The sequence below is a fragment of the Lolium perenne genome, chromosome 4 (genome assembly GCF_019359855.2).
Source record: "Lolium perenne isolate Kyuss_39 chromosome 4, Kyuss_2.0, whole genome shotgun sequence".
Taxonomy (NCBI): Eukaryota; Viridiplantae; Streptophyta; class Magnoliopsida; order Poales; family Poaceae; genus Lolium; species Lolium perenne.
In genome coordinates, this window is record NC_067247.2 from 314,748,739 (window position 1) to 314,892,917 (window position 144,179).

The 144,179-nt window shown below is 44.9% G+C and overlaps 6 protein-coding genes across 8 annotated transcripts; 5 read left to right on the forward strand and 1 right to left on the reverse strand.

Annotated features, from left to right (window-relative positions):
• The first annotated feature begins 57,710 nt into the window (after positions 1–57,710).
• On the forward strand, positions 57,711–60,441 carry LOC127296178 (uncharacterized). The gene is made up of 5 exons (XM_051326210.2): positions 57,711–58,291; positions 58,393–58,561; positions 58,703–58,831; positions 58,938–59,021; positions 59,103–60,441. Exons 1-5 carry the CDS (start codon positions 58,011–58,013, stop codon positions 60,126–60,128), a joined length of 1,689 nt encoding a protein of 562 aa, XP_051182170.1. The 5' UTR covers positions 57,711–58,010; the 3' UTR covers positions 60,129–60,441.
• Positions 60,442–82,387: 21,946 nt separating this feature from the next.
• LOC127296179 (uncharacterized) lies at positions 82,388–83,538 on the forward strand. Its single transcript, XM_051326211.2, has 4 exons — positions 82,388–82,718; positions 82,794–82,897; positions 83,028–83,193; positions 83,302–83,538. The coding sequence occupies exons 1-4, from the start codon at positions 82,542–82,544 to the stop codon at positions 83,401–83,403; spliced, it is 549 nt and encodes a 182-aa protein (XP_051182171.1). The 5' UTR covers positions 82,388–82,541; the 3' UTR covers positions 83,404–83,538.
• Positions 83,539–88,432: 4,894 nt separating this feature from the next.
• Positions 88,433–89,717, forward strand: LOC127296180 (uncharacterized). The gene is made up of 4 exons (XM_051326212.2): positions 88,433–88,606; positions 88,708–88,811; positions 88,916–89,081; positions 89,178–89,717. Exons 1-4 carry the CDS (start codon positions 88,433–88,435, stop codon positions 89,559–89,561), a joined length of 828 nt encoding a protein of 275 aa, XP_051182172.1. The 3' UTR covers positions 89,562–89,717.
• Positions 89,718–90,989: 1,272 nt separating this feature from the next.
• On the reverse strand, positions 90,990–91,577 carry LOC127296182 (uncharacterized). Its single transcript, XM_051326214.2, has one exon. The coding sequence runs from the start codon at positions 91,517–91,519 to the stop codon at positions 91,238–91,240; it is 282 nt and encodes a 93-aa protein (XP_051182174.1). The 5' UTR covers positions 91,520–91,577; the 3' UTR covers positions 90,990–91,237.
• Positions 91,578–91,645: 68 nt separating this feature from the next.
• On the forward strand, positions 91,646–95,381 carry LOC127296181 (uncharacterized). Its single transcript, XM_051326213.2, has 5 exons — positions 91,646–91,916; positions 92,384–92,457; positions 92,604–92,683; positions 94,588–94,739; positions 95,012–95,381. Exons 1-5 carry the CDS (start codon positions 91,700–91,702, stop codon positions 95,080–95,082), a joined length of 594 nt encoding a protein of 197 aa, XP_051182173.1. The 5' UTR covers positions 91,646–91,699; the 3' UTR covers positions 95,083–95,381.
• Positions 95,382–98,136: 2,755 nt separating this feature from the next.
• On the forward strand, positions 98,137–112,516 carry LOC127296183 (rho GTPase-activating protein REN1). Of its 3 annotated transcripts, none has more exons than XM_051326215.1 (26): positions 98,137–98,286; positions 98,905–99,018; positions 99,307–99,417; positions 100,548–100,673; positions 101,005–101,041; positions 101,963–102,042; positions 103,140–103,207; positions 103,290–103,368; positions 103,634–103,778; positions 104,795–104,902; positions 105,072–105,149; positions 105,285–105,340; positions 105,434–105,503; positions 105,700–105,784; positions 105,977–106,220; positions 106,313–106,531; positions 107,305–107,451; positions 107,537–107,586; positions 108,580–108,640; positions 108,721–108,804; positions 110,592–110,708; positions 110,792–110,958; positions 111,076–111,166; positions 111,561–111,615; positions 111,791–111,879; positions 111,970–112,516. In XM_051326215.1, exons 3-26 carry the CDS (start codon positions 99,382–99,384, stop codon positions 112,132–112,134), a joined length of 2,457 nt encoding a protein of 818 aa, XP_051182175.1. In that variant the 5' UTR covers positions 98,137–98,286; positions 98,905–99,018; positions 99,307–99,381; the 3' UTR covers positions 112,135–112,516. The 3 variants fall into 3 exon arrangements, with proteins under 3 accessions (XP_051182175.1, XP_051182177.1, XP_051182176.1); XM_051326217.1 differs by having other exon boundaries at positions 110,849–110,958; XM_051326216.1 differs by having other exon boundaries at positions 101,966–102,042.
• Positions 112,517–144,179: the final 31,663 nt, after the last annotated feature.

The window sequence follows — 144,179 nt, forward strand, 5'->3', positions numbered from 1 at the left end:
ATACCATGAAGGAGTGCCTTTTTATTTTATTTTTATTATGATGATGACACTCCCCCCAACCTTTGCTAACACAAGCCATGGCTAACCGAATCCTTCGGGTGCCGTCCAACAATCACAAACCATGGAGGAGTGTCTATTTAAGTTAATTAATTCGGGACTGGGAATCCCATTGCCAGCTCTTTTTGCAAAATTATTGGATAAGCGGATGTGCCACTAGTCCATATGAGAGTCCGTCAAAAGTAAATGACAAGGTTGAAAGCTAAACACCACATACTTCCTCATGAGCTATGAAACATAAACACAAATTGAGAAGCATTTTGAAGGTTTTAAAGGTAGCGCATGAGAATTTACTTGGAATGGTTTGAAATGCCATGCATAGGTATTTATGGTGGACACTCTGGAATAACTTGGTTTTCATGTGTTTGGAAGCACGAGCAGCGTTCCCGCTCAGTACAAGTGAAGGCTAGCAATAGACTAGGGAGTGACAAATCAAGAGAGCAGTAACTGTCATAATCATGCTTGCGGCAAAATAAATTAACGGAGGCATAAAAGTGATACAAGAACTCTGAAGCAATATAGATCATCGAGGCTTAATTGACTTTTTGTTCAGTCATATGCATGCGTGAGCATGTGCCAAGTCGATATAAATGAATTATTCAGAGGAGGATACCACAATGCCATACTTACTTATGAATAAAACAATGCAAGCAAACATCCATGACATGCTACTCATATTAATAGATTGGAGCTAAACATGAGAGATCATAAACTACTAGACTTTCTCAAATAACATATACCTCACATGAACCAACTAAGCATGCTCACATGGATGAGTATATGTACAAAAATGAAAACAAATAGAGTTCATACCAGCCTCTCACCACAATCAGATTGTCGTAGATCGTCATTATTGCCTTTTCACTTGTGTAGCTTGGATAATATGAAATGAAAACCACGCTCCAGCCACCGAAGACCATTGAACTCAAGATGAACTTTACAAAACCAAAGAAGAACAGCAAATATTTTTGGTGTTTTCGAATTTGAGAACAAGAACAAGAGGAAACAAACAAACAAAGCAAAATCTTTTTGGGTTTTCTTATAACAAACTAGCAACAGCAAATAAAGCGAAACAAATGCAAGAAACCAAAGCAAACAAATGGTGAAGAGAAACAACAGAAATATTTTTGGTCTTTTTGTGTTTTGGAAAAGAAACAAAGCAAAAACAAGAAATAGCAAACTAAAAGAAACACAGAAAAGCGAGATGGCAGAAATCTGCCAAAACCTGACAGCAGTACAGAAATCGATTTTTACAAAAATCTTACGTTGCTCAGCTCGAAAAGTGTTCAACTAATGAAAGTTAGATAACAACCTGGGGAACCTGCACAAAAATTGGCAGCTCAAAATAACGTTCTGGCTGTGCGCACGAATTTTTCTAGTAACAGTCCAGAATCTGTTTTCAGGCAGCACTTCCCCAAATATCATCTTCCTCTCATTAGAAAACCACTCAAACGAACAAAACAAATATGTACAAGTATCCAGCAACCATAATATGCAAAGAATGAGTGATGCCGGTATACCTCCCCCCAAGCTTAGGCTTTTGGCCTAAGTGGAGTTCAACCCCAACGAGGGTCGCTGTTTCTCGCCGGTGGATAATTCATGGAGTAGTCATAGTAAAGTTCCTGTGCAGAAGAAAAGCGTGGAGGCTCCACATGTCCAACATGTTGATGCGAGGAACTTGCTGCATCGGATGATGAGTCGAGGTGCTCCTCGACCTCCGTGTCGTCTCTTGCATGTTGGCCTCCTCCCTCTATGTGTGCATCCAGTGCACCTTCTGTGACCGACCAATCTCCCCTGGAATCAAGGTTAGACAAAACAGGCGCAGGCAATTTTACTAGTTTCTCAGTTTTCTTAGTTATTCTCCAGACTTTCTTATAAAATGTCATCTTGTAAAACAGGTTACCCAAGTTGGAGGAATCAGAAACAAATTCATGTTTAATCATAGAGGCTATGTCAAGTTTTTCTATGGAGAATGGAATATCAAGATGATGAGGTTCCACATTATGAAAAGCTAGTAAACGAGAGGCGATGAGACCTCCACAAATTCCACCTTTCTCACGGTTAGTAGCGAGTCTATAAGCTATCAATGCCCCCAAATTATAAGTCCTACTACCTTGAAGTGCCGCAGCTAGAAAAGCTAAATCCGGGATAGAAAGTTTACCACCGATCTTTCTAGCAAGAACGCATTTAGTAATGAAATAGGCAAAGTAGCGGATAGCCGGGAGCTGAATGCTAGTGATTTTACCACTATCCTCTGAGAAACTCCTTCCATAGCAAATCATCTTGAAGAGGCTTAAGAGTTCTTGCGGCGATCCCCTTATCTTCTCGCATGATCCCCATTGCGGTACTCTAATTGCTGCACAAAAATCACTGAATGGCAAGTTGACAGCTTTATTGTAAATTTTATACTGAACCATGGGGTTAGATCACGACCAATTGAACTTAAAGTCCTGCACAAAAGACATAGTTAATTTTGCATATTGTCTTGGCTCTCCTTCAACAAAGTCACTCAGCCCTGCACGAGAAATTAGACTTTGAACATCTTCAACTATTCCCGCGCTTCTCATGAAATCCGCGCACGGGTAGTAAGAGGGGTATACTCCCTCTTCACGATTGACTCTCATAACTTGTTGGACTTCCAATTCTTGTTGGTTCAATTGATATCTATTCCACTCCATTTTCTGAAATTTTCAACAAACAATATAAAAATTTGATTTGGTGACATATAATTGAGGGAAACTACCATAGGAACTTGCTAGAGTACTAATCATGCATCAAAACTAGTTTCTACCACTTAGAACAAGCATGCAAGCTCACTAAACATGTTACCTACAGCAGCAAAATATTCAAGATATACTCAACCAAACAAAATTCTACTTGGATGGGTGGAGGAGTCACATACCAAGGAGCAAATGTGCCAAATTTCAGCAAGAAATCTGGGCTGAACAAAGAGATCGAGAAATCTGGAGCTCTTGAGCAAAAACGCGAGTGAGAGGAACCTGGTACGAGTTTTTTCGGGAGAGAGAAGGTGCTGGGAGAAAGAGATGAGATAGTGGGGCAAGGAGGGGCCCACCACGTGGTGGCGCGCCCCTCCTTGGCCGCGCCGGCCTGTGGTGTGGCACCCTCTGGTGCCCCACAGGTCATCCTCTGGTGCTCCCAGGTGCCTCGTCGAAAAATAGGACCAACGGTATAATTTTTGTGAATTTTTGAAAACTTTGAAAAATGCACATTTCTGGGTATTTAATTTATTATTACTGGCCAGGAAAATTTTTGAAATCTCCAATTAACTAAGGAACTTTGCAAATTAAAAATGCTACAGCAACTAGAGCAAGTGGAGGAAGAAAGAGATGTTGTTTACCTCCTCTATGCATATAAAAAGTATTCGTTAACAAGGTTGATCAAGTCTTGCCACCAAATAAATTTTACATAGCATAAGAAGAAATAAACCTCAAATCAATCATGTTACCTTGAATTGTATTGATATGGATCCAATCACGAGAGTTTGATATTCTTCTTTAGGCTCATATATAGGACAATCAATAGTTCCCACTTTGATAGTTCTCACATTAAAAATAGTATTGACTCCACATACTTTATCAATCTTCTTGGGGAAATAGACGGTATGCTCTTTATCATCAACATTGAAAGTAACCTTTCCTTTATTGCAATCAATAACAGCCCCTGCGGTGTTAAGAAAAGGTCTCCCAAGAATAATAGACATATTATCATCTTCAGGCATTTCCAACACAACAAAATCAGTTAATATCAAGCAGTTAGTAGTAACTTGAACAGGAACATCCTCACATATACCAACAGGAATAGCAGTAGATTTATCAGCCATTTGCAAAGATATATCAGTAGGTATCAACTTATCTAAGTAAAGTCTCTTATAAAGAGAAAAAGGCATAACACTAACACCGGCTCCCAAGTCACATAGAGCAGTCTTAACATAATTATTCTTAATAGAACAAGGAATAGTAGGTATACCTGGGTCGCCCAACTTCTTTGGAACTTTGCCATTGAAAGAGTAATTAGCAAGCATAGTGGAAATTTCCTCATTGGGGATTTTCCTTTTGTTAGTAACAATATCTTTCATATACTTCAAATAAGGTGGCAATTTAATAGCATCAGTCAAAGGGATTTGCAAGAATAAAGGTTTCATCCAATCACAAAATTTATTATAGTGTTCTTCTTCCTTTGATTTTAGTTTCTTAGCAGGAAAAGGCATTTGCTTTTGCACCCAAGGTTCTCTTTCATTACCATGTTTCTCAGCAATAAAATCTTCTTTAGTGTACTTTTTATTTTTAGCATGCTTTTCAGGTTCTTCTTCAACCTCTTCTTTATCAGGAGTATCATTCTTATCATTATCTTTATCATGTTCATTACCACTTTCGGTTTAAAGCATCGAGAAATAGAAATACTATTAGGATCATTAGCAGGTTCAGAGGATTCTACAACATTTTTATGTTTCTTCTTCTTTTTCTTCTTAGAAGGAGCACTAGGTTCAATTCGTTGAGAATCTCGTTCAATTCTTTTGGGATGCCCTTCAGGATATAGAGGATCCTGGGTAGAAACACCACCTCTAGTCGTTACTTTATAAGCATGTTTTTCTTTAGAATTATTTCCTAACAAGTCATTTTGCACTTTAGTGAGTTGATCAATTTGAGTTTGGACCATATGAAAATGTTTAACAAGCATCTTAACATCATTGGAGGTTCTCTCTACAATATCATGCAATTCACTAATAGCTCGAGAATTTTCCATTAAATGATTCTCTACTCTCATATTAAAATTTTCTTTCTTAACAATATAATTATCAAACTCATCTAAGCATTGTGCAGGAGGCTTCGAATACGGAATATCCTCCCTAGTAAAGCGTTGAAGGGAGTTTACCTCAATCATGGATGAAGGGGGAATTATCTCACATATATCTTCTATGGGAGGAAGATTCTTCACATCTTCAGATTTAATACCTTTCTCCTTGAGAGACTTCTTGGCTTCCCTCATATCTTCATCATTTAATTTAATCAAACCCCTCTTCTTCAATATTGGCGTTGGCGTTGGTTCAGGCGTAGTCCAATCATCATGATTCCGTCCTATTTTAGCCAATAATTCTTCAAATGCTGCCCTGGAGTTCTTTTCCTGAAAACACAACCAGCACAACTATCCAGGTATGCCCTAGACTCAATGGTTAGTCCACTATAAAATATATCAAGTAAATCATGCTTTTCCAAATCATGGTCAGGCCGAGCTCTAATAAGAGAGCAAAATCTCGCCCAAGCCTCAGGCAATTTCTCTCCATCTTCCTGGTCAAAATTATAAATTCTCTGCAAAGCAATATGTTGAGCACTAGCAGGAAAGTATTTACGGAAGAAAACATCAAGCAATTCTTTTGGACTTTTAATAGAATTAGGTGGCAAACTATTATACCAAGTTTTAGCATCATCCTTTAATGAGAATGGAAAGATTTTAGCAACAAAGTAAGTACGCATCTTGACATCATCAGAAAACAAGCTACTTAGAGTAGATAACTCAGTCATGTGTTCAACAGCACTTTCTTTTTCAGTACCACAAAAGGGTGTTTTCTCAACAATAGCTACATGAGATAGATCAAGAGAAAAATCATAATCTTTATCCTTAATGTTTATGGGAGATGTGGCAAACTTAGGATCAGGAGACAGTTTATATCTAATAAAGATGTTCTCGTAAGCAACTTTTTAATTTTTCTTGCATCAGTAGTAGCATTGCATTTTTCAATAAAATCATCATTAAGCTCCACATAATCTTCATCAGGATCATCACTAAAATAATCAAGTTTAGGTGAATTAATAGGTGTAGTAGCATTAGGAGTTTCAGTATTTTCAATTTGTCTAGACCTAGCAATTGTAGCATCTAGAAAGGATCCCAAAGAACCACTATCATCAAACACAGCAGAAATATTATCAATATTATGAGAGTTTTCAGATTCAGCAGAAGTACCCGCATGTGAAGCATGTGGCGGTGAAACAAGTTTATCAATCACAGATGGTGAATCAAGTGTAGCGGAGGTATTCAGAATTGTACCTTTTCTTGTAGTGGATGGTAATATGGCGATCTTAGTATCGCGAGGTTTACCCATGATGGAGAATTTGCAGCGAACAATATTAATCCAAGTGAACTTCCAAATAAAGCTATGCTCCCCCGCAACGGCGCCAGAAAATAGTCTTGATGACCCACAAGTATAGGGGATCGCAACAGTCTTCGAGGGAAGTAAAACCCAATTTATTGATTCGACACAAGGGGAGACAAAGAACACTTGGAAGCCTTAACAGCGAAGTTGTCAATTCAGCTGCACCTGGAAACAGACTTGCTCGCAAGAGTTTATCAGTAGTAACAGCTTTATAGCGATGTAGTAGTGAAATAACAAGCAGAGTAACAGAGAGACAGCAGTAGTGATTTTAGTAAACAGCAGGATTAAAATACTGTAGGCACGGGGACGGATGACGAGCGTTGCATGGATGAGAGAAACTCATGTAACAATCATAGCAGGGCATTTGCAGATAATAATAAAACGGTGTCCAAGTACAAAGCAATCAATAGGCATGTGTTCCATATATAGTCGTGCGTGCTCGCAATGAGAAACTTGCACAACATCTTTTGTCCTACCAGCCGGTGGCAGCCGGGCCTCAAGGGAAACTACTGGATATTAAGGTACTCCTTTTAATAGAGTACCGGAGCAAAGCATTAACACTCCGTGAACACATGTGATCCTCACATCGCTACCATTCCCTCCGGTTGTCCCAATTCTTGTCACTTCGGGGCCATTGGTGCCGGACAGCGACATGTGTATACAACTTATAGGTAAGACCATAAACAATGATTATCTTGATGAAACAATAACATGTTCAGATCTGAGATCATGGCACTCGGGCCCTAGTGACAAGCATTAAGCATAACAAGTTGCAACAATATCATCAAAGTACCAATTACGGACACTAGGCACTATGCCCTAACAATCTTATGCTATTACATGACCAATCTCATCCAATCCCTACCATCCCCTTCGGCCTACAGCGGGGGAATTACTCACACATGGATGGGGGAAACATGGCTGGTTGATGTAGAGGCGTTGGCGGTGATGATGGCGATGATCTCCTCCAATTCCCCGTCCCGGCGGAGTGCCAGAACGGAGACTTCTGGCTCCCGCGACGGAGTTTCACGATGTGGCGGCGTTCTGGAGGGTTTCTGGCGACTTCGACTTCTCTCCGTGCGTTTTTAGGTCGAGGCCGATAAATAGTCCGAAGGAGGGCGTCGGAGGCCGGCCGAGGGGGCCACACCACATGGCCGCGCGGGCCCCCCCTGGGCCGCGCCGCCCTATGGTGTGGGGCCCTCGGGCCTCCACCTGGTTTGTCCTTCTGGCTCCGTTAGTTCTCTGGGAAAATAGGGCCTTCTGCATAAATTCTGAGGATTTTCCCGAAAGTTGGATTTCTGCACAAAAACGAGACACCAGAGCAGTTCTGCTGAAAACAGCGTTAGTCCGTGTTAGTTGCATCCAAAATACACAAATTAGAGGCAAAACAATAGCAAAAGTGTTCGGGATAGTAGATACGTTTTGGACGTATCAGCCGACTCATTTGGAAATGAGTGATGCGTTGAGACGCAAATGAATTACAAAATACATACGTTTCTGACCGTGTCAGATCCGTTGACTAAAACCTCTCCCGTGAGCAATACATGATAAAGCACCAGAAGGCCAAGGTGTTATATCTTCACAAATGTAAACTAGATTATTGACTCTAGTGCAAGTGGGAGACTGAAAGAGATATGCCCTAGAGGCAATAATAAAGTGGTTATTATTTATATCTTTATGATAAATGTTTATATATCATGCTATAATTGTATTAACCGAAACATTAGTACATGTGTGATATGTAGACAACAAAGAAGTCCCTAGTATGCCTCTTAAACTAGCTTGTTGATTAATGGATGATTAGTTTCATAATCATGAACATTGGATGTTATTAATAACAAGGTTATATCATTATATGAATGATGTAATGGACACACCCAATTAAGCGTAGCATAAGATCTCGTCATTAAGTTATTTGCTATAAGCTTTCGATACATAGTTACCTAGTCCTTATGACCATGAGATCATGTAAATCACTTATACCGGAAAGGTACTTTGATTACACCAAACGCCACTGCGTAAATGGGTGGTTATAAAGGTGGGATTAAGTATCCGGAAAGTATGAGTTGAAGCATATGGATCAACAATGGGATTTGTCCATCCCGATGACGGATAGATATACTCTGGGCCCTCTCGGTGGAATGTCGTCTAATGTCTTGCAAGCATATGAATAAGTTCATAAGAGACCACATACCACGGTAAGAGTAAAGAGTACTTGTCAGGAGACGAGGTTGAACAAGGTATAGAGTGATACCGAAGATCAAACCTCGGACAAGTAAAATATCGTGTGACAAAGGGAATTGGTATCGTATGTGAATGGTTCATTCGATCACTAAAGTCATCGTTGAATATGTGGGAGCCATTATGGATCTCCAGATCCCGCTGTTGGTTATTGGTCGGAGTGAGTACTCAACCATGTCCGCATAGTTCACGAACCGTAGGGTGACACACTTAAAGTTGGATGTTGAAATGGTAGAACTTGAATATGGAATGGAGTTCGAATATTTGTTCGGAGTCCCGGATGAGATCCCGGACATCACGAGGAGTTCCGGAATGGTCTGGAGAATAAGATTCATATATAGGAAGTCATATTCCAAGTTTGGAAATGATCCGGTGCATTTATGGCAGGTTCTAGAAGGTTCTAGAAAAGTCCGGAAGAATGGCACTTTGGAAAGTAGAGTCCCGAAGAGACTCCACTAGCATGGCTGGCCAGCCCTAAAGGGAAGAGTCCTAGGTGGACTCCACCTAAAGGTGGCCGGCCACCCCACCTCAAGGAAAGGTGGGAGTCCCACCTTGGGTAGGACTCCCTCCTTGAGTAGGTTTCCCACATATGGGAGGTTTTAGTGTTGGGGTCTTATTCGAAGACTTGGACTAGAACTCTTGGGGCTTCCACCTATATAATGAGGAGGAGAGGGAGGGGGGCAGCCACTCTTTGGCTCAGCCTTGGCCGCACCCCTTAGAGGGCCGGCGCCCAACCCCCCTCTCTCCCCAAACCCTAGCTTCTTCTCCTCCTCCACTTCTCCCGCATATGCTTAGCGAAGCTCCGCCGGAGATCTCCACCGCCACTGCCACCACGCCGTCGTGCTGCCGGATTCAAGGAGGAGCTACTACTTCCGCTGCCCGCTGGAACGGGGAGAAGGACGTCGTCTTCATCAACAACCGAACGTGTGACCGAGTACGGAGGTGCTGCCCGTTCGTGGCACCGGAACCGATCGTGATCAAGATCTTCTACGCGCTTTTGCAAGCGGCAAGTGAACGTCTACCGCAGCAACAAGAGCCTCCTCTTGTAGGCTTTGGAATCTCTTCAAGGGTGAGACTCGATATACCCCTCGTTGCTACCGTCTTCTAGATTGCATCTTGGCTTGGATTGCGTGTTCGCGGTAGGAAAATTTTTGTTTTCTATGCAACGTTATCCTACAGTATGAAAGTTGTGATTTTCAAAAAATCATCCTTTAGGACGTAAGCTTAAGTTTTCTGATTAAGTTGTTATCTGTTGCGAACTCGTGGATTCCTAGTAGCGATTTCCGGCACCTATGCCTGGGGGCTTGTTTCCGCGGTTATGGACGGATTGCCATTGGGCTTCGTCGCCGCTGGCGAGTGTTTCCGGCTAAGGTCCTCCGGCTCGCGGAAGGTCAAGCGGGCAAGCCGGAAAAACAATAAAATCAGCACTTGCTTTCCAACATAAAACGAAACATGCGCATAATATTAACGGATAGCAGGATAAGTGTTTCCGCCCCATGCATAGTCGTTTCGTTTCCTAGCTACTTAAGAATTTAAAGTCTTATTACAAACCCACTCTGGGGCCAAAATGATGCAACTTGTTTCATTGTCTAAACAGGAACTCTACTCGGAGTCCTCTTCTTCAGATTCCTGGTAGGCGGAGTCACCGCCGTCGCTGTCACCGGATCCGGCTTCGGAGTCTTCACCAGAGCCTTCTCCGGAATGCTCGACGCTTGACCCGGAGCCTTCGCCATAATACTCTGGCTCACCCTCCTCCTCCTCCTATGCATCGGAAAATCCCTTGGGCAGATCGTATTTGTTATACCAGAACGAGTGATTCACTCGCCTGACAAACAACTGCTCATAGCCCTGGGTTTCCGCAAGGATGGCACCCATGTCGGAACCCTTGGGGGCTCCGCGTGCAACATTCGCAAAGTTGAGCGGGGGGATGTGAGCCTTGCAGGTGGCTAAGACCAGAGAGGCGACTCCGCGTGCGGAAGATTTTTGCCAGTCCTTGATGAAGTCTGGCACTTGTTCCATAAGATTGGTCATCGTATCGATGATTGTAGTTTTGGTCTTCTTCAGAGACAGAGTCTTGGCGATTCCGCGACAGGCTTCAAATAACGCGTCAATGGAAATCCGCGCTTCATCGTATGCCTCCGTCCTCTTCAGGTTCGACTCTTTTGACCACTCGAAGCCAAGGCTCGCTGTGGAAGAAGGTCCAGTTTCGTTAGAGAGAGAGCATATGAGGTAGTCGGAGCAATGACATGGAGAAACGCTTACGGAAGATAAGTTTGTCGATTGCCTCCGCCTCCGCTTCTAGAACTCTGTTCTTGGCTATCACGGAAAGCACGCGGCCCTGGCTCTTCTCCAGTTTTTCGTTCAGCTCCGCCAGGTCGCGGGCATGCTTCTCGGAGAGCTCCTTCCTCGCCTCAGTCTCCTTATTAGAGGATTCTTGGATGAAGGTTTTGAGGGACTCGTTCTCCGCCTCAAGCACCTTGACCTTGGCGGAAAGCTCATCAAACGAGGAGTGCTTGGCAGTTTCTTCTGAAGGCGGAAAGTTGCACATATCAAACATCATGAACAGATATCAATATACGAACGCAAAGCTTGGAAGACGTACCACGGAGGTGGGTCTCAAGAAGCTGGATAGCATTCTTGCTGTTCTCCGCGCTCTGACGCGGCCCTTCGACCTCCGTGATCTGCTCCAGCACATGAACGCGGAGATCCTCGTGCAATTTCCGCGTCGTCTGAGAAGCAGACAGGAGTTAGCCGGATATTTAAAATCTGGGGGGCTGGCGAGGAATTCAAATTCTTGAAGGAATAAAAAATTTCAATCTCCGCCTAAGGTACATTTTTGAGAAAGCATCGGCTAACACATGTTACTCGGAAATGTCTGACCCAATGCTTGGGGGCTAGTATTACCTGCCGCACTTCTTTGTGCTTGGCGAAAAACTCTTTCAGATCGTTTTCCAGGACGGTGAGCTCTTGCATCTCCTCATCCGATTTCCCCCAGACCTTGTTCAGCATGGCGGAAACTTCCGTATGGCGCTCGGCGAGGGAAAGCTTTTGAAGAGACTGGGTCGGTCGAGGATCCACCCGGATCGCGTTGGAGGCTTGAACGAGCTTTACCTTCTCCTCATATTCTTCCTCGGTGGGCTCCGCGAAAGTGGCGCTTGGTTGATCTTGAGGAGGGGCAGACGAGGAGGCACCCTTGGCGGAATCGCCATGGTCTGTGGGATCTTCCGGAAGATCTTCAAGGTCGATGATGTCCTTGGGATCCGGCTTCGAAGCAGATGAAGCTTTGGGTGGGATCTCCACCTCTGGAGTAACAGGAACTGAAGCCGGAGACGGCTTGACCTTCTTCTTCAAGACCTTTGGAGCCTTGGGGGGCTGGCTTCCGGAGCTTCGGTAAAAAGAAAAAAGCATAAACAACTAAGGAATTGCTCGTGAAATTACAATTTGGATCTCGGAAACAGACACTTACCCGGAAGGCTTGAAGAAGTTCTGGATGGCGGGCTGCCCCTTGTTGCTGGTGTTAATCAGCTTGAGGCATTTCTTTTCCGCCTCCGCTTTCCGAGTTGCCGCAGTGCTAGGCACTTCGCGGGCGCGTTTAGCGGCGGGGCTGGACGGAGCAGGCCTCTTCCTCTTAGGAGGGCGTGGGGCCTCGTGGACTTCCGCCTCCGAAGCCGCCTCCGGATCCGTGTTGCCAGTGGAAGGAACCCGGAGAAGAGTTCCGAGTTCACTTTCTTCGAGCGCCTCAAGCTAATGCATATGTTAAACACTTAGACAAAAAAGTTCGAATACGAAGAAAAGCAATGGACTAAAAAGTCGAGACGGCGTACCGCGGTTTCGGAACCCTTCGTGTGGATGTCTTTGTTACACACGTGAACGTGAAGTTCACGCGGAACCTTGATGAGGAGCCGGATCCTCTTGTCGATGGCGTCGGCGGATAAGTTGTCTTTCGTGGCGCGCATTGGGTCGTCGCGCCCTGAGTACTGGAACATCAGCCGGTCCCTGTGCTGGAGCGGCTGGATCCGCTTGGTGAACCAGGAAAGGGTCAAGTCCTTCCCTGACAGCCCCTCCTCCGTGAGCTTGCAGATCCGCCTGACGGCGCGAGTGAGCTGGGGCGACTCGGAGAGGTGGGGGCAGTGCGTCCATGTCGGAAGCTCGGTGGCGGGGCAGTTCTTGAACGGTGGCAGCCTCCTTGTGCTCGCCGGGTCGGAAACGTCCTTCAGATAGAAGAAGCCTCCGGACCAGTACCGCGCGGATTCGTGGCGGTCGGTGTGGGGGTAGACGCGGCCCGGGCGAATCATGAAGGTGATGGATCCGCATGTTGCGAGCTCGGCGGAGTTCCGGATTCTCTCCTTCTTGACGGTGAAGTAGTATTGAAACAGAGGAAGCTCGGGAGTTACCCGAAGATGGCCCTCGCACAGGGTGACGTGATTGCTGATCGCAAGCACGCTGTTTGGAGAGATGTTGTGGGGTTGGAGCCCGTAGACCTTCAGGATCTCCAGGAAGAAGTCCGAAGGCGGAAACGAAAAACCCCGCTCCACCAGTGCCTTCGTCAGCACCATCTCATTGTCCTCCGGAGCTGGGGCTAGTTCATTAGGAACCGACCTCCAGCTTCCGGGTTGCAGGAAGCCCTCCGTCTCGAGGTTCGTCAGCTCCGTCTTGGTGGTGGTGCAAGGCCACCATTTTCCCTTGGCTTCAGCATCCCGTTGGCGAGCCTTTGATTTTTTGGCGGCGGCCTCTTCCGCCTTGTGCTCCGCCTGATCCTCCCCGGAGGCCTTCTCCGGGTTAGCGGAAGTCCCTTCAGTTTCCTTGCCGGAATCCTTCGAAGGACCCAGCTTAACTGGAACAAAAGGTGGAGGGGCGGAGGAGATTGGAGTGGCCATGATTGGTTCAGAGGCCGGAGGCGGAGTCGTTGAAGACATCTGAAGGAAATACCGATGGCGGAAATGTTCTTTAGTCGGATCCAACGTCATCTTCCCCAAATTCATCCCTACCAACTACGGCGTGAGAGCAAAGTTCGAGAACTAACCGTAATGGCGTTTACGGCGGTCGGAGTCGCCGGCGACGAGGTTTCCGCGCGGTGGCTCGCTGAAGTTAAGAACAGGATGAACACGACGCGGCGGCGAAGTAACTCCGGCGATGTTCCGGTGAGATTCCGGCACGGCGGAGAGGGAGCTCGCGGCGGCGCTTGGCAGAGAGGTGAGAAGGGGGGTGAATGGGGGTTAAGGCGTCGACGACGGATATTTATAGGCCGGCGGGACGAGATTCGTGCTCCGCATCCTGTGGTCGGAACGCAAGCGTCGCGCCGTTGGATGTGTGACACGTGTCCTAAACCCTAAGCGGTAAAAATGGCTAGAGATAAGTTACCGCACAAATCGCGCGAAAATGGCGCCAGAATTGGCGGAACCGTTTGAGTCTTTTAAGATTCCAGGTAATTGCGTGAGGATAAGATGGCTCTCATTCGCGAGCAGGGAGTAACCCGGAAATGTTCTTTGGAACGTCGATGGATGAAGTCCCGCAGGATGGGAGCATTTTCCGGCTATAAGTTGGAAAAAGAAGAAAATGTGAAGTTGGAGTTCTTCAAGTTCCTCCGCGTTACCAACATTTGCCGGAGATCATGATGGACCAGCAAGGCGGAAACAGCAGGTGAAACTCGGAGAACTCTGGGGGCTACTGTTGTGGGTATACTTCATGGGTGTACCATCGACAGTGCCTAGATCCGGCAAGCCCGGGTGGCCCACAGATGGTGGTGAGGCATGTGGCCCATCGGGCGGCCCAGTTGCTGTTGATCCTGGCGGAAGATGTCCAGCCCAGGAGCAGGGAGCCGGATCCAACCGACATTGAGGAGGAACCCGGATCCACGGAGGCCCATTAAGGGACCCGGATCCGGTACGACATAGATGGAAGGGCGGATCCTTGGTGTACACGGCAAGACATTGTACCGTAGTTAGGTAACCTGTATCCGGGTGGGACTCTCCATGTAAACCCTAGATCCGTGCGCCTTTATAAGCCGGATCCCGGGAGCCCTAGAGGCAAGACCTCAACTCATTCTAACATCGCGAAAGCGCCCAGATAATTCCAGACAAGCAGCAGTAGGCCCTGTCATCGTGCAGGTGTTCCGAAGCTGGGTAAATCGCGTACCACCGTCCCGTGTGCACTCCGCCCTATGGCCCCTACTTCTTCTCCCCCTCGTGAGGATCCCTCCTCCGGGGTACCGTCGATTAGGCAACAACAGTTGGCGCCCACCATGGGGCCTGCGGCGTCTGGAGGCCGGAACCGGGAGGGTTCCGCCATGGGAAGCTACGACGACACCATCGCTGTGGGGCGCGTCCTCTACGCCGGAAATCTGCCGATCGTCCCTCCGGACGAGTGTTGGATTCCGGCTAGGACAAACCCTGTCAAGCTCTCCATCGTCCCAGTTGGCGGCATACACATCTTCATCGGGGAAACCGTCGATTCCGACGGAAACCCACTGGTAAGTAACGCAGACGCGACCGCCGCAGAGCTGGACGTGTTTCGAAGCTGGGTAAATCGCGTACCACCGTCCCGTGTGCACTCCGCCCTATGGCCCCTACTTCTTCTCCCCCTCGTGAGGATCCCTCCTCCGGGGTACCGTCGATTAGGCAACAACAGTATCTATGGTTGCAGTTATGCCGAAGACTTATGAGGATTAATTTATCGGATGAGAAGGATCAGTTTGTTTGGAAATTGACAACAAATGGCGTATTTACAGTAAAATCTATGTATGAGGATCTTATGAATGACCATACCCCTTTTCTGCGAAAGTATCTTTGGAAAGTTAAAGTTCCCCTAAAGATAAAAATATTTATGTGGTTCTTATGCAATAAAGTTTTACTTACTAAAGACAACTTAGCCAAAAGAAGGTGGAATGTGTGTACAAAATGTGTTTTTTGTGGTGAGCAGGAAACTATTGAGCACTTGTTCATCACTTGTCCTTTAGCTAAAATTCTTTGGCGTACGATTAATTTTACTTTTGCTCTCCCACCTCCAACCAATATTACCAATATGTTTGGTAATTGGTTAAAAGGAGTTGATAGACAATCTAAGGCCTTCATCCGTATTGGGGTTTCTACCTTATGTTGGTCTATCTGGAAGACAAGAAATGATATTATTTTTAACAAAAAGCCTTCTTTTCACTTTTTGCAGGTTACCCTTATGGTGTCACATTGGATCCAGTTGTGGGCTCTCCTGTCACCGGAGGGACAGCGGGATGCTATGGTTACTGGATGCACTCGGCTCCAGATGGTCACTCAGGATATCTTGTGCCAGGCTGGCTGGTGGCACAATAGACGGATACAATGATGTGTACTCCCTCTGTTTTAGTTTTCTTTCGCTGGTTGATTCTTGTATCAATTCTCGGCGATGCCTGAGATGTTTTAACTATGTACTCTTATACTTTTAATAAAAGGCCATGTGCATCATCATGATGCAGAAGCCGGGGTTTCATTCCCCATTTCGAAAAAAAAAAATTGGTGAAACATTTTTGTGGCATGGTGACTCAGTGTGCATATATTCATGCAATTAAAATTGTTGGTTGGTTTCTCTCTCCATCCTTGAGATCCGTAGAAATCCCTCATATGTAATAGATTTACCAAGTCTCAAGAGATAAGTTCCCGTTTATTCCTATAATCTTTTATCACACTGCAGATTAAAATGAAGGAAAATTCAAGTAAGCACATATTACTAAGCTACAAAGATCAGAGAGGGTTTGTGGCCTTAATGGGTTAGATAAATGCATTATTGTATATTTGTATAGTTTTTAGGGCTGCTTGGATACAAAACTTATGTGCCAAGACATATGAAGTAAGATATTCCATCATAAATAATGTTCAAGTTCACTTATTCAATCTCTTACGAGTTACGATCAAGTGATCAACGAGGTGGTTAGCCCTTAGTTCAATTTCTTTCATCCAATCTCATTTCCGGAAGTAGTGCAAAAAATTGAACTAGCTTAAACCGGTCAATCCATAAGCGGGACATGTGGACCGCGATCATCCTAGTGTTCTGGTGTATTTGGAGGCACCGCAACGATGTGGTCTTCAACGGCATGGCGGCTTCGCACCTCACCATTAGAGACAGGATTAGTGTGGAGTTTGATAGGTGACGGCTTGCCAAACTCTTCTGTGGCTCCCTTTTTGTTTTTCTTGATCCTAACCTTCTCCCGTAGCAGCTAGGAGAGTAGGCGTGTGTGGGGAGCTCCCCCCCCCCCCCCCCCTTGTGGGCAGCATCGACTTTGCCTGCTTTGGCTTTCTTCTATGCGGTTGATATACCTTTTTATGGTGTATCCTCGAAAATAAACCGGTCAATCCAGCCAAACCGTGGTTGCAGAGGCTTAAAAGTCGTTGTGGTGACTTTCCCTGAAAAAAAAAGAAATAAGTGAGAGAAGCCAAATAGTCCTCTCGAAGCATAGAAAACCTTTGCGAGAAGCCGAAAATATCAATTTAGTAGCTGAGGATGAACCGTGAACCCGTCTGTCTTGCTCCCTGTCGAGGTTGATCAGGTTCTTCCAGAGCGCGAAATCCCTTGCACAAAGGTAAAGGAGAAAAAAGGGAAAAAGTTGTTGCTCCATGACCATAATATGATCGGGGACACGCTTACTCCGAATGACTGCTCTGATACTCCGATGAGGCAAACAGGATCGATGCCAATCTAGTGTACTATCGCTAAACAAACTAGGATTAATAAATTAATTAATCAAGGTGTAATGTTTTCACGGTGGCGTTCTACGGGAACAAGTCAAGTATACTAGACTACTAGTAGCTGGTCGCACCTGGAAATTACGGCAGCAAGATTAGTCCGTTCTACACAGTCAAGTCATTCTTTTTTTTTCGATAAAGGGAATATATTAATATCAAAAGATACCAATTACATCCAGCCTCTGCAACAACGCACCACCCTAATGGCACTACGGATGCACACAGCCAAAAAAAGAAAAGAAAACTAAGAAACAAAAGTCCCGCTACAGTATCTCGGGCGTAACAACAGCAATACATCCACCGCCAAGACAACACCTGAAATACAGACTCTCCAAAAACGACGCCTTCAAGAAGGGAACAGTACTCTAACACCGTTGTCGCCCGATCAAAGATCTTAGGTTTTCACCCTGAAGATAGTCCCCGCTCTCAAAACAATGCCTCCAACAAGGTCATTGCCAGGCACAACCAGTTAAGGCCAGACCTTGGGTTTTCACCCTGAAAGGGAGGACTCTGAACTTCACCTGTGTTGTCGCCCCCACTTTCATACCGCTGCTGTGAAGCCCGGAACATCAAGCCAGTTCCATCTCACCACCAAGATCCGACCACATTGCTCTTCCACCAATCTTGACTTTCATGACCTTCTCCGCCAGCACCATGGAAATAAAACAAGCTCCATGATATTAACAGCCAGCAGAGCTTCGAAACGCTCCCTCTGAAACCAAACGGTCAGATAAAAAACATGGGTGCGCTCGACCGAAAACACCAAATCCAGCAATCTTCAGGCATTGATCGCACAATGAATTTCGCCGGCAGGACCTTCCGGAACACGACAATCCAGCAAGCTCGGTGGGAAGAAGCTTCCAAACGATCTTCCCTTGGCGCGAGAGAAACCCTAGGACTGCCACCTTTATTAGGCAGAACGGCAGGCCCCCTCGCCGCCGCCCGCCGGCAACCTGCTCCGCCGCGGACGCCGCACTCTACCAGCGCCATGAGGCAGCCAAGAGAACGGCGACGACCAAGCAGGGTCGACCCCGACCAGACCGGCCCAACCATACAGCGAAGAAGACCGGATAGGCAGCACGGGAATCACCCAGATCAAGATCTGGAGTTTTCCCCAACGCCACCCAATCTGGCCCAGATCTTCACCGCCGGTCAAGGCGCCGTCCGAGGAGAGTCTCCGCCACCACCCCGACCAGGGGCGCCGCCCTGGTCGCTGCACGCAGATGAGCCACCACCACCGCCCTAGCAGCCATGGCGCAGATCTCCGGCGTCCACCACCCCAGTCCACCTTCGGGGGCTGGGCCCGCCGCCACCGCGGCAAGGGCCGGCGGCAGCGGCGGCTAGCGGAGCAGGCGGAGGGGGCTGTAGGCGGCGGCGGCGCGGTATCGCCCCGGTGTCGCCCTAGGGAGCGACACCGGAGCGTACCCGTACGTGGATCAGAACTCCGACCTTCATACAATTGCAAAAGTAAACTCTGAAGAAACACAGCACGAAAGATGCTGTCAGGACATATGTACAGGAATGGTGCCATGGTGGCCAACAGTTAGGTGTGTGTGTGTGGATTGACACGAATAATCGGTTGCAGTAACTTGTGACCACGATATTGATCGAATTTTTGGTTCCCGGTAACTCTTTTCTTGTTTCCCGCCGTGCTTTTTTGCCTCGCACATTTTCAGTTTTCGTTTGACCGGGCACGTTCACGGAGAGGAGGTGCAGTTATTCCGAGCTCGTGCTGTGCCCGCATGGAACTTGCAGTCTTGGAGACTACCAATTCCCAAAATAGAAGCATTGGCTACAGAGCAGAGCATCACAATGCTTTTCTGTTGCAGTCTTTCCACCGTACAGGTACTTCCTTTGTTCACAAATGTTAGATGTTTTAATATTTTAAATCAATTTAGTTACACACTATAAAAAGTGAATCTACATATTAAAAATAGGTAGATATATGAAATAGATGAACCTATAAAAAGCTAAAACATCTTATGTTAGTGAACGGAGGAGTAGTTGCCAATGCGGCAAGTAAGCTCATATATATGTGCAGTTTTTTTGGGGAGTTGGAGATCTTTCATGATTATGCGCCTATTTTTTGGTTTGATAATATCGGTGCTACATATCTCTCTTGTCTATTCCGGTATTTCATATTCGAGCAAAACACAACGAAATTACATCTTTTTGTTATAAATCATGTTGCACGGAAGCTAGTTCAAATCAAGTTTATCATGTTGCCTAGTCTTTACCACTTCCTTAGTTTGACAGCTGTCTGCACAATCTTAACCTGCTTAGTACTTAAGGGCATATGTATAGTTGCTCCTACACATGCTTCTACTGTTCTACATGTATTTGTGTTTGTATTTAACAGCCGCACCACGTTTGGTAGCGAGGTAGTTCCCAAAACCCTAACGTTCTAATAGCCTGCACGCCGTATTCCAGAACGTATACGTACTGTATTCTTTTCCTGTGTGATTGATCGGCTCAGCAACAGGTAGCTGGAGCGAGTGCGACCTCGTCGATTAAAAAAGGAGACCCCATGTAGAGCCGCGTAGAGTCGTGCATCGCCCAAAATCCATCGGCGACGGCATCCTTGACGATTCCTGCCTGCACCAAGGGCGCGGATAAGGAAAAAAGGATTCACACTTATCCGATCATCAGCACCCGCCGTTTCAGCCGGCTCGGATGGAGGCAGGGTCGTCGACAAGGGTCAGCTTCAGAGCAGAGCAGTGGAGGAGAGCGTTCATGGGCAGCTAGCACGCTCGGCGATCGAATTGTTTCTCGGCGCAGCAGAACAGTTTTTGAAGAATCGCAGGAGTCCCTACGGCTCAGGCCACTGTCACTACTTCGGAGAACACCACTACTGGCCCTCCCTGGCACCTGTTTTGCATTCGAGAAGACCACTCCCATAGCTTTTTATCTCGCCATCAAAAGCGACCCCGACACGGCTACACCACACCGTGCATGAATGATAGCGTGCAGGGTTTCATGTGTGGCTATGGCTATGTGTATGTTTCTTGCAAGACTTAGGTGGCTGCCCAGGCCCCACCTACAGGGTCGCTACGTGTGGAGTGGGCTGGCCCACAGCCGGCTTATTTGACGTTTCTGTGTTTTCCTGTCTTTTTTTTTTTTTGAACATAATGTGTTTTCTTGTCTGCATGCGTTAAGCTGCTACTGTAATTGCTAGCTAGCGATAGAGATCGAGAAGATCACTGACTCACTGGTACTGACTAGTGTAGTGTTTTCTACTATACGCTAGTTGTACACTTGCGACTTGTACGTATTTATAGCTAGTTTTCGTTTTCTCTCCCTGTCGGTCATGGATTTGATGTGACCTGATTAAGACAAGTTTCCATTGGCTAGGTGTAGGCATCCAACGAACCTACACACGTTTTCGTTACGAACGTCTCTGTCTGTGTTAACCGCCACCCTTACACTACTACAGGAAAGTTGTGCCACTTTCACTTCACGCACCGTGAGTCGCCTGCATCTGCAAGAAAGATCACACAGCACTCCACGACCTCAGCGCAACGTGTCAATAACAGACTAATCGTACACCTCATCGTACAAGATCGAGCTAAGAGCAATTCCAATAGTGTAGCCAGCTTGCTGGCTATAAGTTAACTGACATGTCATCTATAGCCAATTTAGAGCTAACATATACAATAGTGAGCTATAAAAATATAATACTTTATCAATGTATGATCCACCTTTCAATCTCACAAAGTGCCTAGGAGCACGTGCTAGAGTTGGCTCTTGCATAAGAGCTCACTCTCCTTCTCTCTCCTCATCTCTCTCCTCCAACTAAGCAATAATATACTATTTTAATCCTTATAGCTAGCTGACTAGGATTTATTGTACTTGCTCTAATTATGTGTTGTGTTGCTAATTAATAAGGTGGACTATATATAGCGAGAGAAGTTAATCTGCCACCCGGCCGTCGAACATTTCTTAATTAAACAACCTTCGCTACTTAATACCGGGCCGCCTCGTCAGTGATCATATATGTTCCTAGGAAGGTTCGAGCTGTAAAGGTGAGCCAACCAAGCGATAGTGCAGTACTCCAGAGGTCAAGTGTCGTGCTGGATATCTCAAACTTCAGGGTTAAGCTAGCTAGTTAAACAGAGAGAGCATCGGAGCTGCGTGGGATGAACGCCAGCTTGGAACAAGTGAGAGCATACAAAACCTTTGCAGGCTTTTTTTTTGGGTAGCTGAAGATGAATCGCGAAGGGCAAAAGGACCTTCATGCCATAAGCAGGGAGTAGCTTTTGGTTTTTGATCTCGCAGACAGCGACGTTAGCGGCGTGGGTAAACAATTGCTCGAGCAACCAGTCTTACTCCACGTGAACACCATTTTTTTAGCTAAATTTACCAAATGATGTCCTATATCTTATTATCTTTAGCTTTTCGAGACAGAAAATACAATATTTCCTGAAGTTTTCGAAAAATATACTAATCGTATATTGATCTTACAATAACATGAAAACTAACAGGTAAGATACATTTGTGAGAGCCAATTTGCTGATGTGGACTCGATCTCACTTATCAGGCAAATTAAGAAAATCATAATATTTGAAGGAAAAAAAAGTAAAATTTTTAAAATAGAAACTGAGAGGTTTGTACCCCCCCCCCCGCGCCAAACTCACTCTCGCCTGATAAGGGGTGACCCGATCTTCTCAGTAAGTAACGGTGGTGATGATGATCACGGGTTGAACACAGCGGAGGAACACGGATGGTGAAGTGGATGATAATTTGCATGACGCAACGAGATCTCTCGATTGGTCCCTGTCGCCAATGCAACAACTCTCAACCCTGCAAGATATTCGCAACTCCACACACTTGTGCACGTAGCCGCCGACCACGAAGCGGTAAGTTGCAACCTTCTAATTTCCAATGGAACGGCAGATTACACAAGACTTTCAGATCTACACCAATATCAAGCAAATATGATGTAGGTGATTCAATAGTTTTGCAGAGCAAACAACTAAGAACTAGGGTTTATCTTAAACGTGGTATCAAACAACTTTGGGGACGTCCTGGGCACTTATATAGGCGCCTGGAACGACCTCAGGTCCAAAAAGTACAAAAATAACCGATCCATAATAGATCTAGTCGAGACAGACTCGGCCTCGGCCGGTCTGGGGGCCGGTCAACCGGGCTTGGGACCGGCCGGTCCGATTTGGACCGGGCCAGGGACCGGGTGGTGACCGGGTGCAGGGACTTCGGCTCAGTACCCCGTCCGGTTGGCGTCAGCGGGCCACCCGGTTGGCGCCGGGGTGCGTCCGGCGTGCCGCCCGGTCGGACCTGGCGCGCCGGTGTGGCGGCCGGTCTGACCGGGTGCTGGACCGGCCTGGACTTTGTCTTCCCTTCTCGCGCATGCCTCCCGCTCCTCCCTCACGCGTCCATGGGGTATCTTCATGTCCAGCTCCATGTCCAGCTTCACGTCCTTCTTCAGGTCCAGCTGCTCCTCTCCTCCTCGTGCGATGCTCGTCTCCTCTTCATACCTGATGATACACAAGTAACAGGACTTGGGCAGTATAAAGTTCTAAACAATCAAAGTATCGTTTAGGAACAAGTTCACCTGTTGTTTAAGTAGCTTCACACGAGCCCCTGTAATAGGTTCAATCCAAACTTCATTGGACTTGAGCTTCACAACAGTTTCATCTTTATTTGGTAATGACGGAGGTAGTAGTGTGGTAGGGATGTCCTTATCACCGTCGTACTCCAGCGAGGAAGGCCACAACCGCCATCCCTCCAATGCACGCCTTCGCGCAGCCGATCAACCTCAACCCCACCCTTCGGCGCAAGCCACCACCATGGTGTGGCGCGCGGCGCCCAACGTCTCCATATTTGCCGCAACACCCTGCTTGCAGGCGGGCAGAAACTCAAGCCCGACCATCAAAGTACCTGTGAACCTCGCTAGCACAACGACTACCTTGAGCGGTTATGTCACGCCAGGGACATAGGCGTGTGTGTGTATGTGTGCGGTTAAAGTGTGTCATGTGTAGCACGGCCAAGCGCCAGATCCAGCCCCGATGCAGTCGCCGCGTGGGGTAGGGATTCACGACGATAGGTGTGGATGCGAGTGAGTGGCCGTGAGCGACACATGAAGAAGCATCAACTCCAGCATGCTCGGCTGAGAGTTGTGCCGGCAGGAACCCGCTCCGTCGACACCCGCTTTCATGGTTGCTTCCCTCTAAGACCAAACACTCCTCATAGTTGTCATGAACCGACTCTAAAATTAGGCATGGAAAACCCCATCTCTCAATCTAAATGAAAAAAAACGGAGCTTCAGGCCCTCGACTTTTTCGCCCCCCCCCCCACTCACCCAATTAAGAGATTCTTATTAGAGAAATCGCTTTACATGCTATAGTGAAAAAACGTTGCTTTTTTAATTCTCTCTTTGAAATAACCATTTTTTGCTCCCTTTTCTAAAATATTATGCCGGCTTGTTTAGATCCTATTTCAATCGAAACATTCCATGTTGATCCCCTTTTCATTACGTCTTGTTTTTAGTCATATGTTGAGAACTGTTTTACATATTATTTGACATAAACCACTAGTGAATGTTTCTGACTTTTGTTGATCTCAATTTTTTTATCCTTTTGGAGAATTTGAATTATTAAATAGGGGCTTACAACTTGGACCCTGAATAAGAACACATTGGCCGTGGCAAGTGGGTCCCTGGACATAATCGCTGGCAAATCATGTTCAATTCGAGCGTCTTTAGCTAAAAACTTTAGAAAAATATGATAATTTTCTGTCCCAAAAAGCTAAATTGATATCATTCGATGAATTAGTTAGAAAAGTGCTAGTTTTATGCTAACAGGTAACGGGTGGGTTCCAGAACTTATTGAGGAGCTCATTGTTGAGAAAGTGGACCAACAAATGAACAACAAGTTGACTGAAAATTTCAGTGATGAGGAAATCGGAAACGCCCTTTTCCAGATTGGACCTTTAAAAGCTCCTGGAGCTGATGGGTTCCCTGCGAGGTTTTTTCAAAGGAATTGGGGAATCCTCAAAGATGAAATTTTGGCTGCTGTCAGGAATTTTTTCAAAGATGGCACTATGCCAGAAGGCATCAATGAAACAATCATTGTTTTAGTTCCTAAACACAATGACCCAAAAACTTTGAAGGACTACAGACCCATTGCACTCTGTAATGTCATATATAAGATCATCGCAAAATGCATAGCAAACAGATTGAGACCTTTGTTGGATGGCCTGATTAGTGAAAATCAAAGTGCTTTCATACCGGGAAGGCTCATCACAGATAATGCTTTGATAGCATTTGAATGTTTCCACCACATACAAAGGAATCAAAAAACTGAAGGGGCTTTCTGTGCTTATAAACTTGATCTTACAAAGGCCTATGAAAGAGTTGACTGGCGTTACCTGCAAATGGTGCTAACAAAATTTTGTTTCCACCCTATGTTTGTTGGCTGGATCATGAAATGTGTTACCTCTGTCCAATACAAAATTAGGGTCAATGGAAACTTAACCTCTGGTTTCAAGCCAACTAGAGGAATTCGACAAGGAGATCCCCTCTCACCTTATTTATTTTTATTTGTTGGTGAAGGGCTGACCAAGGTGCTGCAGAGAGCCGTATTCCTCGAGGAACTGAGGGACCTCAAAATCTGTAGAAGGGCCCCTGGTATTTCCCATCTTTTGTTCGCTGATGACAACCTCTTATTTTTTGAAGCAAATGCAACACAAGCAAGTGTCATTAAAGCGGCGACTGCAATCTTTGAAGTTGGAACCGGACAATTAATCAATCCAAGCAAATGCTCAGTTTTATTTAATGTGAGCTGCCCAACGGAGACTCAAGAAAACATCAAAGACATTCTTGAGGTGGATCATAGCTCCTTTGAAGAGAAGTATCTTGGTCTTCCAACTCCTGAGGGAAGAATGAAAGCTGCTAGGTTCCAACCCATAAAACAAAGATTCAGAAAGAGACTATGTGATTGGTCGGAAAAGTATGCATCTATGGCTGCTAAAGAAGTGTTGATTAAATCGGTAGCTCAAGCCTTATCAGTTTTTGTAATGGGAGTTTTTAAACTCTCAGATGGCTTCCATGATGATTACTCTAAGATGATAAGAAGGTTCTGGTGGGGAGAAGAAGAAAACAAGAAAAAAGTTCATTGGGCTGCCTGGGAGGCTCTAACTGATCCAAAATGTATGGGAGGTATGGGTTTCAGGGATCCAAAATGTTTCAACCAAGCTCTCTTAGCTCGCCAAGCCTGGAGACTGCTGAAAAAGCCGGATTCCCTGTGTGCCAGACTGATGAAAGCCAGGTACTACCCAAATGGCAACCTCACCGACACTGTTTTCCATAGTAATAGCTCTTCTAGTTGGAATGGTGTTAAGCATGGTATTGAACTACTCAAAAAAGGGATCATTTGGCGTGTGGGAAATGGCAAAACTATTAGAATCTGGAGAGACAATTGGATTAACAGAATGGGTAATCTGAAAATTACAGGAAAAAAGAAAAAATCCAGAATCAGAAGAGTCAACTCCCTATTTGGAAATGGTTCAAATGGCTGGAATGAGGAACTCGTTAAAGAAACATTCTGGCCACACGACGCGGAGGAAGTACTAAAGATCAGAGTCCCCTCGGAGGATTTTGAAGATACCCCTGCTTGGAAATATGAAAATAGTGGCTGTTTTACAGTAAAGAGTGCTTACAAACTTGCCCTATCTATCAAGAAAGAAACACCTACCTCATCTAGTGCCTACCCAGATGGAAAACGCTTGTTATGGAGAAACATCTGGAAAGCGGCAGTGCCCAACAAAGTTCGTATTTTTGCTTGGCGCCTGGCTGTTGATAATCTCCCTACTCAGAGAAACAAATGGCGCAGGACTCTTGAGGTGCATAACATATGTAAAATTTGCGGTGCTCAAACGGAGGACAGCTACCATGCAGCGGTTGAATGCACAAAGGCCAAAGCTTTAAGACATAAGATAAGAGAATACTGGGACCTCCCAAATGAAGAATACTTTAGAAGAACTGGGAAGGATTGGCTTATTATTCTGCTGAGTAATACAAACAGGACGATGCACCAAGCCACTCTTCTTGTCCTGTGGAGAGCTTGGCATCTAAGGGATGATATCATACATGCAAAAGGCGAAGCTACTATTGAGCAATCTGCCAGGTTCCTCCTTTCTTATGCTAATAGTTTTAATTCTAACCACCCTTCTTGTGATCACCCTCAGGATATAGACACAAAAGGGAAGAAAACTGTGGTTACTAGCAGCATCCCTGAACCGCAGAAGATAAATTCCACTTTCGATGGAAAAAAGTCATGGGAACCTCCTCCCGTGGGATGGTTAAAGGCCAATTCTGATGGCTCTTTTATCACTGAAACTCAGTCTGCTTCTACTGGAGTTGTTATCCGAGACCACAATGGTAAAGTGATTATTGCTGCAGGCAAAATCCTTCCCCTGTGCGGAAGTGCGGTTGAAGCTGAAGCTATGGGCTTACTTCATGCTGCCCATTTGGCAAATTCTAAGACTAGCGACAAGATCATCTTTGAATTGGATTGTGCAACAGTCGTCAAAGACATGCCTTTGGGAAATGACTCACTGTCCCAGTTAAGAAGCATCTACGGTGACGTTTCCTCCATGCTAAAGAACTTTTCAGTTTGGAATTGTGTTTATGCTAATAGAGCTCAAAACATCGTTGCACATGAATGTGCAAGCTCGGTGCGAAAAATAGGTGTCGACTGTGTCTGGATTAGCTCTTTCCCAGACAATGTAACTAAAGCCATGGCTTTAGATTGTAATCGAACATCTGTTATATGATATAAAGCTCTTTTAGCCCTCAAAAAAAAAGGTAACGGGTGGGTTCACAGGTTCAGATTCTTCCTGAACGCAGAAAGCCCTGAACATAAAAGTTGCCCCGGCCATGATATGATCGGGGTCGGGCCGTCGGGGACACGTAACCCCGGAAACACCGGTTGATTGAATTGCGCCGCTTGCTGCGGCCATGTCTTGCTTACGGCGCGGATGGGTCCCACGGGATCGATGCCAATCTACTACGCTAAATAAATACTACTAATCTGAGGTTAAATTAATCAGAAGTGTAATCAATGGTAAGGAAATCGGTAATCGTTAACTGCTCGGTTGGCTTGGGAGTAGCGATTAATCAGAATTCGGATGATTAACTGATTTAATCGGTCGGCTATTAATCGGTGTAATCTACACAAATTAGCACGTAAAAACATTTTATATACGAAAAATAATAGTATATGAGCCTCTATATGTATGGCCCTACTTCTCTAGAGCCTAAAATCCTAGAAAAACATGTATGCTTCTCCTCCGTGACCTAATCTTCAAGGTCACGAGCGAATCAGGATCCACTAGTCGAAGCCGTGTTTCTTCCTTCCACTTCTTATCCTCTCACCTCTGAAGTTTATCTTCTCCCACCACCTACCTAGGGTACGACCCCTCTTACACCTCAACGACCTAACCTATCGAAGGCGCCCTTGAGATCCTCCACGAGCTACTCAAGGTGGTCGAGCTCCTGTATCTAGGCAACTGAGAAAGCGTGAGCTTTGCAAAACCTACTTTATTGGGAGGAGTACCGCCTAAACTAGCTATATGCATTAAAAAGTTTATAACTTTTTTTACCAAGTGCAGTAGTTAATCGGGAATATACCTAGTAATCGGACCTTCGGTACGATTAATCGGGCTAAAGGATTAACACAAGAGATTAATGGTAATCGACACGGTCAGGCCCCTAGTAGTGATTAATCGGCCTAGTAATCGCTGAATCGGCCTAGTTTTTGAACAGTGAGTGTAATCATGGAAGGCGTCACCACTCCCGTCTCTAGACGATGTCACGGTAGCGTTCTACGGGAACAAGTCAAGAACTACTGGTAGCTGGTTGGACCTTTATCGCGCGCACCTGAAAATTACACCACGCGGATTAATCTGTTTTCCACGGTCAAGTCCTCAAAAGACTTGCAAAAGTTACTCTCAATCGCAAGACGAAAGATGGTGATAGGACAGACATTTGCACAGATTTACCGGCCAAGTTTAGGGTACGTGCAATGGTTGATGTTGATAAGATCATCTTATCTTATCTTAACCCTGCCACATAATTTAGATAGAATAATAAAATACAATGTATAATAGGTTATTTTGTAGTCTTATCTTTAGTAATCTTTAGTAATGAGATATCCTAAATATGTGTGGTGAGAGAGATTGTGCTAAGAGATCATTGTAGGGATTCGTTGCATAGAAAACAAAAAATTTCCTACCGCGAGAACGCAATCCAAGCCAAGATGCAATCTAGAAGACGGGAGCAACGAGGGGATGATCAAAACTAACCCTTGAAGATTTCCAAAGCCTATAAGAGTAGGCTCTTATTGCTGCGGTAGACGATCACTTGCCGCTTGCAAAAGCGCGTAGAAGATCTTGACCACGGTGCCACAATCGGGCAGCACCTCCGTACTCGGTCACAACTTCGGTGTTGATGAAGACGACGTCCTTCTCCCCGTTCCAGCGGGCAGCGGAAGTAGTAGCTCCTCCTTGAATCCGGCAGCACGACGGCGTGGTGGCGGTGGCGGTGGAGATCTCCGGCGGAGCTTCGCTAAGCGTGCGGGAGAAGAGGAGGAGAGAGGGGCGGCTAGGGTTTGGGAGAGGGGGTGGCCGGACACCTATGGGTGCGGCCAAGCTATGGGCTTGTGGTGGTCAGCCCCCTCTCCTATGCCCCTCATTATATAGGTGGAAGCCCCAAGTGTTGGACTACAAGTCTTCGAATAAGACCCGAACCAAAAACCTTCCATGTGTAGGGAAACCTACCCAAGGTGGGAATCCCACTTGGGGTGGGATTCCCCCCTTCCATGAGGGGGGTTGGCCGGCCACCCTTGGGGAGTCCACCTTGGACTCCTCCCATTTAGGGTTGGCTGGCCATGCAAGGTGGAGTCCCTCCGGGACTCTACTTTCCATGGTGATTTCTTCCGGACTTTTCTAGAACCTTCTAGAACCTGCCATAAATGCACCGGATCATTTCCAAACTTGGAATATGACTTCCTATATATGAATCTTATTCTCCGGACCATTCCGGAACTCCTCGTGATGTCCGGGATCTCATCCGGGACTCCGAACAAATATTCGAACTCCATTCCATATTCAAGTTCTACCATTTCAACATCAAACCTTAAGTGTGTCACCCTACGGTTCGCGAACTATGCGGACATGGTTGAGTACTCACTCCGACCAATAACCAATAGCGGGATCTGGAGATCCATAATGGCTCCCACATATTCAACGATGACTTCAGTGATCGAATGAACCATTCACATATGATACCAATTCCCTTTGTCACGCGATATTTTACTTGTCCGAGGTTTGATCATCGGTATCACTCTATACCTTGTTCAACCTCGTCTCCTGACAAGTACTCTTTACTCGTACCGTGGTATGTGGTCTCTTATGAACTTATTCATATGCTTGCAAGACATTAGACGACATTCCACCGAGAGGGCCCAGAGTATATCTATCCGTCATCGGGATGGACAAATCCCACTGTTGATCCATATGCCTCAACTCATACTTTCCGGATACTTAATCCCACCTTTATAACCACCCATTTACGCAGTGGCGTTTGGTGTAATCAAAGTACCTTTCGGTATAAGTGATTTACATGATCTCATGGTCATAAGGACTAGGTAACTATGTATCGAAAGCTTATAGCAAATAACTCAATGACGTGATCTTATGCTATGCTTAATTGGGTGTGTCCATTACATCATTCATATAATGATATAACCTTGTTATTAATAACATCCAATGTTCATGATTATGAAACTAATCATCCATTAATCAACAAGCTAGTTAAGAGGCATACTAGGGACTCTTTGTTGTCTACATATCACACATGTACTAATGTTTCGGTTAATACAATTATAGCATGATATATAAACATGTATCATAAACATAAAGATATATAATAACCACTTTTATTATTGCCTCTTGGGCATATCTCCTTCAGTCTCCCACTTGCACTAGAGTCAATAATCTAGTTTACATTTGTAAAGATATAACACCTTGGCCTTCTGGTGTTTTATCATGTTTTGCTCACGGGAGAGGTTTTAGTCAACGGATCTGACATGCTCAGAAACATATGTATTTTGTAATTCATTTGCGTATGAACGCATCACTCATTTCCAAATGAGTCGGCATTAAATATGTTTGGTCTTCTGGTGGAACCTTAATTCCGCGGTCTGAAATATGTTACTAATATTGTCACACACAATATAGCTTCAAAGTTCTGACTCTGTCGGAACTACACCAAGTTCTCAAAAAACCTCTTGACTTTAACATCCTATGTCATTGTCAAAACAATGACATATTCTGCCTTCTTTTGTAGAATCCGTCATAATATTTAGAACTCTTCTAAATCTAGCATAGACAACTTCTAGCTCATCGTGCTACCTTTTAAACAACACTTAGTCTAATTTGAGATTGAAATTTTATTTTCATATGTGACAAAACAAATATCGGTGCAACATCTTACAGCGATTTGTTTGTCATTTCCCATACAAAACTATATATATATATATATATCCTTAGTTCTTCTAAAGTACTCAAGAATATTCTTACTGTCGTCCAATGATCATCATATGAATCATTCTAGTATATGTTCATAACACTTTATAGCACATGACATCTGATTGTGTACATATTATTCGTGATCTATAATCACTCATGTGTTTTTACTCATTGAGTGTCAGATACACTCAAGTCTTGTTAAAACTTAACATGACAAGAATATTTTCTTAATATTTTTATATTGAACTATTTCAATATCCATTCTATGTACTTTGACTTGAACATATTATGTGTTTCAATCTATCTTCATAGATCTTGACACAAAATTTGTTTCAGTCCATATCACTTTCATTGAAGTTAATTTTTCAATGAAACCTTTTAATCAAGTATGTAATTACATTATTTATAACCAACTATATGTCTTCTACATAAGTATTATAAATATGTCTCAGCGCTCCCACTTAATTTCTTGCAAATGCAAGCCTCTTCATTGTCTCTGATGAAATCAAAAACTCTTTGACTATTTCATCCAGTGAAGATTCAAACTCCGCTATACTTACTTCATCAAATTGAAGTTTGTATACCTATCTAGTATTCCACGGACCAGCAAAACTCTTGGTTGTATCTTGTATACATCTTTTAATACATACTTCTGATAAGTAATGTATTTTGCCATCCTATGATACGTCTCCGACGTATCGATAATTTCTTGTGTTCCATGCAACATTATTGATGATATCTACATGTTATATGCACACTTTATGTCATATTCGTGCATTTTCTGGAACTAACCTATTAACAAGATGCCGAAGTGCCAGTTGTTGTTTTCTGCTGTTTTTGGTTTCAGAAATCCTAGTAAAGAAATATTCTCGGAATCGGACGAAATCAACGCCCAGGTTCCTATTTTGCCCGGAAGCATCCAGAACACACGAGAACCGCCAGAGAGGGGGCACAGGGCCACCAAACAGGTCCACCGACCTTGCCCTTCCGCCTATTTAAAGCCTCCGTCGCGAAAACCCTGATATGTTCGACGAAACCAGAGAAAGCCTTCCAGAGCCGCCGCCATCGCGAAGCCAAGATTTGGGGGACAGGAGTCTCTGTTCCGGCACGCCGCCGGGACGGGGAAGTGCCCCCGGAAGGCTCCTCCATCGACACCACCGCCATCTCCATCAACGCTGCTGTCTCCCATGAGGAGGGAGTAGTTCTCCATCGAGGCTCGGGGCTGTACCGGTAGCTATGTGGTTCATCTCTCTCCTATGTACTTCAATACAATAATCTCATGAGCTGCCTTACATGATTGAGATTCATATGATGATGCTTGTAATCTAGATGTCGTTATGCTAGTCAAGTGAATTTTACTTATGTGATCTCCGGAGACTCCTTGTCCCACGTGTGTAAAGGTGACAGTGTGTGCACCGTGTGGGTCTCTTAGGCTATATTTCACAGAATACTTATTCACTGTTATGAATGGCATAGTGAAGTGCTTATTTATATCTCTTTATGATTGCAATGTGTTTTGTATCACAATTCATCTATGTGCTACTCTAGTGATGTTATTAAAGTAGTTTTATTCCTCCTGCACGGTGTAATGGTGATAGTGTGTGCATCCGTGTTAGTACTTGGCGTAGGCTATGATTATGATCTCTTGTAGATTATGAAGTTAACTATTGCTATGATGGTATTGATGTGATCTATTCCTCCTACATAGTGTGAAGGTGACAGTGTGCATACTATGTTAGTACTTGGTTTAGTCTTATTGATCTTTCATGCACTCTAAGGTTATTTAAATATGAACATTGAATTGTGGAGCTTGTTAACTCCGGCATTGAGGATTCGTGTAATCCTATGCAATGTGTTCATCATCCAACAAGAGTGTAGAGTATGCATTTATCTATTCTGTTATGTGATCAATGTTGAGAGTGTCCACTAGTGAAAGTCTGATCCCTAGGCCTTGTTCCTAAATACTGCTATCGCTGCTTGTTTATCGTTTCTTTGCGTTACTACTGCTGCGTTACTACTGCTTGTTTACTGTCCTGGGCAAAGCACTTTTCTGGTGCCGTTGCCACTGCTCATATATATTTATACCACCTGTATTTCACTATCTCTTCGCCGAACTAGTGCACCTACTAGGTGTGTTGGGGACACAAGAGACTTCTTGCTTTGTGGTTGCAGGGTTGCATGAGAGGGATATCTTTGACCTCTTCCTCCCTGAGTTCGATAAACCTTGGGTGATCCACTTAAGGGAAAACTTGCTGCTGTCCTACAAACCTCTGCTCTTGGAGGCCCAACACTGTCTACAGGAAAAGGAGGGGGGCGTAGACATCAAGCTATTTTCTGGCGCCGTTGCCGGGGAGGAAAGGTAAAAGGTACTCACACTCCGGATCTCGGCTACTAAGCTATTTTCCGGCGCCGTTGTAAGTACTCGAAGCTATTTCCTTTAGATCCTGCAATTGCATCTTTTTGTTTCTTGTTTACACTAGTTAGGCATAATGGAAAACAACAAAAATATGAGAGATCTTTATGAACTTTATCTTGAATTAGGACATGATGTGTTTGAAGAGAGAATTAAAAAACCCATGGAACTTTATATGCATGCTAATGGGAATGTTATTAATATGAATGCTTTGAACACTATTGTTGCTAATGCTATGGAAAATTCTAAGCTTGGGGAAGCTGGCTTTGATGAGTATGATATTTTTAGTCCCCCAAGAATTGAGGAGGTAATTTACTTTGATGATTCTTTACCTCCTATTTATGATGATTATAATGATAGTAGTCTTTTGTTACCACCTGTTATGGAGGATGAATTTGAATATGAATACAATATGCCTCCTATATTTGATGATGAGAATAATAATGATAGCTACTTTGTTGAATTTGCACCCACTACAACTAATAAAATTGATTATGCTTATGTGGAGAGTAATAATTTTATGCATGAGACTCATGATAAGAATGTTTCATTTGATAGTTATATTGTTGAGTTTGCTCATGATGCTACTGGACATTATTATGAGAGAGGAAAATATGTTTGTAGAAATTTTCATGTTACTAAAACACCTCTCTATGTGCTGAAATTTTTGAAGCTATACTTGTTTTATCTTTCTATGCTTGTTGCATTATGCTTCTTGAACTTGTTTATTTACAAGATTCCTATGCATAGGAAGCATATTAGACTTAAATGTGTTTTGAATTTGCCTTTTGATGCTCTCTTTTGCTTCAAATATTATTTCTTGCGAGTGCATCATTAAAACTGCTGAGCCCATCTTAATGGCTATAAAGAAAGAACTTCTTGGGAGATAACCCATGTGTTATTTTGCTACAGTACTTTCTTTTTATTTTGTGTCTTGGAAGTTGTTTACTACTGTAGCAACCTCTCCTTATCTTAGTTTTGTGTTTGGTTGTGCCAAGTGAAGCCTCTAATCGAAGGTTGATACTAGATTTGGATTTCTGCGCAGAAACAGATTTCTATCTGTCACGAATCTGGGCTGTTTTCTCTGTAGGTAACTCAGAAAAATATGCCAATTTACGTGCGTGTTCCTCAGATATGTACGCAACTTTCATTAGTTTTGAGTTTTCTGATCTGAGCAACGGAATTATTTATTAAAAATTCGTTTTTACGAACTGTTCTGTTTTGACAGATTCTGCCTTTTATTTCGCATTGCTTCTTTCGCTGTGTTGGGTGGATTTCTTTGTTCCATTACCTTCCAGTAGCTTTGAGCAACGTCCAGAAGTGTTAAGAATGATTGTGTCACTTCTGAACATGTGAGTTTTTGATTATGTACTAACCCCTCTAATGAAGTTTATGAGAAGTTTGGTGTGAAGGAAGTTTTCAAGGGTCAAGAGAGGAGGATGATATACTATGATCAAGAAGAGTGAAAGCTCTAAGCTTGGGGATGCCCCGGTGGTTCACCCCTGCATATATCAAGAAGACTCAAGCGTCTAAGCTTGGGGATGCCCAAGGCATCCCCTTCTTCATCGACAACATTATCAGGTTCCTCCCCTGAAACTATATTTTTATTCCATCACATCTTATGTGCTTTGCTTGGAGCGTCGGTTTGTTTTTATTTTTTGTTTTGTTTGAATAAAATGGATCCTAGCATTCACTTTGTGGGAGAGAGACACGCTCCACTGTAGCATATGGACAAGTATGTCCTTAGGCTCTACTCATAGTATTCATGGCGAAGTTTCTTCTTCGTTAAATTGTTATATGGTTGGAATTGGAAAATGATACATGTAGTAATTGCTAAAATGTCTTGGATAATGTGATACTTGGCAATTGTTGTGCTCATGTTTAAGCTCTTGCATCATATACTTTGCACCCATTAATGAAGAAATACATAGAGCATGCTAAAATTTGGTTTGCATATTTGGTCTCTCTAAAGTCTAGATAATTTCTAGTATTGAGTTTGAACAACGAGGAAGACGGTGTAGAGTCTTATAATGTTTACAATATGTCTTTTATGTGAGTTTTGCTACACCGTTCATCCTTGTGTTTGTTTCAAATAAGCCTTGCTAGCCTAAGCCTTGTATCGAGAGGGAATACCTCTCATGCATCCAAAATACTTGAGCCAACCACTATGCCATTTGTGTCCACCATACCTACCTACTACATGGTATTTCTCCGCCATTCCAAAGTAAATTGCTTGAGTGCTACCTTTAAATTTCCATTCTTCACCTTTACAATATATAGCTCATGGGACAAATAGCTTAAAAACTATTGTGGTATTGAATATGTACTTATGCACTTTATCTCTTATTAAGTTGCTTGTTGTGCGATAACCATGTTTCTGGGGACGCCATCAACTATTCTTTGTTGAATATCATGTGAGTTGCTATGCATGTTCGTCTTGTCTGAAGTAAGGGAGATCTACCACCTTATGGTTAAGCATGCATATTGTTAGAGAAGAACATTGGGCCGCTAACTAAAGCCATGATCCATGGTGGAAGTTTCAGTTTTGGACAAATATCCTCAATCTCATATGAGAATAATAATTGTTGTTACATGCTTATGCATAAAAGAGGAGTCCATTATCTATTGTCTATGTTGTCCCGGTATGGATGTCTAAGTTGAGAATAATCAATAGCGAGAAATCCGATGCGAGCTTTCTCCTTAGACCTTTGTACAGGCGGCATAGAGGTACCCCATTGTGACACTTGGTTAAAACATGTGTATTGCGATGATCCGGTAGTCCAAGCTAATTAGGACAAGGTGCGGGCACTATTAGTATACTATGCATGAGGCTTGCAACTTGTAAGATATAATTTACATGATACATATGCTTTATTACTACCGTTGACAAAATTGTTTCATGTTTTCAAAATAAAAGCTCTAGCACAAATATAGCAACCGATGCTTTTCCTCTATGGAGGACCATTCTTTTACTTTCATTGTTGAGTCAGTTCACCTATTTCTCTCCACCTCAAGAAGCAAACACTTGTGTGAACTGTGCATTGATTCCTACATATTTGCATATTGCACTTGTTATATTACTCTATGTTGACAATATCCATGAGATATACATGTTATGAGTTGAAAGCAACCGCTGAAACTTAATCTTCCTTTGTGTTGTTTCAACACCTTTACTTTGAATTATTGCTTTATGAGTTAACTCTTATGCAAGACTTATTGATGCTTGTCTTGAAAGTACTATTCATGAAAAGTCTTTGCTTTATGATTCAGTTGTTTACTCATGTCATTACCATTGTCTTGGATTGCTGCATTCATTACATATGTTTACAATATGATCAAGTTTATGATGGCATATCACTCCAGAAATTATGGAGGTGTTTCGTTTAACTGATCGGGACGAGCAGAAACTAAGCTTGGGGATGCTGATACGTCTCCGACGTATCGATAATTTCTTGTGTTCCATGCCACATTATTGATGATATCTACATGTTATATGCACACTTTATGTCATATTCGTGCATTTTCTGGAACTAACCTATTAACAAGATGCCGAAGTGCCAGTTGTTGTTTTCTGCTGTTTTTGGTTTCAGAAATCCTAGTAAAGAAATATTCTCGGAATCGGACGAAATCAACGCCCAGGTTCCTATTTTGCCCGGAAGCATCCAGAACACACGAGAACCGCCAGAGAGGGGGCACAGGGCCACCAAACCCTAGGCCGGCGCGGCCAAGGGGGGGGGGCGTGCCCCCCTATAGTGTGGGCCCCCCAGAAGTCCACCGACCTTGCCCTTCCGCCTATTTAAAGCCTCCGTCGCGAAAACCCTGATATGTTCGACGAAACCAGAGAAAGCCTTCCAGAGCCGCCGCCATCGCGAAGCCAAGATTTGGGGGACAGGAGTCTCTGTTCCGGCACGCCGCCGGGACGGGGAAGTGCCCCCGGAAGGCTCCTCCATCGACACCACCGCCATCTCCATCAACGCTGCTGTCTCCCATGAGGAGGGAGTAGTTCTCCATCGAGGCTCGGGGCTGTACCGGTAGCTGTGTGGTTCATCTCTCTCCTATGTACTTCAATACAATAATCTCATGAGCTGCCTTACATGATTGAGATTCATATGATGATGCTTGTAATCTAGATGTCGTTATGCTAGTCAAGTGAATTTTACTTATGTGATCTCCGGAGACTCCTTGTCCCACGTGTGTAAAGGTGACAGTGTGTGCACCGTGTGGGTCTCTTAGGCTATATTTCACAGAATACTTATTCACTGTTATGAATGGCATAGTGAAGTGCTTATTTATATCTCTTTATGATTGCAATGTGTTTTGTATCACAATTCATCTATGTGCTACTCTAGTGATGTTATTAAAGTAGTTTTATTCCTCCTGCACGGTGTAATGGTGACAGTGTGTGCATCCGTGTTAGTACTTGGCGTAGGCTATGATTATGATCTCTTGTAGATTATGAAGTTAACTATTGCTATGATGGTATTGATGTGATCTATTCCTCCTACATAGTGTGGAGGTGACAGTGTGCATACTATGTTAGTACTTGGTTTAGTCTTATTGATCTTTCATGCACTCTAAGGTTATTTAAATATGATCATTGAATTGTGGAGCTTGTTAACTCCGGCATTGAGGATTCGTGTAATCCTACGCAATGTGTTCATCATCCAACAAGAGTGTAGAGTATGCATTTATCTATTCTGTTATGTGATCAATGTTGAGAGTGTCCACTAGTGAAAGTCTGATCCCTAGGCCTTGTTCCTAAATACTGCTATCGCTGCTTGTTTACTGTTTTACTGCGTTACTACTGCTGCGTTACTACTGCTTGTTTACTGTCCTGGGCAAAGCACTTTTCTGGTGCCGTTGCCACTGCTCATATATATTTATACCACCTGTATTTCACTATCTCTTCGCCGAACTAGTGCACCTACTAGGTGTGTTGGGGACACAAGAGACTTCTTGCTTTGTGGTTGCAGGGTTGCATGAGAGGGATATCTTTGACCTCTTCCTCCCTGAGTTCGATAAACCTTGGGTGATCCACTTAAGGGAAAACTTGCTGCTGTCCTACAAACCTCTGCTCTTGGAGGCCCAACACTGTCTACAGGAAAAGGAGGGGGGCGTAGACATCATCCTACTAGCATATTTCATAAAAGAAATATGTAGTGATTACTAGAATAATCCACATAGACTATAAGCATTGCTACGGAAGATCTAATCTTATCGTAGTCAACTCTTTGAACTTTGTCGTAAACAATTTTTCGATAAGTCGAGCTTCTTTAAGGATATTCCATCCAAGTCCATCAATTTTATAGATCCATTTACTTTCAAAAAGTATTTATATATCTTGGATTTCATGGCATATAGCCATTTTAATGGAGTCAGGGCCCATCATAACTTCTTTGTTTGTAGTTGGTTTATCATTGTTCAAAATCAATCCTTTGTTCACAAATCATTTATTTGATCACAAAGTAAACCATACCTACAAGGTTCAATATGTACTTCGATCTCCATGGCTAAAACACTTTGTAGTCATGGGAGCCATGTTCGTCATGGTCGCTTCCGGAACCAATTTCCGATGTTGCGCTACTCTGATCATTATGCTCAGGTTCATAAACCTTATCAAGTTCTATTGTCCTCCCACTCAAATAATTCGCTAGAAAACAATTTCTTGGAAATAAGCAAGTAACATTAACAAACACTTTTGTCGTTTACTTCATAGTGGAAAGAATTCCCAATCGATTCTTTGGGATAACCAACAAAGACATTCATCCGATTTTGGTTGTTAACTTTTAGACCAAAATTTAAAGAAAGGACTATTAGGGTTTATACCCATGCCATAACTCGTATGGTGTCATTTCTACGGATCATGATGATGTTCTATTCAGTGTAAAAGCGGTAGTCACTAAAGCATAATCCACAAAAATATAATGGCGTCATAATATTTTATCTCATCATTAATCCAACAAGGCTTGGATACATCTCTCGGATACTATATCATCATTTTGATGCTCCAAGAAATGTGAGTTGTAGAACAATTTCATGACTCTCTTAGATGTTCGCTAAAACTCGTAATTCAAATATTTTCACCATGATCCAATCATAGATATTTGACTTTTCTATTACGATGATTTCCACTTCATGCTGAAATTTATTTGAATCCATTCAAATGTTTCAAACTTCTTCCTTATTGAATATATCCACATATATATACGCAATTCATTGTTGACAGTTTTCATGAAGTAGAAGAATCTCCCGCACACAACTATGCCCAATGAACCACATACATCATCATGTATTTTTCACTAAGTTAGTTGCCCGTTAACCTCTTGGCCTATTAACGGTATTTTAATCATTCTCTTTAGAAAAGATTTGCAAGCGCCAAATGATTCAAAAATCAAATGACTCCAAAATCCATTTGCATGGAGTTCCTTCATGCGTTCCTTTCTAACATGACCTAAATGGCGGTTCCACAAATACGTGGAATTCAAATTATTTGCCTTATGGCATTTTAGCGTCAGTGTTATGTATGTGAGTTTCACCATTAAGATTTATAGTAACTTATCCATCGTACATGGAGTAATGTCAAAATTTGAACAACTCATTGTTTTCATTTGACCAGAGCAAAATAACAATTATTAAGTTCTTTATTATAAATTCTAAGGGCTAGATAGAATGCCAACGACGAACATAATAACACTTTATTTTGTTCCAGACGTGTATTCCTATCATATTCCTTGTCAGTCACTTAGGCCATTGTATTCTTGTATTGTGTTGTTTTGTATGACACTTCATACCAACCAATATAGTACTAATACCCAAGAATTTCATAGTGTGACCTTGATACGCGTACAGCATGCGTCCGTTGGGAACCCCAAGAGGTAGGTGTGATGCGTACAGCGGCAAGTTTTCCCTCAGTATGAAACCAAGGTTTATCGAACCAGTAGGAGCCAAGAAGCACGTTGAAGGTTGATGGCGGCGAGATGTAGTGCGGCGCAACACCAGGGATTCCGGCGCCAACGTGGAACCTGCACAACACAAACCAAGTACTTTGCCCCAACGAAACAGCGAGATTGTCAATCTCACCGGCTTGCTGTAACAAAGGATTAGATGTATAGTGTGGATGATGATTGTTTGCAGAAAACAGTAGAACAGTATTGCAGTAGATTGTATTTCAGTATAGAGAATTGGACCGGGGTCCACAGTTCACTAGAGGTGTCTCTCCCATAAGATAAACAGCATGTTGGGTGAACAAATTACAGTTGGGCAATTGACAAATAAAGAGGGCATGACCATGCACATACATATTATGATGAGTATAGTGAGATTTAATTAGGCATTACGACAAAGTACATAGACCGCTATCCAGCATGCATCTATGCCTAAAAAGTCCACCTTCAGTTTATCATCCGAACCCCCTCCAGTATTAAGTTGCTAACAACAGACAATTGCATTAAGTATTGCGTGTAATGTAATCAGTAACTACATCCTCGAACATAGCACCAATGTTTTATCCCTAGTGGCAACAACACATCCATAGTCTTAGAGATTTCTGTCACTTCCCCAGATTCACGGAGACATGAACCCACTATCGAGCATAAATACTCCCTCTTGGAGTTACAAGCATCTACTTGGCCAGAGCATCTACTAGTAACGGAGAGCATGCAAGATCATAAACAACACATAGACATAAATTGATAATCAACATAACAAGTATTCTCTATTCATCGGATCCCAACAAACGCAACATATAGAATTACAGATAGATGATCTTGATCATGTTCGGCAGCTCACAAGACCCGACAATTAAGCACAATGGGGAGAAGACAACCATCTAGCTAATGCTATGGACCCATAGTCCAGGGGTAGACTACTCACTCATCACTCTGGAGGCGACCATGGCGGCGTAGAGTCCTCCGGGAGATGATTCCCCTCTCCGTCAGGGTGCCGGAGGCGATCTCCTGAATCCCCCGAGATGGGATTGACGGCGGCGGCGTCTCTGGAAGGTTTTCCGTATCGTGGCTCTCGGTACTGGGGGTTTCGCGACGAAGGCTATTTATAGGCGGAAGGGCAGGTCAGGGGGCCACACGAGGGGCCCACACTACAGGTCGGCGCGGCCAGGGCTTGGGCCACGCCGCCCTAGGGTGTGGCCACCTCGTGGCCCCACTTCGTCTCCTCTTCGGTCTTCTGGAAGCTTCGTGGTAAAATAGGACCCTGGGCGTTGATTTCGTCCAATTCCGAGAATATTTCTTTACTAGGATTTCTGAAACAAAAAACAGCAGAAAACAGCAACTGGCACTTCGGCATCTTGTTAATAGGTTAGTTCCGGAAAATGCACGAATATGACATAAAGTGTGCATAAAACATGTAGATATCATCAATAATGCGGCATGGAACATAAGAAATTATCGATACGTCGGAGACGTATCAGCATCCCCAAGCTTAGTTCCTGCTCGTCCCGAGCAGGTAAACGATAAACAAAGATAATTTCTGGAGTGACATGTCATCATAACCTTGATCATACTATTTGTAAAGCATATGTAGTGAATGCAGCGATCAAAACAATGTATATGACATGAGTAAACAAGTGAATCATATAGCAAAGACTTTTCATGAATAGTACTTCAAGACAAGCATCAATAAGTCTTGCATAAGAGTTAACTCATAAAGCAATAATTCATAGTAAAGGCATTGAAGCAACACAAAGGAAGATTAAGTTTCAGCGGTTGCTTTCAACTTGTAACATGTATATCTCATGGATATTGTCAACATAGAGTAATATAATAAGTGCAATATGCAAATATGTAGGAATCAATGCACAGTTCACACAAGTGTTTGCTTCTTGAGGTGGAGAGAAATAGGTGAACTGACTCAACAATAAAAGTAAAAGAAAGGTCTTTCAAAGAGGAAAGCATCGATTGCTATATTTGTGCTAGAGCTTTGATTTTGAAAACAAGAAACAATTTTGTCAACGGTAGTAATAAAGCATATGTATCATGTAAATTATATCTTACAAGTTGCAAGCCTCATGCATAGTATACTAATAGTGCCCGCACCTTGTCCTAATTAGCTTGGACTACCGGGATCATCGCAATGCACATGTTTTAACCAAGTGTCACAAAGGGGTACCTCTATGCCGCCTGTACAAAGGTCTAAGGAGAAAGCTCGCATCGGATTTCTCGCTATTGATTATTCTCAACTTAGACATCCATACCGGGACAACATAGACAACAGATAATGGACTCCTTTTTTATGCATAAGCATGTAACAACAATTAATTTTCTCATTTGAGATTGAGGATATTGTCCAAAACTGAAACTTCCACCATGGGTCATGGCTTTAGTTAGCGGCCCAATGTTCGTCTCTAACAATATGCATGCTCTAACCATAAGGTGGTAGATCGCTCTTACTTCAGACAAGACGAACATGCATAGCAACTCACATGAAATTCAACAAAGAGTAGTTGATGGCGTCCCCAGTGAACATGGTTATCGCACAATGAGCAACTTAATAAGAGATAAAGTGCATAAGTACATATTCAATACCACAATAGTTTTTAAGCTATTTGTCCCATGAGCTATATATTGTAAAGGTGGAGAATGGAAATTTAAAGGTAGCACTCAAGCAATTTACTTTGGAATGGCGGAGAAATACCATGTAGTAGGTAGGTATGGTGGACACAAATGGCATAGTGGTTGGCTCAAGTATTTTGGATGCATGAGAAGTAATCCCTCTCGATACAAGGTTTAGGCTAGCAAGGCTATTTGAAATAAACACAAGGATGAACCGGTGCAGCAAAACTCACATAAAAGACATATTGAAAACATTATAAGACTCTACACCGTCTTCCTTGTTGTTCAAACTCAATACTAGAAATTATCTAGACCTTAGAGAGACCAATTATGCAAACCAAATTTTAGCATGCTCTATGTATTTCTTCATTAATGGGTGCAAAGTATATGATGCAAGAGCTTAAACATGAGCACAACAATTGCCAAGTATCACATTATCCAAGACATTATAGCAAATTACTACATGTATCATTTTCCAATTCCAACCATATAACAATTTAACGAAGAAGAAACTTCGCCATGAATATTATGAGTAGAGCCTAAGGACATACTTGTCCATATGCTACAGCGGAGCATGTCTCTCTCCCACACAACGAATGCTAGGATCCATTTTATTCAAACAAAACAAAAACAAAAACAAACCGACGCTCCAAGAAAAGCACATAAGATGTGATGGAATAAAAATATAGTTTCAGGGGAGAAACCTGATAATGTTGTCGATGAAGAAGGGGATGCCTTGGGCATCCCCAAGCTTAGACGCTTGAGTCTTCTTGATATATGCAGGGGTGAACCACCGGGGCATCCCCAAGCTTAGAGCTTTCACTCTCCTTGGTCATGTTGTATCATCTCCCTCTCTTGATCCTTGAAAACTTCCTCCACACCAAACTTAGAACAACTCATTAGAGGGTTAGTGCACAATCAAAATATACATGTTCAGAGGTGACATAATCATTCTTAACACTTCTGGACATTGCACAAAGCTACTGAAAGTCAATGGAATCAAAGTATCCATCGAACATAACAAAACTGGCAATGCGAAATAAAAGGCAGAATCTGTCAAAACAGAACAGTTCGTATTGACGAATTTTATTGAGGCACCAGACTTGCTCAAATGAAAATGCTCAAATTTAATGAAAGTTGCGTACATATCTGAGGATCACTCACGTAAATTGGAATAATTTTCTGAGTTACCTACAGAGAAAACAGCCCAGATTCGTGACAGCAAAGAAATCTGTTTCTGCGCAGTAATCCAAATCTAGTGTGAACTTTACTATCAACGACTTTACTTGGCACAACAAAACACTAAACTAAGATAAGGAGAGGTTGCTACAGTAGTAAACAACTTCCAAGACACAAAATAAAAACAAAGTACTGTAGTAAAAACACATGGGTTGTCTCCCATAAGCGCTTTTCTTTAACGCCTTTCAGCTAGGCGCAGAAAGTGTGTATCAAGTATTATCGGAGGGTGGTGCATCTACAGCGGGGTTTGGAGTTTTCTCAACTATGCATTTTATCTTTTCTATGTGAGTTTCAGAGGCTCCCTTTTCATTAGTCTTGGGCTTGCTACTCTCATCAAACAAATCTTCAGGAACAATCCAATCAAAATTCTTTTCTAGTGCCTCACACATTCCCAAGAGCTTGCAAGGTATTGATGTTTTAATATCCCCCTCATAATTAACTTCATTAGTGTACTTTTGTCTATCCTTTTCCATCTTCTCAAGGGTACTGGCAAATTTGGTATAAGAGCCTAGCATATTATATTTAGTGATGACTTTTCTAGCTTCTCTCGCTATTCCCCCAAATTCTTTAAGAAGGGTTTCTAATACAAAATCTTTCTTTTCTCCTTCTTCCATATCACTGAGTGTAAGAAACATATGTTGAATCACAGTATTAAGATTAACAAATCTAGCTTCTAACGCGTGTACTAAAGAAGCAACAGCAATTTCATAAGTAGGAGCAAGTTCTACCAAGTGTCTATCTTCAAAATCTTCAACCGTACTAATATGAGTGAAAAAATCTTCTATATTATCTTTCCCAAGGATAGACCCTCGGCCTACCGGTACATCTTTAAGAACAAACTTAGGAGGAAACATAATGAAATAAGTAAAGTAAATGCAAGGAACTAATTTTTTTTGAGTTTTTGATATAGCAAACAAGATAGCAAATAAAGTAAAACTAGCAACTAATTTTTTTGTATTTTGATTTAGTGCAGCAAACAAAGTAGTAAATAAAACTAAGCAAGACAAAAACAAAGTAAAAGAGATTGGGATGTGGGGACTCCCCTTGCAGCGTGTCTTGATCTTCCCGGCAACGGCGCCAGAAAAAGTGCTTGATACGCGTACAGCACGCGTCCGTTGGGAACCCCAAGAGGAAGGTGTGATGCGTACAGCGGCAAGTTTTCCCTCAGTATGAAACCAAGGTTTATCGAACCAGTAGGAGCCAAGAAGCACGCTGAAGGTTGATGGCGGCGAGATGTAGTGCGGCGCAACACCAGGGATTCCGGCGCCAACGTGGAACCTGCACAACACAAACCAAGTACTTTGCCCCAACGAAACAGCGAGGTTGTCAATCTCACCGGCTTGCTATAACAAAGGATTAGATGTATAGTGTGGATGATGATTGTTTGCAGAAAACAGTAGAACAGTATTGCAGTAGATTGTATTTCAGTATAGAGAATTGGACCGGGGTCCACAGTTCACTAGAGGTGTCTCTCCCATAAGATAAACAGCATGTTGGGTGAACAAATTACAGTTGGGCAATTGACAAATAAAGAGGGCATGACCATGCACATACATATTATGATGAGTATAGTGAGATTTAATTGGGCATTACGACAAAGTACATAGACCGCTATCCAGCATGCATCTATGCCTAAAAAGTCCACCTTCAGGTTATCATCCGAACCCCCTCCAGTATTAAGTTGCTAACAACAGACAATTGCATTAAGTATTGCGCGTAATGTAATCAGTAACTACATCCTCGAACATAGTACCAATGTTTTATCCCTAGTGGCAACAACACATCCATAATCTTAGAGATTTCTGTCACTTCCCCAGATTCACGGAGACATGAACCCGCTATCGAGCATAAATACTCCCTCTTGGAGTTACAAGCATCTACTTGGCCAGAGCATCTACTAGTAACGGAGAGCATGCAAGATCATAAACAACACATAGACATAAATTGATAATCAACATAACAAGTATTCTCTATTCATCGGATCCCAACAAACGCAACATATAGAATTACAGATAGATGATCTTGATCATGTTCGGCAGCTCACAAGACCCGACAATTAAGCACAATGGGGAGAAGAAAACCATCTAGCTAATGCTATGGACCCATAGTCCAGGGGTAGACTACTCACTCATCACTCCGGAGGCGACCATGGCGGCGTAGAGTCCTCCGGGAGATGATTCCCCTCTCCGGCAGGGTGCCGGAGGCGATCTCCTGAATCCCCCGAGATGGGATTGGCGGCGGCGTCTCTGGAAGGTTTTCTGTATCGTGGCTCTCGGTACTGGGGGTTTCGCGACGAAGGCTATTTGTAGGCGGAAGGGCAGGTCAGGGGGCCACACGAGGGGCCCACACTACAGGTCGGCGTGGCCAGGGCTTGGGCCGCGCCGCCCTAGGGTGTGGCCACCTCGTGGCCCCACTTCGTCTCCTCTTCGGTCTTCTGGAAGCTTCGTGGCAAAATAGGACCCTGGGCGTTGATTTCGTCCAATTCCGAGAATATTTCTTTACTAGGATTTCTGAAACCAAAAACAGCAGAAAACAAAGAATCGGCACTTCGGCATCTTGTTAATAGGTTAGTTCCGGAAAATGCACGAATATGACATACAGTGTGCATAAAACATGTAGATATCATCAATAATGTGGCATGGAACATAAGAAATTATCGATACGTCGGAGACATATCAGACCTAACTAGGAATACAACCATAACATGTATATCATTTATATACACCTGAGCTAGACTTTCTAGTCTTTTCTTTCTTTCTGCCAAAATATCTTTTGCAGTTTCTCTTTTAGCTTTCCTCATTATTCAGAAAAACACTTCAACATCAATAACTTCTAGGTTTGTTGGTCAAATATCAATAACCTTGAGGTTCTTACTTTGAAGTTGATCATCATATGACAAGTGTTCCGGATTTCTCTATTAATAACCTTTTAATATGATGAACAATTTCACTCATAATTTTATCCATCATATCATGACGAATTTTCGAGACCATGTCTGTACATGCTAGGCTCGTAAAGTTTAACCTTAGTATTCGCATGTGCAAATCTGGCTTGTACCCGTTGTAAGCACACGTAGAATATATAACACCCGATCATCACGTGATGCTTCGAAACGACGAGTCTTAGCAACGGTGCATACTAAGGACAATCACTTCATGGATATGCGAATATCGTTAGTGCCCCAATAGTTGGAGGATTGGGACGCCTTGCGTCTTCAACCTTCGTACATTCCCATAAAACTTATGAGTTTATGTAGTCTCACCAAAATATATTCTATCATCTTGCAATAAGGTCTTAGATATCACATATATCTCATACCTTGATTATTTCTGAAAACTAAATTTTCAGCTCCTTATTTTTCAAACAGATTTGAACTTCAAGTTTTACGGAGACAAGATAACTTTAGGTACTAATTGAAACCACAACTCTTTGAATCAACAATATGAGGTTTACTAAAAGTTTGCAATAGGACTTAATCATTTCTTGATTCTTTAACAATACGGTACCAGTCCGTAAAGTTTCTTATCAGACTTAACATTATTTCTATCTCAATTACAAGACTAGCGCATGGTAGAAAACGGATGCCAATACTACAAAATTAATTCAAAATACTACTCAGACTATGTTTATGATAATTAGTTCATGTTTTAATCTAATTACTAATGAACTCCCACTTAATACAACATCCCTCATAGTTGTTAAGTGGTACACGATCCAAATCCACTACACCAAAACCGATCATCACGTGAGATGATGTAGCTTCAATGGTGAACATCAACATGTTGATCATATCATCCATATGACTCATGTTCAACCTTTCGGTTTCCGTTGTCCTGAGGCCATGTCTGTACATGCTAGGCTCGTCAAGCAAACCCAAGTATTCCGCGTGTGCAACATGGCTTACACCAGTTGTATGTTGAGTTTATCACACCCGATCATCACGAGATGCTTCAAAACGTCAAACAATGCAACGGTGCATACGAGGGGAGAACACTTTATTATCTTGATATTAATGTGAGGGATCATCTTATAATGCTACCGTCGCGTTCTAAGCAAAATAAGATGCATAAAGGATTAACATCACATGCAATTCATATGTGATATGATATGGCCCTTTAGTCTTTGCGCCTTCGATCTTTATCTCCAAAGCACGGACATGATCTCCATCATCAACGGGCATGATCTCCATCATCGTCGGCGTAGCGTCAAGGTTCATGGCGCCGTCTTCATGGTTGTTCACCTCATGTAGCAACTATTACAACTACTTTGAAATACTACTCAACATGAAATTTAAAGACAACCATAAGGCTCCTGCCGGTTGCCACAATACAATAATGATCATCTCATACATATTCATCATCACATTATGGCCATATCACATCACCAAACCCTGCAAAAACAAGTTAGACGTCTCTAATTTGGTTTGCATATTTTACGTGGTTTAGGGTTTTCGAGTAAGATCTAATCTACCTACGAACATGAACCACAACGGTGATACTAGTGTTGTCAATAGAAGAGTAAATTGAATCTTCACTATAGTAGGAGAGACAGACACCCGCAAAGCCTCTTATGCAATACAAGTTGCATGTCGAACGAGGAACAAGTCTCATGAACGCGGTCATGTAAAGTTAGTCCGAGCCGCTTCATCCCACTATACCACAAAGATGCAAAGTACTCAAACTAAAGATAACAAGAGCATCAACGCCCACAAAACCATTGTGTTCTACTCGTGCAACCATCTATGCATAGACCTGGCTCTGATACCACTGTAGGGATTCGTTGCATAGAAAACAAAAAATTTTCTACCGCGAGAACGCAATCCAAGCCAAGATGCAATCTAGAAGACGGGAGCAACGAGGGGATGATCAAAACTAACCCTTGAAGATTTCCAAAGCCTATAAGAGTAGGCTCTTATTGCTGCGGTAGACGATCACTTGCCGCTTGCAAAAGCGCGTAGAAGATCTTGATCACGGTGCCACAATCGGGCAGCACCTCCGTACTCGGTCACACGTTCGGTGTTGATGAAGACGACGTCCTTCTCCCCGTTCCAGCGGGCAGCGGAAGTAGTAGCTCCTCCTTGAATCCGGCAGCACGACGGCGTGGTGGCGGTGGCGGTGGAGATCTCCGGCGGAGCTTCGCTAAGTGTGCGGGAGAAGAGGAGGAGAGAGGGGGCGGCTAGGGTTTGGGAGAGGGGGTGGCCGGCCACCTATGGGTGCGGCCAAGCTATGGGCTTGTGGTGGTCAGCCCCCTCTCCTATGCCCCTCATTATATAGGTGGAAGCCCCAAGTGTTGGACTACAAGTCTTCGAATAAGACCCGAACCAAAAACCTTCCATGTGTAGGGAAACCTACCCAAGGTGGGAATCCCACTTGGGGTGGGATTCCCCCCTTCCATGAGGGGGGTTGGCCGGCCACCCTTGGGGAGTCCACCTTGGACTCCTCCCATTTAGGGTTGGCTGGCCATGCAAGGTGGAGTCCCTCCGGGACTCTACTTTCCATGGTGATTTCTTCCGGGCTTTCTAGAACCTTCTAGAACCTGCCATAAATGCACCGGATCATTTCCAAACTTGGAATATGACTTCCTATATATGAATCTTATTCTCCGGACCATTCCGGAACTCCTCGTGATGTCCGGGATCTCATCCGGGACTTCGAACAAATATTCGAACTCCATTCCATATTCAAGTTCTACCATTTCAACATCAAACCTTAAGTGTGTCACCCTACGGTTCGCGAACTATGCGGACATGGTTGAGTACTCACTCCGACCAATAACCAATAGCGGGATCTGGAGATCCATAATGGCTCCCACATATTCAATGATGACTTCAGTGATCGAATGAACCATTCACATACGATACCAATTCCCTTTGTCACGCGATATTTTACTTGTCCGAGGTTTGATCATCGGTATCACTCTATACCTTGTTCAACCTCGTCTCCTGACAAGTACTCTTTACTCGTACCGTGGTATGTGGTCTCTTATGAACTTATTCATATGTTTGCAAGACATTAGACGACATTCCACCGAGAGGGCCCAGAGTATATCTATCCGTCATCGGGATGGACAAATCCCACTATTGATCCATATGCCTCAACTCATACTTTCTGGATACTTAATCCCACCTTTATAACCACCCATTTACGCAGTGGTGTTTGGTGTAATCAAAGTACCTTTCGGTATAAGTGATTTACATGATCTCATGGTCATAAGGACTAGGTAACTATGTATCGAAAGCTTATAGCAAATAACTCAATGACGTGATCTTATGCTATGCTTAATTGGGTGTGTCCATTACATCATTCATATAATGATATAACCTTGTTATTAATAACATCCAATGTTCATGATTATGAAACTAATCATCCATTAATCAACAAGCTAGTTAAGAGGCATACTAGGGACTCTTTGTTGTCTACATATCACACATGTACTAATGTTTCGGTTAATACAATTATAGCATGATATATAAATATTTATCATAAACATAAAGATATATAATAACCACTTTTATTATTGCCTCTTGGGCATATCTCCTTCAATCATCTCTTAACCAAGAGAATGCAAAGTCTTTTTTTATCTTTCTCTTTCCTCCACCTCAAAATTTATCCTACGTGTCACTATTAAGATATCACCATTGTACATGCCATTAGGTGTGTGGATCACTGGATTGACACGAATAATCCGGTTGCGGTACACCTTGATCTTGCTCCATTTTTTGTGTTCCTAGGTAACTCTTTTCATGTTTCCCGCAGTGCATTTTGCCTATGACATTTTCAGTTTTCATTTGACCGGGCATGTAGTAAATCACGTTCACGAGAGGTGCAGTTCATATTCTAAGGTCATGTTGTGCCGGCCTGGAAGTTGCAGTCTTGGAGACTACCGAATTCCCAAAATAGAACCATTGGCTGCTGAACAGAGCAGCACAACGTTTTCCCGTCCGGTGGAGTGTAGTTTTTTTTAGATAGCCGAGTGTAGAGCTCGGGCTCCGTAGTCCACAAGAAACGATCGCCCCCTCCCTACCTCGGGTTCTTTTTCCTCCCCTTCCTCCTTGCGCTCACCCTACATTTCGAATCAGGATGGCAAAATCAGCTAGATCGATCTACTTCCTTTCGCATCTCCTCGAATATTTAGTTGGACTGTACTTTCTGGTGGAATCTGCATGACAGCGTGAGGGAGCCTATAACGTCCTCATCATGTGTCGCAAAATGAAAACTTTTATAACTTTGAAGGGAGAGTAATTAAGAATAGGTCTTGCGACCAAAACTCGTTACAACGGGTGGAATGTGAGGTTATAGAGAAGGACAGTGATTTGCTTGTCTTTTAGTCGGACATCGTACCAAAGGAAGTATGAATGGGGACACGCTCCTAGTTGAGCACCAAGGCTTCAGACATTTCTGGAAAAAGTTGCACAACTCCCGGGAGTGTACAAAACGTGATATGGTTCTCTATGTTTTTGGGAAAAGAAGTGAGATTCTAGATAGTGCATGAAACCATCACATACTATGACTTGTTGGGTATGCTCGTATTCATTAGATACTATGTTAAACCCTTGCTTAGAGTATGGCAATATCGAGGAGGAAACTACTGAAGAACCCGGAGGAGAAAAAGTATACTATGAGGAACTAGATCTTTCCGTAAGCATTGAAGGAGTAGACCGCGATATAGTTTATGGAGTGGAAGGCAAAGAAGAATAAACTGCAACTTGGATAGGCTAGAATAAGTTAGATGAGCCGAGCAGTATATAATCTTACTAAATAAGTTGTTGAGATCTAATGGTACCATATTTAGATGTGCGGTTGCTCTTAAAGCTAGTTGATTTGTATTTCGGTTGCCCCGTGAATCCTCACTAGACCTAGGATGATCTTGAGTCTTGTGTACACTTCTGGGTTGTGATCATGAATATATGAGAAATTTGGTATCAAGATATTTTTGTTGTACCACTCTGTTCCATGAGTGTTATATGCCAAGACTTGCGCACTACAATATGCAGCGGCATGCCGGGTCACTGCACTATGACGCCAGCTCTAGCAATGTATGTGCAACATGATTTTTGAGGCTCTTGTAATTTGACGCCAGCTCTAGCAATGTATGTGCAACATGATTTCTGAGGCTCTTGTAATTTGCGTAGGATACAAACATCGGTACTCCTACGGAGGTTCCTGGTGAGGGGCCAAGCAAGAGGCCTTGAGTCAGGCCGGCCAACATTGGCCACTTCCATGACGAGGATGCTCCGAGCACTTCATACCGGTGCTCTTCAAGTCTACCATGGGCATTCGTTCCGTGGTTCGGGAAGATCATTTCCACGATCACCCTGCTCACTAAAACTAGATGCAAGTGGGACATGAAGACCAACTATGTCGATGAAAAAGCCATCCTTGGTCAAAGGGTGGTAAGACTTTGCCATTGCAAACGATCGGAGGGTTGGATACTTCCTCACCTTTGACAAGGAATATGTAGACATCTTCCGAGTGGTAATCTTCGACTACTCTTGCTGTGAGGTGATGGCGATGTCCCCGGACCATGTGATATGCCACCAGGAGGATCGTGGAAGAGCAAGGGTCATCGTTTCTTAGTGTGTCTGTGTAGGAATTGGTGGCTTCAATATTTTAAATGTTCACTACATTGTTTTACTCCCGGAATCAAACCACAATGTGGAAGTATATTAATGGAAATATGACGCGGAATTGTACCTAAGGAAATATACTTAAGGAAGCCGGTACGTCTATACTGAAATACGGTGTTTATGAGTACGCTGGAAATAATATACCCCGAAATAGTGTAGAGTAGAAAGCCAGGTTGTCTATAGGATTGACTCTATGGATTTTTAGAGGCCGTGGGTTTGAATTTGAGTTCAAACTCGGCATATGACTCACACATACATATTTTGGAACCTAATTGGTTAATGGTATTCGGCCCGGTAACTAGTTGTTAATGATAGTGGTTTTACGAGTCTTATCTGAAAACAGATTGAAATATTTGGTATTTGGGTCTATATAAAGATCCCACCCTAGAGCCTTAATATGCATTTTGAGCTGCACCACCCGTAAAGCAAAGAAATAGAGGTAGATTGAATAGCTCATAACCCTAATTTCTTTCGGTCGTCTCAACTTGTCTGCCCAATTTGATACTCTATTAAGTTAATTATACTACTCCGTATGATAGGATTCCTATGCTTACTTTGTGTGATATTCATATCAGTATTTATTAGTGCCTGACAACTTCACCACATATGAGAATAGGTTATCACACTCGCTCCTGTGGTGTCAACCAAATATCATTAGTCTGCCTAAATTCTAAAATAAGTGCAGGATACCAAACACGCCGTGGGTTGCCCAGGGCCATCCGTGTCATGCCCTGGCACACGGCTGGCTTAGTTGATGTGTGTGTGTTTTCTTGTCTCATTTGACATGGTTTAGTACAGTTGCTAGCGATGGCGATCGAGAAGATTACTCACCGGCAGTAATTTCTTCATGTATTTCTCTCCCGGTCATGGTTCTGACGTGACATGATCAAGAGAAGTTTCCATTGGTTATCCAATGAACGTACACGCGTTTTTCACTACATACGTTCCTGTCTGTGTTAAGCGCCACTCTTACTAGCTATAGCTAGGCCTAATGCAACTTTCACTTCATCGTGACCCCTCTCATATATCACCTATGTCACCTCGTATTTTCGTGCGTATCCGAGGTAAAGATGATTGCTGTGACAACTTCCGTATCTAAGGCGGCTCACGGTGGACTCGACCGGTTCCAGAAGCCAGAGGTGAAGGATTCCACAAGAAATTAAGAGCAGACAACACTCCACGACCTCGGCGCAACGTGTCAATAGCAACCAAATCATCTACCATGCATGTCGTATATAAGATCGAGCTAATATGTGTTGGATTGCTAAACAAGGTGAGTGGCGTTAATACGCATGGGTCATGAGGCTTTGCTTTGCCAGCAGCCCATCAACATTTGTTAAATTAAATACCTACTATACCAACGGTTGGATATAAGCCAAATGTTAAGTCATTTATAGTTAATATAGAGGAGCTTTCTTGGAATGCCTCCGGGTCGCTCTCGGGCGACTCCGAGGCGACCCCCCGCGCCGCCGCCACAACCCCCTCCCCAACCTCGCCTTCTGCCCCCGCTGCTGCCGGAGGAGGCCGTCCCACGGCGGACGGAGGCGGCGGGGAGCACCCCCAGCTCGATTCCCTCAAAAAATCCAAATCCCCCCCATGTTCATCCCCTTCCTCGCGTGCCCCAGTGCGCCGCCGGCCCGGCCGTGCTCGGCTTCGTGGCCCCCATGCTCATCCACCCGCGGATGTGCTCCTTCTCGGGGGCCTGCTGGCGCGCTCGGCCCCTGCGCCGGCGGCGCGAGTTCCTGCGCGTCGCGCCCTGGCGGCCTTCGTCGCGTGGTCATGCGCTTCGCCACCCTTGGCGGCGGGCGCCTCCCTCTCTGGTCATCCATCCCCATGGTTCTGGCCGTGGAGGCCAGGGGTCTGGGCCAGGGACTGCCGGCTGCGCTCCCGTCCTGATTGGACCATCGGTGGTTCGGCCACTGCCAGACCGGTGGCCCGTGTCCACCTTGGTCGTGGTTTCCGCCGTGTGGGGGAGGTCGGCCTGTCCTGACGTGCGTGCCTTCTCCGAGAGAAATCTCTGCTCCGGGCATGGTCTGGAACTGGCGGTGACGGCGCTCTCTGCGTCGTATTCCTCCTTGGAGGCACCGTTCTGGAGCTTCGCACGTGTCGGACAGATGTGCCTCTCGTCTTCCCGCCGGCCCTTGGGGTGTATCCTTCCGGGCTGGCTGTTGTCATGGTGGCCCAGGCGGGGCTGCCTGGACGTCCTAGGGTGGCCTCGGCTTGCGTTGCCCTTCGACCACGGGGGTGGCACACCGGTGTCGTCGCCCCAGTCTTGGCTATCCAATGCCCTTCGACTGTACTTGGTCTCGGCGGCACAACGCCCTTCGGCTTCGCCGACGGCACACCGGTGTCGTCGCACGGTCTCGGCTATCCGACGCCTTTCGACCGTGTCAGTGATGCTTCTTCGTGTGCCCATGTTTGGTGTCCACGTATTCCGCTGCCTGTTCCTCTGGGCTGCTCTCCTTCGGTGTCGAGGTTCTCACCGGAGGCCTCCCTGGCGGATGGCTTGAGGCCCTCAAGGCGGCGGTCTGGTTGTGACTTCGCTCTGGTTCGCGCCTTGTGGCGTGACTCGATTCTGCATCGCCATTCGACCACGGGGTCGGCACACCGGTGTCGTCGCCCCAGTCTCGGCTATCCGACGCCTTTCGACTGTGTTTGGTCTCGGTTCTGCAGGTCCTTCGTCATCGCCCGTCGCTCGCCTTGCCAAGTCGTGGTGCTCGTCCTTTGAGATGTTTGCCTCCCAGGGGGTTCGGTTGGCTTTCGTATGCTAACCTCCCCCTTCCTTCGTGTTACCTGTTTCTAGTAGGTTTTTTCTGTATTTTTTCTGTCTTCTCTCCCTTGTACCCCTGTATTTCTCCAATCTGTTTGTAAGAACTTGAGCCTCCCAGGCTACTTTCGATGGAATGCAACAAGTGGTGGGGATTTCCCCCCCGTCAACCTCGAAAAAAAAAATAGTTAATATAGAGCTAATATGTACAATAGTGAACTATGAAAATATACAGCTTTATCAATACATGGCTCATCTTTCACTCTCATAAAATGCCTAGAAGCATATGCTAAAACTACTAATTTTAGTTATACATACATCTGCATCTGGAAAAAGTTGAGCATTTTTTTTTGCGACAAAGCTAGTAGAAGATTTAAAGATTATGCTGGATAGATAGCATCTGAGGCGCGCCAGCCTGGATCAATAAGTGAGAGTAACCAAATATTCCACTCCGAGCATATAAAACCTTTGTGAGAATTTCGGTAGTTGTACATGAACTGTGAAAGTTCTCCATCAGCAAGATGCCCATTCTTACTAGTAATTCAAATATGGAGTTGCTTTTGGTTTTGGATTTCATAGACAGTGACGTTTAGCGTTTGCTTGAGTAACCCTGTCGACTGTCGTGCTCTCCATGTCGAGGTGGTTCTTCTGGAATCCAAAATCCACTGGACAAAGGGCCCCGTGATATATGATCGGGGACACGTTACTCCACAAACCCCGATGGACCAAAATGCGCCGCTCGCTCCGTGTCTTGCTCACGGCGCGCGACATGCTCGGAGTGTCCCGCTTTACAACCTGTGTGATACTCTGATGGACCCCATGGGATCGATACCAATCTACGCTAAATAAGCTGAGATAAATTAATCAGTGGTGTTAGCAAAGATGGCATCACCACTGCCGTCTCTAGACGATGTCACGGTGGCGTTCTACAGGAACATATCAATAACAACTACTAGTAGTTTGTTGGACCCAAGTCAAACAAAAAAAGATTGTTGGTTGGACCTTTATCGCACTTGAAAATTACGCCAGGAAGATTAGTCTATTCTGTACAGTCAAGTCCTTCATACAATTGCAAAATTGAACTCTGAAACACAGCACTAAAGATGTTGACAGGACATACTCTCACAGTCTAAAATGTAACAAAAAGTGAGCGTCTCAACTTTTTACCCATATATGTGTATCTACAACTAAGTTATGTCTGGACCAAATTAAGATATTTATTTTTGAACGGAGGTAGTATGTACAGCCATGGTAATTGGCGAAGTTTATGCTACGCAGCTGCCCCTTCGTCTCTCTCCACGTGAGGCGGAGGCGAGACCTCTCCCGCCCCCACTCCGCCAATGTGAGGTCTGGTCCCCTCTCCCTTCGCTTGTTGCTCCGACAACATGAGGGAGGGGGGCCTCGCTTCTCCATTCTTGTCTACTTTTTAGTGTTAGGGTTTGTCTATTGTGGTACGCCGTTAGGGTGGTGGGAGCAGTGGTCGAGCGAATAAATCTGCCTCAACTCTACTTCCACACCGGTGCCAACCTTCACAGCGCGCCTCGGGGTTGATAGCTTCGCGTGCTTCTCGATCCTTCAAGTAGGTGGCTCGGCCTTCTCGCCTTTCTTCAGATCCGGTGAGATCGGTTTCTTGGCGTGTCGTTGGCGTTCATTGTTATCTACGGCGACGCTGGAGGCCGAGACGAGGTGGATGCTCTCGAGCGAGGATGTTGGTTCGGAGGTGGTGGTTTTGTTGTTATTCCTCGGCTTCGTTGATGGGATGCGGCGGATCTTGGTGTAACGTAGCACGAGGATGTCCCCCGGTCGATGTGCCACAACGACATGTTCCTCGGTGCTTGCAGCGGGCATGTTCATCGACCCACAATGCCCTGTTGGCGATGGTGGTCTTCTGGATATAGCAATGTTGGAGGCTCGGCATCTCTTCCAACTCATGTCTAGGCGGCATTGGGATTTCGACAATATTGGAGGCTCGATGTCTCTTCCAACGCGCGTCTAGGCGGCGTTGGAGTTTCGACGCGACCACTTGCTTGAGCGAATGGAGGAAACACTAGGAAAAACTTCTGCAAAAATATTTAGAACACATGTTTTCTCCTGATTTATATTTTATATGTTAGTTTCTACATTAGTTTACTCATGTAACTTTATTTTTACATGGTTGCTTATGAAAAAAAAAACGGCTAAGATTTGACCGGCCAAATTAGGTGTGTGTTTGTGGATTGACACGAATAATCGGTTGCAGTAACTTGTGAGCACGATCTTGCTCGAATTTTGGGTTCGCGGGTAACTCTTTTCACCTTTCCCGCAGTCCTTTTTTGCCTCCCACATTTTCAATTTTTCCTTTGACCGGCCACGTTCACGGAGAGGAGGTGCAGTTATTCCGAGCTCGTGCTGTGCCGGCCTGGAAGTTGCAGTCTTGGAGACTACCCAGTTCCCAAAACAGAAGAAGCATCGGCTACAGAACAGAAGCATCACAATGTTTTCCCGTCCGGTTCAGACTCCGTAGTCCACAAGCAACGATCGGCCCCTCCCTCGCTCCCTCGGATTCGTCTTCGTCTTCCTCTTCTTCTTCTCCGAGAGCGATATAAACAGCGGAGGGGAGAGAAAGAGGCGAGTCATCCGTCACCCATCAACCTCCTCCAGCCAACGAAGCAGCTGCCTAGTCGGCAGCAGCCAGCCATGGGGTTCTTCACCAGGAGCACCTCCAAGCAGACCGCCAAGCTCAAGTCCCTCGTCAAGCTCGCGCTGGCGCGCCTCGCCGTCGTGCGCCGGCCCCGCGTCGGCCGCCGCTCCATCGCCCGCGGCGACGTCGCGCAGCTGCTCTCCATCGGCCACCTCGACCGCGCGCTCGTCCGCGCCGGCCAGGTCCTCGAGGAGGACGACGCGCTGGCGGCGCTCGACGTCCTCGAGCTCTACTGCAGGCTCCTCGTCGACCACGCCGCCCAGCTCGACAAGCCAAAGTAATCTACTTTGCTAACAAACTCCCCCGAGTTCCTCGTCTGATCGTTTCTGTTCGTGCGGTACGGTACGGCGGGAGATTCTAATCTGGTTCTCCGTCCAGGGAGTGCAGCGAGGAGATCAAGGCGGCGGCCGCGGGCCTCATCTACGCGTCGGCGCGGTGCGGCGAGCTGCCCGAGCTGCTGGACGCGCGCGCCATCCTGGCGGACAAGTTCGGCCGCGACTTCGCCGCCGCGGCCCGGGACGGCGCGCCCGGCGTCGTCGACCCCACGGTACGTCCGCTTCGATGCTCCAGCTATGCGCGCGCGCGCCAACCGCTTCATCTCCACCTGCCGCCTCGCCAACCGCTGGACGTGCTGGACGGGAGCTGGAATTTTCATTGACGAGGGTTGGTTGGTGCCTTGGTTTTGCAGCTGGTGCAGAAGTTGTCCGGCCAGGGTGCAACCGCGGAGCAGATGCGGAGGCTGGCCAAGGAGATCGCCGCCGAGAACGGCATCTTGCTCGAGTTCCCGGAGGACACCAGAGAGGTTCCTCACGCTCAGGTTGGTTGCAACCTGCTGCACGACTTCACAACCGCTGCTCATCTTGTTCATGCGATTTCTGTGATTCAGTACACTCATGTTATGACTGAACAAATGTGCAATGCAGGGGAAACAGAGTGAGCAAGCCAAGATGAGCGTGCCGGCTGCGAAATCCGTCGAACAGGCTGAGATAAAGACGGAACCTTGCGTGGTAAGTCTGACACTGCCATCATCAGGAATTCAGAATGTATTATGGAATCTGATGCTGAGAAATTGCATGCGTGATTAACAGGTCCAGGACAGACAGAGGCCTGCTTATCAGAGCGTGAACCGGCCGAGTCTCGCGCAGCTGAGCGCGGAGGAGAAGGTGCCGAGGGAATCCAAGCAGTACCGCGATGTCAGGATGGCGGCGGAGGCGGCCTTCGAGTCGGCGTCGTTCGCGGCGATGGCAGCCCGGGCGGCCGTGGAGCTGTCTCGGACGGAGTCGCAGGGGAAGGGGTGGAGAGGCAGCGGCGGCGGCGGCGGCGGCGGCGGCAACGATAAGGTTCATCCTCTGCAGAGCTCGGGCGCAACCCAGCAAGAAACGCGGCCGCCAGGGAAGGCTCCGTCGCCGTTGCCGTCCCCGTCCTGGAGCGACCACAGCACGGTGTCCTCGGTCTGGTCGGACCCGCCGCAGAAGGGCAAGACCGTCGTGTTCGACGAGAGCGACGAAGAAGACGAGGACGAGGTGGTGGAGGACCTCGTACGGATTCCGCAGCTGCGCCGGCCCCCCTACGGCAGGGCTGCCTCCACGGCGGGCGTCGGCGCGGGCCACACGGACGGTTCACGGCGCGCGGCGTCCGGCGAGGCGGGCGCGCTCCAGGACGGCGTGTCCAACGGCTCGCAGCACGCGACGCACAGGAGGCACGCCTCGGAGCTGGCCGGCGGCAACGCGCACCACAGCGAGGAGGTCCAGGGCCAGCGCGGCGTGTACAGGGCTCCTCCGCCTCCGTACAGGAGGAACCCCTCTGCGGCCAACGGCAACGGCCAGACCGACGGAACGCGGCGCGCCGGGGACGTCGACGGCGGGCGGCCGCGTGCGCAGCAGGTCGGCGGCGCGTACGAGAGCTCAGCGTACGTGGCGCGCGCGCCGTACGCGAGGATCGCGTCGGCGCTGGAGGGCGGCAACGAGCACATCGCGCGGCACGAGGAGGTGCGCAGGATCGGCACCGACGCGCGGGTGCTGCAGGAGAAGCTCTACGGCCCCGCCGCGCCGGGGCCGGGACGCGCGCCGATGACGCCGGAGCGGAGGGCCATCTCGGTTCGCACGAGGAGGTGAAGACGGTTTCAGTTTAGCACGGTAGCTCGCCGTCGTCGTCGCCGGCGCGGTGGCGGGCTCTAGTGGATTGATGAGGAAATCCAGGATTGCTGAAATTTTTGTACAGTTAGGAAGTGAGGGTAGTAGCATTGTGACATTGTCGATTGATGAAGAGCATGATATTGCCTGTGTTCATCACATTTGGCCGGAGCTCAGAGCCAAGGTGATCGGCGACGTACGGCTTTGTGTTGCCGCCGATCCGGCCATCGTCCATGCACGCCGTCGTGCTGGTCACCTGGCGCAGACTCTGGACCACAGTTTACGGCTTACCAAATCTGGCTCGACAAACTGTCATGATCGATCTGACACCCCGGCTGCCTTGAGTTGTCCAACTGCTGCCGGTCCTTTTTTTCGCTGGCGAGCTGGGCCGCCCATGAGACCAGGACGACACATCTCGAGCCAAATCAAAGAAAAGCTTTGATGCAGTAGAATGCATGGTGATTTCAAGCAGTAGCGCGCCTTGATTTTGCGTAGTAGGAGAAACGCATGAATGTTATAGGATTGCATGTGAAACTGGGTGTTTCATTAGCAAGAACAGGAAAAACACAAAACAAAAGGAGAGGTCTAAGTGGATGGTAGAATTTTTGTCCCCTTTGCCATGTTTTATTTAAGAGGTCTAAGTGGATTGTAGAATTTTTTTCCCTTTGAAACCAAAACAAAAGGAGAGATTCATCCATATTGTCGATATTGTACTCCTTAAACTAATTGGACGATCAACGTTACCAAAGGAAAAAATTCCTACACTATTCCTATGTGTAAAAGAGGGCCAAACATTTTCAAATTAATGCCTGCAATCCAAAGAGGCTCTTAGTTGGGATAATTAACGTTTCGATTTGAAGTTTGTGCCTTGTTCCATCTCCCACTTCATTGAAACTATAACTACCATGATTCATGAATCTACTCCCTCCTATTCATATTAGTTGCCACTAATATAAATGTATCTAGACAAATTTTAGATCTAGGTACATCCATATTAGTGGCAAGTAATATGAATCAGAGGGAGTAGAACTATCGTGTGATGCTTGGTTCACATTAACACTTAAATCAACAATAAAAAAACCTTTTGTCGCGCTGGGCAGCTGTCGCGCACTTCAAGGTAGTTTAGCAAACGCGGGTCCCGCCTAAGATCAAGGTGTTCCTCTGGCAGCTCATCAGAGGAAAGCTTATGTCTTGTGAGCAGCTGGCTAAGAGACATGGCCCATCTAATGACCATTGCTCACTTTGTGGAGAGATTGAAGATTGTAATCACATCTTCTTCACTTGCCACATGGCTAGATTCATGTGGGCTAGCTGGGCTTAGAGAACTCCTTCACTGCGATTTGAACCCGACAGGGGCTGGTGACTTCATTGCACTCGCACATGGCTTGGCAGGCCCCCTTCGTAGATTAGTTTGGTTCACATTTGCAGCCCTTAGTTGGTCTCTCTGGAACATTAGGAATAAACTAACTATCGAAGGAAAACTGATTGGTAACCCAGCTGACGCTTTCTACCATATGTTGATTCACATGCAGTCATGGAGGGTTCTTGTCAGACAGAGGGGCATGTCGCTTTTGGATGCTGCGCGGGACGAGGTCGGGAGGCTAGACACGAGGACTAGGATCGAAGATTAGCTTGCTTATTTGACCCGCTTGAGGTTTTTGTATCCTATCTGCATGTTGCTACTACTAGGGAGTAGATTTGAGACTTCGTGTGGGTTCTTGTGTATGTTCGAGTTGTTTCTTGTATGGTACTGACCACGTATGGTGGGTGCTGCTGACATAGGCATCCCAAATGGGCCTGCCGAAGTTAGTACCCGGGGTTTACTGAAGGCCCACTACCCGAAGAATAAGAAGATTCGGAAGCCCAAGATAGTATTAAGGAAAGCTAGAGTTGTAATAGAAAGTCTTATTTGTAATCTTGCGGGATGAGTTAGAAACCTTCCCGGACTTTGTAACTTGTACAGCACAAATCCCTCGGCTCCGCCTCCTATATAAGGTGGAGTCGAGGGACGCAGAGATCATCGAATCATTGTTTACAAACCCTAGTTTTCATAATCGTCGAGTACTTTTCGGCTGAAACCTTCGAGATCTACTTGCCCTCTACTTCCAACTAAACCCTAGCCTACAATCCATAGGCATTGACAAGTTAATACCTTGTCAATTGGCGCCGACCGTGGGGACTAGAGGCGTAAGGATCTGATCTCGATGGCACGTTCAAGATCTTCGACATCATCAACTGCAAGCAACGCAATGGATCGAGGTAAACAGATCGCTGCTGGTCCTGTCGATTTTGTTCCTCACCCACCCTCCCGTTTGGATGCATATGCGTATCTGGCGGAGCCTATGGAGATGATGTTCGGAAGGTTTCGCTTTCGCGTCGAGAAGGAAGGATCGTATCGTGTCGAAATTCCGATTTCGTCGGGATCGTCGGCGGTCGATTCCGATTTTTCAAGCTATACATCGTCAACCGAATCAGGAGAAGAAGAAACTTCATCGACACGCTACGTCAGCACCAGGGCAAGAGAGAAACTCGCCAAGATCTTCAGCGACATGTCGTTTGAGTCATCTGCGGACTCATATATAAGCGATGGCTCAAGCAAAGGTCGACGATTACGACTTCATCGACAAATCTACTACAGTGGGCAAGGTCTTCACCAATCTCAATGATGGTGTCACCAAACCCAACATAGATCTGAACACAAAATATCATCAGATTTATGTCATTGGAGAGCCAAGCAATGACCAAGAGGAAACATCTGAGGCTTTCGACGATCTGGGAAATCCATACGTCGATCCCTCCGATCTGCGACGAGGCCTGGGCAATAAGTACGTCGGGCCACAGCCGCGACACAGAGTTCAACTCCCGCAAGCAGCGTGGGATAGAGCCGCGAGAGCTATGGACGGCTCAGAACCAATGGCCACCACAACCACGCCAGAGGAATTGCAAGCATATCAATATAGGCTCGCACGAGCTGCAAGAGAATTGGAAAAACAGACAGTTGAGTTAAACAGAAGAAAGGAGGCAGCTTCTGCATCCAGCAGGAGAAGGGCAGAGCTGAGTCGACAATCTAGAACTTCGGGTGATAGCCACAGGGAGGCTCGGAACAGAGCAAGATCAAGGTTACAACACATACCCGAAGAAGAAAGAGAGCACTTGGTCCAAAACCTCGACATGTCCTTTATGTCGATAGATACAAGAGGAAACATCATCCCTAAGACACCAGAGGCTGGGTATATGGCGACACATGCTTTTATCCTCGCATCTAAACCACCTCCAGGAGATCCAAGGGAAACACTATACAATATGGCGATAGCAGGAGTTGGAGCTATGGGGACAGCGTTTGTATCAACGCCTCCCGAAGGAGCGGCAAGGCAAAATAGTCCACGACCTACAGCAGCAGCAGCGGCAGTCCCTGAAGGACCAAGTGGAGCAAGAGACACGGCAGCACAAGCAAGGGTCGACAGAGCGCGGCAAAGCAGAAGGGAACATCGGCAATCTCCAGAGCTTAACGACGAGGATATGTGTGGCTTGCCGTGCTTCACGAGGAGAGTCCGAAAAACTCGAGTCCCTTCAGGATTCAAGCTACCTGACAACTTCAAGAAATTCGACGGCCTTCAAGATCCAGAGGATTGGCTAGTTGATTATCTCGAGACAGTGAAGCTCACAGGAGGAACCAGGGCAACAGCTATGCAAAGCATCCAGGTGCATTTGAGTGGAGCCGCACGATCTTGGATAAAGAAACTTCCTCCAGGATCTATCGACAGCTGGGAAAGCTTCGAGGACGTGTTCGTCAAGAACTTCCGGTCCACATGCAAAAAACCTGCGTCGTTAGAGGAGTTGAGAGCATGTCGACAAAAGCCAGACGAGCCAATGAGAAAATATATCCAAAGGTGGAACATCATCAAAAACTCGGCAGAAAATATATCTGACGAGAGAGCGATAGATGTGTTTGTCGCAGGAATCAGGCGTGGAGATTTTGTCGAGGACTTGGGAAGGACCAACCCAAAGACAGTATCCGCGTTAATGGAAATAGCAAACAGATGGGCAGATGGAGAAGATGCTGTCCACAATAAACGGCACAGGTCGCTAGAGGAGGACCGTGGTCGAAATTATCAACCGAGGCGACGATTTCCTCGGCAGTACCCGAACTATGATGCTCCAGGACAAATTTCGGCAGGTTTTCGAGCAAACACAGGAGGAAACAACAGAGATGATTATCAGAGAAGCAATGAGCAGCGAGGCGATAATAGAGACGATTCTCGAAACAACAGGCAAAATAGCGGGCCTAGGTTCCTGAGGCCTTTCGTGTCTCCCGAAGAGATGATGAATGGGCCGTGTCAGATGCACTTTTTCCTCGACAGCAACGGAAAAAGACAGTCAGGACATCTGCAGAAAGATTGTCGCAATTTCCAGGCAATGTTAAGGTGGGCAGAGCACGCTAACGCTCGAGCAGCACAGAGAAATCGTCGAGAACCCTGGAGCGAGCTTGACTTGCCACCGCCTCCCGCGATTACGAAGACAATCGACATCAGCTCGAATAGCGGCAGCACCTCCACCACCACCTTACGTTGATCCTAACTCCAACGGAGCGGTGTCGATGATTCAGAAGGGAAGGCCATCCAATAGAGCTCAGAAAGTAATCTCACGACAGGTGTTCATGGCAGAAAAAATGCCTCCACCAACAGTCGAGTATCTTAATTGGTCAGGGCAAGATATTGGCTTCACCATAGCAGATCATCCGCAGCAAGTTCCTCGACCAGGACAGTCAGCACTTATCTTACCAGCAGTTATTGCGGGATTTGATGTCTCTCGAGTGTTCATAGACGGCGGCGATTTAAACCTTATGTATGCAGATACATTGAGGAAGATGAACATATCCCTAGCAAACTTGAAACCAACAGACACGAGGTTCCATGGTATCACACCGGAGAAACCAAGTTATCCATTGGGGAAGATCAATCTCGACGTTCAGTTTGGAACCCGAGAGAATTATAGAATCGAGAAGCTGGAATTTGAAGTTGTGGATTTTCCGTCACAGTACCACGCTCTGTTGGGACGACCAGCATATGCTAGATTTATGGCGGTGCCACACTATACATACCTGTTGTGGAGGATGCCTGGACCAAAGGGACCAATCACAGTCAAAGGAAGCTTCGCCTTAGCCGATAAGTGCGATAAGGATTTTCATCGGATATCAGAAACTTTCGGGATGCAAGCGGAGTATTTGGCGTCAAGAAGTATGACTGACTACGACGTGCTGTCAGACGTTGGAAGGCCAAATAAAGAATCAACTTTCAACACCGAGAAAAATTCTAAGGAGGTGCAGATTCACCCGACAGACCCGAAAAAGACGACGTCCATCGCAAACGACATGGACCTCGCATAGGAAAGCGCGCTCGTCGAGTTCCTCCGTGAGAACTGGAAAATCTTCGCATGGTGTCCAGCTGACATGCCAGGAGTACCCAGGGAACTTGCCGAGCACCACCTAAACTTGGATCCACTAGCGAGACCAATCAAACAACCCTTGCGGCGTTTTTCGGAACCAAACCGCAAGGCCATGCTGTCAGAAATCGATCGACTACGAGAAGCTGGTTTTATCAAGGAGTTGCACACAGAAGCCACATGGGTAGCAAATCCTGTGTTGGTGCCGAAGAAAAACACTAAGGTCCTTCGCATGTGCGTCCACTTTACGTGTCTCAATAAACATTGTCCAAAGGATCACTTTCCCCTCCCGAGGATCGATCAAATTATCGACTCCACGGCTGGATGTGAACGTCTTTCCTTCCTGGACGCATATTCTGGTTACAACCAGATCAGATTGAAAGAAGAAGATGAAGTAAAGACAGCGTTCATCACACCTTATGGCGTGTTTTGCTACAGAACAATGCCCTTTGGTCTGAAAAACGCGGGAGCAACATATCAGAGGATGATGCAGAAGTGTTTGGCGACACAGATTGGGAAAAACGTGCAAGTATACATCGACGATGTCGTCATAACGTCAAAAAAGGGGGCAACGCTGATCGAGGATCTCAAGGAAACCTTTGACAACCTCGACAAATTCTGCCTCAAGCTGAACCCGACGAAGTGTTCTTTTGGCGTTCCAGCAGGAGAACTTCTGGGGTTTCTAGTTTCAGCAAGAGGGATTGAAGCAAATCCCGACAAAATACAAGCTATCGTAGCAATGAGGAAGCCAACAAAGTTGAAAGAAATACAGCAGCTAACTGGGCGAGTCACAGCTTTGAGCAGATTCGTCGCCAGGCTGGGAGAAAAAGCGTTACCATTTTACGCTCTGATAAAGCAAGGAGAGAAATTCCAGTGGAACGAAGAGGCCGACAGAGCTTTCGAGGATTTGAAGCACACAATCTCGACACCACCAATCTTGGTGGCACCGAAGGAAAAGGAACCTCTCCTGCTGTATATTGCAGCCACGCCCCAAGTGGTTAGCACGGTGCTAGTTGTTGAAAGAGAAGAAGAAGGAAAACTCCATGGAGTGCAAAGGCCAGTATATTTCACCAGTGAAGTTTTATCACCTTCCAAACAGCGGTACCCGCAGTACCAGAAACTAGCATATGGAGTAATTGCAACGGCAAGGAAGTTGCACCACTATTTTTCGGCACACCCGATAATAGTAGTCAACGAAGCACCTCTTTCAAATATACTGAACAATCCAGAAGCTACAGGGCGTGTCTCCCTTTGGGGAATAGAACTTTCCCCTCGGGACATCACGTATGAAAAAAGAAAGGCAATCAAGTCGCAAGTTCTGCCAGATTTCATTGCAGAGTGGATGGAGCTACAAAACACGGGACCCCCAGATTTGTCGAGAACTTGGACCATGAACTTCGATGGGTCCAAGAGAGTAGAAGGAGCTGGCGCAGGAGTAGTACTTATATCACCTGAAGGCGACAAGTTGAAATACGTCCTTCGGATGACGTTCCCTAACGCATCCAACAATGAAGCAGAATATGAATCCCTCATACACGGGATGAAGATGGCGAAAGCCTGCGGTGCAACTCGACTAAAAATCTTTGGCGACTCACAATTGGTGGCTCAGCAAGTTATGAACCAATGTGACGCAGTCAATGATAGCATGATAGCATACAAGGAGGTGTACAATGAGCTCGAGAAGCTGTTTGATGGGTGTGAGGTAAATCACATCAGTAGATTGAGCAATGATGAAGCCGACGTTCTCGCAAACATCGGGTCGCAGTGCCTCCCAATCCCGCCAGGAGTATTTTGGGAAGAAATAGCGGAGAGATCCACGAAGCCTAAAAAGGTGCAGAAAAAAGCAAAGGAAGGAAAAACTTCGGCGCCCCTCAAAGAAACCACGGAGGATGAAGAGGACCAAGAGCTTGTGATGATGGTAGAAGTTCCTTGGATGCAAGCATATATATCATATATCCTCAGGAAAGAAATACCCGATGATCCAGTTGAGGCAAGGCGAGTTATTCGACGATCCAAAGCTTTCACAGTGATCAAAGGGGAATTATACAAGCGAAGTATTTCAGGCGTCCTGCAAAGATGTGTCACACCCGAGGAAGGAAGAATAATTCTGAAGGATGTACACGAAGGAATATGTGGCCACCACGCAAGTAGTCGAGCTATTGCAGCCAAGGTTTTTCGGGCAGGATTTTATTGGTTGACAGCAATCGAGGATGCCAAGGAAATAGTAAGAACTTGCGACGCGTGTCAAAGGTTTGCCGCAAAACCTCACTCTCCAGCGGCAGAACTAACACCAATACCATTGTCGTGACCCTTTGCCCAATGGGGACTTGATATGGTGGGCAAGTTGCACAAAGCTTCGCCTGGAGGGTATGAGTACTTGTTGGTCGCTGTCGACAAATTCACCAAGTGGGTAGAAGCAAAGCCAATAAATTCACCAGATGCAGCATCGGCAATAAAGTTTGTGAAAGGCCTCGTTTTTCGGTTTGGGGTGCCTCATAGCATTGTTACAGATAATAGTTCAAACTTCACATCCAAGGAATTCAAGGAATACTGCGCAGAAGTAGGCATTAAATTGCACTTTGCGTCAGTTGGGCACCCGCAAACTAACGGACAAGTCGAGAAAGCCAATGGTATCATCTGCAACGGCCTCAAAAAGCGCCTGCTAGGACCGCTTGAAAAAGCTCGACATACTTGGCCAGAGGAATTGCCAAGTGTTTTGTGGAGCATCCGAACAACACCAAATACGGCGACACAAGAAACTCCGTTTTTTCTCGTCCACGGAGCCGAAGCAGTACTACCAATTGAAATAAAGCATGATTCTCCAAGAGTAACAGAGTATGACGAAGAAACATCACAAAAAGCTCGGGAGGATGATATGGACGCACTCGACGAAGCTCGCGATGAAGTACTTTCACGAGTCACCAAATACCAGCAAGACCTCAAAAACTACCACAGTCGACGGTTAAGACCAAGATCTTTTCAGGTTGGGGATTTGGTCTTGCGGTTAAATCAAAAAAGTACTGAGAAGCTCGAATCACCATGGTTGGGGCCTTACGTTGTCACGGAAGTCATCGACGAATGCGCATACAGGATCAAGGACAAGAAGACAGGGGCTCCCGAGAAAAACCCCAGGAACGTAGCGCAGCTCAGGCGGTTCTACGCCTAGAGTTGACATATAGTCCTTCTCTGTAAAAATACAGTGTACTGAAACGCCCGCGAGTTTTCAGACACACTCTTTTCCTTTTCGGGGCACCGAGTGGGGCCGGAAAGGTTTTTAATGAGGCGGGCTCGCGGTGCTGCAATATAATAAAGATAGTGGAGATATACTTCTTATTCTTCGACACGCTCGGGGGCTCAACGCCTTCAAGTCTCAGAATACGTACAATATAGACAAACTAGACTTACCGAAATATTTCGCCTTGGTACACTAATACCTCGCCAAATATAAAAATCGGAAGCTAACAATTATAAATATAGTGTACACGTCAAAAATCTTATTGCTTTGGTCTAAGAACCTCGCAACAAAAATATAGAATTTCGACACTAAGATACTCGGGGGCTTGCAACCTATTTGATGAAAAAATAAAGATATCTCCTTACGGCAAGAGGAAAAATCTTCGAGATGGAAAAAACAGTACAAAGTCTAGCCAGAAGGCTCGGGGGCTCCAACAATATAGAATACTTTACAATATACAACAAATTTCTCCAGAAATAAAAAAGAAATCAAAAAAAGATACAGACATAATGTTTTCCAATATAGTACAAATCAGTCAAAGCCTAAAATACTATCTATGGACAAGCCTCTGGTTGTTTTATGTTCAGCATAGGACCCCTTGACGAAGAATTCTGAGTCCATTCGAAGAAGCTCATCTATCATCGACTCGGCCACAGGAGTTACCATCTCATTGATTGTGTCAATATCATTTTTTCGCCGCGATTTCTTGGCCAGGCAATCAGCAACAATCTTCGTTAGGTCTAGTTTTGGATGGCAAATATTTATCATAATCATGGCGAACCTTGCTCCAGCAGTCAATTGAGCTCGCACAAAATTATGAATGCGGGGAGCATCTCTGAATATCTCCAGCAATTCAGGAAGAGTTTTGGGAACTTCATTTCGAGGAAACAAAGTCTTGTAAACAAGGGTTAATGTTGTCGTGCAAAAATTGAGAAATTCGCGCACTTGGCAAGCACGATCTTGGAACCTGACAATTTGCTGGGTTCGTTCAGGGGAGGCCCAGAATAAACAGCCATGGTTAAGGGAAAGATTGACAATAAGATTTGTTCTCTCGTTTACTCTTCGATCTTCGGCGGCAGCATCAAGAACCGAGCCTATTAAGCGACAAGGCAAGAAATTTGAAGGGGGGCACAGCAAAATAAAGAGGAAGCATTGTGAGGTTGGAAAAACATACCTAACATATCTGTGCTAGCCTCCAACATTAGCTCGAGCATGCTATTTTCTCGGGTAGTGGCCCCCTTTGCTTCCAATACAGCAGTATCCTTGGCAGCCATAGCCTCTTTGGCTTGTTGGAGAGCAAGTTTTTCTTGTTCAGATGCTTTCCGAGACTGTTCCATCATTGCCAGAGTTTGTTTCTTCATGGATTGAAGTTGTTGTCGAAGTTCTTGCAAATCTTCCGACAAATGTTTGCTCGAAGAACCTTCAAGCGGGTCGTTATCAACTAGCATTTTCTTCGAGAAGGAAGAAGCAGGTGAAGCATCGGCAGAGCAAGGATTGGTCGAATAGTTATCAAATATTAACTGGAAAAGAAAGCGACAGGATCAATGATAGTGCCAGAAGGAATTTCATTGATCTCTAGAAAAATTCACATAGACATTACAAATGAAGTTCTCCAAAAGGACTACCAGGATAATTGTCGCCACAGCTAAATTGGCGACAAGGACAAAAGAGAGAGAAAGCAAAGAAAAAAAGAGGCATGCAACTAGACCTCCGGCCTTGATGAGCTAGGAGTTGAAGATGGCTTGATCCCAAGATAGGCCAGGATTTTCTTCGTATTGGGCTTGGCTGCCTTGATCAAAGACCGCCATTTTGTTTGCTCTATCTGCTCGGTGTCGCCAACCTTCATCCAATCAACAGTTTGTTGGCTGTCAGCGACCAAGGCAACAGTGCTCTCGACAGCAATCTTCATGTTCTCCTGGCGCATTTTCAGTCCAAGGTCTTCTGATGGATTGAAGCTCTGGGCAAGGGCAAGGAAAGTCTTGGGCTCCTCTTTCTTCGGAAAGAAGTAGGGGAATAGCTTCGACAATCCTGCGTCAGCATTCACCACGCCTTCACGAATTTCGGATCCATGAAACTCCAGATAAGAAAGTGCATCAAGGAGAGGATCATTGTCGGGATTCTCCAGATCAAACTCTTGGTTTGTTTGGCCTGCCACAGGAAATAAACGTTGGTCAAAAGCAAGAAAAAGCAGGTCCTATAAAAAATAGAAGAGATCGATAAAATTACCTTTGAAGCGCCGACTTTGCGAATTCAGGCGCTTGAGGATTCCCTTTTCACGAGCAGCCTGTGCGGCTTTGTGCTCGTTTAATGCAGCTTCAGCATCCTCAAGTCTCTTCTGCAGTTCCTCGACACTAGCAGCTTTTGCCTTGGCTTCATCAGCCTCTGCTTTGGCTTCGCTAGCAACAAGTTCGGCTTTCTTGCGGGCCGCTTCACTTTGCTCCAGTTTTTGAGCAAGAGTGTCGGCAAGCTTGTTGGCCTCTGCAAGTTTCTCTGTCGAAATAGAAAAGAAAGGTAAAAATTTCGACAAAAAAAGGAGCAAGAAGACAGAAACAACGACAGCAAAAAAGTTATTACCTTCAGTTCTGCTGGCATACTCACGGTACCCAATGAATTGGGATCCGATGCGAATAAGCTCTTTGATCATGGGCTATCAAAGAAGAACAAAGAAAGAGAAACATCGGTATGGAAAAAGAATGAAGGCGTAAAAAAGCAAATAGAGGAAATATAGATATTGGCAAGAAAATTAAAAAACTTACATCATCCAAGAGCAGAGTAGAAGAGCTACCCAATTGAGGGGCAGGCTCAATGATCGTTTCAATCCTTGTCCTTTTTGGTGAAGGAGCAAGGGGGCTTGATGGTGGAGTAGTGGTGACGACGTTTTGTTGAGGAGGCGAGGATTCTTCTCCTTCAACTGGCGTATCCGAGGCAAGTAAAGTATGTGACGTGCTCGTCCGAGGAGCCACATCAAAAGTTGGTACCTCTTCCTCATCATCGCTGTGATTAAAAATCGACAGCATAAAAAGCAAGACAAGACAAAAATTTCGAGTACAGAAATAAGGAGAAATAAAAATGACTTACGAGCTGACGAGGGATTCAAGATAAGGATCATAAGCTGCCTTCTGATGTGAAGGATCAACTTCTTCGGCTTTGTAAGTGCCGGAATGTTCGACATCATTCCTCTTCCTTTTGCCTTTTGGAGAAACAGCGGGAGGAGGAGATAGTGCCGACGCAGTGCCTTCGGAAGATCCCGCAGATTTTCGAGAATCCACGGGTTCATTCACCGAAGACGGAGCTTCTTGATTGTCATCAGTGACAATGGCCCTTTCTTCGACTTCTCCACCTTCAGGAAGAGGAGGAAGCGAGACAAGGTCTGGATGATTCTGTGCAAAATAAAATAGGGAGAGACGTTAGAAAAGAAGTTACAAAAAAGTTAGCAAAGCAACAACAAGACAATAGACAAAGATTACCTGGGGGAGTGGATTGGCGGCGCTGAATGGCTTTACACGACAAGAAGCAGGGACAGGATCTTTTTTGCTGAGAGATGAGATTTTTCGGACAAGCTTTTCCAAGTCTTTGACCTCCAAATCCACCGACAGCCGATCTTCATCCTTCTCGCCAGCATATTTCCATAGAGGATACTTGCGAGCTTCAAGTGGCTGCACTCTAGTCCTAAGAAAGTATGCACTGATTTGGATACCCGATAATTCTTTGCCGCGAGTATTTTGCAACTTGTGGATACGAGCCATCAAGGTTTCTGTCGACGCCCTTTCTTCTTCGGTGGCCTCCGCGTCCCAGGAGCGGCGGCGAAAGATTTTCTCGGCGCCATCAAAAGGAGGGATGTTGTCCTCCGCACATCCATGGTTCTCCTCCTGAATGTACAACCACTTCTTGCGCCATCCTTGAACTGAGTCAGGAATCTTGACGTCGAAGTAGTCGACAGTGGGCCGAACAGAAATCACAACGCCGCCTATATTATAGGCGACATTGGGCGAGCCATTACGGCGGCAGAAGAAAATGCGCTTCCATAGCGCCCAGTTAGGCTGGACACCAAGGAAGGACTCACACAGAGTGATGAAAATGGAAATATGGAGGATTGAATTTGGCGTGAGGTGGTGGAGTTGCAGACCGTAGATAAAAAGAAGTCCACGGAGAAAAGGATGAATGGGGGCGGAAAGACCGCGGATGAGGTGATCGACAAAACTTACCCGGTACCCCATTGGAGGGGTTGGGTAGCTTTCCTCATGGGGGAAGCACAATGCCTTGGGTTTCTTGCTGATCCCCAGCTTCTTGAGCATGTTGATGTCTTGAGTGGAAATCTTCGATCTTTCCCACTCCGCCGCCCCAAGATCCACGGCGGCCATGGAGGACTCCGGCGTGCTGTGCCTTGTCAATCGACGAGGTGGCATCAACAATGGCGCAGGATTCGCAGCTTGGAGGCGAGGAGTTTAGGAGGCTGTGGATCGCAGGAGGAATTTGCAGATGAGAGAAGGAGGACAGCGCGAGCGGAAGTGCTCAAGGAGGAAGAAGATGAACTTATATAGGGGTGCGGTGAACCGACGAACCGTTGGATAAGGAAAATGTGTGACAGATGATAGCCACGTGGCAACAAGGGTAAAAAAGTAATTCAACGTTGGGGAAGTTACGGTGCGTGCGCCAGAAAAAGCGGAGGACGTGTGTCCCCCACTTGCATGACGTGTCAAGATAGTGGATTAATTGGGCCCGCATGGCAGCGAGAAAAGACTTGTCGCAAATTTTTGACTAGCAATCGTGGCTATCGTCAGCAACAACGTCATCTTGGCAGAATAAAAAATTCGACTCAACAGCTTCATAAAAGGCGACACGGAAAAATAATGCTGAGCCTTTGATCAAATACAAGTTTTTGATCAAATGCTCGGGGGCTACTTTGGAAAAAAGGAAAAGATCCAGAAGGACAAAATGGAAATGGCGTGAGCCTATGACCAAATACAAATATTTGTTCATAGCCTCGGGGGCTACTCCCATCGGGAGCGCTGTTCGCGCACCCGAGAAATTATAAAACTTCGGGAGATAAAAGAAAATATAGCGGCATAATGCGTGGAGCCTACACCCAAGTACAAGTCCTTGGCTGTAGCCTCGGGGGCTACTCCCATCGGGAACGCTGCTCGCGTGCCCGATGAAATTATAAAAAAGAAAAAAAGAAAGAGAAAAAGAAAGATAGAAGAGCAAAAGAGTATATTTCGAGTTATAATTAACTCTACATATACTCCCATCGGGAGGGCAATATAAGTCATCTTTGACTCGATAAAATGTGCCATTCCAACAGCCGAAAAAGCACTCGACAATATATTCTCAGAACGCCAAAGTTGCGATCAATTTCTGAATGCCGCAAATTTGCGAAGGTAAGACCCCAGATCCGTTCTGCTGGGCGTGGCATCGCCGAAGACTGCGCTCTGCTACTTTTATCCGTATCAACAGATATGAAGAAAAATCCTAACGGACGCGTTAGGTACCCGATAAATTTTACTGGGACTCGATAGAATGGTAAGACCTTAAGCGGCACATGTCGAAGTTTACACCGGTATCCCGAGGTCATGTCCAGGGACGTGATCTTGAAGTAGGTTTTTGCGGATTGCCACTAGAGCAGTTAACTAGTACCTGATCCGTCAGATGAACTAGCCCCAACTACCATTATCCCTGTACAATATAGATGTTTATGAGAAGAAATATAGAAAAGTCAAAGCTGTCGAATAAAAATAAACAGTGGAGATTTTCCTTGACCCTACGATTCAAGCAAAATCTCGGGGGCTACTAACATAGGCATCCCAAATGGGCCTACCGAAGTTAGTACCCGGGGTTTACTGAAGGCCCACTACCCGAAGAATAAGAAGATTCGGAAGCCCAAGATAGTATTAAGGAAAGCTAGAGTTGTAATAGAAAGTCTTATTTGTAATCTTGCGGGATGAGTTAGAAACCTTCCCGGACTTTGTAACTTGTACAGCACGAATCCCTCGGCTCCGCCTCCTATATAAGGTGGAGTCGAGGGACGCAGAGATCATCGAATCATTGTTTACAAACCCTAGTTTTCATAATCGTCGAGTACTTTTCGGCTAAAACCTTCGAGATCTACTTGCCCTCTACTTCCAACTAAACCCTAGCCTACAATCCATAGGCATTGACAAGTTAATACCTTGTCAGCTGCTTTATTTATAAAGCCGGGCCATGTGGCCCTCTCTTTTAAAAACCTTTTGTTCCAACCTTGAACGTTCCAAAATCATTCATGTAAGGGTACATTGCCCCTATGTGTGGTTTTGGTAATTAATGACAACCCCTATGGACTAATGTTTTCATTGAGTTTATATGAAGGAATATTCCATAGGTACTACTTGCTCTCCATGTGTTGGATTCAAGTATGGATGCCATGAAGATAAAGGTATACCTTGTGTATTGGCATCAAGATCATCGGTATGAAGATATATATGTGATATGATCAAGAAGAAGAAATGAAGATGGAGTTCTTATGTGGAACTCAATATTAGCCATGCTCTATCTTATGTGAGTATGAGAAGATACAAGGTTGAGTTGGGCAAGTTCAAGATGAGCATCTTGAGTGAATCACATGCTTGAAGCTTGCCGTCCATTTGGTGATAATGGACATGTGAAGATGTGCATCAATGGGGCTTTCCCATCATAGTGTATGGGGGAGTATTTGTGAGTCTTCACGAAGCAACATTGATCAAGTAAGGCATTCCGGCTTGAGTGAAGCTTGAAGAGTTATCATCAAGATCAAGCGGGATGCGCAAGGCAAAGGTATGGACTTGCTAGGTTTTCCTTTTACCGGTCTCAAGGTGGATGTTGGGAGACCGGATTATAGGATAGATAGCCGCACTATTAAGAGGGGCTTTCGGTTGGGTAACTTGATCACATCGTCTTAGGGAGCTCAATCTTTGCATACTTTGCATATCCTTATTGCTTCTTGGTGTTTCTCTGTGTGAGGTTCTTGAGCTTGTTGCTAGCTTTACAACAAGCCCAAGTTCATCGAAAACGGAATCCGCATGCATCCTCTATTGCGTTTTCGAGTTTGGACGTCTTCACCGTTTCTTGACGGTGGGAGACTCCCTCTCTAAAATCATCTAAAAATATTCTGTGAGGAGTCTCCATATTTCCAACAAAATTGGTTTCATTCGAATCGGAGTTCGGGAGCATTAGTTATTAAAGAAAAGGGAAAAAGAGAAAAGAATAAAAAGAAAAGAAAAAAAAGAGGCGAGGCAGCCGGTTGGCCGCCCGGCCTGCCGGGCCGCGCGCCGGCCCACCCGGTCGTGACCGGCCCGGTGACCGGTGCCATCCGGACCGTGTCCAGTGGCCATTTGGCCCGCGACCGGTCTCGGGCCCGGTCCGGCTCCGGCCTGCCCGGCGCCTCCTCCGGCCCGGCCAGGGCGCCCGCTGGGCCGCCTCCGCCCGCGTGGCCCACGCGCCGCGCGCGCTCCTCGCCTATCCGTCGCCGCTGCGCGGGCTGCTGCCGCCCGGTTGCTGGGCCGGCCAGACCAGGCTGCCGACCGGGCTCCTCAGCGCCCAGGCCGGTCGGCCGGCCTGGCAGCCGGCTGGGCACCTTTTCCTGGCCGTTTTTCTTGTCTTTTTCTCTGTTTTTTTCCCCAACGGTTATTTTTCTCCCTAGACTATAAATAGCCCTTCTTCCACCTTGAGCAACCAGTTCTTCCCATTCTCTCACCTCCATTGTTGCTATTTGAAGAACTTGCTCTCCCCCTTGATTCCTCCAACCATTCTTGCTCATATTTGAGGATTTGAGAGAGGAGATCTAGATCTACACTTCCACCAAACCATTTCTTCTCTAAGTGAGGGAATCTCTTGGGATCTAGATCTTGGAGTCTTTGGTTGACTTTCCCCCTTGTTCTTCCTCTCCAATCTCATCCTAGCATTCGTTGCTTTGGTGGGATTTGAGTGTGAAGGACTTGAACACCTCCGGTGTTCTTGCTTTGCATCATTGCATAGTGTTGAGCTCTCCACCATGATTTGTTCGAGTGAGAGACCGTGAGCTTGTTACTCTTGGAGGGTGACCTCCTAGTTGGCTTGGTGATTGGTGCTCCGGTGATCTCTTCAAGAAGATTGTGAAGAGACCCGGGCTTCTCCTTCGTGGAGCTTGTGAAGTGGTTGTGGAGCTTGCCATCTCCGGAGCGGAGGAAAAGCTAACCATAAGGAAAGGGCCATTATCCTTCGTGGGTGTGGTTCGGAGAATAGGGTGAGCCTTCGTGGCGCGGGGAATCCTTCGTGGGACCTCCATTCCTCCAAACGTGACGTACCTTGTTGCAAAGCAAGGGAATACGGGAATACATCCTCGTCTCCGCGTGCCTCGGTTATTTCTATACCCGAGCTCGCTTTCCTTGTGATAGCCATCGTGCTTGAAGTACATATATCTTGCTATCACTTGTGCTACATATATCTTGTGCCTATCTTGCTTAGCTCTAGTTGCTATTGTTACACTTAGTTGAGCTTAGCATATTTAGGGTTTGTGCTTGTAAACTAAACGATAGTTTAATTCCGCATTCTTACAAGACAAATCCGCGAGAGTTTGTAATTACCTATTCACCCCCCCTCTAGGCGACATCTCGATCTTTCAATTCATCCAAACATTGGCCCAACTTTAGGATGGTGGTATTGCATCTCGAGGTTTTAAAAAACGTGGGGAAAAAATCCAAGATAGCTTGAAATACAATAACATGCAAAATTTCATCAAAATAAGCATTGCACAACAATTTATATCATGTACTCCATCTATTCAGTAAATATAATGTGTTATTACAACTAATATGTGTATATTGGTTGTAGTAACATCTTATGTTATGCAACAGATTTAAGGGTATTTTACCTTTGACCATTGTTTTGGTTAATGATGATACTGAAGCTAGAGACAGATTAATGTTACCTACAAGTGTTATACCCCAGGTTTTAGTTTGTACTCTAGTTGCCGATGGAAGATGGTTGGAGACCTCCATTCATTAAGGCAGAAAAGTGTGAGAGCTTTCCATTTATTCCGCTTATATTTATGTTTGAGATAAACAGGAAACACCGTGCTATTAAGAGGGGTGATCTCGATGAGCTTCATGGGGATGTTAACCAGAGCCAAAAAAACACATATCCTACCCAACATATATCACCAACACACAAATATATGAGAGTTTAGCACATTGGGAAAGTAGTGCTTTGGGAAGTTCATTTGCGTGACATGTGCCAGTCTGTGTGTGTCGGTCTAACAAACCTCCACACCGATAGGATCGGTGGCTCCTGTTTGCAGCAAAGGTATGGAACAACCATGCATGTCGGTCAGTCTAGGTTGCAGCACCAATACACTAACCTAGCCGGTCCGTTGCCCGGTCGACTGGCCCAGGCACTAACACTGTCGGTCCTGGAGTCGGTTCCACCGAGAGGGTGCATGGAATTCTTCAACAGGCTAGTTTTCTCCCTTGGTCTATAAAAGCTCCTTCTTCCTCCGTGAGGAGGTCAACTCAACCATTCATATCAAAACATTGAAGGTCTCTCCCCCACTACTAGTGAAACACAAAAGCTCGCACATTTCACCCAACCAAATACAAATATATTTGGTAAAAAGCAAGAGGAAGTCCTCGACTATAATCTCACCAAGCCATATTTTGTACCCTTGATTGCATCGAGCTAACTTGTTACTCTTAGATTTATGTGAAACCCTAGGTGGCTAGGGTCTACGGCGGCTTATGGCCTATGATTTACCCCGTGGAAAGTTCGTGAGCGTTTTGAGGCTACCTCAAAGACCTAGCACTAGTGATGGATCTTCTACTTCTTGGAGGAGGCCCACGGAGAAAAGTTGAGCCTCTGTGGTGCTTGAGAATTGTTCGTCGCACATCGGGCTTACATCTTCATCTCTAGCGTGCCTCAGATATTTCTATCATATCTCTTTACTAGTGTGGTTTAAGGTATGATAGCACTCCTACTTGAAGTACTTGTATCATCATATAGGTTGGCTCACCTATTTTGCATTAGGCCACTTCATCTATCTGCTTAGCCTATTTTTTAAGATACTAAAATAAATTTTGTAGAATCAATTCAACCCCTCCTCTAGCTTACCATATCTACCTTTCAACTAGAAACCTCTATCAAGATATTTGTTAGATCATGCATTTTAAGATAGTCAAGGAAATTGAAATAGAAGTGAACAAAACATATAGACAATTCATATAAGTGGCATAGTTTAATATTTAAATACATGCAATTTATGTTTTATATTAGAAATATTTAGATCTAGTTATGATGATTCTGTCAAATAAATATTGTTTTGTTGGAAAACAGATGTTCGATTGGTTTGATCTTATATTTAATTCTTAAGAAATAACTCACATATCCCGGATCATAGCTAAAAATACTAAAATGAACTAATACAAATATATATGAACATATATTTTGAAATAGAAACCAGCTACTTCATCCGATCCAAAATTACTTGCAATGTATTATACAAATAACAAAAGGTGCAATGTAATATCTTGAAAAGATAACAGCTAATCCAAGATTCATTTCAAAACATGGCTTAAATTTGTTTATGTCTACTTTGAGTTACATGCCTTGGGAATGTAAATAAATAATGAAAAACAAAATATTTGTACTAAATAGTGGAAAATGTACTAGTTGAAATCATATGTAGCTAAAATGAATTATAAGTAAAAATGTTTGGTATAAACAAGCTACGGCCAGCAGATAATTCTTTAATAGTGCATAATTCTTCAACATGATTTCAAAAAAAATCTGATATTCACCTTCTTTTTTACCCTAGGGAAAATAATGGTGTGTTTTTCTATGTACCATCAAAAAAATATAACTTACTGCAATGTCCGTCGCATTTTCACATAGGAAGACCTTATTCTACGATACATTTAGAAAGATATACTTACTTCGTCACCCACTGCCCTCTTTTAACCATAGAAAATACTACAATTTCCTTATGTAGCAACACCAGAAATATAAGTACCCTACCATCCGATGCCTCTTTCACCTGCACTTATGCGGCACTTCAACAAATGATATATAGTATTATTTACACAATATTTTAACCAGCGATCTAGATACCAAAAACGAGGCGAACCAACTATCTAGATACCAAGGGAGTGGCGAAGGTACCTCGCCCTTCCGTGTCGAGGTAGTCATTTCCAACAAACATGTTCTGACAGGTAACATGCATGTCACAATAGGGTTTAACCTCCCGTGAGGAACAACTTTTTATGTACTCGTGACTACATCCGCCTATATATATGCAAGGCCACACATTAGAGTATTAAGATCTTATTTGGTTTTTGGATAAAGAAGGGACCGAAGAGTCAAGCGCTGCATTTATTCGGTGGGTTTGTATTTTACATAGAGGACCTCAGAAAGAAAAAAGCAATTAAATCAAGCCCTCAAATTTTTACAAAGAGGTACTTGAAGAAAAGTTTTAAAATGTATTTAGGCCCCTTTCCACCGTGGAAGAAGATGCACTCGACATCGCGGATGCTGGTGCCGTCATATGGGACGTAACTACTTGACACTAGGCTGGTATTGAGCACCGTGGCAGGGTGGCTAAAGGGCCTCCTTGATGGCACACTGGCCAAGAGGTTGAGGAACCACCCCCGTACAATCCATTTTTTATTTGTCTTGGGGCCTCTTTGGGTTGAAGAATCCCATCGGAATTTTTCCCTACAAGGAAGCCCGCCCTTTGTATCGTAAGAACGAGGTGACCAGATTTCTACGCAAGTTGTTGATATGCGATGTATTCCATAGGAATCTAATAGGAGCTTAACAATCAATTTTTTTACCTTCGGAAGTCCAATGCACTTGCATTATATATCTCACTACTATCTCTCTCCAAATCATCTAAAGAATTTTGTATTTGTTTCTTGTGTACCATCCAAAGACACCTACAAAATACCTTCCTTTATGTCATTCTAGAAAATAATACTATGTTTGAAATCTTGTGGGGTCCTACGGTTTTCTTATTCATATGCCTCTTTGATTCACAGGATTTCAAAATCGTAGGACTAGGAAAAACACAAGAATGTGATACGATTGCATGTGCAATTTTTTTGCGTGTCTGTCAAAATGGATGTTTTGTTAGCAAGAATAGGAAAAACACGACGATCCTAAAAGGCATATAATTAACTAAAGTATAAGAAAATGTAATGTGAGATTAGGTAATTATTATGTAGCCCTTTGCGGTGTTCTAAAAGGTCTAAGTGGATTGTGGTTTTTTTGTTTTCAATCTGAAACCAAAACCAAAGGAGAAGTTCATCCATATTGTATATACTCTACTGCTTGAAGTAAGTGGACGAAGAATTTTTTCCTATGCTGTGCTATGGATCACTATATCTCTATTATGATTCATGAATCTAGAACTACTTGGTTCGCCTTAAACCCTCAAATCAACAATAACATCATTTTCTTCAAAACATTGAACATTCCAAAATTATTCGTCCATACATTCGCTCAACTTAAGCACGGTGTGTTGCAGCTCGAGGTTTTAAAAACGCAGAAGAAAATCCAAGATAGCATGAAATACAATAACATACAAAAGTTCATACAAGTAAGGAAAAAATTATATCATGTACTCCCTCCATACAATAATATAAGATGTTATTACAACCAATATGTGTACATTGATTGCAATAACATCTTATATTATGAGACGAGTGAAGTAGAAAAAGGAAACACTCCAGTGAAGTTTTGCAAGTTCTCATTCTAGCATTCCATGCGCACTCACATGATCGTTTCCATATTTTTGTTTTGAAAATCTCGAATGCAAAACCACATGCAAATTTTTTAAAAACATGGACATACATATCAACATAAAAACACCGATGCCAAAAATAGGTCGGTCAACGATACGAAAAAATTCCATGAACTAGAAAATACAAGAGAAATATGTTTAGCTTGTACTCCCTCCATTCATATGCAACGGAGGGAGTATTCAACACTACACATGTGGCTGTATATTTACAATTTGCAGGTTTTCATTTTTTTTTTTGGTGCCATGCTTTGTTATGTTATGTTTTGTAAACCTCTGGATGCAAAATTACCATCCTCTGCTCACTTATGTAAACATTCCGCTTCAAGGGTCTCTTCACAACACATAATAACTATAACATAAGTCAGGAATTGATAGGATGAAACATAAATACAGACGATGTTGTAACTTGTTGAATTCCAAAAATAACTAAAATTCAAAATTTGCAAAACTGCGTTTCTGACACTTGACAACTATGTCCGCGTTCCTTTGCTCAAAAGAGCAGATGTGTTTGATGGATCAAAGTTTGCAAAGTGTTGATTTAAAAATCCTCCACTCCAAAAGTATACTTAATGTAACCATGGAACACCCTCCTGTGTAGCCGGCGGTTTACTTTTCCACGTTTTGATTACAAAAACTATTTTACACGTTTTGCTCCATATTATGTGCACGTCCATCCCTCATGTTCCAAATATAAAAGAAGTTCGTTTTTAACTGAACTGACAGCCTGTGCACTAAAATTAGACTACCAAAAACAGAAACGCACGGCCCTACAAAGCCTTTTTTTCACCCACAAAGCTCACCTCCTCCCCCCCTGCCTCCCGTCCACGCAGAAGGACCAACGATACAGCCGCCGACGGTCGTCGGCGTATCGTTGGTCCGATCAAAGACGACGACGACGACAACACCTCAAGGGACACCGGCAAGAACAGACTCGCCGGCCATGGGTCTGTTCTTCCGCAAGTCCTCCAAGCAGACCGGCAAGCTCAAGTCCCTTCTCAAGCTCGCCATCTCACGTGTCGCCATTGCACGCCGGCCACGCCTGGCTCGCAAGTCCATTGCCTCCGGCGACGTCTGCCAGCTCCTTGCCCTCGGCCAAATCGACCGGGCTATCCACCGGGTGCGTACATATGACCATGTGCACATGGATTGCAAATTCGTATTGTTTGTAATGCTAGCGTCTTCCTGTGTGCAGGCAGAGCAGGTCATCAAGGAGGACAACATGCTGGAGGCGTTGGGCAACGTAGAGGCCTACTGCAAGTGCCTCATCCAGAAATCTGCGCAGCTTGACAAACCCCAGTACGTAACTGATCAACCGACCTGGCATTGCTAGCCTCCGATAGGATGGCTTATGAAGCTTGTTGCATGGCTTGTAGTATGTGTTAATACATATGTTGGGGTCAAGAAAACTAATGTGTTTAGTGCGCAGGGAGTGTAGCGAGGAGATCAGGGAAGCGGCCGCCGGCGTCATTTTTGCTGCCAAGTGGTGCAGCGACCTGCCGGAGCTGCAGCTTACACGCGACATCCTCGCAGACAAGTTCGGCAACGAATTTGCTGCGCAGGCCAAAGAGGGCACCGCCTTTGTCGATCCTGCGGTAAGAATTCCGATTCTTCATTTCCGGACGTCCGTTGATCGATTTGGTGTTGCAAAGAGGAAATGCGACACTGACATGCTTGGTTTGTTTCGCCAACTCCCATTGCAGCTGGTGTGGAAGCTGTCCGGAGACACGGCCAACATGGAGCTGAAGAAGAAGGTGACCAAAGCGATCGCCGCCGAGAACAACATCTCGGTGGACTTCTCCTAGATCATGTAAACAATCCAGGATGAAAAAAACGATGTTGTACAGTCAGAAGCTTGTCAATCTAGGACTTCATCCGTGGAAGTTAGAGCAAGACGATGACCACCATCCTCGCTCAGACAGGGCGAACGGCTTCGGCTGAAGAGCGACGATGTGAATGCGTGTGGCATTTCCAACTTTGATCGATCAGCCTGATAAGCTGAAGATGGCGACATCTTCAGGTGTGCACAAGAAGATGAAGTATTTCCTATACATTTTTTGCTCAAAATGTAGCAATTTGGGTTGGGGTAATGCCATGTGTACGTTCAAAATTAGCATCGGGAGAGTGTCGTGCAGAACTAAGGCTCGTTGTACAAGAGAATGGAAGACAATTGTATTTCACTCTTACACTTGAACAATGGAATGCAATTTTTTTAGCATATATGGAAACCGAGGCTGCATTTCACGCCTTCTGTAGATGTCCGATGGCGAGGGACCTCTGGAGTGCCACGGCGGAAGCCTGTAAGATTCCTGCGGTGGATGACATGATCCAACACTGGCTCGGAGTGGCTCCTTCATCAATTGAATTGAAGTTCTGAATTGGAAGGGCTAATTAATGCCGCTTATGACCCTTTGGCATATCTGGCATGTCCGAAATGAAGTGGTACAACCCAAGGCCTCGACCGCCGATTGAAGCATCAAAGGCGATTCCTATGTAGTCATCTCAACTCGCTGCTCTGCATCAAGCAACACCCAGAGGACAACAACGTAAAAGGGAAGATGGTAGTTGGCAGTAACCAAGCCAAGTTGCGAGGGAAGGATGCAATCCAGACATCAGTCTGCCAAGTTTCATCTAGGTGGTTGGAGGGTAGTTGTACCCCAACCCACCAAAGTTTAAACCCCAGATTTGACATCTGTGTATCTCATAAAGGCAGAATATTCATTCCGTGGGAGGCGATGTTTCCATCGACAGTGAGGCACCTATGGTGATTTCGTCAATTTCAATTTCAAGATCCAATCCACCCGCTCAGTCTTTCGAAGGTGCTCATAGGGGTAAGGTGTGCGTGTGTACGTTCATAGGGTTGAGTGTATGCGCGTGTATGTGAGCGTCTACGTTTGTATTGTGTTTTAAAAAAAGCCTCCAGACGGAACGATCAATTTAAATGTTGGCGGGTCCTTTCCGTCGAGTGCAAACAATGGAGGAGCGGGGATGGTGCTGCGAGACCACCACTGAAGCCATCAAGGGCACGTTTGGTAGGCTGCATGGATTTCCTGCACCACTGCGCCAGCGAGATGGGCCTCCCTGTGCGTGGTGAACGGACCATGGGTCATGAAATACGGGTCGTTTGGTAGCCTGGGCGGCCTTTTCTGAGCCGGAGAGGGAAGCCAGACCCCATTGTTTGGTTGCCTGCACAGCCTACTTTCTTCCCTGCTCGTGCAATCCACACGCTATTTGGTTGTAGATAGGGGCGAGCTGTGGTAAACCCTCCCCTTAGAGTGCTGAGGTTAATCAGCACTACTAATAACTGAATTACAACACACATCAGATTCAGTTCATCAGAAAAGATGCTGGTAATTTACAACAACTACTTAGTGGGCGATGCATAACGAGCGAAGCAACTATACTTCGTGATGCATCGCAGGTTCATCACACGAGGGGTTAGTGTATACCACCTCGAACAAGTTCATCATTACAGACCGATGATCAGCTTGAAGCAAGTCCTAGCTAATGGAGGGATATGAGACCACCTCCCAAAATGAGCAGATCATGACCAAGGATGCAGAAGCACTAAGCAGGAAACTGGTTGCGAAGCCAGGTCCTTAGCCAGGTCCTCCTCTCCGGTGGCTGCAGCTTACGGTACTGGGCATACTCTTCTTCGTTTTATGCAGTGAAGTCGATAGCCCTGATCATCAACTTAGGTTGGTACAGCTGCGCCCTGCTGACAAACCGGGGCGTGAATATCGTCTTCATCTGAGCATAGTTCGTGACCGGGGTCCCAACGTACTGATGATGCCCGGGTTGCGCTGCAATCCACAAGGAACAACTATTAGTGCGGACGACATTCACATATACATATCTATGAAGGAACTCAATGAAGCTTACTACATGAATGTACTCGTTCGTCGTATCTTCATCAGCAGCATAGAAGCAGCAACCATCTTCGCTCCAGTCTAGATTGCCATCGGTTTTGATCTTCAGTATGACGATCAACTTGGCCCTCCAATTTCTGATGTGGTTGTAGAGCTGAAGAGTGGTCACGTGTATACCAGCGAATGATAGAACATCATCATCTACCTTCTTCATATGTTGCTGTTTGAATCCCATGCTGAAACAGACGCCGCTACGGACGAGCTGAACAAACTGGTTCACAACAAACTCTGATAGCCCAGGTTTCCAAACCATGGCTGGTTTGCTTGAAATCATAGATTGCTCAGCATTAACGGTACGAGCAGAAAGATCAAGGGAGCCCAATGGTATGATCGCCTACATGAAAAACACTAGCAGATCAATGAACTACCACTACCACATCCACATCCTTAAGCAGTACCACTATCAGATCAATAAACTACCACTACCACATCCACATCCTTAAGAAGTACCACTAGCAGATCAATAAACTACCACTACCACATCCACATCCTTAAGCAGTACCACTAGCAGATCAATGAACTACCACTATCACATCCACATCCTTAAGCAGTACCATTAGCAGATAAATGAAATACCACTACCACATCAATTTAGAGCGAGAAAAGTAAGAGCGGCCTTACAGTCAGCCACACGCAGCACCGAGGTCGGGGAAGCAGGGACCCTGGTTAAGATGCAGGCAGCACCAACGTCCCAGTGGTAGAGTCATATGCAACCTAGACAACCTCCACAACCTCGACCGGGGACAAAGGAATGTCCTACAATGGCTTCGTTCAGACTAGCCCTGTGTACCCACAAGATCTACATCTAAGGATATGGTTTGCAGAAGCTTACCACAACCGAAGTCATCGACGCAGAGAAAGAAGATGACCATCCACGGCCAGTAGCCGCCACAACCACTGTCGCCCCCGCAAGCCTCGCCGACCGTGCGGGTGAGGAAGAGCCGACCATGTCGCTAGACCGGGAAGGATGGATGAGCTCGAAAGGGTGGATGGGGGATTTGGATTTGGCGGTGAGAGAGCCGCCCAATATACGCGGCGAAAATTCAAGCGCGGTGACCGAATTCATCCCGCCGAGATTTCGCCGTCCCGCACGGACTCGCGCCGTCTCCCGCGGTGGCTCTGCGGGAGCGCGGTGTTCTCGAGTTCTGTCAAAACGGGGGTAGCTCGCTAGAAACGGCCGAACCCGGCGTTCCTGCAGGGCTTGGCCCGAGGGTGCTTGGCCGAAAAATGCTGGACCGATGGAAGCCAAAGGACGCTCAAGCTACCAAACGCGCCCCAAACTGTCAGCATGTACGGCAGACTGGAATCAGAGCTAGAAGCTTGCACAGAAGGAATTGGATTAGTGCTGGAATTCTATAATGAACCCTGCATAGTACAAATAGATTGTTCCATAATGAACCCTGCATTGTAGAGATGGATTGTCCCGAAGCTGTTGCAATGATCAATTCAGCAGGAATTGACCGATCAGCAAACACTTTCGTCGTCCAAGAAATTCGAAGGTTGTTGTGCTCTAAATACACAAGCCATGAGAGAACCAGCGTACAATATTACTCTCGTCCACACCTACGACGTACCTCTCCCTCTCTGTCTCTACTCTCTACGGAACAGCCGGAGAGATGAGTTCCGGAAGACTCCGATGCGAATGGAATAGTGCATCTTTTGCCTGGAGTTCACAGGATCGGGTGGTGTTCGGTCGCGTGCATCCATACTTTTATTCCGACCGTTTGGTTCGGAAGGAGCAGCGCGAAGCTCTGTTCTGTGTTGACATCAAGAGATTTTTGGTCCATGGTGAAGTCAGAAACAGAATTTCATGAAGGCAAGATTGGAGGATTAGCGAAAGAAGGTTAAAGTCTCCGCGATGTTGAGGAACTGTATTTCAGGTGTTGTCTAGGGGTGGATGTTGGTAGGCCTGGGATACTCTAGCGGAACTTTTCTTTCTTAGTTTTCTTTTATCTTTTTTGGATGTGTGCATCCGTACTACCAATAGGGTGTTGCGTTGTTGCAGATGCTGGATGTAATTGATATTTTTTGATATTAATATATTTCCTTTATCGAAAAATCCATCGGGATAAGAATAATGTAAGCCAATCTGGCAAACTTTGGTAGAATAAACACTAGGACTACGACCTGGGTAGCATCCGGACCTGATGTTGTGTTGCAGGCATGGCTGAGTTATTCTAAATTCGCAAAAAAAAAAAAAAAAAAAAAAAATTTGAGCTGCCTAAGGTGCGTATAGTTGGACAGGTAAATGGGTCGAGGAGACAGAACGTCAATGTTTTAGAGCATATCCATCCAGTTAATCAAGTGTAAAAACAACAACTTCCTCAGTTCGTATTTAATTAATTTTAATTAAAAGCATCGATACTTCATTTTTTCTCTCCCTCGCGTTGATTTAAACCAAATGGAAGGAGTAGAACAATAGTCTTATTTCACAAAGATCCTGGATGAAGAAACCGAGCTAAAATGACCGAACTAGGGTTCTTGAATGAAGAGGCAAGGCCATATACCAAATTAAACGGACGAGGTTGCCCGCATTGTCTGCCTCCTCAGGTGCCGCCATCAACAACTACACATCTCTTTCCCAATTTCCTACTCTCATCCGTATCAGAAAAATTACTATGGACATGTCCTAAAATGAGTTACTGTTTAACTAACTTTTTCTTAGGGTATATTGTTTAACTAACTGCAACCTTACTTAACAAAGGTTTTAAAACCGAGCCATGGGCCTACATATTCTTGCCCCTCCAAGCCAGACTTCCTCATTGAGTCCACAAGCAACTCAACTGATCGTCTCCCACCTTCTCCAATCTCCTGTCCACGCAAAGGACCAGCAATACAACCAAGATAGGCATTCATATAACCGAGCATCAAAGCCAACACCACCGAAACACCATCAAGTCCAGCCATGGGATTGCTCCGCAAGACTTCAAAGCAGACAGCGAAACTCAAGTCCCTTCTCGAGCTTGCTGTCACCCGGATCGCTGTCGCCCGCCAGCCTCGCGTTGCTCGCAAGTCCATCGCCTCCAGCGATGTCAGCCAGCTCCTTGCCCTCGGCCACCTCGACCGTGCTCTCAGCCGCGTGCGTACCGGTCACCTTCACGCATGCCAACATGAAACAAGATGTGGTATACTCTGATTAATTCGATGTAGTCTTACAAATTCCAGTGTTTCTCTTCCCAGACAGAGCAGGTTATCCAGGAAGACAACATGTTGGAGGCGTTCGGCATCATAGAGCTCTACTGCAATCGGCTCATCGAGCAGGCTGCGCAGTTGGACAAGCCACAGTATGTTAGGCTTCATCACACCTGACGTGATCTTTGTTCTCATATTTGGCCCTCTATGGTCCCATGAACGGTTGCATGGCATGGCTATTCTTTTTGGGCTGTAGGGAGTGCAATGAGGAGTTAAGGGAAGCGGCAGCCAGCATCATGTTTGCTGCCGGCTGGTGCGGCGACCTGCCGGAGCTGCTGTTTGCCCGTACCATCCTTGCTGACAAGTTCGGCAATGACTTTGCTGTGGCAGCCAAGGAGGGCACCGACATCGTCGATCCCATCGTAAGAATACTTATTCATTTGATCATTTCTAGTATGTCCCACTGATTCGTAGAGGAAAGAGGGACTGCAGAGTTAACCTTTTTGTTGCCATTGCAGCTGGTGTGGAAGTTGTCCGGAAACACAACGAACATGGAACTGAAGAAGAAAGTGACCAAAGAGATTGCCGCAGAGAACAATATCTTGGTGGACTTCTCTGGGATCCCAGAAGAAACAGAGGATGTCTTGGTGGACTTCTCTGAGCTTCAGGAAGTAACTGATGATGGCAATAGCAACATTCAGGAGCTCATCGATGAAATGTCCTGCCAGGACGACATGGATGGAAGTTCAGAGTTAGAAGACGACCATCAACACTCACACATAACAAATACCTCCGGTCTGGAGAGCGACGAGAATGTACAAATCAATACCAACTCTGATGGATCAGATGATGAGATCAAAGGCAAGCGGAGCCGAAAATGGTGGCACCTTGGGTGCACATAAAAGGATAATATTTCTCTGCATCCGGCCAAATATGTAGTGATCTGGGTGGGGCAATGCCATATGCGCATCCCAAAACCACCAAACTAGGAATAGTGTGCTAAGGGTATACTTTCAAACTATGTAACAGTATCTCAATATTAAACTAGTTCAACTGTATCATCTAAAAAATAAATACCATGGGGGAAACCTGGTTGCTAATGCTACAACAAAACCACGTTGCTTACAGCCTTGGACCAGATGGTAACCTGTCCACTGCTTGATCACCACCCTTCAGTACCTTGATGATATTGCTCTACACAAATACTTCCTCCGCTCCAAATTAATTGACCCAACTGTCTAGATACGCATGTATGTAGACAAAGCTGAGTCAATTAATTTGGAACAGAGGGAGTAACAATCATATCACTACGTTATCAAACCTACTACATTTGACTTTATGCTGTTGCAAGTATTTTGTAAACATTATTATGCGGGCATCTGTTTGTAAAAAAAAGGAGACCAAGGACTAGACCTTGGTGGCATAATTATTATAGAAGAAACCACTTGAGCAACCTTGCTGAGTACAAGAGTCGAAAACCAGGGTGGGCTGCACACATCTGTTTGTAAACCCCAATCTCCTTACTTCTGTATAATGGGCAGACTAGTGAACGCCATGAATCAGAAAAACTGAAAGATATCTTGTGTGCTGACAAAATACCAAGTATAACTACTAGAGAACCAAGAAACATTAAGCAAACCATATCAGCAAGAAAATTAGAGATGGAGAAGATTGGCCCGAGCGGCAAACAAGATATGGAAGGGGAAATAAGACATGGTGAAGGTGCCCTGCAAAGATCATCACAATAAAAGGGCACCACCCAACACGCAAGCCAGGGGATAGCCGGGCAAACAAGATATGGAGGGGCAAGTAAGACACAGTGAATGTTCCCTGCAAAGATCATCTCAAGAAGTCCCTGCAAACATGTGGGTTAGGGGATAGCCGCAGGGCTAGCAATGCACGCTGTGATGCTCTTCTATGTCAAAGCAGAACCCTGATCTTCAGCTACCCAACAGCATCCACTTACCATACCAACACGGCAACATGAAAAAGAAACATCTCAGGAATTATTGTTTCAGTCTATCTCCATGTTACACAGGGCTAGAGGGGTTTGGTGTGATTTCTCTAAATCTGGTAGACACTACTCGGCGCAGAGCCAATCTATTGCTTTTCTCACGACAACTTATTCCATGCGCACACTAATCTGGTTTTGGATTTGTAACCGAGGATGCGTCATTTCAGCATTTCAACAAACAGTTCATGAGTCACCTAATTGACTTCAGCACAAACTTAACAAATTCGACACTCTGGTCAGCACCACAAGTATGCAGTAGCGAGAAAATGCAAGTGGGATGTACCAATAGTACCAGTGCAATGCTATTAGAAAACCGTAAGCCGCAACCAGATAGTTTTACATGTAACAATTCGTATGTGAAACATACAATATCATGATCCTCAATCTGCAAATTTATTGAACAAAAGAAACAATACCATGGCAATTATCCAGCAGCGAACATGATCATATCATCAGCAGACCTCTAATAGCGTCAAATCACCATAGCCCTACTACATAACAGAGCACAGACCCGAAAGGGGAAAAGGAGGATATGGCTAGCCTGAAACCTCTCTCCCGTGTGGGTCACTGAATCTTCATCTCGACGACGCTCTTGGCCTTGGGTGCGTAGAGAGAGTACACCAGCACCTGCCGCTTCGCCACCTCCAGCTGCTGCTTCCCGTCCGCGAAGGCCGCCGCCGCGGCCGGCGCGTCGGCGAGGGCGCGGTTGTCGCGGAAGGCGTCCGCCGCGCGGCGTACCGTGTACTCGCGGATGTTGTAGTCGGAGAACTTCCGGCCCGTGCGGAGGAAGGCCCGGAAGAGGGACAGCACCTGCGCCTTCGATGGAGCCGCCGCCGCCGCCGCCATGGTTGCCTTTCCTGTGAAGGGAAGAAATCGATCGATGTCTGAGTGCCGTAGCCAAACTCGATATATGCTTTGACAAAATAGCAAATCCTTTATATGTCCAGGGTCATATGCGCAAAACTGCCCAACATTCCGCTTTCGCTTCTAGGCGGCGTAGTCGGCTATTCGGCGCGGTGTTGAACAATGGGCTCTCTGTCGGACTCGCAGGCGAATGGCGATCTTCCGCCGCCGCTGGCGGAGGCGGAGCCGGAGCCGGAGGACGTTGGGGCGCAGGCAGAGGAGGGAGAGACCGGAGAGAAGATGGAGGGCGTCGCGTCCATAGCGCTGCTGCCCTCTGGCGCCATCTCCGGGCACTTCATCCGCCTCCCGGACTCCGTCTGCTACGGCCTCCAGGGCACCCGTAAATTTCTCTCCCCATTCACCCTTATAGTACTGACCCTCGAATTTCCTGATGCGAGCATTGTATCGTTGGCTGCAACTGCTTCTAGCTTGAATCGTTTGAGTTGTCACCAAAACCCCCCATTTTTTTCAGCACAAGTGACAGTGTGAGGTTGATATCTAATTAGGGTTTATTTCTATAGGAGTTTATCTTTAATTCGAAGCATTGTTTGTTCTGACTTCCTATAAATGCTATATTTCTTATAATATGCCATAACCTATTGCATTCTGAAGCCATACTTGTTTCCTTATGCTATCTGAAGAAAGAATGATGGGATATTGATATTACTATGTTCTTACTTATACAAGTGAATTTCTGTGCTTCTACTCTGGGCCCTTTGCAGTTGTGGGCCACCTTTGGTTTTTTTTCTTTAACAGAAGATAACTTTACCTTATATTGCTGTGTCCTTTTCCTTTTCTATCATGTAGCAATACCATGCGAGAGGGAATGTAGCCGAGGAGATGACTACCGCCTTATAAAGCTCTCCATCATTAATTTTAAGGTGTTATTTTCTTCTCCACCAAGCATGTATTCTACCAACTGATTATCTTACTATCTTGGCCTATCTTCGCTTCTAAAATAGAACTATCTCGGCTTATCTTGGATCTATGCTCATGTGACAGAGGTTAACCTGTGCTCATGTGACAGAGGAAGACAGAGAAGGTAGTTGTGGTGGAATGCAGGGGACATGATGCTGCTCGATTACAACACATTGACCATTTGCATGGGTAAGTCTTCTCTCATGGCTGGATTTCATCAAAACAGAATTTAATTTTGCTGAATTTACTATTTGCAAAAACAATATGGTGTGATGTCTCATGTCTGGATGCTCATGCCCAGAATTTTAGCTGGAAATGCTGAACTGTTCATACACGTGGGGGAATATGAAATCTGAATATGGATGCATCTTCCTTTCATTGGTCTAAGATGCCCTTCATATCTTTTTCCAGGCTATATCAAAGCGCTGTAACTTAACTTTGTTTTCGAAAGCATGATACTAATAGAAGTTGTTGTAATGAAGTATGTTTTCAAGAAGTGCACTTATTAAATATATTTCAACAAGGAGTAATCCTATGAAGAAAGGTATATTGGATAACTAACACCATTTTGTATACTTCTACTCTCAAGTAATTAACTAACACCAAGACAACATTTCATTTGCCATTGTCTCATTTTGTGATTTTTGGAGTTATTTCTTACTAGCATGTTAATTAAATACCTACAAGTTAATCCTACTTGAAAATTACCTTCCCTCACTGGCACATAGTTAGGGGTGGACTAACGAGCTGCTCGGATCGTTAAAGCTCGGCTCGCTAAGCTCGTGATCGTTAAAGCTCGAATCGTTAAGCTCGTTAAGAATAACGAGCTAAAATCATTGTTCGGCTCGACTCGTTATGTTCTTTCGAGCGCTCGCGAGCAGCTCGTTAAGGATCGTTAAGGAAGCAATGGAAAGCAAACATGTGTGCATTGCCTGGTGAGGAAGAGCGGAAGCATAGATTTTTAGATCCTCATGTAGGAGTTTCAAGCATGCTTAAAGAGCACTATTTTGCTTGGCCCCTTCGTGCCAAATATTTGAGATAACTAAAGTGACTCATTGTCAAAACTGGTGAAGCCTAGCTTGTTACCGATCTTAACGAGTAGCTCACGAACATAGTCGGCTCGATTGTTTAGCTCGTTAACCTTAACGAGCAAAAACTGCTGCTCAGCTCGGCTCGTTAACAAAACGAGCCGAGCTCAAACGAGTCGAGCAAACGAGCACTCATTTAACTCGTCGAGTTTCGAGCTTTTTGTCCAACCCTACACATAGTTGCATACCTCCATCCCTGTTAATCCTACTTATGAGGTGCACGTGGATCAAACTTTGGATTGAAACATCCCTAAAACCAACAGCGTGTGTGGATTGAACAGAAATTTGCATCCGTATCGAGTGGGATTAACTGCCCTTATTAAGATTTCTCAGGAGTATTTCAGTCTAAAGTTGCTATCCAGTGCTTCCTCTCTGCTCTCCATGAAAAATTTCTGGTGCCGATTAAAACATGGAAGGATGCATTTTTTTTTTGGAAAGGCCAACTTATGAGGTGTTCACTTTTGGGTGTTCCCTTTTTACAAGCTATGATGTTTCATCGTGTTAGTGATTTCAATGGTCAACTCGTATTGTTGTGAACTAGGGTTTTGTGGAGGGGTTGTTGCCCGGGAGGCAATGTAGAACTATTCTCCTGTCGCCCCAGGGAGTACATGATAGCCCTATTATACAGGACGGCTTGATCGACAAGCCGGAACTAGATTTGAACTCTAGATCGGTCGATCCTACCATAGCTGGTCTCTTGCTAGTTTAAATGATAAACTAGTAATTGCTGGATTCTTCCTAGTTTAATGGACAAAATTGTGCGGATCCTCTTCCTAACTTGGTGCTGCGTGGGTCATGTACAATACATACATAACACATATAGTTGGAATTTGATTCCATATTGTGTAGTGTTTGCTGCATTGCTTAACAAAAGATGACTTGCACTACTGTCTAAAGTTTGATGCTGTCCTTTTAATGCCAAGGTGTGATGCTGTTAAGTAAGTCTTAGTTATAGTTAAGAATTTTGTTTGTGCAATTTTCCTTACGCAATAATTTGTTGTGCAGATGGGAAGATGACATCGTTGGGTTGGTTCAGAAGAAACATGGCAACAAAAAGGTGTTGGTCTCCTTCGAATGCGAGACGCTGAAGGCCGATAAAGCCGCCGAAGAACATATCAGCAGATACATGCCGAATCTCTGTGGACTGGATGCAGTTGGTAAGCATGGAGCACCAAACTTTCCGCATAATGAACAGCAAAGCCTTGATCACGAAAAAACTAGTAATTCCACATAGACAGGACAACAATGTGCATTGCAGAATCTACGGTAGTTGACAGCACTAGTAGGCATAGATCACGAGTTACTGAGCACGCGGCATGTCCGCTCCCAGCTGGCTCAGCATTTCCATGTTATAGCCCTGTCTTACAACTGTGTGCAGATTCCTGATGCCTGTCCTATTAACTCGTTTCTTTCTTACCTCGCGCTGCAGTAAATACAGGAAAGATGAGTATCTCCGGCATCAACCTTGATGAGGACGACCAACCAAGCGGCGACGGCTGAGAGCAGCAGCATTTAGTCACGGTTTGTTAACAGCGACGGTCGTCTGTCGACAAAACAGGACCGTGTGTGTTGCTCCACTGCATAAGGTTATGCATCAGCGCTTTTGTTTCTGCACTTAAAATGGTAGCCTCTAGTCTAATGGAATCCGTGTTGCTGTTGCTGCATGTGGTACTAATCCCGATGAGTGATTGTACACCTGGGTGGTTTTGAGGGCCACGAGAGAGAGCATTGCAAATCGTGGTCCGTGCCTGCACTATTTTGTCTATTTCTTCACGCCTGTACGGGTGGATATATCGCTTCTTTGCCTGTTTTCCCACGGGTGGACCGTCTGTATATGGGTCTTGACTCTTGGGTGAGTACTGTTGCGCGCGTGAAGGGATTCGGGTTCTTATCACATGGCTCGTATGAAACTATGAAGACAGCAGGATTTAATCTAAGGACTACATGATTCTGCCATTGCTTGCAATCTAGTATGCGGTACCGTGCCAGGTATTACTGGTGCTAATGGAACCGATATCTAGGGTGAAAATATAATTGAAAGTTTCTGAATTTTCCGGTGAGAAACAGAAATGGAATGTAAATATGGAAACAGAAACCGGACAGCGTTTTATATATAGATGCGGAACCGAATTTTTATTTTCGACTAATATGGATTTTTCGTTTTACGATTGATGTGCATGACCCAGTCCAGCATGCCCATTACATGACATTTGAATCCAAAACTTCCAAAGCGGCTCTGCTCAAAACTGGTGACCATGCAGTAAGTCGGGCAGTCATTAGGCTGGTGCCAACGCGGTCGATAGCGGGGGCGCTATCGCCCGTGGCGGGGCGGGAGTGGGGCGGGACGGTAGCGGCATGCGCTGGCTGGGGCGCCCGGCGGTAGCGCCGCCGCCGGCTACCGCCCGCGTTGGCGGCGTGAGCGAGGCGGGAGGGAGGCGAGAGGCGGGCGGCAGGCGCTGGCGACGCGGGCGAGAGTTGGGGCGATAGGAGGTAGGAGACGACCTGGTCGGTTTTTATTTTTATTTTATTTTCTTTCCTTCTTTTATTCTTTAAATCTCAGTTTTTATTTTATTTTCTTTCCTTCTTTTATTTTCTTTCCTTTTTTTACTCTTTCAGTTCAAAATACAAACACAAGTACACACTTGTCATATAGGCTATTTAGAAAAACAAGAAACATAATTTGTATTTTTATTAATTATTATGTAATCGGTAATATTTTTAGCTGAATAAAATAATTTTCTTGCATTATTTTGAATGTCTACAAAAATTCGACTGAAATAACTTAATGTGAAAAAGAAATGGTGATGTGGAGGAGAGAGAAGTGAGAGATGGCACTATAGCCCGTGCATTGGCACCGTAGGGTGAGAGTGGGGTGAGAGTGGGGTGAGAGTGAGGGAAAAAGCTGACGTGGCGGGTGAGAGTGAGGTGAGGCATTGGCACCAGCCTTATATAGTTATGGTACAAGTTTCTTGGTTTGCTTGAATGCTTGAGATGTTTTACATGATTGAAGGCATTTTTAGGTTTCGGCGAGCACTCGCTTCACTCTCCATGGCCTCACCGTATTTGACCCGTCTCTGTCTTCGACAATATTTGCTTTTGTAATTGTTTCTAAAGTTTGTGTACTTTTTTTTTTGCTTCTAGAAAAGAAAGTTGGACCACTCGGTTTCATCTGTTTGGGCTCATGTACATCTATCCAAGGCCGTAAAAGACCATAAATTTCCTCCGGTGGCCTTGGAGCCGACCGCGACCTCAGAAAGGTTTCAGTTCTTGGTTTAGTTTCTTTTCAACTTCTTCTTCGGGATGGTGAGACGGCGGCTACATCGAAGGTTCTCCCCGCCCTATCCTCGCTCCGGTGGTGCGTTTAGCGCCGGCGGAGGGCGCGGGGAGTCGTGTGCCCGACGGATGGACCTGGTCGATTTTCATGATCGCTGGTGTGGTTTCAGGTTAGTCGCTACCGATCTACAGTTGTCATTATTAGGGATGGTTACTGCTCTGGTACGCTGGTCTTTTGGGGCCTTAGCACGATAACTTCCCGTCTGTCTAGTACAACAAGCTTTGCTAGCTCCGATGATCGAGGGGCGAGGACGGCGTCACGCCTTTGACTCGCGGTAGTGTCTGTAGTCGTCGCTATGTGGTCTAATGATATACTACCTCCATCCCAAGGCTTAAGATTTTTTTTGAAAAGTCAAAGCAAGTAAAGTTTGACCAAAATTTTAGAATAATCTATCAATAAATATGATATTTTGTAGATATCACATGAAAATATTTTATTATCTATCTAATAATATTAATTTTGTATTTGACATGTTAATGATTTTTTATAAAAACTTAGTCAAACTTAATATAGTTTGACTTTCTGGAAAAAAATAGGCCTTACGCTTTGGGATGGAGGTAGTATTTGTAATTCTTATTACTTCTGAATCTCTTTGTACTGCTATTGATGATTATTAATGGATCGATGGAATTTTCGCAAAAAATAAAATAAAAGACCATAAATTTCTAATCTGAAGTTGATGGAGCAATAATAGTAAACTCAGCTGGCTGGCTGGCTGGCTAGCTTCATTTGTTTCAGACGAATCATCGTGCACTCTGCTCTGCAAAATTATTGTAGGATCATCATAGATTGATGATTACCCAACGGTCGCTGACATCCGAAGACACGTGAGCACACACAGCACACTAGGAAGTGTGGGCCGGGGGTCCACGCCCGAGAGAGCAAAAGGAAGAAGAATCCAAAATCTGGAGACGCAACGAGCCCACAGCAGAGCTGCTAGATACTGTCCGTGGGCCCCGCGCCAGAACCTGTCTGTCCTCCCGTTAACGACATGCTTCCCACCACTACGCCCCCACGCAGAAGGATCCGCGATCCTCCGCCACGTGTCGCAACGGACGGTGGGGATCGCTTGACCCCGTCCGCGCGCCCGTGTTTCGCTCCAGGAAAGGGACAGCGGAAAAGGAGGGCCCCTCTCTGACACGTGGGGCCCTGGGATGTGGGCCCACGACGCAGCGACACGTTGGTGTCAGCTATTTTCGCCGGGCTCCCCCGTTCCAAAAGAGGTTCCCGAAGAAAGTGCGGGCGAGAGGGAGGAGGAGACGGGAGAAAATAGAACGGGAGGAAGAGAGAGATAGGGGCGAGATAAGGGTGGTGGAGGCGGAGGTTGGGGATCCATGGCGCGCCCGCTCCTCTGAGATTCCCGATCGCAGGTGAGCCGCATTGCCGCCTCCTCCGTCCCCTGTTCATCGGTGCATTTGTTTGCTGGCGATTTTTTATTTCCGTTTTTGGGATGGAGGAGCCATCGTTGCCGCCCCGATTCCCCACCCGGCCCCCATTTTGCACTCACCTAGATCTGTCGCCGCCCGTTTGGTTTCTGAACCTCGCCGTGCTACGATGGTTCCTCTGGTTTCAGATGTCTGACCCGCGGAATGCTTAAATCAAATCGCCTAATCAGTGTTTTACGAGATTTTATTTCGGAATTGATTTTCCTGGTTCGTTGTCTAATGAAGGCGTGGACATTGGTGGATTATGTCTGCCTGGACTTTTTTTCTATCACGGCCGTGCACCTTTCATGCTCGGCTATCTGTCTACAAGCATATAAAGGAGATATGCATTTTGTTTACATGGGCATCACGTAGCTAACACCACCGAAACAAAATTCCAAATTATTTGCGGATCATTGTTTTGGAACTCCAGCTCCATGCCAACAGCTCCTCATATTAATATTTTATCATTGTCTCCATAATAAATTGATTTTTTTGCAGGTATAATAAATTGAATTTTACTTATCTCTTTTGTGATTTTGGTTCTGCTGTGTAATGCCCCAGGTCCAGCTAATGGCTTAACGATAAGCTTATACTTATGGTGGATGAGGAAACCAACTCGGCGTACTGAAGCTATTTCGTGAGGAATTAAGAGTTTACATGCTTCAGTTTCTTCTGGTACATCCTTATCCTGACGAATTATGGATTTTATGGCTTATACACAAACTGAACTAGTATATAAGGGAGATATTGACAATGTAATGGTTCATGCACATATTCCAGTTTTAATGTTTACACTAAGAATCCATTAAACTGTATTTCTGAATACAGACAAGTCTTTACCCAAAACATGAACAAATGACTGATGCTTCACAAATATGGTGATATTTATCTGTTATTTATTTTTCTAAATTATGAAGAAAAAAACCCATGATTTACCACTAATAACACTGCACAATGCATCAGTCGCTTCCGAACATCAACTTGTTGACGGGACAGATCATCCTGAGGTGTTCATAAGCCAACCATTTAGCCAAGACAATGTCAGCTTCAGAGTTCAGGATTCCCTACCAGCCAGTAAGATCATCATATGCTCCAATCTTAACGTTTTTATTTCAGCTTCTTCTCCATATTCTTTATCCGATTTGCCCAATTAGTCGATTTAAGTTTCAGTTGATTTAAGTTTATTTCTGAAGATACAACTGCAGTGTAATTTATTTACAATAATAGTGAGATGAAGAGCTCAGTTTGGCTGATCAATGTGTGAGTGTCTGATTTGTTTGTCAAGTAGTTTACTAGATTAGAAATGTGACTGTTCTGTGTTGTGTTGCGGCTATAGTTGACTAAAATGGATTTTTGCTCTATAAATACCAGTTTTAATGAATATTCCAGCAGTGATTCTTCAGTTATGCAATTGGAGCACGAAAGTATCCTGCAATATGCATACTGAAGGAACACATGCCAAATGAAATAAAATCAGGTGACTCATGATATTTGGGTAACAAATAAAATAAGTAGTCTTACGGCATTTTAAACCTTTTTTTTTACTTCTTAGCCTTTGTTTTGCAAAAATCATTTGTGATCTTTTTTGTAGTTCTGTGTTGCCGTGTTTCTAATCCGTACATCCTATGGTTAATTTCCACTCTGTTGTTCAAATCACCTGATCGTTTATACGCATAATCGTCGTTGTTTATAGAGACAAAATGTGTTGTTTGAGTTCCAGAAAGCAAGTCAAGCCTTATCTTGTGTTTTTAATGAAAAATTTATGTACGGCCTCCCTCTGGCTCTCTAAAAAAAAGCATGTGTTGTTCTCTTCTAAAATAAAATAATTACTTGCATGCCATTTGGACAGGATGGTGCCTGGCTAGCTTGCGTGTGATTTCCTTAAGGCTAACTGTTTTAAAGAAAAATATTTTAATACAAGATGAGACAACAAAGTCAAGAAAAGATAAGCTAGACTTATTAATTTTATTAAGGAATGTTAATCATCATACGAGAATATAATTTCTTACGTAGAACCTTTATCAATAACAAGAACCTAATATTCTATTATTAAGATCCTTTACTGTTGATTAGAGTGATACTATGTGCACATAAATCTGCTTGTGTAAAAAATTCTCCTATTCTTTTCTTTTTAGTTAAACTCAAGTTCTACCTGTCTTGTTACCACTTGTCTGTTGCTGCATGCTAAAGTATTCTTTTCATAGGTATCATCTTCGCAGCCTTCGGAGAATACAGGCCAGTTCAAGATATGCCGATGTGGGGAGGGAGACCCAAACTCCCAGAGTGGTGAAGCGGGTGATAGCCCGCCAGCTGCATGTCCTAACTGCCAGGTTTTTCTTATCGTCTTGCACTCAAAGTTTATTTCACAAAGTTATCCAAATGACCTTAAGCTTAATTAGCAGAATGCGTGTCTATAGATGTTTACATAAGCTGTGTCACTGCTATTTATAGTGGCAGGTTTACTATTCTTAAGTCTCAGTTTTCCTTGAATGAGCATGATCACCATGGGAGTCTTTAAACTGCTATTGCGAAATCATGCTATTAATTCAGAATCATGTTCAGTGGCAATTTTTGGCAATTTTTATGTATATTTGGTTTCTTTGTCCTTCTCTTATGTGCATGATAAGTTCCATGACCAAATTAAATGTTTTTCAAGTGCAGGTTCTTAAGAGTGGACATTTGCTGCTTTCATCTAAAGGTATGTTTGGATGACCATTGTATTTTAGCATGGCTAGATGTATATTTATCCCTCTTTTGTACCTGCTATTTGTTACATCTAAACCAGATGTTTGTGGTAAGGACTGATGTCAGAAAGCCTCCAGGTCATATATCTATGAATCAGGATACATTGTCATTCCAGTGAGATAACATAATTAATGGAACTTCAAGCACAAAAGAAAAGCAAAACATGTCGGCCTGAACTCACTACAATTGTTACCATGTTAATCATACCATGTATGATGGAGATTTTACGAACATGATGACTGTAACTTGTACTGTTGTATCATAGTTTAGTAGTTAGGATATTAGCCAGTTTGGTAGGTATATAATCATTTTGACTGGCACATTAAGTTGGAACTGGCCATGACCTTGTCAGTTCGAATGAGAGGAAAGTGTTGAGAAAAAGACACCTGTAGCTAGAGATGTTTCAGTTAATATTCCTACCTATTGTCTGGATATACCAAGAGAGATATACTGTCTAATGAGGCTACTATGAAATACTTACTCATGGGATAGTTCATTTTAGTTGCTCTTGTACTGAATACTAAAGTCCAGCAACATACCATATCTGTTTATTCTCTGATAGCCTGCACATAGAGTAACATAAAGTTTTAGCAAATGTTACATCTATAGGCTAATCTAAATATCTATTTCCTTCACAATCTCAGCCCAATGAAGAACAGAGTCACGTGAACAAACATGCTTGATGTTTTTTACTGAAATTGTCAAGGAACTTCTGTTTCGGATCAAAATGTTTTTTTTATTCATCGCAAAAAAAGAATCCATATTTACTTGTAATTTTTTTTCAGTCATTTCTTAAATTCGATCATTTTAGATTGGAAATTCTAAATATTTGTCGCAACACTATTCTTCCTATTTGATTATTTGTGGTACATAGCAGGGATTGGTTGGACAACATGGAAAAAGCGCTGGTTCATTCTTACAAGGGCATCATTAGTGTTCTTCAGAAGTGACCCGGTAAGAGGCATTAAAGTACTTTGCTAAACTTATTTGCATCAGCTATTCACTCGTAAAGCTCCTGTGATTGAACTACTTTGTTCTCCAAGCTTAAACAAACTTTATTTTTGAACAGAGCAGACTAATGGTATGTACACCATTAGATTGTAAATTTAAAAAAATTAAAATGCCAAACTGCTAGTTGATTGCTCAGTCCGATATCTAATTGTTGTAGCAAATACACTCCCAAATCTTGATAGCATTTTCACGCATGAGCTACTGCTTAGACCCATCTTTCTGCAAGCCTTGTATCACTTTACTAGTCATTGCTGTGCGACTACTCGGCGCAAAGTGTTTTCCAGCTCTACTAAGGTGTTAATTTGCATCCTCTGGGTATGGATGGTACTTTTTCCATTTGATTAAAAGAATACTCTTTTAAATGTTCACTGACAGCGATGCATAGTCAGACAGTAAACTGCAACTCTCTGGTATGGTCTTTGTCCCGTTTTAGGGATGTACATGAATGCAGCTAAAGAGAACTGCACATATAACCTGAATTCGTTAACAAAATGTTTCGAGCAAAGAATCAGAAGTCTAGATACTTAATCAGTTTGTATACCTTGTTACTCAATCTACTTGCTGAGGTTGAGTAGGGGCATTATTAAAAGAATAGGATTACAGTGTAGGGACCTCCCCTACGGCATTGCAGTAAAAATAAAAAATACGCCAGTCGAAACAAATTAAACTTAGTGAAAGGCAAGTTATGTCAGCTAATGGCATCTCATTGCTCAGTTATCCCAACAAATTAGTGGCTGCTTTGGTCTAGGCCATAATCCTAAACAAATAACGATGCAACTTAGGAATTCAAGCTTTATTGTGAAGCAGAGTATAAATTTTTTCTTTTCATACTACTACTAACTGAATACCGGAAGTGACAGAAAGCAAATAGCAAAGGTAGGATATTATTGACTGTTAGTGTGACCATTTTCAAGTGGGTGCACATGATTACAAACCAGTACTACTACTGATGCATAGTATGTGACATTTGTGAGAAAATATAAAGGTATTAGGTTACCTCTAAACATGACAGTTGCTTCCATGTTCTGCTTTACTTTCAGAATCAACCTCCCAGAGGAAATGAACCAATTGTTACACTTGGTGGAATTGACTTGAATAACTCCGGAAGGTATGCATTGAGAATTGAAATTTTCATGAAAGGGAAAAGTTCATGTTATCCGATAAACATATAATTTTGATCAATGTTTCAGTGTTGTAGTCAAAGAAGACAGAAAACTTTTAACGGTGTTATTTCCTGATGGCCGTGACGGGCGTACTTTTACTCTGAAGGTTGGTTGTACATCTTGTAAAATTTCTTGCATACTGTTTTTTGCATCCTTGTTGGGAGGGTTGGCATTGTTTCATAGTTGTTCTGCCGGCTGTGAGGATCAGTGAATAGTGGGGCAACATGGGTGGCTGTGGGACTGTAGCAATGGAACGTGGCAACCCTGTTGTGATGGGGATGGGCATTTCTCTATTATTATTTAATATACAATTTATCGTACCCGTGTGGTATTGTTGTAGGAATTTAATGGTGCTTTTTTCCTCCAAGCAGGCAGAAACTACGGAAGAACTCAATGAGTGGAGAAGTGCATTAGAGAGTGCTTTAGCGCAGGCACCAAGTGTAGCGAATACAGTGGGGCAAAATCCAATATTCAGCACTGATGGAACAGAACCTTCTGAAGCTCCAACTGAACAGTGTAAGCTATGTTAGCTTTCACTAGTTTCTCACTAGTTAGATGCTACACTATTTCTAGAAGCCTAAATGATGTATTACAAGTTGTAATTATGAGCTTTTGCTCACAACCTAGCTGTTGTGGTATATTTGTTTTAGCAAAAGATCCAACTTTATTGATTAACTAAACAAGTTATATCGGACTGAAGAACTGAAACAAACACACAAAGATCCCTGATAAAACCGAAAGTTACATCAAGGCCCTTCGAAGTCATTTGTCACATTTTGCATCTCAATTTTCCTCCAAGCCTATGGCGAAGAAACCACAGAAAGATCAAACCTGCACATGATGGTTTAACCTCTTAGCTATTACAGTATTTTAGGTTAAGTGTATATGGGTTTTAATATAAATAATGAACAAGCCACAGTTTTTGCTGTATAGATCAAATTCTGTATGTCAGTTTTTTAGACTTTATTTATATTTTTCGATGAGAACGGAACTGTTTTTCATTTCATTTCAAATATCTGGTAAAAACATGGAAAAGTCTGTTCAAGACTTCCATTTTGGTATTCAACTTCATTGTTTACTATTAAAAAATCTTCATAAATCTGTTGATGATTGGGAAATTTTGGGCCACTGAAAAACTGAAGTTTTTAAGAAAAAAAATGCAGTTTGAATGTCATGCATGTTGACCTATTGTCCTATGCTAACATAAGCTTATACACATCCACTTGATCAGGGCATGGACAATCATTTTCTGTGCAGCTGTTATTCATTAATACAGCTGCATTTTGCTCTTATAGAAACTGCATTATGCAGATCTGAGTAAATTCATTTTTGTGTGCCAGTGACAGATGCAATTTGCGTATGTCCTAAAATCAGAGGCAATAATCCCTGAGTTGAGATTCTGCATGGCATTGTGATTTACTTTGTAGTCAAATGTATACTTTCTAATTTATTTTTCTTTCCTGTGCGTGTGCGAGTTCGGATGAAATCCTTATGTTGCACTGAAATAAGCAATTTTCTTGTTTCATTTGCAGCGGAGGATAAATCGTCTGTCATTGGCAGACCTGCACAGTTTTCACTTGTAGATCCTGATGGTAGTCCATCTTTCCTGGAGAAGGCCTTGAGGTTCATTGAAGATTATGGTAAGTGTTTTCCCTTGGTGTCATTAATCAGTACATTATCTAGACTGACTCTGCACTAAGTTTAAATTCATGTCATATTGTCCTGGTGCACATTAAAAGAAACCATGCAGAAGCATGACATTTTAAAATCTCGCAGTTCAGTAATGAGCGGAACACACTCTGTTTGTAGGTGTCAAGGTAGAAGGAATCCTCCGTCAGTCTGCTGATGTTGAAGAAGTCAAACGCAGATTTCGGGATTATGAAAAGGGTGATTTCTCTTGGTCTATTTTTAAATTTTATTTAAGATGTTTATCCTCTGACAATTGTGTGCCGGGCTAGTTCACTTGTGTTGGCATATGTATACTGTTTAAAGCTGCATCTTTAATTTAATTTTATTGTGTAGGAAAGAACGAGTTCTCCGCAGAAGATGATGGACATGTTATTGGTGACTGTATTAAGGTGTTTATTTTTCAACACCGACTTCGATGTCACGAGGAATATACTATGTTCATATATTTTCTGTAACATTTGTTCCGCTCCAATTTACTACAGTGTATTCTTCGAGAGATGCCAGCATCCCCAATTCCTGCATCATGTTGCACCGCGCTGGTTACAGCTTATCGTAAGAGTGTCTCAGAACTTTATTTACTTATTCACTAATAATAATACATTTCACAGCTTAAGAAAACTGATGCATAATCCCAATGACTACCTTCCATGGAGTATTGTACCAAAAAATCAGCAAACAATATGCCCTTATCCACAACATTTTGATTTGTTTGGAACATAATAAACTGATAAGACAAATGATGGTGCAGGAGCTGACAAGACAAGAAGACTTGATGCTATAAATAAAGTGGTATATGAAGTTTTCCCAGAACCAAATCGACAATTACTCCAGAGGTATTTACCTAGGTTGCTTTTTGGTTTAAAAATTTATCACCAAAATTTCATGTCTTGGATTGTCATTCTGTAAGAATACATCGTCATATGTTTACATTATTCTATGTTTTATGATGAGTCAAATGTAACCTGTATAGCAATAACAACATCGAATTCCACCAGTGGACACCAAACTCATCATCTTTCTTATAGGATTCTTAAGATGATGATGGTCGTTGGATCACACAAAGCTGTGAACAGGATGTCTAATTCTGCTTTGGCGGCTTGTATGGCACCACTCCTTCTTCGACCTCTTCTTCTTGGTGAATGTGAAATTGATAGTGACTTTAGTATGGCTGGGGACGGTTCATTCCAGCTGCTTCAAGCTGCCGCAGCCGCCAACCATGCTCAAGCTATTATTATCATTATGCTTGAGGAATATGATCAGATATTTGATGTATGATATTTTTCCGTTGTCATGTTCCTTTTTCTGTCTTTAAGCTGCTTGAAGTTATGTCATGATTACTAATTCAACAGTTACCTATGTAGGATCTGGAAGAAGGTTCATGTTCTTCGGACGCTTATACTGAATCTGACGATGGTGATGTTGACAAGGAATATTCCACGGATAACGAAAACCATGATGACGATGGTTCTTATGATTCTGGTGAAGATGACATTGAAGAAGACTTGGATGATAATTCTGAACACTCTTCTGGCGGCAGTGAATGTGATGCCAATAGCAGAATTGATGCCAAACGTGACAAGGTACGCTAATTGACAGCAATGGTATCAGTTTCAAACATTATTGGTGTCAAAAGGTCCTGCAAAGAGCATGTTTCGTTACAAAAAGTAGTAACCCTGCTTCTATTCAACGAAAGAGACTATGGAAGATCTTCTCTTGGAAATGGTGATACTTGATCTTATCAAAATTAACTGCACTGTTTTCAGTCAAATGCTATGGTCAAATTGTATGTTCAACATGTTTGTTCATTGGGTAGTGTCTTCCCGATGTGCAACTTGTCACTTTTTTTCTAAATCTGGTAAAAGAGTATTCTGTTGAAATGCTAGTATTTTGTTGGTCAAACAAATTAGATTATGCTTTCATATTCAACTTGCCCATGAGTTCATCATGTGCGCTGATAAAAAGTCAACAGTTGATTTGACGTTTTCATTATAGCTTAAAACCGATGTGCTAATCTCTTACAGGGTACTTATTATTATATATTTCAAATATCTTCTTGAAGCTTGTAATTTCATGCTTGCACGAAAAAACCTTGGTTGCACTCTCAGTAGCTCAATGGTCTGGGACATGATATAGGAGACTACTGTTTCTAATACAAACGACATACATTTAGGTGTGTGTTTGAGGAAGCCTTGAATAGCTAACTCGTGTTCTTCAAACATACAGATTGTCCACAACTATAGCTTTGTGTCTCTGACTTGATGCACTTGCGAACTTCTTTGTCTCCCTTACACTTCCTCTTGTTCCATATGTTAAGACCAATATCTCATGTACTGCATGTAATGGCAATGATCAGATTGGCCAACCTCCTGCAAAAGGGAAAGAATCAAATGCATCCACAGATAATATTTCTAAATCCCGTTCAGCAGCTTCGAGAGCAAAACTTCTGAAGTCAAGCAGCTCAGCTAATAGGAGCAAAAGAACCTTATGGGGCCGTACTTCAGTAAGTGCAATTGTTATTTGCATAGTTCTGCTTGCCAATGCTACTAGAATAATCATATAGTTTGACTAGAGTACTTTATTTACAGGCAAGAAAGGACCTGTCAACAGAGGAGGTTGAGTGTTGCAGTGATGATGAGTAAGTGGCCTGCTATTCGCTCCTGAGATGCACATATAATTGTGCTGTTTACTGGAGAGATAAATTAATTCCAAAGAACATCTGTACATATTGCTGTCGTATCCATCCTTCATGTCTTATATATTTATACAGTTTAAAAAATAATAATATAGCTCATAGATGGTCATATGTGTGCATGATTTTTTCAAGTGCACAGATTATAGCACATGTTGTACATCTGTGGATTTTAAATATGTCTCTTCAAAGCACACAAGTATATGTGAACAACTGCACAAAATGTACCATGACGATTGCAGATTTTGCACAACGGGTTGCACACGTAACTCGATTTGAAAACATGTAATTGTGCATTTCAAAAGTATGTGAACAATCGATGATACACAGCATGCTGAATGTGTGCACATGAAAAAGGTCATTCACAAACATGGCCATTTGTGAACTGCAAAAGCAGATAGACAATTTCCATTTTCAGTCCTGGAATTTTTGGTCTTTCCATTGCTAGGTGAATAATTTTGTTGTTTGCATCTGCAAGATTTGTACCTTCTATAAACTTGCCATACAGATTGAGGGTTACAAAATGTGTGGATTTTTTTCTTATATTGGTAAGAATCCACGTGGTTTGAATTGCATAGTTGCACATTAAGAATGATTCCCAAAGTCTGCACATGTTGTAGGATGCACCTGTAATGATCAAATGGGCATTGTACAATTAAGGCACAAGTTCTGCAAAATACAAAAGAAAAGCTTCATGTTTTGTCTTTGCACAATGCACATTTAATCATGTTTTGTCTTCTTTGCACAATGCACATTTAATCATATTTTGGACAACTTTATTCATGTTGCTACCATTCCTTTTTAGATTCTTCTGAGATAACGAGTACTTCGTGGAATGTTATGCACTCACAAGAACACATTGTTTTTTCCACGATATTTACCATTAAGACTGTTGATATCTTTTGCGTTATTATTTTTCTAATTTATTTTCTGTATTAGGGCTCTTATTGAGAAGCTTGAGAACAACAAAGCTGATCTCCAATCTAAAGTTTCAAAGGAGGTACATCCTTTTCCCCTAGGATCATACATAAGTTTGATATCGAATTTTTTTTATATGGCATGATGTCTTGTATTTTACAGGTCAAAGAAAATGCAAACCTTCGGGCAAGTCTAGAAAAGCGAAAAGAATCATTACATGAACGCCGTATAGCACTTGAAAAAGAAGTAAGGTCTTAAACTCAAGGTTTTTATTTATTTTTCTACAAAGAGAACACCTTGGTCACTTGTTTCAATAAGGGATCATGACACCACCGATGAAAGCAAACTTACAATATATGTGAAAAAGCATCAGAAACTATAGGGGGGAGGAACATTCTGCTACAAGTTATAAGCACAGATACTATCCAAACATCTGAACTAAAGCAATGTGACCACAGAACTAAAGTAATGTGACCACAGAGAAATTTCACCATTATAATCACAAATACTATCCAAATATCCAAACATCTGTAATCTGCCTCCTAGGAGGATTGTAACAAACTCTATCTTTCCAATGAAATGAAACGCAAAAATCTTTTGCGTTTTCTTGAAAAAATGTGATCACAGAATAAATTTAGATTATGGTCTTCACATTTTGTAACCAACCACTTAGAAGGACTTTAAACCAATTTCTATCTCTTCAATTAAATGAAATGAAACACAAAGGTCCTTTGCGTTTCTGAAAAAGAAATATTTTGGTGGCAACAAATGGATTCTCTGCATTTTACTCAAGGTTTGATCATGTCATTCCTTAAGATGAGCCATTATTCACGATGCCGAGGGAATTTACCCCAAACATCTGACTGCCTTGTCAGTTGAAATGGAAAACTACTACTGAAATTGCATTGTACATCCAGAAAAATTCTCAGGAAACATGATCCCACACAGATAATACAGTATTATATCAAACTAATCATTCCATCACTTCTTCCCCTTTTAATGCCTGATTAGCTGCATAGAAAGCAGCATTTTCTTGCTGCTCATACTCCTCCCAGACATGATATTTAGTAATAGGACAGCATCCTACATCATAGCAAAAACAACCAAGCTAACAGTTCTGGCACAGTATGATGTTTTTATCCAAACATGTGAGCCTTTGCTGTATTTTTGAAAATTATATTTGACTGGATCTATCTAAAAACGTTTTAGTACCTCGCTGTGAGCTAACAGCACATGCTCAGACAGCCCCATTTGCCCACGTGATTTTCATAATTGACTCAGGCCACAATCTGAACCATGAGCCACCATGAAGAACAATTGATGTGACAATACACATGATTTCTATTAAGTTTCATGCACCCACCAGTAGAACCAAAAATCTGAGCTAATGGAGAATGTTGGGAAATCCGCATATACTTCAACAACCTACCTCATGTGTGGCTCAATAAGGCCAAACGTGGACGAAAAGAGGGTTAGCATTTTTTTTCTTTCTAAATTGCGAAAGCCAAGCTGATACCATACTAAGTTTCATGCACCAACTAGTAGAACCAGAAGTCCAAGCTAATGGAGAAGGTGGGCAATCCACATGTACTTTAACAATTTCCACTTCTCGCCTCCTTTCAAATACTATCAATGTTTCTTGCAATCATGGTAATGCTGAGTACTTATCTTTCTTGGTACTATGATATATTATGGCCTGGACTCCACTGGCTATGGTAGCCCAAACTGGATAATGCTACTAAAACCTTTAAATGCGACTTTATCATTGCCATTTTCATCATAAATCAGACAATACAATTTACTATACATTTCTGACACTATGGGGACTTAAAGGTGAATCCTCTTGTTCCATCATTTTAAACTACTTTCAGTTGATGGAGACTAGCAACCCCTCCTGATAGACAATTGTTTGGCACTGCAAATTATAACTCACTACTATAGTGTACTTTCGATCTCCTGGAGTTGTTTTGGTATACTTTCCAGGGTAAGTTTTGCAATTACTGTTCAATAATAATATTTTGTGCATTCAACAGGTGGAAAATTTGCGAGACCAGCTGCAGAAGGAAAGAAGTTTGAGGACCTCATTGGAGTCTGGGCTGATGAATATGCGAAGAGGACAGGTGTCCTTCCCGTCATCAATAGACAGCAAGGTACTCTTCAGAAGCTGTATTTATATTTCGTTAAAGCTAAAATTCTTTCCACCATTTGAAATTTTCTTCTTGTAAAAAAAAAGACTAAGGCTGATCTTGAGGAAGTTGCTGCTGCTGAAGCTGATATTTTGAACTTGAAGCAAAAGGCTTGTGATCTCCGTGGACAACTCAGCAGCCAGGTCCCGATGGGCTCCAGCTCGCTATGCGAATCATGCAATAAAAGACTCATAAGTAGTGAAAACCCACTCGAGTAAGGCTTTCTTGCTAGAGCATTTCATAGCATTTTTTCTATCTATTTAGAGTTCTAAGTTATGGAGAGGAACATACTTTTAAAAGACTTATACCAAAGTAAGCTACTTTTCTCCAGGGAGAAACAAGAGATTAGCTCCTCAGCCGAAGCATCATCAATCGCTGGGTTCAGTTCTGTACCTCGTTTGGTACCCGGTACTGGTGGCATGGTAAGACCATAAGAGGCTTTTCCTTCCATTTTGCCAGAAATGGACTGTCTGAACTGCTACTCTGCTGTAACGTCCCTATGAATGGTCTAATATTATTCCTAATATCTGGAATGGAAAATGTAGACTGTATAAGCAAGTTAGTCATGGATTTGTCCAGATATTTACAGATAAACAAGAAGAACCTGATATGCCTGAAGTGTCCAGTAAAAACTATACCAAAGGAACTAAATGTCCTTGTTGTCTTGCATGATTCGAAACTGTAGACACCAAAGAAAAGATATAGATTACGTAGCAAAGAATCCAGGCTCATTGAAGTTAAGGATGACAGGACGAAAATATAATCTGGTTGTGCTTTTAGTTCTTCGGTTGCTCAGTTCCATTATTCTCATTTCAGGCGGAGCTTGTCGAACAATTAAGGAGGCAAGCTACACAGCATTCATCTTCAACAGGTAAGCCAGCTCACCAGCTGCAACTGAGTACTAACTTTTAACACAACAAATGTTGAGGTGGTAATATCTATAACCATACTTCTTGATCTTCATTTAGAACAATTGTGCCCAAAAAAGCAAAAGTTAATAGAAATGATGCTAGTACTAGTAGTTTAAAATGCTTGATTTTTCTCAGGTGCTCAAAGATTGGCGAGGCAAAACTCAAATAGCCCACAGCTAAACAGGCTTCAAGGACCGAATGCGTATTCAAGTATTAGAACGGAGGTAATCTCTATGCCTTACTAAAGTTTGTCGGTGCTTCTGCTGCTGCTGCCAGTTTATGGACTGAATTTAAGCAACTACATATACATTCAGGAACCTGGGGGCGGACCACCAACTGCATTAGCTAAGCTGACAAACCGGCTCAACTTCTTGAAAGAAAGAAGGGCACTGCTTGCAAGCGAGATGCAAAACTTAGATATGGCTCGCCCACCAGCGGCACCACCTACTGCTCCAGCTCCAAATAAAGACTCAACATGAGGATTGGGAATAAGATACTGCATCATCTTTAAGCTAGAAAATCAAATAGTGAAGCGGTGCACATACGACAACATCAGAGGGACTACTGTGAGGCGGAGATGCACATGGTGATCTTACCATGAGCTGGACCCAGTTCAAGATGCGTGCTCGTGTATTTTCACTGGAAAAGGAGCATCTCTGCTAGTGTTCACCAACATCACTGATCGCATGAACTGCCAGGTTTTAGAGTACCGTAATTAATTAACCACTCAGGTTTACTGTGTCTTTATAATGATATGTTAAAGTATTGTAGCAAGATTGACTGCCGATCTGCTTTGCATTGTGGCTTGTATAAAGATATCTTTATAAACTGAACCACAGCCAGAGTGCGCTTCCAAATACAGTTTACCGGCAGTTTTTTTTGGAGTTCTTGGTAGCTTTAGGGAGTTTCACTCTGTCTTTGCTGCATTTTGGATGGCAATTCCTCTGCCACAACCCAGAAAGGGATGGCAGTTCCTGTGCCACAACCCAGGAAGGTGATCAATATTTCTCTTTTAAAGCTATTATCTGTTTTTCGTTGATGTTTAACGGTTGAAAGAAGTCTAAATAACCCCTAAGTATTGGGTTTGGGACACTAACCCCCCCCCCCCCCCCCCCCCACCCCAGTTTAGACTGGGGCATTTAACCCCCTAAGTATCAAATACCAGGCAATCTACCCCTGGCTGTTTTAGCAGCTTGTTTTGGTCCACGTGGAAAGTGGTTTTAGCCGAGCTGCTTGTCTCCTATGTCCTCCGCCGGTGGCGCGTCGCCGTTGCTCCGGTGGCTGCACCTCGCCGCCTCCTTCCGTGACGTCGCGTTGTCGTCCTCTACGTGCTCCCCACCGCGACACGGCCGGACACCTCGAGCTCCTCCGTGCCCATTGCCGCCGACGTGCGGCTGCCCAGTACCATGACCCCAGGAGGCCGCGCTCCGTGACAGCATCCTCGCCGCCGTCCACCAGTTCGAGCTTGGGCACCCGCCCTACCCCGCCCCGCTCAAGTCGCTCTTTCCAGTAGTGGAATCTCCAACGCTGCGTCCTGCCAATCCGAAATCGAGTACCTCGCGGAGCAAATTCTGAGCCAGGAAGAGGACACCAACCTTCTCGTCGTCGGCGGCGTCCTCGCCTTGCTCCAGTACAGCCTCTTCTACCTCTTCAACCCTGGCATCGAGAGGAGGTTCCACCACTACGGGAACAACTCCATACGCCGACGGCCCCGCACCGTCGGCACAACTACTACAACCGTCGGTACCGGCTGTGCCGACGGTCACCGTCGGCACAGGCCGGTCGGCACATCTCCGGTCGGGGTAGCTCCCATCACCGTCAGCACAGTAGACCACCGTCGGCACACGCTGCACCGACGGCTGGGACGGTGGCCGTCGGCCGTGTCACCGTCGGCACGGGACGTTGCTCGTCCGCCACGGCGTGACGGCGCTGGCGAAGGCCGTTAGGCTGTGCCGACGGTGAAACCGTCGGTACAGTAGCCCAGATTTTCCCAGAAACGAACGGCGCGAAAACAGAAAAAATTTGAAACTGCGAAAAAAACGCGCGCTTGGCCAGCTGTGCCGACGGTGTCACCGTCGGCACAGACCCTGCCATTTGGCACAGCTATGGGCCTGACACCGTCGGCACAGCCGGCCCAGTTTTTTTTTCAGATTTTTGCCATTTTGGCTCAATTTGCTTAAAAAATCGCACAAAATGCACATATTATAACATTGAATATCCAGTAACATATATAGCACCATAGAGCACAAAGATATCACCGTATAGCACCAAATCTCACAAATATAGCATCAAATCTCACAAATAGCACAAATATAGCATACAAGACCATGGTACATACACGGGATCCACTACAAAGATGGAGCGTGTCATCATGTGCTAGTACAATGTAGAAACTATGGTGGTGCACCACCCGGCGGACCCGAGTACTGATCTAGCTCCGACTGGGTGAAGCGAGGCCGCACTACTTCGACGGTGCTCGGGGAGGTAGAACCACGACGAGAGCCACCGGAAGCAGAACCATGCCGAGGTTCGGCAGAAGCACCAGGAGAATGGCGACCGGGGTGCATCGGAGTACCACAAGGAGCGTCGTTCCCGGATTCTCCCAATCCCTACATGTTGGAGGGAGTTAGCAACTTAGCCATGTAACACCAAGTTAGCAACTTAGCCAAGTTAGCAACTTACCGGGGTCAACTGACGCTGACGCTTGTACATGCAATAGAACCCCTCCTTGGACGGGAACACTGGCGTCGGCCCCGGGTGAGGTGGCTCTGGGAGTGGTTCCTCTCGCACTCCAGTCATCATGAACCGAGTGAAACTCTGCAAGAAACGGGAGAGATAGCTCAGATTCAAACATGGGGACTTATGATGTTTTGCAACCATAGAGATTGAAACTTACCGCCATCTGGTTGCTCGTCCACTGGACATAGGCATCTTTCACAAGGTCATGCTCCTTAATCTTCTCGAGATACTCCTCGTAAGATACTGCATAGGCCTCCTCGAGCTGAGTCTACAATTTCAGAAATAATGCGTCTCATCAACATAGCCATTCAGGAACAAGAGTCAAAACAGAGGATGAAAGTGTGGATGACTTACATCTACCTCTACCCGAGAACGGCATGTAGTCCGCGAGGAGGTAGCGTAGCTGCCGGAGGGGAGGGTAGCCTTGATCTGCGTGAAGTTCCTCTGAGGCTTGAAACCCCCAGCAAGGCAGGCAGGACGTCCATGCGGCTGGCCGGACCCCGCCAGCATCATCGCCACCTCGTCGACCGGCTCGGTCATAGGGTCCTCCACCTCTGGATGGAGCTTGGCGTACTCCTCGCAGTATTTTTCCTTGCTCTCTTTGGCCTTGCCGTAGTACATCTCAGGCGCGGGCCGAGGCTCGTTCGGACCGGGCGTCACCAGCTTCATGTGCGTCCACGCTTCCATCTGACCAACTTCCCTCCCGAGCTTCTTCCCCTGCATCACAAAACAAATGTTATGCATATCATCGAAAATCAAAAAAATGCAGCTTGTTCCATTTTTATATGTATCAGACGGTCCCGATAGCGATCGGTGATGCTGCTCCCCGCACTGTGTGTTCCCTGATGCCCACGGTTGGCCTTGTTCCGGTCGCTCACGGCCTTGAAATCGGGGTTTTCGCCGACCCAATTCTTGACCAACTCCATGAAGGCGGCCCTCTTATTATCAGCTCAATGTGGTACAACCTGCAAAATCAAAACTCATTTGAAGAACAAACAATATAGTTGCAAGTTATCCGCAGTACATAGAATCGCATTGACAATTACTTACCAACATGAAGTCCTCTATCGTCATAGCCGGGGCGAGTCCCTGCACAATCTCAGGCTTTGTGTACCTTACGCCCTGCTCAGCATAGAAGTGGCCGATGCACGTGATCCTCTGGTTGTACCACTGCTGCCGTGTTGATGCGTGTGGTTGGCACGTCCGTTGGGAACCCCAAGAGGAAGGTGTGATGCGCACAGCGGCAAGTTTCCCTCAGTAAGAAACCAAGGTTTAATCGGACCAGTAGGAGTCAAGAAGCACGTTGAAGGTTGATGGCGGCGAGATGTAGTGCGGCGCAACACCGTGGATTCGGCGCCAACGTGGAACCTGCACAACACAACCAAAGTACTTTGCCCCAACGAAACAGGGAGGTTGTCAATCTCACTGGCTTGCTGAAACCAAGAGTAAACCGAATAGTGTGGAAGATGATTGTTTGCAGAAAACAGTAGAACAAGTATTGCAGTAGATTGTATTTCAGTAAAGAGAATTGGACCGGGGTCCACAGTTCACTAGAGGTGTCTCTCCCATAAGACGAACAGCATGTTGGGTGAACAAATTACAGTTGGGCAATTGACAAATAAAGAGAGCATGACCATGCACATACATATCATGATGAGTATAGTGAGATTTAATTGGGCATTACGACAAAGTACATAGACCGCCATCCATCTGCATCTATGCCTAAAAAGTCCACCTTCAGGTTATCATCCGAACCCCCTCCAGTATTAAGTTGCAAAGCAACAGACAATTGCATTAAGTATGGTGCGTAATGTAATCAACAACTACATCCTTAGACATAGCATCAATGTTTTATCCCTAGTGGCAACAGCACAACACAACCTTAGAACTTTCTCATCCTTGTCCCAGGTGTCAATGCAGGCATAAACCCACTATCGAGCATAAGTACTCCCTCTTGGAGTTACAAGCATCTACTTGGCCAGAGCATCTACTAGTAACGGAAAGCATGCAAGATCATAAACAACACGTAGATATAACTTTGATAATCAACATAACAAGTATTCTCTATTCATCGGATCCCAACAAACGCAACATATAGAATTACGGATAGATGATCTTGATCATGTTAGGCAGCTCACAAGATCCGACAATGATAGCACAATGGGGAGAAGACAACCATCTAGCTACTGCTATGGACCCATAGTCCAGGGGTAGACTACTCACACATCACACCGGAGGCGACCATGGCGGTGTAGAGTCCTCCGGGAGATGATTCCCCTCTCCGGCAGTGGTGCCGGAGGCGATCTTCTGGATCCCCCGAGATGGGATCGGCGTTGGCGGCGTCTCTGGAAGGTTTTCCGTATCGTGGCTCTCGGTACGGGGGGTTTCGTCACAGAGGCTTTAAGTAGGCGGAAGGGCAAGTCAGAGGGGCACAGGGCCCCACACCACAGTGCCGGCGCGGCCGGGGGTGGGCCGCGCCGCCCTAGGGTTTGGGCACCTGTGGCCCCACTTCGTTTCGTCTTCGGACTTCCGGAAGCTTCGTGGAAAAATAGGCCCCTGTGCGTTGATTTCGTCCAATTCCGAGAATATTTCCTTACTAGGATTTCTGAAACCAAAAACAGCAGAAAAAGACAATGGCACTTCGGCATCTTGTTAATAGGTTAGTTCCGTAAAATGCACGAATATGACATAAAGTGTGCATAAAACATGTAGATAACATCAATAATGTGGCATGGAACATAAGAAATTATCGATACGTCGGAGACGTATCAGCATCCCCAAGCTTAGTTCTGCTCGTCCCGAGCAGGTAAAACGATAACACGTATAATTTACGGAGTGACATGCCATCATAACCTTGATCATACTATTTGTAAAGCATATGTAGTGAATGCAGCGATCAAAACAATGTATATGACATGAGTAAACAAGTGAATCATAAAGCAAAGACTTTTCATGAATAGCACTTCAAGACAAGCATCAATAAGTCTTGCATAAGAGTTAACTCATAAAGCAATAATTCAAAGTAAAGGTATTGAAGCAACACAAAAGAAGATTAAGTTTCAGCAGTTGCTTTCAACTTGTAACATGTATATCTCATGGATATTGTCAACATAGAGTAATATAATAAGTGCAATAAGCAAGTATGTAGGAATCAATGCACAGTTCACACAAGTGTTTGCTTCTTGAGGTGGAGAGAAATAGGTGAACTGACTCAACATTGAAAGTAAAAGAATGGTCCTCCATAGAGGAAAAGCATCGATTGCTATATTTGTGCTAGAGCTTTGATTTTGAAAACATGAAACAATTTTGTCAACGGTAGTAATAAAGCATATGCATCATGTAAATTATATCTTATAAGTTGCAAGCCTCATGCATAGTGTACTAATAGTGCCCGCACCTTGTCCTAATTAGCTTGGACTACCGGATCATCACAATGCACATGTTTTTACCAAGTGTCACAAAGGGGTACCTCTATGCCGCCTGTACAAAGGTCTAAGGAGAAAGCTCGCATTGGATTTCTCGCTATTGATTATTCTTCAACTTAGACATCCATACCGGGACAACATAGACAACAGATAATGGACTCCTCTTTTATGCATAAGCATGTAACAACAATTAATAATTTTCTCATTTGAGATTGAGGATATATGTCCAAAACTGAAACTTCCACCATGGATCATGGCTTTAGTTAGCGGCCCAATGTTCTTCTCTAACATTATGCATGCTTAACCATAGGGTGGTAGATCTCTTTTACTTCAGACAAGACGGACATGCATAGCAACTCACATGAAATTCAACAATGAATAGTTGATGGCGTCCCCAGTGAACATGGTTATCGCACAACAAGCAACTTAATAAGAGATAAAGTGCATAATTACATATTCAATACCACAATAGTTTTTAAGCTATTTGTCCCATGAGCTATATATTGCAAAGGTGAATGATGGAATTTTAAAGGTAGCACTCAAGCAATTTACTTTGGAATGGCGGAAAATGCCATGTAGTAGGTAGGTATGGTGGACACAAATGGCATAGTGGTTGGCTCAAGTATTTTGGATGCATGAGAAGTATTCCCTCTCGATACAAGGTTTAGGCTAGCAAGGCTTATTTGAAACAAACACAAGGATGAACCGGTGCAGCAAAACTCACATAAAAGACATATTGTAAACATTATAAGACTCTACACCGTCTTCCTTGTTGTTCAAACTCAATACTAGAAATTATCTAGACCTTAGAGAAACCAAATATGCAAACCAAATTTTAGCATGCTCTATGTATTTCTTCATTAATGGGTGCAAAGCATATGATGCAAGAGCTTAATCATGAGCACAACAATTGCCAAGTATCACATTACCCAAGACATTAATAGCAATTACTACATGTATCATTTTCCAATTCCAACCATATAACAATTTAACGAAGGAGAAACTTCGCCATGAATACTATGAGTAGAAACCAAGGACATACTTGTCCATATGCTACAGCGGAGCGTGTCTCTCTCCCATAAAGTGAATGCTAGGATCCATTTTATTCAAACAAAACAAAAACAAAAACAAACCGACGCTCCAAGAAAAAGCACATAAGATGTGATGGAATAAAAATATAGTTTCAGGGGAGGAACCTGATAATGTTGTCGATGAAGAAGGGGATGCCTTGGGCATCCCCAAGCTTAGACGCTTGAGTCTTCTTGATATATACAGGGGTGAACCACCGGGGCATCCCCAAGCTTAAAGCTTTCACTCTCCTTGATCATGTTGCATCATACTCCTCTCTTGATCCTTGAAAACTTCCTCCACACCAAACTCGAAACAACTCATTAGAGGGTTAGTGCACAATATAAATTGACATATTCAGAGGTGACACAATCATTCTTAACACTTCTGGACATTGCATAATGCTACTGGATATTAGTGGATCAAAGAAATTCATCCAACATAGCAAAAGAGGCAATGCGAAATAAAAGGCAGAATCTGTCAAAACAGAACAGTTCGTATTGACGAATTTTAAAATGGCACCAGACTTGCTCAAATGAAAATGCTCAAATTTAATGAAAGTTGCGTACATATCTGAGGATCATGCACGTAAATTGGCTTAATTTTCTGAGCTACCTACAGGGAGGTGGACCCAGATTCGTGACAGCAAAGAAATCTGGAACTGCGCAGTAATCCAAATCTAGTACTTACTTTTCTATCAACGGCTTAACTTGGCACAACAAAACACAAAACTAAGATAAGGAGAGGTTGCTACAGTAGTAAACAACTTCCAAGACACAAAATAAAAACGAAGTACTGTAGGTAAAAAATGGGTTGTCTCCCACAAGCGCTTTTCTTTAACGCCTTTCAGCTAGGCGCAGAAAGTGTGTATCAAGTATTATCAAGAGGTGGTGCATTCTCAGCGGGGTGCGGAGTTTTCTCAACCAGGCATAATATATTAGTTACATAAGTTTTAGCATCTCCCTTTTCATTAATCTTAGGCGTGCTACTCTCATCAAACAAATTTTCAGGAACAAGCCAAGCATAGTTATTTTCTAGTGCATCATTCATAGCTAAGAGTTTACATGGTATTGGTGTTTTGATCTCCCCACCATCATCAATATTATTAGTGTATCTTATTCTATCCATGTCCATCTTTTCAAGGAGACTAACAAAATTAGTATGAGAACCAAGCATATTAAATTTAGCAAAGACCTTTCTAGCTTCTCTTGCTAGACCACCAAATTCTCTAAGAAGGGTTTCTAAAACAAAATCTTTCTTTTCCCCTTCTTCCATATCACCAAGTGTGAGAAACATGTGTTGGATTATAGGATTAAGATTAACAAATTTAGTTTCCAACAGGCAAACTAAATGCGCAGCAGCAATTTCATAAGTAGGCGCAAGGTCTACCAAGTGTCTATCTTCAAAATTTTCAATGGTACTAACATGATTGAAAAATTCTTCTATATTATTTCTCCCAACTATAGACCCACGTCCTACCGGTATGTCTTTTGTGGTAAAATTAAAAGGAAACATGATGAAATAAGTAAAGTAAATGCAAGTAACTAATTTTTTTGTGTTTTCGATATAGCAAACAAGATAGCAAATAAAGTAAAACTAGCAACTAATTTTTTTGTATTTTGATTTAGTGCAGCAAACAAAGTAGTAAATAAAACTAAGCAAGACAAAAACAAAGTAAAGAGATTGAGAAGTGGAGACTCCCCTTGCAGCGTGTCTTGATCTCCCCGGCAACGGCGCCAGAAATTTGCTTGATGCGTGTAGTTGGCACGTCCGTTGGGAACCCCAAGAGGAAGGTGTGATGCGCACAGCGGCAAGTTTCCCTCAGTAAGAAACCAAGGTTTAATCGGACCAGTAGGAGTCAAGAAGCACGTTGAAGGTTGATGGCGGCGAGATGTAGTGCGGCGCAACACCAGGAATTCCGGCGCCAACGTGGAACCTGCACAACACAACCAAAGTACTTTGCCCCAACGAAACAGTGAGGTTGTCAATCTCACCGGCTTGCTGTAACAAAGAGTTAACCGTATTGTGTGGAAGATGATTGTTTGCAGAAAACAGTAGAACAAGTATTGCAGTAGATTGTATTTCAGTAAAGAGAATTGGACCGGGGTCCACAGTTCACTAGAGGTGTCTCTCCCATAAGACGAACAGCATGTTGGGTGAACAAATTACAGTTGGGCAATTGACAAATAAAGAGAGCATGACCATGCACATACATATCATGATGAGTATAGTGAGATTTAATTGGGCATTACGACAAAGTACATAGACCGCCATCCAACTGCATCTATGCCTAAAAAGTCCACCTTCAGGTTATCATCCGAACCCCCTCCAGTATTAAGTTGCAAAGCAACAGACAATTGCATTAAGTATGGTGCGTAATGTAATCAACAACTACATCCTTAGACATAGCATCAATGTTTTATCCCTAGTGGCAACGACACAACACAACCTTAGAACTTTCTATCAACATCCCCGGTGTCAATGCAGGCATGAACCCACTATCGAGCATAAGTACTCCCTCTTGGAGTTACAAGCATCTACTTGGCCAGAGCATCTACTAGTAACGGAAAGCATGCAAGATCATAAACAACACGTAGATATAACTTTGATAATCAACATAACAAGTATTCTCTATTAATCGGATCCCAACAAACGCAACATATAGAATTACAGATAGATGATCTTGATCATGTTAGGTAGCTCACAAGATCCGACAATGATAGCACAATGGGGAGAAGACAACCATCTAGCTACTGCTATGGACCCATAGTCCAGGGGTAGACTACTCACACATCACACCGGAGGCGACCATGGCGGTGTAGAGTCCTCCGGGAGATGATTCCCCTCTCCGGCAGGGTGCCGGAGGCGATCTCCTGGATCCCCCGAGATGGGATCGGCGTTGGCGGCGTCTCTGGAAGGTTTTCCGTATCGTGGCTCTCGGTACTGGGGGTTTCGTCATGGAGGCTTTAAGTAGGCGGAAGGGCAAGTCAGGAGGGGGCACAGGGGCCCCACACCACAGGCCGGCGCGGCCAGGGGGTGGGCCGCGCCGCCCTAGGGTTTGGGCACCCTGTGGCCCCACTTCGTTTTGTCTTCGGACTTCTGGAAGCTTCGTGGAAAAATAGGCCCCTGGGCGTTGATTTCGTCCAATTCCGAGAATATTTCCTTACTAGGATTTCTGAAACCAAAAACAGCAGAAAACAAGAATCGGCACTTCGGCATCTTGTTAATAGGTTAGTTCCAGAAAATGCACGAATATGACATAAAGTGTGCATAAAACATGTAGATAACATCAATAATGTGGCATGGAACATAAGAAATTATCGATACGTCGGAGACGTATCACGTGTCAACTTCCGACACATGTTACGGAGGATCACGTCCGCCCTCTCCTTATGCTCAGTCGCCACCCTATAATTGCGCTGCAATCAAGCATAACAGAAAGTGTGAGAGGCATGAGTTATCACGGTGGGGTTATCAACTACATATGAACGAAACCCAAAGAGTATGCATTACGTACCCAAAACTTCTTGATCACGGCGTCGGCGGCGGAAGTAAAGCCAGGGTAAGGCGCTATCTCAAAGTCTTCCCAAGTGTAGGCTAGCTTGGACTCGCCTCCAAGGACCGGAGTGTACATCCCCGGCCAGTACTTCCTAATAGCAGCTCCAATCAGACTCCCTGGCACGCGGACATTATTCCCCGTATATGTGAAATTTCTGCACAATTATCAAACATTAGAAAATGCTAAGTGTCATAACGAAAATGAAATCACCTTACTACTTACTCTATCTTTCCTGGGACAAGGAGCCACTTGTCATCCTCCGTAGCATGTTCCTTACTCTCATCGGGAACCTGCGCTTCCCCACGAATCCGCAACTTCTTCGGAGCCATCTCCGTCGAAGCCTCCTCGTCCCTAGACTCCTCCTCCTCCTCCCTAGTGTCCTCCTCCTCCTCCCTAGTGTCCTCCTCCTCGTCCATAGACTGTGAAGCCACTGAGCCAGAAGCAGAGGGAATGTCAGCTAGAAGGAGCTGTGCATCCCCCCCTCGTCCTCCAGCTCGTCCTCCCCCTCGTCCTCCAGCTCGTCCTCCCCCTCGTCCTCCAGCTCGTCCACCCCCTCGTCCACCCCCTCGTCCTCCCCGTCCTCCGTCTACGTCTTCGTAACGTCGGGTGGGAACAATGGGTCTTCCACTCCGTCTGGAAGCACCCGGCCCTAGCTTCCGCTGATGCATCTGATCAAGCAAGGAGCTCGATGATGCCTTCCGTCCGCTCATATTGGGCAATTACCTGCATAAGAAAAGAGAAAATAATTAATAAGCATGTTGAAAATGAGTAAACACTAAGCATAATGACAAATGTAGGTACTAAGCATAATGAAAAATGTAGGTATTAAGCATAATGACAATGTAGGTACTAAGCATAATGACAATGTAGGTACTAAGCATAAAAGACCCTCACCATTCATCACCACTCTCATCTCTAGGCATTGGGTTCTCAGCCTCACTATCAAAATCAGTATCATATGAGTATTCATGGTCGGCATTGGGTTCCGGTTGAGTCTCGACAATGTTGTCTTTGTTCGCATTGCACTTGGTGAGCATAGCTATGTCCTTCAGGTCCACCACAGTCTCACCACGCATTTGTACATCGTTGTGGAGCTCCTGAAGACCTATGTCTATTTGAAGGTCCCCGAACTGCTCTTCCTCTTGATAGAAAATTCCCTCATATGTTACCGGGTCAATGTTGTTGTAATCGTCCTCGGAGGGGATGGGTAGCTTACCATGTGGCGATACCTGGAACACGACTTCCCAGCCCATGAGTTCCTCATTCTGACATGGGTAGGACAAATAATAAACTTGCTTGGTTTGGTGAGCCACAACATAGACGTCGGCTCCGCTGTAGGTGGTTGTAGGCCTAACTTCAACTAAACCAATGGAGGGGGTGCTTCTCATTCCACCGTGTGGGTCAAACCAGTGGCATTTGAACACAAAGAGCTTGAGTTCTATGTTTGTGTTGTTGAACGTCAACTCGTATACCTTTTGTAACCTTCCATAGTAATCAAGATCATCGGCTCCGCGGGTGTAGACCCCAGTATTTATTGTTTTTGCATTAGGCCGGTTCTTCTGGTGAAACTCCGTATGGAAGCGATACTCATTTACATCATACTTCTCATGCGTATGGACTCTACGGTTAAAACCCTGGGAAACGCATCTCAACTCGTCTGTCATCTCAACGTTGGGATCAGCTCCCTACAAGTTCAGTTCAGATTATTCTGTGCATTAGTTACGTGTAATAAGACAAGTCACGGATTGCAAAGTAAGAGGAACATTTGAGAAATTACTTTTTCATGGAACCAGTTCACGAAGCTTTTATTTAAGGGCGGGGCACCCTCTTTCAGAAGAGTGTACTGATGTCTACGGGTGCTTCTATTCTTGTAGACAGTGTTGGGCCTCCAAGAGCAGAGGTTTGTAGAACAGCAAAAAGTTTCCCTTAAGTGGATCACCCAAGGTTTATCGAACTCAGGGAGGAAGAGGTCAAAGATATCCCTCTCATGCAACCCTGCAACCACAAAGCAAGAAGTCTCTTGTGTCCCCAACACACCTAATAGGTACACTAGTTCGGCGAAGAGATAGTAAAATACAGGTGGTATGAATAAGTATGAGCAGTAGCAATGGCGCCAGAAAAGTGCTTGCCGGTGTTCAGTTGATGGTAGTAATATTGCAGGAAGTAAACAAGCAGTAAAATAGTAAACAAGCAGCGATAGCAGTATTTAGGAACAAGGCCTAGGGATCATACTTTCACTAGTGGACACTCTCAACATTGATCACATAACAGAATAAATAGATAGATGCTAGACTCTACACCCTCTTGTTGGATGATGAACACCACTAACTGTGTAGGATTACACGAACCCTCAATGCCGGAGTTAACAAGCTCCACAATATTCAATGTTCATATTTAAGTAACCTTAGAGTGCATGACAGATCAACATAACCAAACCAAGTACTAACATAGCATGCACACTGTCACCTTCACACTACGAAAGGAGGAATAGATCACATCAATACTATCATAGCAATAGTTAACTTCATAATCTACAAGAGATCACAATCATAGCCTACGCCAAGTACTACACGATGCACACACTGTCACCATTACACCGTGCAGGAGGAATAAACTACTTTAATAACATCACTAGAGTAGCACACAGATAAATTGTGATACAAAACACATTGCAATCATAAAGGGATATAAATAAGCACTTCACTATGCTACTCTGAATTACTCTCTGGCAAGATAACGAACACTAATTCATCATGTAGGCAAACCTTAAAGATGCATTCCCAAGTACTAATGAACACCCCACGCTGTCACTTTGAGCATTCACAGGAGGTACTAACACACCACAATTTCATAGAGACATCCAACTCAAATCATAACTCAGTGAATAAGTATTCTGTGAAATATAGCCTAAGAGACCCACACGGTGCACACACTGTCACCTTTACACACGTGGGACAAGGAGTCTCCGGAGATCACATAAGTAAAATCCACTTGACTAGCATAATGACATCTAGATTACAAGCATCATCATATGAATCTCAATCATGTAAGGCAGCTCATGAGATTATTGTATTGAAGCACATAGGAGAGAGATGAACCACATAGCTACCGGTACAGCCCCGAGCCTCAATGGAGAACTACTCCCTCCTCATGGGAGACAGCAGCGGTGATGAAGATGGCGGTGGTGTCGATGGAGAAGCCTTCCGGGGGCACTTCCCCGTCCCGGCGGCGTGCCGGAACAGAGACTCCTGTCCCCCAGATCTTGGCTTCGCGATGGCGGCGGCTCTGGAAGGTTTTCTCTGGTTTTGTCGAACGTGTCGAGGTTTTTAGGTCAGGGACCTTTATATAGGCGAAGAGGTGGAGTCGGAGGGGCGACGAGGCGGTGACACACTAGGGGGGCGCGGCCAAGGCCTGGGCCGCGCCACCCTGTCGTCTGGGGCCCACAGGGCCCTCCTCTGGCGGCTCTCGGGTGTTCTGGAAGCTTCATGGAAAAATAGGATGCTGGGCGTTGATTTCGTCCGATTCCGAGAATATTTCCTTACTAGGATTTCTGGAACCAAAAACAGCAGAAAACAGGAACTGGCCCTTCGGCATCTCGTCAATAGGTTAGTTCCGGAAAACGCATAATAATGACATAAAGTATGCATAAAACATGTAGATATCATCAATAATGTGGCATGGAACATAAGAAATTATCGATACGTCGGAGACGTATCAGCATCCCCAAGCTTAGTTCCTGCTCGTCCCGAGCAGGTTAACGATAACAAAGATAATTTCTGGAGTGACATGCCATCATAACCTTGATCATACTATTGTAAGCATATGTAATGAATGCAGCGATCAAAACAATGGTAATGACATGAGTAAACAAATGAATCATAAAGCAAAGACTTTTCATGAATAGTACTTCAAGACAAGCATCAATAAGTCTTGCATAATAGTTAACTCATAAAGCAATAAATCAAAGTAAAGGTATTGAAGCAACACGAAGGAAGATTAAGTTTCAGCGGTTGCTTTCAACTTATAACATGTATATCTCATGGATAGTGTCAATGTAAAGTAATATAACAAGTGCAATATGCAAGTATGTAGGAATCAATGCACAGTTCACACAAGTGTTTGCTTCTTGAGGTGGAGAGAAATAGGTGAACTGACTCAACATAAAAGTAAAAGAAAGGTCCTTCAAAGAGGAAAGCATTGATTGCTATATTTGTGCCAGAGCTTTGGTTTTGAAAACATAAAGAGAGCATAAAAGTAAAATTTTGAGAGGTGTTTGTTGTTGTCAACGAATGGTAGTGGGCACTCTAACCCCCTTGCCAGACAGACTTTCAAAGAGCGGCTCCCATGAAATTTTATTTTTGGGTGGCACTCCTTCCAACCTTGCTTTCACAAACCATGGCTAACCGAATCCTCGGGTGCCTGCCAACAATCTCATACCATGAAGGAGTGCCTTTTATTTTAGTTTTATTTAGATGACACTCCTCCCCACCTTTGCTTTCTCAAGCCATGGCTAACCGAATCCTCGGGTGCCGACCAACAATCACATACCATGGAGGAGTGCCTATTTGTAACTTTATGAAAGTTAATTAATTCGGGGCTGGGAACCCCATTGCCAGCTCTTTTTGCAAAATTATTGGATAAGCGGATGAAGCCACTAGTCCATTGGTGAAAGTTGCCCAACAAGATTGAAAGATAAACACCACATACTTCCTCATGAGCTATAAAACATTGACACAAATAAGAAGTAATAACTTTTGAATTGTTTAAAGATAGCACTCAAGCAATTTACTTTGGAATGGCGGAGAAATACCATGTAGTAGGTAGGTATGGTGGACACAAATGGCATAGTGGTTGGCTCAAGGATTTTGGATGCATGAGAAGTATTCCCTCTCGATACAAGGTTTAGGCTAGCAAGGTTATTTGAAACAAACACAAGGATGAACCGGTGCAGCAAAACTCACATAAAATACATATTGTAAACATTATAAGACTCTACACCGTCTTCCTTGTTGTTCAAACTCTTTACTAGAAATTATCTAGACCTTAGAGAGACCAATTATGCAAACCAAATTTTAGCAAGCTCTATGTATTTCTTCATTAATGGGTGCAAAGTATATGATGCAAGAGCTTAAACATGAGCACAACAATTGCCAAGTATCAAATTATCCAAGACATTTTATCAATTACTACATGTAGCATTTCCCGTTTCCAACCATATAACAATTAACGAAGCAGTTTCAACCTTCGCCATGAACATTAAAGATAGAACTAAGAACACATGTGTTCATATGCAACAGCGGAGCGTGTCTCTCTCCCACACAAGGATGAACTTATTCAAACATAAACAAAAACAAAAGCAAACAGACGCTCCAAGTAAAGCACATAAGATGTGACCGAATAAAAATATAGTTTCAAGGGAGGAACCTGATAAATTTGTCGATGAAGAAGGGGATGCCTTGGGCATCCCCAAGCTTAGATGCTTGAGTCTTCTTGAAATATGCAGGGATGAACCACGGGGGCATCCCCAAGCTTAGACTCTTCACTCTTCTTGATCATAGTATATCATCCTCCTCTCTTGACCCTTGAAAACTTCCTCCACACCAAACTCGAAACAAACTCATTAGAGGGTTAGTGCATAATTAAAATTTCACATGTTCAGAGGTGACACAATCATTCTTAACACTTCTGGACATTGCCCAAAGCTACTGGAAGTTAATGGAACAAAGAAATCCATCCCACATAGCAAAAGAAGCAATGCGAAATAAAAGGCAGAATCTGTCAAAACAGAACAGTCCGTAAAGACGAATTTTAAAGTGGCACCAGACTTGCTCAGATGAAAATGCCCAAATTGAATGAAAGTTGCGTACATATCTGAGGATCACGCACGTAAATTGGCAGATTTTTCTGAGTTATCTACAGAGAATTCTGCCCAGATTCGTGACAGACAGAAATCTGTTTCTGCGCAGTAATCCAAATCTAGTATCAACCTTGCTATCAAAGACTTTACTTGGCACAACAATGCAATAAAATAAGATAAGGAGAGGTTGCTACAGTAGTAAACAACTTCCAAGATACAAATATAAAAAAAAGTTACTGTAGTAAAATAAACACATGGGTTATCTCCCAAGAAGTTCTTTCTTTATAGCCATTAAGATGTGCTCAGCAATTTTAATGATGCTCGCGCAAGAAATAAGAGTTGAAGCAAAAGAGAGCATCAAGAAGCAAATTCGAAACAAATTTAAGCCTAACATGCTTCCTATGAAATGGAATCTTGTAAATAAACAAGTTCATGAAGAGCAAAGTAACAAGCATAGGAAGATAGAACAAGTGTAGCTTCAAAAAATTTAGCACATAGAGAGGTGTTTTAGTAACATGAAAATTTCTACAACCATATTTTCCTCTCTCATAATAATTTTCAGAGGCATCATGAACAAACTCAACAATATAAGTATCACATAAAGCATTCTTATTCACATGCATAAAAGTATCATTACTCTCCACATAAGCATAATCAATTTTATTAGTTGTAGTGGGAGCGAATTCAACAAAGTAGCTATCATTATTATTCTCATCAAGTGTAGGAGGCATAGTATCATCATAATAAAACTTATCCTCCATAGTAGGTGGCACCAAAAGACCACTATCATTATAATCATCATATATGGGAGGCATATCATAATCAACATAAACTTTCTCCTCAATACCCGGAGGACTAAAGAGATAATTTTCATCAAAACCGACCTCCCCAAGCTTAAATTCTTCCATAGCATTAGCAACAATGGTGTTCAAAGCATTCATACTAATAACATTCCCATTAGCATGCATAAGTTCCATGGGTTTTTTAATTTTCTCTTCAAACACATCATGTCCTAATTCAAGATAAAGTTCATAAAGATCTCTCATTTTGTTGTTGTCTTCCATTAAGCCTTACTAGTGTAAAACAAGAAACAAAAAGATGCAATTGCAGGATCTAAAGGAAAGAGCTTCGAGCACACACACAACGGCAACAAAAAAGTACTTAGTACCTGGGACCGGGGTATGAGTGCCTTTTACCTTTCCTCCCCGGCAACGGCGCCAGAAAATAGCTTGATGTCTACGGGTGCTTCTATTCTTGTAGACAGTGTTGGGCCTCCAAGAGCAGAGGTTTGTAGAACAGCAGCAAGTTTCCCTTAAGTGGATCACCCAAGGTTTATCGAACTCAGGGAGGAAGAGGTCAAAGATATCCCTCTCATGCAACCCTGCAACCACAAAGCAAGAAGTCTCTTGTGTCCCCAACACACCTAATAGGTGCACTAGTTCGGCGAAGAGATAGTGAAATACATGTGGTATGAATAAGTATGAGCAGTAGCAATGGCGCCAGAAAAGTGCTTGCCGGTGTTCAGTTGATGGTAGTAATATTGCAGGAAGTAAACAAGCAGTAAAATAGTAAACAAGCAGCGATAGCAGTATTTAGGAACAAGGCCTAGGGATCATACTTTCACTAGTGGACACTCTCAACATTGATCACATAACAGAATAAATAGATAGATGCTAGACTCTACACCCTCTTGTTGGATGATGAACACCACTAACTGTGTAGGATTACACGAACCCTCAATGCCGGAGTTAACAAGCTCCACAATATTCAATGTTCATATTTAAGTAACCTTAGAGTGCATGACAGATCAACATAACCAAACCAAGTACTAACATAGCATGCACACTGTCACCTTCACACTACGAAAGGAGGAATAGATCACATCAATACTATCATAGCAATAGTTAACTTCATAATCTACAAGAGATCACAATCATAGCCTACGCCAAGTACTACACGATGCACACACTGTCACCATTACACCGTGCAGGAGGAATAAACTACTTTAATAACATCACTAGAGTAGCACACAGATAAATTGTGATACAAAACACATTGCAATCATAAAGGGATATAAATAAGCACTTCACTATGCTACTCTGAATTACTCTCTGGCAAGATAACGAACACTAATTCATCATGTAGGAAAACCTTAAAGATGCATTCCCAAGTACTAATGAACACCCCACGCTGTCACTTTGAGCATTCACAGGAGGTACTAACACACCACAATTTCATAGAGACATCCAACTCAAATCATAACTCAGTGAATAAGTATTCTGTGAAATATAGCCTAAGAGACCCACACGGTGCACACACTGTCACCTTTACACACGTGGGACAAGGAGTCTCCGGAGATCACATAAGTAAAATCCACTTGACTAGCATAATGACATCTAGATTACAAGCATCATCATATGAATCTCAATCATGTAAGGCAGCTCATGAGATTATTGTATTGAAGCACATAGGAGAGAGATGAACCACATAGCTACCGGTACAGCCCCGAGCCTCGATGGAGAACTACTCCCTCCTCATGGGAGACAGCAGCGGTGATGAAGATGGCGGTGGTGTCGATGGAGAAGCCTTCCGGGGGCACTTCCCCGTCCTGGCGGCGTGCCGGAACAGAGACTCCTGTCCCCCAGATCTTGGCTTCGCGATGGCGGCGGCTCTGGAAGGTTTTCTCTGGTTTTGTCGAACGTGTCGAGGTTTTTAGGTCAGGGACCTTTATATAGGCGAAGAGGCGGAGTCGGAGGGGCGACGAGGCGGTGACACACTAGGGGGGCGCGGCCAAGGCATGGGCCGCGCCACCCTGTCGTCTGGGGCCCACAGGGCCCTCCTCTGGCGGCTCTCGGGTGTTCTGGAAGCTTCGTGGAAAAATAGGATGCTGGGCGTTGATTTCGTCCGATTCCGAGAATATTTCCTTACTAGGATTTCTGGAACCAAAAACAGCAGAAAACAGGAACTGGCCCTTTGGCATCTCGTCAATATGTTAGTTCCGGAAAACGCATAATAATGACATAAAGTATGCATAAAACATGTAGATATCATCAATAATGTGGCATGGAACATAAGAAATTATCGATACGTCAGAGACGTATCATGTACCACTGCGTGGGAGTGGGACCATTTCTTCCTGACCACATTTCATCATGGAATTGGCTGAAAGGAGAAAATACGTATTAGACCAAAACCAAGTTACTGGTTGCAAAGTAATTGGTTCATCATTTTACCTCATGAAATCGACCACTTCCTCCATGTTCATAAGCACGTAAAGCATTATGCAATCCTTCTCTTCTGGCGAAATGTTCTCCACTTTTGAGGCACCGGCCTTGCCACCGGGATATTGGAAGAGCAAGAGCTTTGGGTCACGCTTGGGCTCGTCGGAATTGTACCGAGCGACCGGGTTATGCTTAGTGGGCACATCATTGGCATAGTACATTGTCGTGGCGTCTACCATCTCATGGAGGAGAGTTGCCTCAGCTATGCATGCTTCAATCTTATTTTTGTTTCCACATTTGTACCGAATATACTTGAACTCCCTCTCAGTACAAAACTGCCAACGATACTGCACCGGTCCCCCCAAGAGTGCCTCGTTGGCGAGATGCACGATGAGATGTAACATCGGAGTGAAGAAGCCTGGGGGGAATATCATCTCTAACTTGCATAGCATGTCCGGCACTTGCTTCTGCAGCTTCTCAATCACCTCGGTACATATCTGCTTAGCACAGACCGTGCGGAAAAAATGGCTCACCTCCGCAAGCACTCGCCAGACATGATCGGGGAGATACCCTCGAAGCATCACCGGCATCAGCCGCTCAATCCATATATGATAGTCGTGACTCTTGAGCCCGTTTATTTTTCCTGTAGCAAGATTGACTCCCTTACTCATATTCGAACAATAACCATCAGGGAACATCACGTCATATTTGAGCCACGTAAATGCCTCCTTCTTGTCGGCGCTATCAAGACAGTACTTGGCATGCGGCTTTAACCAACCTTTTCGATTGCCCTCAGGAGGCTGCATGTGTAGAGCCACCCTATCGCATATCTCCTCAATATCGACTCTAGCTGAAACATTATCCCTTGACTTGCCTGGTATGTTGCAGCAGGTGTTAAGGAATGCCTCCCCGCAATTCTTTTCCGTGTGCATCATATCGATATTATGGGGAAGTTCAAGGTCCTTGTAATACTCGAGCTCTGTTATGCCTGCTATGTGAGTCCAGTTGTGCGTTTTACCATATCCCTCAAATTGGTGGCCGGGTTCCTTACTAGGCTGGAGAGCACGTAGCTCAGCATCAACAGTTGCACCATCGAACTTTGGTATTTCTTTATGTTCAAGCACAACTACGCCTTTCGTGAAGTTCTTCTTGTCAGATCTGAACCGATGCCCTGGACTGAGGAACTTGCGGTGTTTGTCAAAGGCAACATATTTGTGTCCAGCTTTTAGGTGCCTGAATTCTAGTTCGTGCCTGCACACTGGGCATGGAAACTTACCAGCTGTACTATGCCCACAGAATAGGGCGTACCCGGGTAGGTCATGCATCGAATAGTGGAACCAAACTTTCATTATGAAGTTTCTCTTTGATGCTCGGTCGTATGTCAATGTACCGTGATGCCACGAGTGGTGCAAATCATCCACAAGTGGTTGCATTAAGACACTCAATTTCTTCCCTGGATATTCAGGCCCTGGAAGGATCATCGACAAGAATATGTTCTTCCTTTGCATTACGACTCCAGGAGGGAGATTGAGCGGAATAACAAACACGGGCCAGCAGCTGTACGCGGCAGTCGACATACCATATGGGTTGAATCCATCGGTTGCTATCGCAATTCTAACATTCCGAGCCTCACTTGCCTCATTTGGGTGCTTTTGATCAAAGTGCTTCCATGATTGACCATCTGATGGATGTACCATGGGTACCCGTTTCTTCTCGTCCTGCAATCTTATCCCGGTCTTATGCCATGTCATCTGCTTGGCAGTCTCCTCGAACATGTAAAGCCGCTGGATTCTTTTGATGAATGGGAGATAACGAAGAATCTTTATGGCTACTTTTGTCTGCCTCTTCTGACCATTGCCTACATCTACCTCATGATACCTAGAGTGACCACACTTGGCACAGTACTTGTCATCCGCATAGTCTTTCCAAAACAAAAGGCAAAGTTTTGGACATACATCATATGTTACATAATCCATTTTCAATGCTTTCAAGATTTTCTTCGTTTCGTACATGGTCTTGGGCAAGCAATGACCTTCAGGCAACATGTTACCTACTGTGTTCAGAGTCTTTTCAAATGATGCTCGAGTACTCTCAAACATGCACTTGTCGGCTAGCAACTGCGTGATGCCATCAAGTTGAGACATTTTTGCACCCGGGTATAGAGGCCTCCTAGCTGAGGCCATCATATCAATGAAGGCCCTCGCGGTTGGCTCAGGTTCCTCCTCTGGAAGTTCCTCCGGTTGTGGCGGTCCCTCCGGTTCAGGCGGTTCCTCCGGTTCAGACTGTTCGTCCCATGGTAACTCTAGCATGTCAGCATCCCGAAGATCATCTAGCAAGTTTAAGATGCCATCGTTCTCATTGCCATCGATCCGCTGCCGCATCACCTCACCTCTATCACGTTCGTGCCGAGAAAAGTCGACCGGCGGGTCGTAGTCACACATATACCCATTCCACCAAAGGTGTTTAGTCATCTCTAGAATATCCTTAGGATGACGCCTCTTGCAGACACTGCAAGGGCAACGGGGACGAACGACCCCCTTCGAACCACGAGCTAACTCCTTCACTAACAAATCGGTCTTCCATTTCCATTCATCTGTCACTTGAGTCGAACTAACACGGCCACTGTACATCCACTCATTATCAGCCATCCTGCTTTATTGCGTGACAAACAACAAATAGTAGCATGAAATTGAATGCATCATATTTTTATTTTTCTACCGGTGAAAACGCGTGCATCAACCTACATCTCTACTAGGTGGGCTCCTAGCAGCCCCCGGACCCGTAGTTAGCACGTTCTCCACGTTCTGCTCGGGTGCGAGACAGAATTTCGGCAGCACCTCCCCGCTGCTCTCCCGATACACGTCTCGGCAAAAAGCCGAGAGGATGTGCATCCGGAGAACAACAGGGAGGCGCTGACGAAATCCTGTCTCGCACCCGAGCAGAACATGGAAAACGTACCCAACTACAGGTCCGGCGACTGTCCCGTAAATGCCACAAGCGTTACGGTTCAAAATATGCTGACCACTAATGCATATTTATCCGCGTAACGCTTGCGGACGGGAATTGACACCTAGGTTACGCGACTTGACGGAGAAATTAAATCTAGTGACATAAAAAATGCGAAGGGGGAGTCGGCAATTCAGCTCACCCTCGGCTGTAGAGGAAGTAGTCGAACAACCGGCGATGTCGACGGCCGTAGAGATGCGCCGCAAGATCCGGGATCGTCACGCGGGATGCTCACCACGGTACCTAGTTAAAATAATAAAAATTTGTCAATGCAAATTAATCAATTGATAAAACAAATGCATTTCTACAAAATTCTAATTTATTTCATTTCAATTTCAATTACCATTTCAATTTCAATTTCAATTTCCATTCCATTAACATTTCTATTTACAAATCCATATACATTCCATTAACATTCCATTAACATTACAAATCCATATACATTCCATTAACATTCCATTACTTTGCCGGTTAACATTTCTATTTACAAATCCTAATTCCTACAACTAAAATTCTAAAAATTATTTACAAATGCATATGCCGAGGGAGGGCTTGCGGCGCTTACCATGGCGGTAGTGGGAGGGCGGGCCGAGGGCGAGGGGCCGGCCGGTGAGGAGGCCGGGGCTGCTGCGGGACGGGGCGGGTGAGGGAGGCCGGGGCGGTGTCGGCTGCTGCGGGTCGGGGCGGGTCGGGGAGGCCGGGGCGGCACCGGCTGGTCGGGCGGGTGAGGGAGGCCGGCCGGTGGCGCGCGGCGGCTGCGGCGGGTTGGGGCGCGGCTGCGGCGGGTGGGGGCGCGGCGGCGGTGGGCTGCGGGGCGCGCGGAGGCGAGGGGGGCCGAGGCGGGGCGGGTGGCGGCGGGATATGGCACGGGTGCTGGCGGGCGCGGCGGCGGGATTTGGCGCGGCGAGGGTGCGGCGGTGGGTGGCGGACGGAAGGGATGGCGGCGGCGCGGGAGTGGGCGCGGCGGGCGGGGGTTGGGCGTGAGTGGTGGAGAGGCGCTGTGCGCGTGTGGTGGGTCTGACCGTTATGGTCGACCCACCTGTGCCGACGGTGACCGTCGGCACAGGTTTTTTTTAATTTCTTTTATTTTTATTTTTACTGCAAATAATAAGAATAGATTATCACACAAGGCAATATTTTTTAAAGTTTTATATTCCCCCCTATCCCACTAACCCTTTCCCGCTACTTCACCTCCGAGGGAGTTCCCCCCTATACATGCGCAGTTGTGCCGACGGTGACCGTCGGCACATGTTTTTTTTACTGCAAATAATAAGAATAGATTATCACACAAGGCAATATTTTTTAAAGTTTTATATTCCCCCTTTCCCACTGACCCTTTCCCGCTACTTCACCTCCGAGGGAGTTCCCCCTATACATGCAGAATCTGCCTAAGTGTAGGAACCCCCTGTCCGAGAAGCCGGGCACACCCGGAGGGGTAGCATTGGATATAGAACCATCTCAAATCACTTTTGTGCATGCCATGTGGACACACACAACTTTTGGGGCCATTCCCTAGATCCGATGCTCGATTTCTGACGAAACCCTAGTTCTGTTGACCGCGCCGTCTACCCCTTTGACTGCATCCCATCGGGGGTCCCCCAGTGGGCGTGTGCCTCCATTTGAGCTTGGTTAGGTCATAGGTACATGTGGAAACAAGGATCATCCCATATGATCCCAAGGTTCTCTCCGGTTCACCTCCGAGGGAGTTCCCCCCTATACATGCAGAATCTACCTAAGTGTAGGAACCCCCTGTCCGAGAAGCCGGACACACCCGGGGGGGGTAGCATTGGATGTAGAACCATCACAAATCACTTTTGTGCATGCCATGTGGACACACACAAGTTTTGGGGCCATCCCAAGATCCGATGCTCGATTTCTGACGAAACCCTAGTTCTGTTGACCGCGCCGTCTACCCCTTTGACTGCATCCCATCGGGGGTCCCCCGGTAGGCGTGTGCCTCCATTTGAGCTTGGTTAGGTCATAGGTACATGTGGAAACAAGGATCATCCCATATGATCCCAAGGTTCTCTCCGGTTCACCTCCGAGGGAGTTCCCCCCTATACATGCAGAATCTGCCTAAGTGTAGGAACCCCCTGTCCGAGAAGCCGGACACACCCGGGGGGTAGCATTGGATGTAGAACCATCACAAATCACTTTTGTACATGCCATGTGGACACACACAAGTTTTGTGGCCATTCCCTAGATCCGATGCTCGATTTCTGAAGAAACCCTAGTTCTTTTGACCGCGCCGTCTACCCCTTTGACTGCATCCCATCGGGGGTCCCCCGGTGGGCGTGTGCCTCCATTTGAGCTTGGTTAGGTCATAGGTACATATGGAAACAAGTATCATCCCATATGATCCCAAGGTTCTCTCCGGTTCACCTCCGAGGGAGTCCCCCCCTATACATGCAGAATCTGCCTAAGTGTAGGAACCCCCTGTCCGAGAAGCCGGACACACCCGGGGGGTAGCATTGGATGTAGAACCATCACAAATCACTTTTGTGCATGCCATGTGGACACACACAAGTTTTCGGGCCATTCCCTAGATCCAATGCTCGATTTCTGACGAAACCCTAGTTCTGTTGACCGCGCCGTCTACCCCTTTGACTGCATCCCATCGGGGGTCCCCCGGTGGGCGTGTGCCTCCATTTGAGCTTGGTTAGGTCATAGGTACATGTGGAAACAAGGATCATCCCATATGATCCCAAGGTTCTCTCCGGTTCACCTCCGAGGAGTTCCCCCTATACATGCAGACCGCCTAAGTGTAGGAACCCCCGTCCGAGAAGCCGACACACCCGGGGGTAGCATTGGATGTAGAACCATCACAAATCACTTTTGTGCATGCCATGTGGACACACACAAGTTTTGGGGCCATTCCCTAGATCCGATGCTCGATTTACGACGAAACCCTAGTTCTTGACCGCGCCGTCTACCCCTTTGACTGCATCCCATCGGGGGTCCCCCGGTGGGCGTGTGCCTCCATTTGAGCTTGGTTAGGTCATAGGTACATGTGGAAACAAGGATCATCCCATATGATCCCAAGGTTCTCTCCGGTTCACCTCCGAGGGAGTTCCCCCCTATACATGCAGAATCTGCCTAAGTGTAGGAACCCCCTGTCCGAGAAGCCGGACACACCCGGGGGGGTAGCATTGGATGTAGAACCATCACAAATCACTTTTGTGCATGCCATGTGGACACACACAAGTTTTGGGGCCATTCCCTAGATCCGATGCTCGATTTCTGACGAAACCCTAGTTCTGTTGACCGCGCCGTCTACCCCTTTGATCGCATCCCATCGGGGTCCCCGGTGGGCGTGTGCCTCCATTTGAGCTTGGTTAGGTCATAGGTACATGTGGAAACAAGGATCATCCCATATGATCCCAAGGTTCTCTCCGGTTCACCTCCGAGGGAGTACCCCCCTATACATGCGAAGTCCGCCTAAGTGTAGGAACCCCCTGTCCGAGAAGCCGGACACACCCGGGGGGGTAGCATTGGATGTAGAACCATCACAAATCACTTTTGTGCATGCCATGTGGACACACACAAGTTTTGGGGCCATCCCAAGATCCGATGCTCGATTTCTGACGAAACCCTAGTTCTGTTGACCGCGCCGTCTACCCCTTTGACTGCATCCCATCGGGGGTCCCCCGGTAGGCGTGTGCCTCCATTTGAGCTTGGTTAGGTCATAGGTACATGTGGAAACAAGGATCATCCCATATGATCCCAAGGTTCTCTCCGGTTCACCTCCGAGGGAGTTCCCCTATACATGCAGACCGCCTAAGTGTAGGAACCCCCTGTCCGAGAAGCCGGACACACCCGGGGGGTAGCATTGGATGTAGAACCATCACAAATCACTTTTGTACATGCCATGTGGACACACACAAGTTTTGTGGCCATTCCCTAGATCCGATGCTCGATTTCTGAAGAAACCCTAGTTCTTTTGACCGCGCCGTCTACCCCTTTGACTGCATCCCATCGGGGGTCCCCCGGTGGGCGTGTGCCTCCATTTGAGCTTGGTTAGGTCATAGGTACATATGGAAACAAGTATCATCCCATATGATCCCAAGGTTCTCTCCGGTTCACCTCCGAGGGAGTCCCCCCCTATACATGCAGAATCTGCCTAAGTGTAGGAACCCCCTGTCCGAGAAGCCGGACACACCCGGGGGGTAGCATTGGATGTAGAACCATCACAAATCACTTTTGTGCATGCCATGTGGACACACACAAGTTTTCGGGCCATTCCCTAGATCCAATGCTCGATTTCTGACGAAACCCTAGTTCTGTTGACCGCGCCGTCTACCCCTTTGACTGCATCCCATCGGGGGTCCCCCGGTGGGCGTGTGCCTCTATTTGAGCTTGGTTAGGTCATAGGTACATGTGGAAACAAGGATCATCCCATATGATCCCAAGGTTCTCTCCGGTTCACCTCCGAGGGAGTTCCCCCCTATACATGCAGAATCTGCCTAAGTGTAGGAACCCCCTGTCCGAGAAGCCGGACACACCCGGGGGGTAGCATTGGATGTAGAACCATCACAAATCACTTTTGTGCATGCCATGTGGACACACACAAGTTTTGGGGCCATTCCCTAGATCCGATGCTCGATTTCTGACGAAACCCTAGTTCTGTTGACCGCGCCGTCTACCCCTTTGACTGCATCCCATCGGCGTCCCCCGGTGGGCGAGTGCCTGCGTTTCCCAGTGGTTCGGTCCTAGGGCCATGTGGAACCAAGGATCATCCCATATGATCCCAGGGTTCTCTCCGGTTCGCCTCCGAGGAGTTCCCCCTATACATGCAGACCGCCTAAGTGTAGGAACCCCCGTCCGAGAAGCCGACACACCCGGGGGTAGCATTGGATGTAGAACCATCACAAATCACTTTTGTGCATGCCATGTGGACACACACAAGTTTTGGGGCCATTCCCTAGATCCGATGCTCGATTTCTGACGAAACCCTAGTTCTGTTGACCGCGCCGTCTACCCCTTTGACTGCATCCCATCGGGGGTCCCCCGGTGGGCGTGTGCCTCCATTTGAGCTTGGTTAGGTCATAGGTACATGTGGAAACAAGGATCATCCCATATGATCCCAAGGTTCTCTCCGGTTCACCTCCGAGGGAGTTCCCCCCTATACATGCAGAATCTGCCTAAGTGTAGGAACCCCCTGTCCGAGAAGCCGGACACACCCGGGGGGGTAGCATTGGATGTAGAACCATCACAAATCACTTTTGTGCATACCATGTGGACACACACAAGTTTTGGGGCCATTCCCTAGATCCGATGCTCGATTTCTGACGAAACCCTAGTTCTGTTGACCACGCCGTCTACCCCTTTGACTGCATCCCATCGGGGGTCCCCCGGTGGGTGTGTGCCTCCATTTGAGCTTGGTTAGGTCATAGGTACATGTGGAAACAAGGATCATCCCATATGATCCCAAGGTTCTCTCCGGTTCACCTCCGAGGGAGTTCCCCCCTATACATGCAGAATCTGCCTAAGTGTAGGAACCCCCTGTCCGAGAAGCCGGACACACCCGGGGGGGTAGCATTGGATGTAGAACCATCACAAATCACTTTTGTGCATGCCATGTGGACACACACAAGTTTTGGGGCCATTCCCTAGATCCGATGCTCGATTTCTGACGAAACCCTAGTTCTGTTGACCGCGCCGTCTACCCCTTTGACTGCATCCCATCGGGGGTCCCCCGGTGGGCGTGTGCCTCCATTTGAGCTTGGTTAGGTCATAGTTACATGTGAAAACAAGGATCATCCCATATGATCCCAAGGTTCTCTCCGGTTCACCTCCGAGGGAGTTCCCCCCTATACATGCAGAATCTGCCTAAGTGTAGGAACCCCCTGTCCGAGAAGCCGGACACACCCGGGGGGGTAGCATTGGATGTAGAACCATCACAAATCACTTGTGTGCATGCCATGTGGACACACACAAGTTTTGGGGCCATTCCCTAGATCCGATGCTCGATTTCTGACGAAACCCTAGTTCTGTTGACCGCGCCGTCTACCCCTTTGACTGCATCCCATCGGGGGTCCCCCAGTGGGCGTGTGCCTCCATTTGAGCTTGGTTAGGTCATAGGTACATGTGGAAACAAGGATCTCTCCTGCCCTTTTTTACCGCCCACCCTTTCACGCTGCTTCCCTCCCGCCCTTTTTTCCCGCCCACCCTTTCCCGCTCCTTCTCTCCCGCCTTTTTTCCTGCCCACCCTTTCACGCTGCTTCTCTCCCGCCCTTTTTTCCCGCCCACCCTTTCCCGCTCCTTCTCTCCCACCTTTTTTTTTCCTGCCATGATTTCCCGCCAAGTTTTCCCGCCCACCCTTTCCCGCCCATTCCCTCCCGCCAAGTTTTCCCGCCGTTTCAGCCCCTTGCCGGCCTATATATAGCCATGTCTTCTCCACTAACAACACCAGCAACATTTCTCCCTTCATCGCTTCTCTCATCCAACAGAACCACAAAATCCTCTGAGCTGAGCTGCCGCTGAGATGGCTCCTCGTCGCCGTAGCAACACGGGCTTCATCGGCGTTCGCCTGCGGCCTGCGGGACATTTCGCGGCTGAAATCACCGCCGGTGGTACGCGTGTGTGGCTCGGCACCTTCTACACGAAGGAGGCTGTTGCCCGCGCATACGATGTTGCGGCTTGGAGGTTTGGCCGGCCACGCCACGAAATGAACTTCCCGGAGGTCAGGTCTCTGATGGAAGCTCAGAGTCTCTCTACTGAGCCGCTACTTCGCTCACAGGGTGAAGCGCGTCGGTACAGGTCTGGCCAGCGGCGGATTAATACCACCGAGGCGGACGAGCAGTTCATGGCACAGTGGCGTAGAGACCATCCCGGAGCCGTCGAGGCAGAGCGCGCATTCTGGAAGGAGAAGCAGAGGTACAGGAGGGAGAGGAGGGCGGGAAAGCGACAGAGGAGGTCCGAATATGAAGCAGAGTACGCCAAAGGAGAGGCGTCGACATGGGGGGAGAATGATGAACGGTGGTTGTGGAACCTCTCAAGTACCGCTTCAGAGGACACCCCCAGCGAGGACGAAGATTTCGACTTCTGATTAATATGTGTGTGTGTCGAGTCCGTGTGTCTAGCGGGTCATGTGTCGACCCAGTGTTAAGTGCTTTGTTCGTGTGTGGGTGTAGTTCTTTAAATGTTTTGGTTTGTGTGTGGGTCTAGTTCTTTGGTTCCTGTGTGGGTGTAGTTCTTTAAGTGTTTCGGTTAGTGTGTGGGTCTAGTTCTTTAAGCGCTTTGGTACGTGTGTGGGTCTAGTTATTTAAGTGTTTTGTATCGTGTATGGGTCTTAAGTTATTAAATGTATCACTTTTGTGCATGCCATGTGTACACACACAAGTTTTGGGGCCATTCACCCCATCCGATGCTCGATTTCTGACGAAACCCTAGTTCTGTAGACCGCGCCGTCTACCCCTTTGACTGCATCCCATCGGGGGTCCCCCGGTGGGCGTATGCCTCCATTTGAGCTTGGTTAGGTCATAGGTACATGTGGTAACAAGAATCGTCCCATATGATCTCAAGGTTCTCTCCGGTTCACCTCCGAGGGAGTTCCCCCCTATACATCCAGAATCTGCCTAAGTGTAGAACCCCATGTCCGAGAAGCCGGACAGACCTGGGGGTAGCATTGGATATAAAACCATCTCAAATCACTCTCCGATCCTCGATTTCTGAGAAAACCCTAGACCGGGCTCCCGGCGGGGGATCTATACCGCCCTTATACATATATATAGGTTTCCCGCAAAGGGGTTCGCCAAAATAGCAGTGAGAAAGAAATAAACAAAAAAATGATTGGGATTAATAATTATCTCTTTGATGCAGAAAAAATGAAAAAATGAAAAAATGTGCATCTTTGGCTGTGCCGACGGCCGCCGTTGTGCCGTGGGTCACCGTCGATGTGAAGGGGACCCAAAGCCGGTCGATCGGCCGACGGCCGCCGTTGCGCCGTGGGCTACCGTCGGCACAGTGCAGACGGTGCCGTGACAGTTTAACGGCTGGGCCCGCCTGTCAGAGCGTGTACCGACGGTCGCAGATGTGCCGACGGTGACCTTCGGGCTCCACCTAGCTGTGCCGACGGCCGCGGTTGCGCCGAGGGTGACCGTCGGTGTACCGTGCGTTGTGCCGACGGCCATGCTGTGCCGACGGTGAGCTCCGTCGCCGGTAGCTGGAGGCCTCTGTGCCGACGGCCCCGACATTTGGCCGTCGGCACATAGTCTGGCCGTCGGCACACGTCGGTTCTCCCGTAGTGCACATCGGCGTTGCGGAGGTTGATGCGGAAGCGGATGACTCGCCCGTTGGGTTGCGCCTCCGCCCGGACGAGCCGCTGCCGTCCACGTGGTGGTGGCGGAGGTTGATGCAGTTGGTCAGGTGCGCGTGGCCCTGAAGGTTCTCGCTGCTGCTACTGCCTGCCGCCGCCTCAGGTGTCGCGTTCTCCGGCGGTGCCGGTGGCGGGCAGGGGTGTGCAGCTGCAGTTCTGTTGTTCCCGTCCAAGAACAGCCATGAGGCCACGGTGGAGGCCGCTCGTCGGCAGCGCCCATGGCTGGGACTAATGCATCTACTGGGGACTTTCCCCTGATCAGGTATGTACTTGTATTTTGTTCAGTTGTTTGTATGATTCTTGCAGCCAGAGCTTGTGACCAGGACGCACGCACATGCCTTGCTGTTGAACCAGCCGACCTGGCAGAGCAGCGGCACGGCGTCGGGATCGGGTTACGATGCTACAGCCGGTGGCGAGAGGGCGCGCCTCCTCGTCCCAGTTACCGACGTGATTGTCGAGCTCTTCGCCTCGAGAAACGTACGTGCGAGTGTGGTCAGTGATGGATAATATTATCAGCTCTTCATGCATGGTGCAGCGCACGCAACAGCCTTTGCGTTTGGATGATGCGTATATGCACCTGACTTGCGATCGATTGATCATCAGTGTAATTTATGCAGATGGCGAGGGAGCAGCAGACGGCGGAGGCGCAGTGCCGCGACGGACAGAGGTGGCAGTTGGCAGCGGAGACAACAGAGATAGCAGATCGGAAACCTGAAGTAGAGCTCCCGGAAGCAGAGGTCGGCTAAAACCACTTTCCACGTGGACCAAAACAGCTACTAAAACAGCCAAGGTGTAAATTGTCTGGTATTGATACTTAGGGGGGTAAATGCCCCAATCTAAACTTAAGACCTTGTTTACTTCTCTCGTATACTAGTGGGGATTTTTCGGGATACGAAATAATCCCCTCCCATCCCCATAAATACCCTAGAAGTAAACAAGACCTAAGGGGGGTTAGCATCCCAAACCCAATACTTAGGGAGGTTATTTGGACTTTTTTCTTAGCGGTTTCACAGTCGATGGCTGAAGCATAGCCTCGTTTAAGACTTTAGTCATCGATATGCCTAGAGCATCTAAGATGCACTTTTTGAGGTATATCCATGCGGGTTGCCGCTTTTTAGGGACGCCTCTGCCCAGCAACGTTCCCCAAATGGCTTTTAAACAAACCCGTGATTTGACATAAATTTAAATTTTTATTCAAATTAATTATATATTACAAGTTTGGATAAAAACAACTAAATTTAACACTAGACAACTGCCCTACTCGCTGTCGGTCGGTGGGCGTGATGGCCCAGCTTCGTCATCGTTCTTCGTTTGCGTCCTCCTCTCGCGCTC

Bases quoted from the DNA above. Each gene is read 5' to 3' on its own strand.
- LOC127296178 (XM_051326210.2), top strand. From the start codon at position 58,011: ATGGGGTTCTTCACCAGGAGCACCTCCAAGCAGACCGCCAAGCTCAAG. The intron at 58,832-58,937 runs GTTGGTTGCAAC...TGTGCAATGCAG, and splicing joins GAGAGGTTCCTCACGCTCAG to GGGAAACAGAGTGAGCAAGC. The intron at 59,022-59,102 runs GTAAGTCTGACA...CGTGATTAACAG, and splicing joins TAAAGACGGAACCTTGCGTG to GTCCAGGACAGACAGAGGCC.
- LOC127296179 (XM_051326211.2), top strand. From the start codon at position 82,542: ATGGGTCTGTTCTTCCGCAAGTCCTCCAAGCAGACCGGCAAGCTCAAG. The intron at 82,898-83,027 runs GTACGTAACTGA...TTTAGTGCGCAG, and splicing joins GCGCAGCTTGACAAACCCCA to GGAGTGTAGCGAGGAGATCA. The intron at 83,194-83,301 runs GTAAGAATTCCG...CTCCCATTGCAG, and splicing joins CCGCCTTTGTCGATCCTGCG to CTGGTGTGGAAGCTGTCCGG.
- LOC127296180 (XM_051326212.2), top strand. From the start codon at position 88,433: ATGGGATTGCTCCGCAAGACTTCAAAGCAGACAGCGAAACTCAAGTCC. The intron at 88,607-88,707 runs GTGCGTACCGGT...TTCTCTTCCCAG, and splicing joins TCGACCGTGCTCTCAGCCGC to ACAGAGCAGGTTATCCAGGA. The intron at 88,812-88,915 runs GTATGTTAGGCT...TTTGGGCTGTAG, and splicing joins GCGCAGTTGGACAAGCCACA to GGAGTGCAATGAGGAGTTAA.
- LOC127296182 (XM_051326214.2), bottom strand. From the start codon at position 91,519: ATGGCGGCGGCGGCGGCGGCTCCATCGAAGGCGCAGGTGCTGTCCCTC.
- LOC127296181 (XM_051326213.2), top strand. From the start codon at position 91,700: ATGGGCTCTCTGTCGGACTCGCAGGCGAATGGCGATCTTCCGCCGCCG. The intron at 91,917-92,383 runs GTAAATTTCTCT...TCTATCATGTAG, and splicing joins CTACGGCCTCCAGGGCACCC to CAATACCATGCGAGAGGGAA. The intron at 94,740-95,011 runs GTAAGCATGGAG...CTCGCGCTGCAG, and splicing joins CTGTGGACTGGATGCAGTTG to TAAATACAGGAAAGATGAGT.
- LOC127296183 (XM_051326215.1), top strand. From the start codon at position 99,382: ATGTCAGCTTCAGAGTTCAGGATTCCCTACCAGCCA. The intron at 104,903-105,071 runs GTAAGTGTTTTC...CTCTGTTTGTAG, and splicing joins GAGGTTCATTGAAGATTATG to GTGTCAAGGTAGAAGGAATC. The intron at 106,532-107,304 runs GTACGCTAATTG...GGCAATGATCAG, and splicing joins TTGATGCCAAACGTGACAAG to ATTGGCCAACCTCCTGCAAA.